The sequence below is a fragment of the Gorilla gorilla genome, chromosome 17, assembly GCF_029281585.2.
Source record: "Gorilla gorilla gorilla isolate KB3781 chromosome 17, NHGRI_mGorGor1-v2.1_pri, whole genome shotgun sequence".
Classification (NCBI taxonomy): domain Eukaryota; kingdom Metazoa; phylum Chordata; class Mammalia; order Primates; family Hominidae; genus Gorilla; species Gorilla gorilla.
Window position 1 is genome coordinate 86,695,872 of NC_073241.2, and position 144,114 is coordinate 86,839,985.

The window sequence follows — 144,114 nt, forward strand, 5'->3', positions numbered from 1 at the left end:
ATTAGCAAAATCACAATGCTTATCCGAAGGAACTTAAAAAATCTTCTTGGGGAAATGGTGCAACCTACTACAGGTGTATATCTTGTAAGGAGAAAGACAGAGACAGAAAGAAAAAGATGACCCCATGACCCCATTAAATTTGAGTGACGACAACAAAAATTTTAGTGGTCAAATGTAATGCTCAGGGCTTATATTTTCTGAAAACTATTTGCCCAGCTGATGATCCCTGGCAAATACACACACACACACACACACACACACACACACACACACACACGCAAATGGTAAGTTCTGAAACAAAACAAAACACAAACTTCAGCAAAACACGAAATTGACACCAAGTTTATTGCAGGCTCTCTGCCTGGGGCTGATTAGTACAAATTAAATTTTTAAAGTAGAAATTTTTTTTCTAAGAAAATACATTACCATAGCTTGATCAAGACAAGGAAGAATTTTTTTAAAAGAGATAGAAAGAGAGAGAATCCCTCCTCATAGAAGATCCAACCTAGCCCAAGGCTCCCAGGCCAGTAAAGATGCTGGCCTTCTGATTCCATCTAAGCAAGAGTGTGAGTTCGCCCTCGGACTAGGTTCCCACACAGGTTGAGGGTCCAGGGGTGGCTGGTATCAGCCTCAGCTCCAGAATCATTCCCCGTTTTGAGTGTGCAATTCTTGGTAAGTGAGGTTGGCTCAAGGAATATGCTGCTCTGAACATTAACTCATACTGCTCAGAATGGCAGAGCTGATCAGGAACTTAGAGATTCAGTCAATTCAATGCTCTCATTTCCAGATGAAGAAACTGAGGCTTGGGAAGAGAAAGTGACTTATTCAGATATGCTCTCCTAGTGAGCAATAGTTTAAGTACCTTATCAATTTTTAAAGAAAGAAAAAGAAAGTTCCTTTTTATATCAACTACAAATTCTCAACTCTAAATAAAAGTATTTAAAATGGCAGTCTGCTCATTTCACTTAAATTAACTTATTTTTATTATTACTAAACTATTCATCAAAAAAGTTGGAAAATAGAGATAAGCAAAAGAATATTTTTAAAAGACCTAAACCTTTCATCTGTTTTTTCTGAGTGTGTATTTGTTCTGTACAATACATACTATTGTGTTTTCTAGTTTTTTCTCACTTAAAATTATATCAACAGCATCGTTCCATGTCATTAAATATTCTATGATAAACTCAAAACATGAAAGCACTATAACTTATTTAACCTCTTCTTATTGTTTTAAATGTAGGTTCTTTGCAACTTTACATTGCTGTAAACAGTGCTCTGATGAACATCTTTGGAATTAAATGTTTGATTATTTCCTTAGATAAATCCCTTGAAGTGGATTTTCAAGAGGTATGAACAATTTTTGTAAGAGGAGTCTTTTTCAAGAATATTTGAGAAAAAACTCAATGACCAAATTTCTAAATCTTTATTTTCCTAGAAAACTTACCAACAAGTTAGGAGAAAAACATGCATCATCATTAAGGAAGACTTCCTCAACAGAAGGATTATGCATTTTTGTGTACTAAATAAGGAAAATAAATAAGCTATTGTTGTGTGCTTCTTCCATTCAGTTACCACATCTCTTGTTTAGAATCTGGGAGAACTTCACATGCTCAAGACAGAAAGCCTATGCAATTGCATTATCATTATTAATCAAATAAGAAGCACCCAGGACCATCTGGAAGAGACGGCCCTTCAATACAATGATAGATAGCTCTTTTCCTTATTCTGAGAGTATGTTTATTGCTTACTCAATCCTACCAACCTAATAATGCTTCCAATTCACATTAAGCCCAAGAAGTCAAAATGAGGAGGTTGAACTAAACAATCTACCTGAGGCTACACAAATCCTATAGATCAGTTGTTTTTGTTGAACCTCTTTTAATCAATATCTCCATTTCTATAGGAGAGATGTGAATTTGCTTTAAGCAAATTCAAACTATGAACATACAGATTTTCAAAGCAGATATTATTAAGGGTAGCCAAAGCAGTCACCACAGGCTTCCCTATCTACCACTGTTGCTCTCTTAAGTAAATCTGTATTTCTGCCCAACTAAAAAATTGTAAATATGGCCGGGCGCGGTGGCTCACACCTGTAATCCCAGAACTTTAGGAGGCCAAGGCAGGCAGATCACGAGGTCAGGAGATTGAGACCATCCTGGCTAACACGGTGAAACCCAGTCTCTACTGAAAATATAAAAAAATTAGCCGGGTATGGTGGCAGGCACCTGCAGTCCCAGCTACTCGGGAGACCGAGGCAGGAGAATGGCGTGAACCCGGGAGGCGGAGCTTGCAGTGAGCCGAAATCACGCCACTGCACTCCAGCCTGGGCGACAGAGCGAGACTCTGTCTCAGGGGAAAAAAAAAAATCGTAAATATATTTATCTTCGTTGGCCTTATGGCTTCTGTTGTAACTCCTCAGCTCCACTGTTGCAGCACAAAAGCAGCCATAGATGATATATAAATGGATGAGCATGGCTGTGTTCCAATAAAACTTTATTTACAAAAACAGGCAGCAGCCAGATCTAGCCCATGGGACCACAGTTTGCCAACCCCTGCTTTAAGAAACAAGCTCCTTACTGTATATAAAATATTTCATTTGACCTTCATCGTATTAGTCTCCCAGGGTGGCCATAATTAATTACTGCAGGCTTGGGTCCTTATTTATTTATTTATTTATTTATTTATTTATTTTAAAACAGGGTCTTGCTGTGTGGCCTAGGCTGGAGTGCAGTGGTGTGATCACAGTTCACTGCAGCCTCAACTTCCCAGGCTCAAGTGATCCACCCACCTCAGCCTCCCGAGTAGCTGGGACCACAGGCTTGCACCACCAGGGCTGGCTAATTTTTTATATTTTGTAGAGACAGGGTCTCACCATGTTGCCCAGACTGGTCTCAAACTCCTGGGCTCAAGCAATCCTCCCACCTTGGCCTCCCGAAGTGTGGAATTATAGGCGTGAGCCACTGCGCCGGGCCTTACTTAGTGTCTTAAAACAATAGAAATTTATTCCCTTGAGGTTCTGGAGGCCAGAAGTTTGAAATCAGCATGTCAGCAAAATTGATTCCCTTTGGAAGCGCTGAGAAAGAATGCAATTCATGCTTTTCCCTTGCTTTTGGAAGCTGCCAAACCCTTGTCATTCCTTGGTTTTTAGAAGCATAACTCCAGTCTATGCCTCCATCTTCACAAGGGTTTTCTGTGTGTCTGTGTCTGCTCCCCTTCTCTTCTAAGAATTTAGTGCCCACGCAAATCCAAGATGATCTCATTTCAAGATTCTTACTTTAATTACATCTGCAGAGACCCTTCCCTCTGGAAAACATTCTGAATGTCCAGGTGGACATAATCTTTTTGGGGTCACAATTCAACTCACTACATCCATTTACAACAGGACTCCTCCACCAAATAACTCAAGGATTCACAGAGTAGAGTTCAGGGAACACAATTCAGTGACACACAGACTCAGATGTACTCTAGATGTGACTGGTCCCCTTCAGAGGTAAGAAATCTACCTTGCAAAAGTCCAACAGCTTTATTGGGTGATGGAAGTTATGTCCTCAAATTATATTTTATAAAACTTTCCACTGTATTAGACAGTAAATATATGCGCTTCCAACAACAGATTCAAAAACAAAGCAAACACCACCTCCAAGATCAACAAATTCCAAAGATGTTCCTAATATATAAGAATTTATGTCCCACACCAAAGACATGCTCAGAGCCAAGGATATTGATCTCATATGAGTTTTCCAGCTGGGCTGCATGCACCACGATGAAAAAAAAAAAACATGGATAGAGAAAATATGAAAGTTGATCAACCTATGACATGAAGTGATAAGTTCAGAAAAATGTCTAAAATGTTTCAGTGGACACAGTTGTTCAACACCTTAAAGATCAATTTAAAACTCATTCTCATCTTTGCAGCAGATATCACAGATATATAGATATAGATTTAAACAACTTTAGTCACAAACACTAATATGTCTGATTTAGCTTCCAGAAACCTTTGTGACCTAATCAGCAAACAAAACCTATTGGGAACTAAGGTGGAAATTTAGTCGGAAATATTTTTCTCAGAAATGGAACACATTGAAACTATCTTTAACAACGTGTAGAAAATAGAAACAGTAGCTGATTAAATGACTTAAAGGAGAGAAAAGTCAGAATTCAACAGGAAATCAGAAACTAAAGTGTCCACAAGACTTGTTTCCTCCTTTTGGAAGTAATATGTTCTTCAAAATGAAACATGAACAAGAAAATTTTCTGCCTTCAAGTATGTCAATACCAGAATGGCTGCTTGGATCCTTCATCCTTTGGAGACAAAAGTATATGTAATGTGAAGACTTCTAAGAGGACATGGCCTAACTGATCTTTCCTGCAGATAGCCTAGAGTGTCCAGATTGGAGGCACACCACATCACATGCCCCCAATCTGGGTGTCTAGACCAGGGAATTATCCTCTTGTGCCAGGGACCACTACACAGCTTATTTGTTCTCATTCTTTAATCCAGCCCTAGCAGAAAGTATTTCCATGTGATGGATCCGGGAAACACTAGGGGAGGGAGAAGCAATGATGGAAGAGGGTAAGTTCAGTGAATCTTTGGTACAAAAGGAGAAGGGTTGGGTTGATCTGGATGTTATCTAAAGAAGAGAATCATGAACTACAAACCATGGACAAAAGATCATTCTCTTAGCTCTTTGTAATTCCCTGTGTTCCTTATTGATGAATACCTAGACTGTTTCCATGTTGCAGGTAGAGTTTCCTCTCTGACAGCCCCTTTAAGTAGTCTGTTATGGGCTGGGCACAGTGGCTCACTCCTGTAATCCCAGCACTTTGGGAGGCCAAGGCAGGCAGATCACGAGGTCAGGAGTTCGAGACAAGCCTAGCCAACATGGTGAAACCCTGTCTCTACTAAAAACACAAAAATTAGCCAGGTGCAGTGGTGGGTGCCAGTAATCCCAGCTACTTGGGAGGCTGAGGCAGGAGAATTGCTTGAACCTGGGAGGTGGAGGTTGCAGTGAGTCGAGATCACGCCATTGCACTCCAGCCTGGGTGATAGAGCAAGACTGTCTCAAAAAACAAAACAAAACAAAAAAAAACAAAAACAAAAAAAACCGTGGTCTGTTATGGTCTGAATGTTGGTGCTCCCCACCCCAATGCATATGTTGAAATCTTAAGCCCCAAGGTGATAGTATTAGGAGATGGGGACTTTGGGAGGTGATTAGATCATGAAGGTAGAGACCTCATGGATGGGACTAGTGCCTTTATAAAAGGGACCCCAGAGAGTGTCTTGCCCCTTCCACCATGGGATAGCACAGAGAGAAGGTGCCATCTGTGTACCAAGAAGTGGGCCCTCACCAGACACCAACTCTGCCAGCGCCTTGATCTTGAACTTCCCAGCCTCCAAAACAGTGAGAAATAAATTTCTATTGTTTATAAGCCAACCAGTGTACTGTATTTGTTATGGCCACTCAAATGGACTAAGACATGGTCCCAGGATGCTGCTTCAGGAAAATCCTCCTCTATTTATTTCTTTCTGCCTACACTAACCTTCCTCACACATAGACCCTATAGTTCCCTCTCACTTAGCTCCCAGCTTGGTGCCCCCTTCTCTGCTGCCCCTGTGTGGATGTAACTCCAACTCCAGATTTCACCTTGTTTTGTAAACAAGATCACTCTTGAGATGCACAAGCCACAATCTCAGGCTTATCATGGTGCCCCCAAACCTAAGCCAGGCCCTTGGGAATGACTGACCAAGCCCACAGCACCCCAATAACCAAGCCCATTTAGGGAGGGCAATCAGACAATTATGAGAATAATCCCAGGAGCTGGGAACTAGAAATCTAGCCTCCTCTGCTGCCAGTTTGGGGACATAAAGAAGCCCAAGGGATAAAATAGGAAGTAGCATGGTGATGAAGAAAGAAAAATTAAAAGAGAAATTAACTGAGTCCCTGTAGGTAGGGAGAAAGTATCTGTAGAAAGAGAGGCAAGAAGCTGGAGTGGGCAGATTCCTGGTAACGTCACAGACAAAAATGCATCTTCAAAAACACATTCATGATTTTGCATTTCTAGCAGTGTTTAAGTCAGCCACATGAATTTCTGCTGTTAAACCATTGAGATTCGGGGATTAATTTATTATCAAAGCATAACTTAGCTTATCCAGATTAATACAATACCTTAGACCTTAAGCTTTCAAAAACAAATATGACCGAAGGATGGTGTGCATATAGAAACTGCCCCAATTTAACCTGTTGGTATCCAGCTACAGACCTGACCTCCCCCACAAATAGGCTTGCATTCCCCACTCCTACTCCCTCCTCCTGACCTGGAATTATTCTCCCACCCTGCCCTAAAGTCCCCACCATGGATGGCATTCCTTGTATTTGTTGCTTCTTTGGACTTTAGCTCATCTTGCTTTAGATTTCTGCTGTGTACCTTGTAACCCAACTAATGTAAGTTCTTTGGGGGCCAGGACCACCTCCCCAACCTCTTCATGTCCTTTACTCTGATGCATTCCTAGCAGGTACACAGTGTTTGCTAACCGCACAATTGCTGAGATGTACCTGTTGCTCTTCTTACAATCATGTCTGTGAAGTCCCTGTAACAGCTCATCCTGTATCCTTGGCAGTATCAGTTCTATCAACAGAAAGTGTCTCATACAGTTTCAGAAACAGGAAGATGGTGTGTCTCAATTTGTGGTCTTTGTACTAAACAGACTAAACAGCAAATTGTAGGATAATTTACTCCTCAGTGATTGGCCTGTCTCAGGCTCAGCCAGAAAGTTCTGTTGTGGTTGTTGTTGCTTTGCTTCAAAAGTAAATTGCTCTGAGAGGTCAGCACACAGTATGATGCTAATAGAATAGTAGAGATAGTTTTCATGAGTCTATATATCCAAAAAATCCCTTCACCTTCCAATGTTCAATCATGACACTTCCCTCTTATCCCTTTAATTAGCATGTTAATTAACAGTGGCTGGCTGGGTGTAGTGGCCCACACCTGTCATCTCAGCACTTTGGGAGGCTGAGGTGGGTGGATCACTGAGCCCTGGAGTTTGAGACCAGCCTGGGCAAAATGGCAAGACCCCAGCCTAGGCAATATGACAAGACCTCACCTCTACAAAAAAATACAAAAATTATCTGGGCATGGTGGCCCGCGCCTGTAGTCCCAGGAGGCCAAGGTGGAAGGATTACTTGAGCCTGGGAGGTAAAGGCTGCAGTGAGCTATGATCACACCACTGCACTTCAGCATGGGTGACAGAGTGACACCCTGTCTCAAAAAAACAAACAACAAAACAATGGTTATCTCTGCACGTTGAGATTTTTGTGCCTTTCTGTATTTTGTAAATTTTCTCCAGTGAACATTTATTTTTATGATCTGATTTTATGATTTATAAACATTTATTTTTTGCCTTCTCCCTCTACCCGCCATGCATCCTTTCCCCCCGCCAATAAAACCTGATGATTTCATTCAGAATAGAGTTAAAGACATGCTAAAATTCCCTCAGGGGATATCAAGGCCTCGTCTATGGCTCAGTCCCATCTGTAAGTGACCATCCTGACTGGGGGAAGTACTGTGATGGGTGTCTTCATCCATCAACAAAAATGTTCAGCCAAGCAACAGAAGCTAAGCAAGAGAAGTCAATAGGCCCCTACACTTGTACAGCTACACACAGGAGTCTCAGTCTCCACAGAAAGTTGTCCCAAATCACCAACTTGGGCTGGATGCCAGTGGTGCCCCATTAACACTCCGTGGTGTTCCTGGTGCGAGAACCAGAGTGGGCACCAGCAGCTCCATGAACCAGGACTCAAACCGGGGAGCAGGAAGGAAATGTCTTGGTCAACACAACCCCAGCCTACTACTTTCCACTACCTAGAAACAGGACGCCAAGAGATGATACTTTCCAGGTGAACAGGCACCAAAAGTGTGGGATTCTCAGATTGAGAACCAGAGAATACTTAGAATATTAACATTGGAATTTAGAATGGAATTCAGACATTTCAGAGGCTCAGAGAAGCAAAACGATGTCTCCTAAGTCACACAGCTTGCAAATGACAGAGGCAAGACTGGACTGTAAGTCCCTTGAGACTTCAAGTAAATTATGTTTCAATAGGAAAGAAAGAAAATCCAGCCTATAGATATGGAAAAACACAGCAATATTAGCAGTGTCTGTGGTCATGAAGTCACAGAGATGCAAGATTGGACTCTAAGTACCTTGTCATGCAAAGGCATGACATCACACTAGAAAAAGCACAGGGACATCAGAACCAAGTGTGCCTCACCTTCCTGGGACCAGAATCGCCCCCTCCTGGTTCCTTAGCCCAGGATAGGTCCACTGGGTCATGTTTGGGTACAAAGAGATCATATTTAACAGCACAAAAATTGGAAGACTGCCTCCTGTTCTAGCTAAGAAGCTGGATTTATTTATAAATAAACTTATTTATAAGAGTCTCTGTCCTCCTAACTCTAAGCAGGATGTCTGTTCCCTCTTCTAAATTCCACTTCTCTCCCATGACCCTAAGCAGGGTCACTAACCTTTGGAACATTATCCAGTTGCCCCCTAAATATTTTCTACTCCCTATAGCACTTAAATACACATGTATATTACTTATTGGATGCCTTCTAGGACTGAATTCTAGTCATATGTCTCTTTTAGTAAATTGAATCCCATCAACTTGATGTTCTAATATTTCAGAATGGCTAGAACCTAGTCACTTAGGACCTTTTCCTCAGTCCCTTCAAATCTTTGGCAGCCAGAGGCTATGGCTCTTATAAATACAGATTAATCAGTTGCCTTCCAAGTTTTTTTTAAGGTGACTGATGTAAAGGAGATTCATTATTTTAATATTATCAGATCAGGGGAAAGCAGGATCCATCTTTCATCCTATTGAGAAATTAGCTTCATTTCAACAATAGTTTTGAACCTAGAAATGTCAATATCTTCTTATCAGGAAGTCTGTATTATTTCACAGGCATGGAAGGCAACAGCCCATAGACTGGAAGGGCTGGAGGCCTTTCTAAAACCCCTCTTACTGCTGTGCAATATCGGCCATGCTGATAGATCCTGATGCGGCATCAGATCAAACAGAACCCCTGAGATCACTCATATGATCCAACTCCTGGGTGCAGACTGTTGCTGATATACCACTGTCGCCTCATATGGCCTGAGACATTTTAAAAATGCTTAGTTGTAGGGCAGCAATTCACCCCTCTTTGCCCAGGACAGGAGCAGTTTCCAATTCTTGTACTGGCATAATTATCAATATAGCTTTATTTGATTCACTCTAATGTCATGATTTGGGCAATATATAATAAAATGGTCATCCTATTTACTGATCATCTAGTCTGGCCACTTCTTTTCATACAAGGGGAAACTAAACCCCAGGGAAGTGAATGACAGATATCAGCTCCCAAAGGGAGGTGATGGCACCAACTGACCACCCCAACCACCAGCCGGCCAGGCTGTACTGGCATCTTCATGACTTCATGACTACAGACATTCTGCTAACATTGCTTGTTTTTCCATACCTATAGGCTGGATTTTCTTTTTTTCCAATTGAAGTATAATTTACATATTTAAAATACACAGTTTTTAAATGTTCAGTTTCATGAATTTTAACTCCCAAAACAACATACAAAATATTTCTGTCAATCCTGAAAATTTCCACTGGGCCCCTTTCAGTCAATTCTCCCACCTTGAGGAAAACATATTCTGATCTCTGGCCCCACCAATTATTTTGCCTGTTCTTTGACTTCATATAAAAGGAATCATACAGCTTATAGGTCTGGAAGGGGTGGTGGAGGGAATGTAATCATTATAAAATATACCCAGTTCGAGTCTTATCTGTAATAAAGGCCCACTCTCCAGAGGAAAATATTTTGCCAGCACCTTATACCAGCTTGGGGAAGAGAATTCCTCCCACTCTAGCCTGCTGTAGCCTTCCTGTCTCACCTAAGAGAGAAAAAAAATGCAATCCACAGAGCTCAGAGCTTCAAGAAAATAGATGGGGAGTTGTGCAGCCAGGGAAAGGAAAGAGAACTAAAGGGAAAAGAATATGACTGAAGAAACACTTGTGAAGTTCACCTCTCTGAGACACAGGCCCACTAAAAGACTGAGATTTAGGTTAGAGAATGTTCTTTCTACATATACCTTACTACTACACCAAAAGAATGCTAGTATAAAACAGGGGCATACAGCCGAAAGAGCCACAAAAACATAGACACTGTCTGAGAAGGAGGACTTACGAAAGCCCAAAGTCAAGAGGACACAAAAACAAGGATAATACAAGAAGCTGAAGCCTTTGGCACTTGTAACTACAGCACATATTAAACACAATCCAAGTCTTAGTCAAATTAATGTAAATTCTCACACTAAAGGCCTATTTAGCTCAGTTTCTATTACCCAAAGCAGCATGCTTGGCTTTCAAGAAAAAACTATAAAGCAAAACAAAATGAAAAAAAAAAACAACAGAATCCAAAGAGACAATCATTAGGTCAAGAGTCAGAAATAATACAGATGTTGGAGTAACAGGGAATTTTAAATAATTATGATTATTATGATAAGGACTCTAATGGAAATAAAAGACAACATGAAAGAACAAATGGGTAATGGGTAGAAATGGAAACGCTAAGAAAGAATCAAAAGGAAATGCTAGAAGGTAGAATGGTGGTTACCAGGGGCTAGGGAATGGGGTTTGGGAGATGCTGGTAAAAGGATACAAAATTTCGGTTAAGTAGGAAAAATAAATTCAAGAAATCTATTTCACAACATAGTGATTATAGCTAATACCATGTATTGTATTCTTGAAAATCACTCAGAGATTTTAAGTTTTCTCATCATAAAAAATGATAAGTATGAGGTAATGCGTATGTTAATTAGCTCAATTTAGTCATTTCACAAGGTATATATGTTTCAAAACAACATATTGCACATAATAAATATATGCAACTTTTATTTGTTCACTAAAAATAATTAATTATTTTTAAAAGGAAATGCTAGAAATCAAAAATGCTATAAGAGAAATGCAGAATGCTTTTGACGGGTTCATCAGTAGACTGAACACAGCCAAGGAAAGAATCAGTGAGCTCGAAGATAGGTCAATAGGAACTTCCCAAGCAGAAATACAAAGAAAAGAAAGAGTGAAAACAATAGTAACAATAACAGAACGTTCAAGAACTCTAGGATTATGTCAAATCGTACACCACATGCATAATTGCAATACCAGGAGAATAAAAATGTAATGAAACAGGAGAAATATTTGAAGTAACAACTGTTGAGAACTTTCCAAAATTAATGACACCAAACCACATATCTAGGAAACTCAGAGAACATGATGTTTTTCAGTTCTGCTACTTTATCACTGATTTTTCTGTCAATTGTTGAGGGGGAATAAAATGACCAATTATGACTGTATCTTTGTCTGTTTCTCCCTTTAAAAGGTCAATTTTATGTCATAATATTTAAGTTATCTCATTAGGCATAAGTATATTTAGGAATATTACATTTTTTCATGAATTGGCCCTTTTATCATTATAATATATCCCTCTTTATCTCTGGTAATACTCTTGACTTGAAGTCACTTTTTAATATATTAATAAGCTACCCAAACTTTCTTATGCTTCGAATATGGATGGTATAGGTTTTCCACCCTTCTACTTTTGATCTGTTTGTATCTTCATAAAGTGTGTTTCATGCAAAAATCACATAGATTGTGTGTGTGTGTGTTTATTTAATCTGACAACAAAGGTCTTTTATGTAGGATATTCAGATAATTTACATTTAATGTAAAGTTTACTGGAAACAATATATTTGAACAGATGCTTCATCAAAGAAGACATGCAGATGGCAAATAAGCACATGAAAATATGCTCAACATCATTAGCCACTAGGGAAATGCAAATTAAAACACAATGAAATGCCACTACATACTCATTTAAATGGCTAAAATCAAAAAGGCTCACCACCAAATATTGGTGAAAACACAGAGAAACTGGTTCTCTCATACACTGCTGGTGCAAATGTAACATGATACAGCCACCTCGAAAAACAGTTTGGTAGTTTCTTAAAAAGTTAAACATATATCTACTCTATGATCTCGCCATCCTATTCCTTTTTATTTACCCAAGAAAATAAAGCATACGTCTATACAAAAGTTTGTGCACAAATGTTCACAGCGTCTTCATCTGTAGCAGCCAGAAACTGTAAATAACCAAAATGCCCGTCAGCAGATGAACGGATAAAACACACAGTGGTGGCCGGGCGTGGTAGCTCACGCCTGTAATCCCAGCACTTTGGGAGGCCGAGGTGGGTGGATCACGAGGTCAGGGGATCAAAACCATCCTGGCTAACATGGTGAAACCCCACCTCTACTGAAAATACAAAAAATTAGCCGGGCGTGGTGGTGAGCGCCTGTAGTCCCAGCTACTCGGGAGGCTGAGGCAGGAGAATGGCGTGAACCCGGTAAGCGGAGCTTGCAGTGAGCAGAGATCGCACCACCGCACTCCAGCCTGGGCAACAGAGCGAGACTCAGTCTCACAGAAAAAAAAAAAAAAACCACAGTGGTATAGCTCTACAACTGAATACTACTTAGCAATAAAAAGAGAGGAACTAGTGATATGCCCAACAACATAGATGAATCTCAATGTAATTATGTTAAGTGAAACAAGCCAAACCTAAAAGAGTGCGTAAATACTGCATGATTGCATTCACATAAAATTTTTGAAAATACAAACTAGAGTGACAGAGAGCAGACCATCAGCTGCATGAGAATGGAAGGGTAGGTGAGGAGGGTTGAGCGGGAGGATTACAAGTGGACAGAAAGAAACTTTTGGAAATGATAGATACATTCACTACTTTGTGGTGAAGGTTTCATGGGTGAATACTGATGTCAAACTTATCAAATTTTATACTTTAAATATTTGCAATTTATTGTTATGTCAATTATAGCTCAATAAAACTCTAATATATTTTTTAAGTTATTTGGAGTCCACTTGGTTTCTTATCCCTGCCTTTGTGTGTTCTCCCCCGGCCACTGTACTATTCTTCTTTCCTAGGAAAAGCTCATCACTTTCTGGGTTATATTTGCTTCAGGTTTCTTTCCATCCTTGGCTCTCTGATTTTTTATAGTAAAGTTTATGTAACATACAATTTATAATTTTAACAATGTTTAGGTGTGCAGTTCAGTGGAACTAAGCACATTTACATTGTTTTGCAACCATCACCACCATTCATCTCCAGAACTTTGTCATCTTCCTGAGCAGAAACTCTGTCTCCGTTAAACAATTCCCATTTCCCTCTTTCCCCAGCCCTGGGCAACCACCATTCTACTTTTTGTCTCCATTAATTTGACTACTCTAGGTAACTCATAGAAATTGACTCATATAATATTTGTCCTTTTTTGGCTGGCTTATTTCACTTAGCATAATGTCCTCAAGATTCATCCATGTTGTAGCATGCGTCAGAATTCCCTTCCTTTTTATGGCTGAACAATGTTCCACTGTATGCAAACCACACATTGTTCATCCATTCATCCATTGACGGACACTCGGGTGGCTTCTACTTTTTGGCTACTGTGTCTGATGGGTTTTTTAAGTTATGGTTTTCTAGCTTATCTGGCTTATTCTTCTTTTTAAGGTGGAAACAGTGGTATTTTGCAACCTCCTATTCCCTGACAAGAATTAGAAGTCCTCTATATATTGAGTTATAATCTCATTTTTTAATCTGGCACAAAATCCTAGAATTGAAAATATATCCATGGCCTATCAAAGAACAATAACAAATCATTAAAAAAATCCATAAGTAATAAAGCCTCTGATTTCTAAAAGAGTTTATGTTTTTCAATGTCTATGATGAGATACCTGCAGCACAAATAGGTATGCAGTCACAGCTGGGTAGAAAGTAGAATTCACATGCTTCGATTCTTAGTCTAGTTGCTCTCCTGCGACATTGTGTTGTCTCCATAGCATTAGTGGGAGATGTAACATCAAATTGAGACATGATTTCACCAATTAGTCCATTTTTAAATAAGCTGATATGTAGGTTTAACAAAATTCCAATAGAAATTTCAACCAGATAATGGTAATAGAAGGCAGAGATCAAGGCAAAGGCCAACTTAACTTGACAAAATGACTATTAAGCTCAGCCTGAAGAATGAAAAAAAATCCAAAATTTATTGAAAAACAATTAGTAATGAATGACTAGCCTTGGCAGATATTAAAACATATTAAAAAGTTACTATAATTAAAAGCATATTGCTAGTGAATGAGTAGACAGAAAAATCAATATGTTCTGTTCTTAAACAGAAATTCTGAAAGCAGATCCCAGAATTCAGTATCTGATTATAATGACATTTTAAATCAGTGATTAAACAAATGGTATTGAGAAAAATTGGCTAAGCACCTGGGAATGAATGGTAAGAATGTTACGGTCATTCAGATTTCCGTATCTAAAGAGAGGTTGTTGTTGCCATTCTCATTGTACTGTTGTTTTTAACACCATCTCTCATGTTTCCATTAATATAATATGTCCCATTGTATTTATTTTTTTGTTTCATTCACCAGGAAATTTTTACCAGATCACTCAAACATTTGGATAACTAATCACCTTGTAAATAGTCATTTACCCAAAGTAAGCAACATTTTTACTGGCAAATGTTTACAAATTGGGATTTCTTTCATAGTACAAGCTGCAATGGAAAAGCGAAGGAATATTCTTTAGATATTTTCAAAACTGACATATTATTTACAAATATTCAACAAACACAAATTAAATTCATTCTATGGGGCCATCAGTGTGCTAAGTCCTGAGGATACAAAAATGATAAGGCTCAGTCCTCCCTTCAAAACACTGTTTAACCCATCAGTTATGTCAATAGTCTGTCTGCGATAAACATCACCAGTTTGCTCATTGTTAGATCACATTGTTTGGTTGTAATAATAAGAGCGCATGGGGTAAAAATATGAAATACTGGACAAAAATCTAAAATTCCAGAAAAAGTATTCAATATAGATTTTGCTTATTAGATCTGTGCAGAGATTAAGCAAGATCATTAGCATCTGATACCTGTGTCTGAGGATGTTCACTCTAGCAGATTTGCTGAACAAGATGGATCCTCCAGTCTTTCCCCTCTCGCCCCACAAAGCAGACACAGCTGGATGCTTTATCATTGCTCTACCCTCTCCCTGAACAAATCTGACAAGCTGATCACATTAGGCCGTGACATACAAAATATGGCATAATTGTAGACTGTAATCATCATGATGATAGCTGACTTGATAAGAGAGGTCAAATCCCATTTTTATATCCTGAATTCCTAAAATATTGTTTCGTCAAAAAAATCAATTTCTCATTTTTCTAGCGTTAACTTGAAAAGGGTATAATTGATCAAGCCTAAATCCTTTATATCACCCAGGACTGTGTGAAAGGCTCAGACCCAGCAAGCCACTTGAGTTAGGGCCTGGCGAACAGCAGTTGTCTCCAGCATCTAACACCCATGGGCCTGAACGGCTTCAAAGCAAGAACACGTTTTAGATCCTTTGGTTAAGACTGTGGGGAAAACACAGGCTCACGGAATATAGATGCTCAGCTGGCTCATTTGGGTTTTGTGGTCCAATTTGTGGATGAGATATTTATAAAATCCGGTGATTACAATGCCATCTCATTAACATTCGTTAAATGAAAACCACAAAGTGCAGGATGAGAACTCCAGTCTGAGGGGAGAGGAAGAAGATGCATAGGGAGGCTGGTTTTGCTACCTCAGCACAGGCTAAAAGAGAGACCTGAGACAGAGGACCTCTCCCACTTCCTTTAAGTAAGACATGTGACTGAAGGACAAAGGGAGGGAAGAGGAAGGAGGGTAGCTTTTCTATTTGTCAGTTTTTTTCCATCTCTGTGCAAACCAAATCTAAGTCAAGGCCAACCCGATTTTCCTATGAATTCAAATTCTCCATTCCTTGTAAGATTTAGCCAAGGAGACATCTCCTCCAGGATGTCTGCCTAGGCTACATTTACCCCCATGAGATCTTTGCATGCTCAATAAGGCTGTGTGGACTGGACTCCACTCAGTATTTCAGCACACAGCTGTTGTTCCTGCCTTGTGACTGATTTCTGCCCCTGTCCCTGTGGGGAGGAGTGTGGCTTCATAGAACCAAAACTACAGTGTCAGAAAAGCCTGGATTCCCGTCTCAGCTAGGGCACAAATAGTCCCAGAACCTCTGATAATATTCACTTTGCAAGAAAGATACAGGGGCAGGGATTGGTGGAGGAGAGATTATGCAAATTCCACAATATGTATCCAGCAAGTGGGCACTCAATAGTAGTTATAATTATTATTATTTTATTAATATTGCTGACTTTTCTTTTTTAGTCAATCTCAAAGTCACAGGTGGTTTAGATAATGCATTCTATGTAGACTCAGCAATAGGATAATTCATTCAGTGGACAGTCAGTAAATACTAACTAAATGTATGAATGATGCTACATCCACTAGGAGAACATTTCAAAGTTGGGCTCCATCTTCAGTGATTTATCAAATTTAGTGATTATGGCTACTCTGTGTGCAGAAGCGTTACTTAAGGACTCTGCAAAATTTTCAGACAGGTCTGTCTTCCTTCTTGGTCAAATATAGAAAAGTCTAGATCTCCAGCTTTCTTCTCTCCTAACACCCTACTGCACCCTAGTCCCCATGACAGGCACAAATGCACACACACACACACACACACATGCACACATACACAGAGCCAAGATTGACTCAATGGTGCTGACTCACTAAATGGGGAGCCAGAAATTTCAAAGGAATATGCAGAGGCAGAGACTATCAGACTTCTGCCACACTGTCAACCAAAAATCCTGACCCATGTCTGTATCTTTTGTGTATTTGGGGGTGACAGGCAGAGGGCCATCAGCCAGAAAGAACCGTTTCTGTGACTTTAATTCCATGGGGCCTTTTGTGCTTTTCTTCTGTAGACCAGTGCTGCATGTATAATTAACCCTCTGCAGGCTGAGTGACTGAAGCACAAGACTGCTGTCCAGAAGCAGCAGAAGACTGAGGCTGTTCTCCTGAGGGCCAAATAGAGACCAAGAAGAGGAAGTTACAAGTGTGAAGATGATTTTCTAACCCTACTAGCCTGAAAGCAATAGAACAGGCTGCCTCGGAAGGAAACAAAATTTTCCAGATGATAATGACAGGAACTTTTGGAGAGATTCTTGCATTGGGAGGAAACAGAAGTGGCTAGGCTTTGGGGTTCCTTAACCTTCTCAGATTCAGTAAGCAGGTACCACTGAAAGGCTAGGAGGCAGAAGTAAAGTGAGCACCTTTGATGCAGTAGTTTTGGAGCCATTAAGAAGCTACTGCACTTCCCTGTTTATTATGTCTAGGTTCATATGAGAGAGTAGATTGTTATACACAGAGTCACATCATTCTATTCATTAAATCCTTTCACCAAGGGACGAAGAGGTTTGGAGAAAATATTTTGTTTCATTTTTCAGCACAAGAATCTTAAAAGCCTTGACTTGTCACCTAATGGTTCCTTCCTTACAGCTGGAATATCCTTAAACTCCTTGTTCGATCTTCTAAACACACACTCTCCTTGTCCCTACGTTTCCCTCTCAATTCCACCCTATGAAGCGTAAGTAGAATAAGCAGCAGACAGCCTGGTATGATTTTAAAGACATCCAAATTCCCTTCCACCCAAAATCTAGCTCCTCTACCTAATTGCAACTGTCCCTGAAAAAAAAACTGCCATCAGAGACACGGGTTTAGGTCAAAGCAATTATTCAAGAAGCACCCTGGCAAGTGCACAATAAGCACCATAAACCTAGAGGCACACATTATTTTTACCAACTTCCTAGCAAAGAAAGTGTCCTGAAAACACTGGTAGCAAGACCAGAAGATCTAGATGAGGGCAGGGTTGGGGAGGAAGCCAGTATGCAAGGTGAAAGATGGATCATAGAGTTAAGAGAATGGCAAAACCACGAGAAGTATCAAAGTAAGGGAGAGGAGATGAGTAGCCAACAGTTCGGAAACACTTCCTGAGTGGCTACTCTGTTCTGAGCACTGCATATTGTACCGAAAAACGTCATGGCCTTTGATGTCAGCCAGGCCTGTGCTCAGTCACTAACTCAGCTTACTCGTGATCAGGTATTTAAGTCCATCAGCTCTGGTTTTCTCCTTTGTTTTGCCGGGGGATTAAATGAGATAACTGTGCATGACACAGTCCTTGGCACATACATGTCATTCTTCTCACCCTCCCTTCACCCTAGTTCTACAATTTGACAAGATTGACTCTTGTCTCTTTGCTAGAGGTTCTAGCTGTTCCAGACAACCACACTACCCAAAGCACGCTCAATTTCAGGAAGGTGCTAAATTCCACTAGCCCTGGGCCTCAAGCAAGCATCCATCTCCAGAATCTCAGCAGAGGAGTTCTGCAGCCATGCTCAATGGTGAATACTATTTTTCTTTGAAAATAATGACAGGGAGGCAGAGCAAGATAGCAGAATAGAAGGCTCCACCAATTGTCCCCCCTGCAAGGACACCAATATAACAACTATCTACACCCACAAAAAAAGCACCTTCATAAGAGTAAAAAACCAGATGAGCATACACTGTACCTAGTTTAACTTCACATTGCTGAAAGAGGCACTGAAAAGGTAGGAAAAACCATCTTGAATAGTCACTGCCACTCCCACCCTTCTCCATGCAGCAGTGGTGTGGTGTGGACAGCATTTTTGCTTGCTGAGGAGAGGGAGAGTACAGCAATTGTGAAGCATTGAAATCACTGCTGCAGAAAGTGGAATCAGACTGAACTCAGCTGACACCCACCCACAGACAGAGCATTTAAACCAGCCCTAGCCAAGGGAGAATCACCAATCCCGAGAGTCAGAACTTGAGCTCCCACTAGCCTCACCACCACAGGCTAAAGTGCTATGGGTACCTAAATAAACTTGAAAGGCAGTGTAGGCCACAAGGACTGCAACTCCTAGGAAAGTCCTAGTGCTGAACTGGGCCCAGAGCCAGAAGACTGGCATGGAACATGGCTTACTGTGAGACACTAGCTGAGACAGTTAAGGAAGTGCTGGAATCACCACTCCCCTAATCCCAAACCGCACAGATCACAGCTCCAAAGGAGATCCTTCTTTTCTTCTACTTGTAAAGAGGAGAGGGGAGAGTGGGAAGGACCTTGTCTTGCATCTTGGATACCAGCTCAGCCACACCATGATAGGGTACCACTCAGTCATGAGGCTCCCTTTCCAAGCCCTAGTTCCCAGATGACATTTCTAGACACACCCTGGGCCAGAAGGAAATCCGCTGCCTTGAAGGGGAGAAAAAAACAGCCCTGGCAGGATTAATCACCAGCTAACAAGAGTCCTTGGGCCCTGAATAGCCAGCAGCAATACCCAGGCACTACATAGAAGGCCTTGGGTAAGACTCTGAGACTCACTGGCTTCAGGTGACAGTCAGCACATTCCCAGCTGTGATGGCTACAGGGTGAGACTCTTTCTGCTTGAGAAAAGTGAAGGAAAAGGAAAATGAACTTTGTTTTTCACCTAGGTACCAGGTTGGCCACAGAAGGGTAGAGCACCAAGTAGGCTCTTGGGATCCCCAATTCCAGAACTTGGCTCTTGGATGGCATTTCTGGACCTGCCCTGGGCCAGAGGGGAGCCCACTGCCCTAAAGGGTGAGAGGGTGATTTCCAGGCCAGGCAGCATTTACAAGCTGACTAAAGAGCCCTTGGGCCTTAAGGGAACATCAGCAGTAGTCTGGCAGTACCCTCCATGGGCCTGTGGTGGTGATGGCCATGGGGTGAGGCTCCTCTGCCTTTGGAAAGAGGAAAGAAGAGTGGGAAGGACTGCATCCTGTGGTTTGTGTGCCAGCTTAGTCATAGAACACCAGGTAGACTTCTAAGGTTTTTGACTCTAGTCCCTGGCTCTAGGATGGCACTTCTGGACCTACCTTGGGCCTGGGAGAACTTGTTGTCCTGAAGGGAAGGACACAGGCCTAGCTGGCTTGACCATCTGCTGACTGTAGAGTCCCAGGACCTTGAGCAAACATACGCAGCAGCCAAGGAGTGATTACTGCAGGCCTTGGATGAGATCCAGTACTATGCTGGCTTCAGGTCTGACCCAGTACAGTCCTAGTGGTGGTAGACACAGGGGTGCTTATGTCACTCCATCCCCAGTTCCAGATGACTTAGAACAGAAAAACAGACTTCATTAGTTTGTGAGAAAGTAAGGGAACAGAACAAGAGTCTCTGCCTGATAATCTAGGGGATTCTTCTGGATCTTGTCCAAGACCATCGAGGCAGTACCTCTGTGAGTCTGCAAAAACCACAGCCTTACTGGGCTTGGGGTGCCCCCCAAAAGCAGATACAGCTTAGATCACAACACCCAAGTTCTTTCAAATATCTGGAAAGCCTTCCCAAGAAGGATGGGTACAAACTAGCCCAGACTACAAAGACTACAATAAATACCTAGCCCTTCAATGCCCAGACACAGGCAAACATCTACAAAAATCAAGACCATCTAGGAAAAAAAAGGCACCAGGGGCCAATCCTGGAGAAACAGAAATATGTGACCTTTCAGAAAGATAATTCAAATAGCTGTTTTGAGGAAACTCAAAGAAATTCAAGATAACACAGAGAAGGAATTCAGAATTCTCCCAGATCTATTTAACAAAGAGATTGAAATAATTTTTAAAAGTCAATCAGAAATTCTAGAGCTGAAAAATGTAATTGGCTTACGAAATATGCATCAGAGTCTTTTAATAGCAGAAATGATCAAGTAGAAGAAAGAATTAGTGAGCTAGAAGACAAGCTATTTTAAAATACACAGAAGAAACAAAAGAATAAAAAGCAATGAAGCACACCTACAGGATCTAGAAAATAGCCTTAAAAGGGTAAATCTAAGAGTTATGGCCTTAATGAGGGGGTAGAAAAAGAGATGGTGTAGAAAGTTATTAAAAGGAATAATAGCAGATAACTTCCCAAACCTAGAGAAAGATATCAATATACAAGTACAAGAAGGTTGTAGAACACCAAAGAAGACTACCTCAGGCATTTAATAATCAAACTCCCAAAGGTCAACATAAAGAAAGGATCCTAAAAGCGCAAGAGAAAAGAAACAAATAACATACAATGGAGCTTCAATATGTCTGGCAGCACACTTTTCAGTGGAAACCTTACAAGCCAGGAGAGAGTGGCATGGCATATTTCAAGTGATGAAGGGAAAAAAACCTTTTACCCTAGACTAGTATATCCAGTGAAAATATCCTTCAAACTTGAAGGAGAAATAAAGGCCTTCCCAGACAAATGGAAGCTGAAGGATTTCACCAATACCAGACTTGTCCTACAAGAAATTCTGAAGGGAGTACTTTAATCAGAAAGAAAAGGATGCTAATTGGCAATAAGAAATAATCTGAAAGTACAAAACTCACTGATAATAGTAAGTACACAGAAAAACACAAAATATAACACTCTAACTGTGATGTATAAACTACTCTTAAGTAGAAGGTCTAAACAATAAACCAATCAAAAATAATAACTACTACATCTTTTCAAGAAAAAGACAGTACAATAAGATATAAATAGAAACAACAAAATGTTAAAAAGCAGGGGGACAAAATTAAGGTGTAGTATCTTCATTAGTTTTCTTTCTGCTTCTTTGTTATGTGAACAGCGTTAAGTTGTTATCAGTTTAAAATAATGGGTTATAAGATAATATTTAGAAGCCTCAAGATAACCTCAAACTTACACGGATACACAAAAAGTAAAAAGCAAGAAAGTAAATCATATTGGCCAAATGCCTATAATCCTAGCATTTTGGGAGGCCAAGGCAGGCAGACTGCCTAAGCTCAGGAGTTCAAGACCAGCCTGGGCAACACAGCAAAACCCCGTCTCTGCTAAAAAATAAAAAATTAGCCAGGCGATGTGGCATTCACCTCTAATCCCAGCTACTTGGGAGGCTGAGGCACAAGGATTGCTTGAACCTGGGAGGCAGAGTTTGCAGTGAGCCGAGATTGAGCCCCTGCACTCCGGCCTGGGTGATGGAGTGAGACTCTGTCTAGGAAAAAAAAAAAAAAATCACCAGAGAAAATCACCTTCAAATCACCTGCACTAAAAGGAAGATAGGAAGGAAAGAAAGAAAGAAGGAAGAGAAGACCACAAAACAACCAGAAAACAAATAACAAAATGGCAGGAGAAAGTCTTCACCTATCAATAATGACATTGAATGTAAATGGACTAAATCAAAAAGATATAGAGTGGCTGAATAAATAATTTTTTTAAAAGACCTATTGATGTGTTACCTCAAAGAAATACACTTTAACTATAAAGACTCTCATAGACTGAAAATAAAGGGATGGAAAAAGATATTCCATGCCAATGGAAACCAAAAAAAGAGCTATACTTATATCAGACGAAAATGCATTGCAAGACAAAAACTGTATGAAGAGACAAAGAAAGTCACTATGTAATGATAATGGGGTCAATTCAGAAAGAGGATATAACAATTATAAATACATATGAACCTAACATTGGAGCCCCCAGGTATATAAAACAAATATTATTAGAGTTAAAAAGAGAGATAGACCCCAATACAATAATATCTGGAGACATCAACGCTCCACTTTCAGCATTGAACAGATCTTCCAGACAGAAAATCAGCAAAGAAACATCTAATTTAATCTGCACTATAGACCAAATGGATATTTACAGAATATTTTATCCAACAACTGCAGGATACACATTCTTTTCCTCGGCACATGGATCATTCTAAAAGAACATATGTCAAGTCACAAAACAAGTCTTAAAACTTCAAAAAATTAATAACTTTATAGCTGTAAAAGTGTTTACATCAAAAAAGAAGAAAAACTTTAAGCAACCTAACAATGCATCTTAAAGAACTAGAAAAGCAGGAGCAAACCAAACCAAAAATTAGTAGATGAAAAGAGATAATTTAGATCAGAGGAGAAATTAATGAAATTGAAATGAAGAAAACAACACAAAAGATCAACAAAATGCAAAGTTGGTTTTTTGAAAAGCTAAAATTGAGAAACCTTTATCCAGGCTTTAAAAAACAGAGAGAAGTTCCAAGTAAATAAAATCAGAGATGAAAAAGGAGACATTATAACTGATATTGCAGACATTTAAAGGATCATTAGTGGCTACTATGAGCAACTATATGGCAATAACTTGGAATCTAGAAAAAATGGATAAATTCCCAGACACATGCAACCTACAAAGATTAAACCATGAAGATATCCAAAACCTGAACAGACAAATAACAAGTAATGAGATTAAAGCCATAATAAAATGTCTCCCAGTAAAGAAAAGCCTGGGACCCAATGACTTTACTGCTGAATTCTACCAAACATTAAAAGAAGAACCTATACCAATCTTACTCAAACTATTCTGAAAAATAGAGTAACAGAGGATACTTCCAAATGTATTCTACAAAGCCAGTATTACTCTGATACCAAAACCAGACAAAGACACATAGGAAGGAAGGAAGGAAGGAAGGAAGGAAGGAAGGAAGGAAGGAAGGAAAGAAGGAAGAAAGGGAGGGAGGGAGGAAGGGACGGAGGGAGGATGAAAGAAAGAAAGAGAGAGGAAAGAAAGAAAGAAGGAAGGAAGGAAAGAAACAAAGAAAGAAAGAAAGAAGGAAGGAAGGAAAGAGAAAAGAAAGAAAGAAAGAAAGAGAAAGAAAGAAAGAAAGAAAGAAAGAAAGAAAGAAAGAAAGAAAGAAAAGAAGGAAAGAAAGAAAACAAACTACAGGCCAATATCTCTGATGAATATTGATGCTAAAATCCTCAACAAAATACAAGCAAATAAAATTCAACACTATATTTAAAAAGATCATTCGTCATAACCAAGTGGGATTTATCCCTGAGATAGAAGGATGGTTCAACATATGCAAATCAATTAGTATGATACATTATATCAACAGAATGAAGGACAAAAACCATATGATCACTTCAATTGATGATGAAAAAGCATTTGATAAAATTCAACATCCTTTCATGATAAAAACCCTCAAAACTGAGTGTAACATAACTCAACATAATAAGAGCCATATACAACAGACCCACAGCTAGTATCATAGTGAATAGGGAAAAACTGTAAACCTTTTATCTAAGATCTAAACATGACAAAGATGTCCACTTTTACCACTGTTATTCAACATAGTACTGGTAGTCCTTGCTAGAGCAATCAGACAAGAGAAAGAAATAAAAGGCATCCAAATTGGAAAGGAAAAAGCAAAAGTATCCTTGTTTGCAGATGATATGATCTTCTATTTGGAAAAACCTGAAGACTCCACTGAAAAACTATTAGAATTGATAAACAAATTCAATAAAGTTGCAGAATACAAAATCAATATACAGAAATCAGTAACATTTCTTTTTTTTTCTTTTTTTTATTATACTTTAAGCTCTAGGGTACATGTGCACAACATGCAGGTTTGATACATAGGTATACATGTGCCATGTTGGTTTGCTGCACCCATCAACTCATCATTTACATTAGGTATTTCTCCTAATGCTATCCCTTTCCTAGCCCCCCATTCCCCGACAGGCCCCAATGTGTGATGTTCCCTGCCCTGTGTCCAACTGATCTCATTGTTCAATTCCCAACTATGAGTGAGAACGTGTGGTGTTTGGTTTTCTGTTGCTGTGTTAGTTTGCTGAGAATGGTGGTTTCCAGCTTCATCCATGTCCCTGCAAAGGACATGAACTCATCCTTTTTTATGGCTGCATAATATTCCACGGTGTATATGTGCCACATTTTCTTAATCCAGTCTATCATTGATGGACATTTGGGTTGGTTCCAAGTCTTTGCTATTGTGAATAGTGCTGCAATAAGCCTAAGTGTGCATGTGTCTTTATAGTAGCATAAAAATCAATAGTATTTCTATATGCCAACAGTGAACAATCTGAAAAAAAATTTTTAACTAATCCCATTTACAATAGCCACAAATAAAATTAAATATCTAGGAATTAACCAAAGAAGTGAAAGATCTCTATAATGAAAACTATAAAACATTGATGAAAGAAACTGAAAAACACCAAAAAATGGAAAGATATTCCATGTTCATGGATGGGAAGAATCAATGTTGTTAAAATGTCCATACTACCCAAAGTGATCTACAGATTCAATGCAATCCTTACCAAAATATCAATGACATTATTCACAGACATTGAAAAAACAATCCTAAAGTTTACATGGAACCACAAAAGACCAGGATAGCCAAAACTATCCTGAACAAAAAGAACAAGACTGGAGGAATCACATTACCCAACGTCTAATTATACTTCAGAGCTATAGTAACAAAGTAGCATGGTACTGGCATAAAAATAGATGCATAAAACAACAGAACAAAACAGAGAACCCGGAAACAAATCCACACACCTACAATGAACTAATTTACGGCAAAGATGCCAAGAACATATTCTGGAGCTGAGAAAACTGGATATCCATATGTGGTAGAATAAAACTAGACCTTTATCTCTTGCCATATACAAAAATCAAATCAAAATGGATTAAACACTTAAATCTATGACCTCAAACTATGAAACTAGTACAAGAAAATATTGAAGAAACTCTCCAGGACATTGGTCTGGGCAAAAATTTCGTGAGTAATACCCCACAAACACAGGCAACCAAAGTAAAAATGGCAAATGGGATCATATCAAGTTAAAAAACTGCACAGGAAAGGAAACAATCAACAAAGTAAAGAGACAACCCATGGAGTGGAAGAAAATATTTGCAAACTACTCATCTGACAAGAGATTAATAACAAGAATACATAAGGATGTCAACCATTCTATAGGAAAAAAATCTAATGATCCAATTTAAACACGGGCAAAAGACTTGAATAGACATTTCTCAAAAGAAGATATACAAATGACAAACAGGCATTTGAAAAGGCACTCAACATCACTGACCATCAGAGAAAAGCAAATCAGAACTACAATGAGATATCATCTCGCCCCAGTTAGAATGGCTTATATCCAAAAGACAGGCAATAACAAATGCTGGCGAGGATGCAGAGAGAAGAGAACCCTCATACACTGTCAGTGGGTATGTAAATTAGTATAACCACTATGGAGAACAGTTTGGAGATTCCTCAAAAAACTAAAAATAGTGCTTCCATATGATCCAGCAATCCCACTGCTGGGTATATACCCAAAAGAAAGGAAATCAGTATATCAAAGAGAAATCTGCAGTCTCGTGTTTGTTGCAGCACTGTTCACAATAGCCAAGATTTGGAAGTAACCTAAGTGTTCATAAACAAATGAATCAATAAAGAAAATGTGGTACATATACACAATGGAGTACTATTTAGTCATAAAAAAAGAATGAGATCTTATCATTTGCAACAACATGGATGAAACTGGAGGTCATTAGGTTAAGTGAAATAAGCCAGGCACAGAAAGACAAACATTTGCATGTTCTCACTTATTTGTGGGATCTGAAAATCAAAAAAAAATGGAACTCATGAAGATAGAGAATAGAAGAATGGTTAGCAGAGACTGAGAATGGTAGTTGGGAGATGGGGGTGAGAGGAAGGGGAAGAAGGGTATAGTTAATGGGCACAAAAATAATTGTTAGAAAGAATGATAAGACCTAGTATTTGATAGCACAACAGGGTGACTATAGTCAATAATAATTTAATTGTACATTTTAAAATAACTAAGAGGGTATAATTTGATTGTAGCACAAAGGATAAGTGCTTGAGGGAATAGAGACCCCATCTTCCATGATGTGACAATTATGCATTGCATGACTGTATCAAAACATCTCGGCCAGGAGCGGTGGCTTAAGCCTGTAATCCCAGAGCTTTGGGAGGCCGACGCGGGTGGATCACCTGAGGTCAGGAGTCCAAGACCAGCCTGGCCAACATGGTGAAACCCTGTCTCTACTAAAAATACAAAAATTACCCAGGCGTGGTGGCGCATGCCTATAATCCCAGCTACTCGGGAGGCTAAGGTGGGAGAGTCACCTGAACCTACGAGGTGGAGGTTGCAGTGAGCTGAGATTGTGCCACTGCATTCCAGCCTAGGCAACAGAGCGAGAGTGAGACTCTGTCTCAAAAAAAAAAAAAAAAAAAAAAAAAAAAAAAAAAACTCATGTACTCCATAAATATATACACCTACTATGTACCCACAAAAATTTAAAAAGAAAATAATGAAGCACTGCAGATGGAACCAGCCATTATACAAACAAGCTAACAACCTTTTGGGAAACCATGTCAACCAGACAGTGCAATGAACCAGCCAGTGGGGATGAAAAGGTATCCACAAGGTTTACTAAATGATAAGTCCAGACTGCTTTGAAAAGGAGAGAAGACTGGCCCAAAGAATGCATAAGTTTAAACAAATCCTCAGATCATCACCACAAGGCTGAGGTCACCAAGGCTGAGTCACCATCATATGTGATTCCAGAAGCTAGGGCTGTAAGAAGTCACTGCACTAATGTAAAGGCAAGAAGAACACATGCCAAACATAATGTCTAAGCAGCTGAAGGTGCTGTGGCACTTCCTGCTATTTACCCAGGCCAATTATGTCCGGTTCTAGAAGAAAATGGGATGAACTAGAATAACTTCTCCAGTGTTAAGGAGTCTGAACTACTAACAGTTCAAGTATAAATGTCTTTATCCAGTTGAATGGACCTCATTCATTCCATGAACAAATATTTATAGAGCACCTACTATGTGCCAGGCACTGGTGTAGGTGCTGAGGATACAACTGTGAATCAAACATAAGCTCTGACCTCTTGGATTTCACATCTTAGCAAGGAGACAGACAACAAACAAAGACAAAAAGAAAGAACAAAGGGAGGGAGGCAAAATGTATCACTATCTAAAATTAAAAGCTGGGGTCATATGTTAGAGTGACTAGGTGACCTGAATGACAAGAAGCCAGCCATGCAAACATCTGGGTGACAGCTATGAGTTCTTGCCTCAGATTTCATAGAATCATGTACTTTTCTTACTGAAAGGAACCTCAGTGATCAACTTCAACACTCCATTTTTTATATATAATGAAATTGAGACTCAGGCAAGTAGTATGATGTCTCCAAAGTCACTCTGAAAATTACACAGGGACTTCCCTGTTTATTTGCAAGAAGGCTTAAACAGACAAAATGATAATTATTCAACAAACATGTACTGAGCCAGTACTTTTTTTTTTGAGCCCTGTAATGACCACTCTAAATTCTTCAGAGGAAAATGAGAAATACACAAGTGAAGTAAGCAGAGACCCCTTCTGTACTAACTGCAGGCCTGATCATTTGATACAAAGTAGCAAGGAGGAAGATTTACATGGGCGATTCACCCCAGAAGGCTGAAGAGAGGAGATGGGATGAGTAGGATTTTGATAAGCAGGAAAGGCAGGAGGGTGATCCCATCAGGAGAAACATACTGAATCAGTGCAGAAAAGACAAAGAATGGGGCGGGGAGGACTCAGGGAAACTAGGGAGCAGTTGAGGAGGGATGGGGCATCAAGACTGGGGATGGTGACACCTCAAACACAGAGAGAGAGTTGGGGGAAGAGGAGTTGTAAGACATATAAACGTCACCAGGCTCACCCTTTGCCCATCACTCAGTACCTATCACCTTCCAGCTTGCAGAGGTGCTAACATTTGAGGTACTCAAACTCATCTTGATCCTTTTTTCTCATCCTCTTCACTTTTTCTTCACAACAGGTGCTGCACTGGGTACCCTATACATATCAGCTCAAAATAATACCAGTTATCTACTCATTCATTCAGCACTTCATGCCTCCTATGTGTCAGGCATGAAGCTAAGCACTTTACAAAGAATATGTCTTGTAAGCCTCACAGTAACCCTATGAGGTAGGTACTTGTCATTACAATCTTAGCTAGCAAACTGAATCTCAGACAGGTTAAATAAGTTGCCTGAGGTCACTCAGCTAGAAGACAGTGGAGCTAGGATTTTAATCTCTGTCTTTTGAACACCAAAGCCCAAGCACTCTCTAATTTTTACTATGAAAATATTCAAATACCAAATTATATAGAAAGCAAAATCAAACTTTGCCTCCTTCATCATCTAGCCATCAGCCAGTCCTACCTGCTTGAAGACTAGAGGTATTTTGGCTCCCTCTGAAATTCTCTTTTTACCTCTTGTCAAATTTCCCAGACGTAGCTCAACTATGGACAACTTGTACCAACATTTGTTTCTCAAGCTATTACTAAGTCCTCCACACAGGAAATATGGAATGTATTTCCACAGGTTTTTGAGCCTTTGCAGGTGGCATAGTACTATCAGTATCACATCTTGCTGAGACACACAGAAAAAGAATTGGTTAAAAGATGGAAGAGGAACAACAGGAGTGAGGCATGAGCAAGTTCAGAGGACACATGTAAGCTTCATGAACAGGTGGTCCAGGCCCACATATCCTGCACCCCTGTTGCCCCAGCACCATTTCTTCACTGTGAGGGAGGCCTTCAGGACCAGCTGATGTAGAAGAAAAAAGGCTGAGTTGCTGCTGCACTTCAACACACTCTTGGGTGACCCAGAAGACTGCAATGAAGGCAAATCTTCCCAGTAGTCAGAGCTTCAGATGTTGCCCCATCACCAACCTTACATGGGAAGATAAGTGGTCCAAGGCTAGGCTATACAATAACTCATGGACAATGGCCTAGCTGGTTATTCAGAGGGTTGGCAGATCATTTGGAAGACTGAGGACAAGGAGGTCTAGGAAGAGGCATGTGAATAACCTATAGGAAAAGAAGATGAACGATGAAAATCTTTATATTATTTGTTGATTCTCATTACATAGCATCTCTGATGGAAGACACCAAACAACCAAGCTGACAGAATGAATTGGCCAACTGACTTCAGCCTATTTTTTTTCATCAGCCACTCCAGTGCTGGGATGGTGCCTGATCACATTTAGTAGCAGTGATTGCACGAATGGAGCCTATGCATGGCCCCAGCTTACCAAAGCTACTTGCTGCTGCTGCTTGCCACTGTCATCACCAAATGTCCACCCTGCCAGCAACAGAGACCAGTGCTGAGCCCCCAGTGGTGGTACCGTCCCTCAAAGAGATCAACCAGGCATTTAGTGTCAAGTTAATTACATTGGACCTCTTCTACCCTGAAAAGGGCAGCAATCTATCTCGGCTGAGATAGATACCTATTGCAGCTATGTGTTTTCCTTTTCTGCTACCGCTATCCAATGATTTGCAAGGTGTTTAATGTGCCAACATGGGATTCCACAAAACACTACCTCAAGACCAAGTGACCCATTTTACAGCAGAGGTAGTATGACAAAGGGATACGTGACCATGGAATCCACTGGTTCTATCACATACTGCACTACTGAGAAGACACTGGCCTGAAAGACCAGTGGCATGCCCTCTTAATGATACAGCAAAGGGGCCATTTTGGATATTATACCCTGGAAGGATGGTGCATTATCATCCAGGACTCAACATATACCCTAAATGACCTATATGATTCTGTGTCCCCAGCAGGTAGAATACATAGGTCCAGGAACCAAGAGATGGAATGATTTACCAATACTGCAACCAGTAACCCTCCTGAGATATTTGTCTTCTATCCACTCAAGGTTAGGCTCTGTAGATCTAAAGATCCTAACTCCCAAAAGAGGAACACTTGTACCTGGGGACATAGTTAAGAGTCCCTTTGAACTTTAAGCTACAACTGCCACTCAATTACTTTGGGATCCTCATACCAAGAAACCAGCAATTAAACTAAAGAAATCAACCAACCAACTAGCAAGGGTAATCGACCCTGCCCATCAGGAGGGGCTTAGCTTCTGCTACACAATAGAAGAAGGGAAGAATATGCTTGGCGGTCAGGTGGTCCACTAAGGGTCTCTTGATGTTCCCATGCTCACCACTTAATGGTAATACACAAGAATAGCAACCATAGACTGAGAGGGGCACAGTAACTTGGGGCTCAGGACCCTCTGGGATGAGGGTTTCATTACTTCCAGCAGGTAAGTTACCCAGTGCAGCACAGGGAATAGCCAGAGTGGAGGGGAATGAGTGTGTTTAAAAAAAAGGAGGGGAGCAGTAATAAGCCTTGATACCAAACTGCAGCAGCAAGCGCTGTAGTATTTCTTACTAAACTTTCACTTGTAAGCTCCCAGGAAACGAGACCAACCAAAATTCAGTAGAAGACATTCCCAAACATAGTGCAGTTATTATAAGAAGTAAGTGGGTTTGAGCGACATGAGGGCTGGATGGGGCACACTAAGGAGATCACCACCCAGATCCTCTCTTCAGCACAGACACACTCAACCCCTTGCTGCTAAGAATACTGAGTGCTGGGGACTCACAGCTGAGTTACTCACCAGCAGTTACCTCAGTTGCAGGGAACTGCCTCATCCAGGATGACGGCCCCTCCTAGGGGACAGCCTATGGCAAATGACTGGCTTATGAAGGGATATGGACGTCTGACCACGTGCTTCAAACAGGATTAGCTCCAAGAGGCTGTCCCAGCTCCAAACTTCTGTGTAGAGCCACCTGAGACCTTTTTTGCCACAGGAATACAGGTCAGTTGCTTCATCAGCTTACAGGTGTATCTCCTGAAAACACCTGCAATAACTTTCTGTGTCAAGTCTATTTCAACTCTGTTTCCAAGTCTGTTTCCCAGTACACAATCTCAGGCAGCCTCACTCACACCCATTACCACATGCCCCAAGCAGAACAGCACTGGAACAGAGAGCAGGAGAGTTTCTTGTCTTGGACCCATCTCCTTTAAGTTCTCTGTTTATTCAAACCTACCTACCCTCTCAAAACCTAGGTGGGTAATCCTCCCTCCATGCCTCATTTTGAATCTATGAGGGTACAGAGATTATTAAATACACACTTTGCAAAACACTCTGTTCCTTCTAACAAAAAGGGCCAGTAAAGACAGTAAGGTAAGGACATTTCTGACATTTTAATGTCAGAAAGTTCACATGCTGGTGTCATCGTAGACTAGTCCATGAGAAAGGCATAAGAAGACTAGGTCATTAAAGTCAAATGACTCTATGAAGGTCATTTAACCTCCATGACCCTGTTTTCTAATCTATTTTAAAAGCTTGCTCTGACTACCCTCAAAACTTTCATGAGACTCTTCTTGGTAAAGACAACAATACCTACCTCATGGGTTTCTTAGAAAGACTAGACGAAATCATATATTGCAATATCTGGCACATGGTGAACACACCACATATGGCTAAAATCAAATGATAAAATGCCTGCCAATGACTTTGAAAACTCTAACATGCTACAAAAATGACAACAATTATGATTACAGTGCAACATATTTAATACATAATGTTTTACATTTTTTCAGAGGATTGGCCTTGTGCCCCTAACGTGAATACAGTTCCTCTTTTCCGTTTCTTTTAACTACAAAGCAACTAGTGCAGTGTATGCCATTTGGTAAATGCTTAAAACCTTTTGCCTGACTTGCAAGGCAGGGATCAGTGAGTAATACCATGCCTTGGTAACCTGTCACTACTAGAAAGTGCTTCTGTAATGTTCTGTGGAAGAGAAATTTTTTATTTTTTGCATTAGACTGGAAAAGGGGAGAAGGAGCTACATTTCCCCAAACCACCTGAGACATCACCCAATGATTTCAAATGCACTTCTATTTGTCTGAAAGTATTCTATTCAAGAGTTACTTCTAACCACCTGATATTTCAGGGTGCTGGTGTATGTGCACCCATTTTCCTTTGCATTTTATTAAATGAGAAACCAAGGATTATATCTAGCCTATGCTCAAACTTTTTAATGGAATCAAAATCCTCTAAGATTATCTTAAATCCGGTTAATATTTTTAAGTGGGACCTGAATTTAGCCAAATAGCTGGGTGGTTTAGAAACATGCCTATCTGTCTCCTTAAAGTGATTCCATGAATTTGGATCTCTGTGTCACTGATCCACTTCAATGCTGGCATATATATTATGAGGAAATACGTTGATAGAAATTCAAGAAACCCTCAAATAAATGCCAGTATATCTCTAGATAAGGATATTTTAGACAGCCCTAAGCTATGTATTCCCTTCCCATGAGTGAGGCTTTTTCCCTTATCCCTCATCTCCCTCTCTTTATCTATTATTAGTGTCCCAATCTCTGCATCAACCAAACAGCTTTCTTTCCCAGAGTTATCTCAGATCTTACTTTCTACTGCCTTCCTAATACACATTAATTTCCAGAACTCATCTCACTTGCAAAACTTGGAATGTCCCTCATATAAATAATCACTGCAAATGCCAGGCCAGGAGCTTTGTTCAGCTTGATTTCTCCCCAGAGGACTGAGTCCAAAGCATGCGCTGCCACCTGTTATCATGGAAAAAGTTGTAATCATTATAGAATAACTACCTAAGATAGGCAGGGTGCAGTGGCTCACACCTGTAATCCCAGCACTTTGGGAGGCTGAGGTGGGCGGATCAAGAGGTCAGGAGATCGAGACCATCCTGGCTAACACGGTGAAACCCCGTCTCTATTAAAAATACAAAAAATTAGCCGGGCGTGGTGGCGGGCGCCTGTAGTCCCAGGCTACTTGGTAGGCTGAGGCAGGAGAATGGCGTGAATCCGGGAGGCGGAGCTTGCAGTGAGCCAAGACGGCGCCACCGCACTCCAGCCTGGGCGACAGAGCGAGACTCCGCCTCAAAAAAAAAAAAAAAAAAAAAAAAGAATAACTACCTAAGATACTCTGTAGCATTTGGTGTTTGAATGACAGGTCTCTGTTTCACAGAGGAAACATACTACAGAATTTTTTTTTCATTCATTCCTATTATAAAATGTTGTTTCTTCACATTAATGATCTACACTGATATTACCCTGGAAGACCTATAAGATTCACTCATACTTGATTAATTTGAGACACTGATCCCCATAAATCACAGCAGCCATATCTCAAGCTGACTTTTGCATAGAACCTGAAAACATATCCTTGCAGAGTTCCATTCCCTGAGTTACTGCTCTATGCCAGAGCAACATGATGGAAGCATTAGTGCTAAAGTTTTGATAGTTGAGTCTATGTTCCTTTTCAGGATAGTGCCTATTTTTTCACAAGATCTTCACTGGCTGACCTTAAAAAAAAAATGAGAAGAAACAGAAATTTCAGATGCCATGGAAAGCCAGGTAAAGGGTCATTTTTTAGCAAAAAATTCAGAAACTCTATCAGACCATCCCATGTAAATGGTCAATTTTATGTCAAGCAAATTCTTCAATCCTCTTCGATGCTGTGTGTACCAATATGCAAATGACCCAGCTGTATAAACAGACAGTGGCTCATGAGACTTAAAGGTTTCAGGGCTAAAGAGAAACACTCCTCTCACTAGCAAGACCATGAGATGAGACACAGAGTCCAAGCACCCACCATGCTGCTGTCCAAGGTCTTCATTCCTGCTTCCTCCTCCTCTTATCCAGTCTCCAGATGAATTTCACATCTGATCCTAACACACTTAAATAACAGAACTTGTAATAGAATGACCATATAGAGTGGTAATTAGAGGCATGGTCAGGCAGACCTCCATTCAAATCCCAGCTTCGCCATTTATTAGCAGTATGATCAAATTACTTAACTTAATTCTGAGTTTCCCTTTCTGTAAAATGAGGATAGTAGCAGTTTCTATCTCATAGGTTTGTCGTAAGGATTAAATGAGATCAAACAGGTAAAGTCATTGCATAGTAGAACACACAGTATGGGTTTAGTCATTGCATTGTTATAGCCAACATTTGGCCACTCAGAAATCTAGCCACCACCAAAATATGCCAGCTGCAAAATTATCATCAGTCTTGTCTTGTCTGACTCTAGTCTTCAACATGGCTGAGGGTGTGAGGCAGGGGGATCCCTGAGCCAAGACCAGGAACTGGAATAGAATAAGTAATAATTGTCCTTGCTTTGCCACTTACCAGCTGTGAGTTTCAGTAGCCCATTGACCTTTCCTGGCTTCAGTTTCTTCACAGATAAACCATGAATAATAATGTTTTCCCTGTATTCTACCCCAGTGAGTTGTAGTGACACATAAATGAGATAAAGTATAACATAATACTTTGAAACTGTAAAGTGATATAAAAAAGTATTATTATTAAATTTCCAGCAATAGGTTCTTATCACAGCCATAGCTGGCAGGATGCTATTCAAACCTAGAGATCCATTTCTTCTCTCACTCTCTCGATCTATTTCTCTATCTATATACTAATTACTTATCTATCTATCTATCTATCTATCTATCTATCTATCTATCTATCCATCTCTGTCTCACTAGATAGGGGAAAAGTCTTTCAATTAGAGATTCTTTGCTTCAGAGTTAATGCTATATGAGTTGTAAATTATATTCAATAACAATAGTAGTTTGCATTGGTAGAGTCTCCTTCCTACTGCAAAGCACTTTAAAACTGTCACCAGCTGGAATTCTCACAGTAAAATCTGTCTTGTCTCATTCAGCTTTGTATCCCAATGATCAGCAGAGTAATTTAAAATTTTTTACATCTTGATCAAACGAATAAATAAATCCAAAAGAGAGAGATAATTGACCAGGAAGCATGAGAACTATTTCTAGTCCTGTCCCAGACAAGTGACTTAGCCTCTCTGGATGTTATATACCTCATTAGTGAAATGGGGATAAGTATAGCTTGCCTCCTAATGCAGAAAGCTGGAAGGGAGTATAATCCTCTTATTCTATAGATGAAATGAGGATAAGTGACTTTATGGCCTGGAGTTGGTAAATACTTAACATAAATATATGTTACACCCCACAACACACTATTGTTTTGTGTAATCAGTGTTCACTTATTTACCCACATATTTGTTCTTCCCAATGCTCTTCACTCCTTCCTGCATTTGTTTCCAGATATCATCATTTTCCTTCTGCCTGAAGAACTCTCAAGGTCTGAGAGCAACAAAGTCTCTCAATTTTGTTTATCTAGAATTGTATTTCTTTTGCCTTCACATTTGAAGGATATTTTTTCACTGGATATAAAATTATAGTTCAGCTTCTTCCCCCAGTACCTTAAAGATGCCATTCCATTGCCTCTAGCTTTCATATTATTATTCTGCCGATTATATTTTTGGATTATTTTTAAGCATTGTATTTTTTCACAGGCTTTCTGTAAAATTTGTTAGAAGTTTATTATGAGAGTTTTCTTTGTATTTATCCTTTTTGAAGATCATAGAGGTTTTAAAACTGTTACTTGATGCATTTCAACTGTTTTGGAGGATTTGGGGAATTATGTCTTCAAATATTGCTTCTATCTCATTTTTTCCCTCATTCTATTCTGGACCTCCAATAATACAGGTATTAGGCCTTTTCATTGAGTTGAGTAAATTTTTTATACATTTTCCTATATTTACATCCTTTTTCCCTTTCATGCTTTAGCGTAAATGTTTTCTACTCACCAGTCTTCCAGCTCCCCAAAAGAGTAACTTGGACGTCTACCATCACCTGCCAATAATGAGGCAGTCTTCCTACTCTTCCCTGGGAAATGTCAGAACAAGCTAACTAATGTTTAAATAAAATCCAAAGTCTCATAGCATAATACTCAAAACATCCATGTTTCAGTGAAAACTCACTTACACAAATAACCAAGAAAATATAAACATTAATTTTAAAATAAGAGCAATAGTCACCAACACTAAGATGACAGAGATGTTAGAACTGTATAACAAAGATGTTAAAGAATCCATCATAACTGTTCTTCACTGAGCAATTATAAACATGCTTGAAACAAATGAACAAATCACCTCAAGAAAGAAACACAAGATAATCAAATGGATTTTTTAAAACTCAGTGGATGAGCTAGACAACAGAGTGGAGTGGGTAGAGGAAAGAATCAGTGGAACAGAAGATAAAACAATAGAAATTACCCAATCTGAATAACAGAAAAAAATAGACTGGAGAAAAAAAAACAGAGCCCTAGGGATACATGGGACTAAAATAAAAGAGCTAAAATTCATATAATTAGAGTCCCAGGAGATAAAAGGGCAGTGCTGAAAAAGTACTTGAAGAAATACAGCAAAAACTTCCAAATTTCACAAAAGACATACACCAAAGATTCAGGAAACATGGTAAACCCCAACAATATAAACCCGAAGAAATCCACACTAAGACAAATCATAGTCAAACTTCTGAAAACTAAAGATAAAGAAAAAATATTGAAAGCACAGAAAGAGAGAAATGATATCTTGCCTATATAGAAAATGTAATTCAACTGGCAGTGGATTTCTCATCAAAAATGATGGGAGCCAGAAAAAAACATGGCACAATATTTTTCAAGTGCTGAAAGAAAAGAACTGTCAACCCAGAATTCCATATCTGCATAAAATATCCTTCAGAAATGAAAGATAAATCAAAGCTTTCTCAGATGAACATAAACTAATTTTTTTGCCAGCAGAACTAACCAAAAGGAATGGCTTTTAAAAATCCTCTAAGTAGAAATAATATTAGAAAAGAAAAAATATTGGATTATTGGAAAGAAATATACAAAAAAGCAAAAATATGAATAAATATACTACATTTTTCTTCTACTCTTGATTTCTCAAAATTATGGTTGACGGTTGAAGCAAAAATTATAACACAGTCTGAAGTAGTATTAAGTAAATGTAAATGAAATATTCAAAACAAATATAAATGGGGAAGGTAAGGTATGTAAAACAAAGTGAAGTTTCTACACTTCACTTGAACTGGTAAAATGTCAACAATAGCAGGCTGTGATAAGTTACATATATGTAATATAACACATAGGGCAACTGCCAAAACTATATAAAGATATAAATTTTAAAATGTAGTAGATAAATCAAAATAGAATTTTAATGAATTTTCAAGCAACACACAAGATATCAGGAACAAACAGAAAAACAGACAACAGAAAGCAAAAAATTAAGCACAATATATCAATAGTTACATTAAGTGTAAATAATCTAAATACATCAATTAAAAGACAAAGATTGGATGAGTGGGTTAAAAACCATGACTACAGGAATTCGAGTCCAACATGGTGAAACCCCATCTCTACTAAAATGCAAAAATTAGCCGGGCATGGTGGTGTGTGCATGTATTCCCAGCTACTCAGGAGGCTGAGGCAGAATTGCTTGAACCAGGAGGCCGAGGTTGCAGTGAGCCGAGATTGTGCCACTGCACTCCAGCCTGGGCAACACAGTGAAACTCTGTCAAAAAACAAAACAAAACCATGACCTAACTATATGCTGCTGTCTACAAGAAACACAATTCAAATATTAACATAATGAAATAGGTTGCAAGTAAAATGATAGAAAAGGATATATCACGTACATATCAATCAAAGAAAGCAGACATGGCTATATTAATATCAGATAAAGTAAGTTTCAGAGCAAAGAAAATTACCAGCAGGAAGAACATTACATCATGATAAGGTCAATTTAATAGGAAGACATAGCAATCCTAAAGAGTTTTCACCAGACTCAGAGCTGCAAAATATGTTAAGCAAAAACTGATAGGACTGAAGGACAAATAGATAAGTCCACAATTATATTTGGAAATGTCAACACCTCTCCCTCTCTCAGTAATTGATAGAACATCTTTTTAAAATCAGCAAGGATACAAAACTCAATAACATCATCCCCCAATAGGAACTAATCAGCACTTGCAGAACACACCACTCAAAAACAGGAAGTATATACATTATTTTCAAGCATTTATGGAACATAAACCAACATACAACATATCATGAGCCATAAAACAAACCTTAAAAAATTTAAAACAATTGGCTAGGCGTGATGGCTCACACCTGTAATCCCAGCAGTTTGGGAGGCCGAGGTGGGTGGATCACCTGAGGTCAGGAGTTCGAGACCAGCCTGGCCAACATGGTGAAACCCCGTCGCTACTGAAAATACAAAAATTAGCCAGCATTGTGGCAGGCACCTGTAATCCCAGCTACTCGGGAGGCTGAGGCAGGAGAATCGCTTGAACCTGGGAGGTGGAGGTTGCAGTGAGCCAAAATTGCACCACTGCACTCCAGCTGAGCGACAAGAGCAAAATTCTGTTTCAAAAAAAAAAAAATTTAAAACAATTGCAAAGATAGAGTGTGTTATTTGTCCACAAAGGAAGCAAACTAGAAATCAATAACAAAAGTAACAGGAAATCTTCAAACACTTGGAAACTAAATGATACACTTCTACACTTCATTAAGGAGTCCAAAGAAAATTTAAAGATACACAGAACTAAATGAAAATGAAAATTCAATATATCAAAAGATGTAGGATGCAGATAAAGCAGTGCTTACAGGGAAATTTATAGCACTAAATGCTTACATTAGAAAAGAGGAGAAGTTTCAAATCAATAATCTAAACTCCCATCCCAAAAAGTTGGGAAAAGAAGAGCAAAATAAACCCAAAGCAAGTAGAAGGGAGGAAATAAAGAGCAGAAGTTAATGAAATTGAAAACAGAAAAGCAATAGAGAAAATCAATGAAACAAACAGCTAGTTCTTTGAAAACAGATCAATAAAACTGACAAATCTTTAACTAACAAAGAAAAAGAGAGACAAGGTACAAATTCTCAATATCAGGAATGAAATAGTGGATATCCCTTCAGACCTTGCAGAAATCAAAAGTATAATAAGAAAATCATATGAATAATTCTACACCATAAATTTTAAAGCTTAGATGAAATTTACCAATGCCTCAAAAAGCACAAATTAGCATCCAGTATGAAATAGATTGAATAGTGCTTTAATTATTAAGAAGATTGAATTTACAAGTTTAAAATCCTCAAAAAAGAAATCTGCAGGTCTAGGTGATTTCATCAGAGAATTCTACTAATTGTTCAAAGAATTAACATCAATTCCTTTTTTAATTTTTTTATTTTTTTAATTGACAAAATTATATATGTATATGGGGCACAACATAATGTTTTTTGTTGTCGTTGCTTTTGTTTGTTTGTTTGTTTGTTTTTTTGAGACGGAGTCTTGCACTGTCGCCCAGGCTGGAGGGCAGTGGCGCGATCTCGGCTCACTGCAAGCTCCGCCTCCCGGGTTCACGCCATTCTCCTGCCTCAGCCTCCCGAGTAGCTGGGACTACAGGCGCCCGCCACCACGCCCGGCTAATTTTTTGTACTTTTAGTACAGACGGGGTTTCACCGTGTTAGCCAGGATGGTCTCAATCTCCTGACCTTGTGATCCGCCCGTGATAATTTTTGTGAGCCACCGCGCCCGGCCATAATGTTTTGATATATGTATACATTACAGAATGGGTAAACCAAGCTAATTAACATATCTATTACCTCACATACTTATCTTTTTTGTGGTGAGAATATTTAAAAATCTACTCTTTTAGTAATTCTCAAGTATACAATGCACTGTTATTAAGTACAGTCACCATGTTGTGCAATAGGTCTCCAGAACTTATTCTTCCTGTCTAACTGAAATTTTGTATCCTTTGACCAACACCTCTCCAGCCCACCCTCCACAAGCCCTTAATAACCACCATTCTATTTTCTGCTTCTGTAAGATAATTTTTGTAGATTCCATATTTAAGTGAGATCATGCAGTATTTTTCTGTCTGGTTTATTTCACTTAGCATAATGTCTTCCAGATCATACAGTATTTATCTTTCTATGTCTGGTTTATTTCACTTAGCATAATGTCTTCCAGATTTATCCATGTCATTTTATCCATGTCACACACAAATGACAGGATTTCTCTCCTTTTTAAGGCTGAAGAGCATTCCATTATATACATTTCTCCCCTTTTTTAGGATGAATATGTATATATATATTCACACACAAATGCATGCACACACACACACAGTATATATATATATGTGTGTGTGTGTAAGTGTGTGTAGGTATATATATATAGTAGTCTCCTCGTTATCCACAACTTTGCTTTCTGTGGTTTCAGTTACCCACAGTTAACCACAGTCCAAAAATATTACATACAATAAGATATTTAGAGAGAGGTAGAGAAAGATCACATTTATATAACATTTATTTCAGTATACTGTTATACTTGCTCTATTTTATTATTACTTACTGTTGTTAATCTCTTGCTATGCCAAATTTATAAACTCTATCATAGATATGTATATATAGGAAAAAACATAGTATTTATAGGGTTTGATAGTATCAAAAGTTTCAGGCATCCATCCACTGGAGGTCTTAGAATGTATGCCCTACAGATAAGGCGGGACTACTGTGCCACATTTTCTTTATCCATTCATCAGTCAATGGATCCTTAGGTCGATTCTATATCTTAGCTACTGTGAATAATGCTACAATAAACATGAGATTGCAGATATCCCTTTGACATACTAATTTCATTTCCTTTGGATATATACTCAGAAATGGAATTGCTGGACTATATGGTCATTCTGTTTTTAATTTTGTAAGGAATATTCATTTTTTAAATAATGGCTGTACTAATTTACCTTTCCACCAACAGTATAGAAGTATTCCCTTTTCTTCACATCCTTGTCAAATTTTGTCTCTTGTCTCTTTGATAATAGCCATCCTAATAAGTGTGAGGTGATGAATTAAACACCAATTCTGTGAAGTCTCTTCAAGAATGAGAGAACAACTCTCAATTCATTGTATGAAGCTAGTATTATTCTGATATCAAATACAGACAATGACAATATAAAAAAGGAAAACTACAGACCAATGTCCTCATGAATTTAGATGCAAAAATCCTAGCACCAAAATATGAGCAAATGGAATTCAGCAGTATATGAAAATAATTAGACACCATGACCAAGTGGGGTTTATTCCAGGGATACCAGCCCAGTCCAATACTAGAAAAGCAAGCAATGTAACCCACCATATTAACAGGCTAAAGAAGAAAAATTACACTATTATATCAATCAATGTATAAAAAGTATTTGACAAAATTCAACCTCCATTCATGGTAAAACTCTTACAAAAATAGGAATATAAGAGAACTTCCTCAACTTGATAAAGAGAATCTGCAAAACCCAACAGCTAACATTATACTAAATGGTGAAAGACAATGTGTTTGCCCCTAATATTGGCAACAAAGGAAGGATAGTCACTGTTACCACTATTATTCAATACAGTACTAGAAGTACTAGCCAGTACAATAAGGAAAAAAAAATTATGCAGATCAGAAAGGAAGAAATACTTTGATCCTTATTTGCATGTGTCTAAATGTTTATATAGAAAATCACAATGAATCTATTTTTTAAAATTAGAACTAATAAGTGAGTTCAGCAAAGTTGCAGGAGACAAGGTAAACACACAAAAATCCATTGTAATTCTATAAATAGCAATGAATATACAGCTATCAAAATGTTAAATATAATATCATTTATAATTTTTATCACCCAAAACAAAATTATTGGGGAAAATGTAACAAAATATATATAGGACTTGTATGCTGAAAACTATGCAACACTGATGAAAGAAGACATAAATAAATGAAGACACGTATGTACATAGATTGGAAGACTCAACATACTAAAAGATATCAATTCTTCCAAAACTGATATACAAGTTTAACATAATTCCAACCAAAATCCCAGCAAGATTTTTGTAGATATACACATGATTATCCTCAAATATATATGGAAAGGTAAAAGAATAAAACAGATAAAACCATTTTTTAAAGAAAGAATAAAGTGGGAGGAATTAGTCTACCTGATTTCAAGATACTGTCTAGCTACAGTAATCAAGACTGTGTGACATTGGTGAAAAGACAGACACATAGATCAATGGAACAAAATATGGAACGCAGAAACATACCCACATATTTATACCCAATTGATTTTTCACAAAGCTGCAGACACAATTCAACTGAGGGAAAGATAGCCTTTTCAATGAATGGAGCTGAAACAATTGGTCATCCACAGGCAAAAAATAGAATAAAAAAAAGACCTAAACTTCACACCTTATTCAAAATCAACTCAAAATGGATCACAGACTTAAATGTAATATGTACAACTAAAAAACTATATAACTAAAGAAAAAAATGTGAGAACATCAGGCTCTAGGACCAGGCAAAGTGCTCTTAGCCTTGAAACAGAAAGAATGGTCCATAAAGAAAAAATTAATAAATTGGACTTCATCAAAATTAACAATGTTTGTTCTGTGAAAGGTCCTGTTAACAGGGTGAGTAAACAAGCTGCACACTAGGAGGAAATATTTGCAAATCACACATCTGACAAAGGACTACTGTCTAGAACATAAAAAGAATTCTCAAAATTCAACAGTAAAAAACAAAAACAGTAAAAAAAAAAAATCCAATTAGAAAATGAGCAAAGGTATGAACATTTACTGAAACATATATACAGATGACAAAAAAGCACATGAAAAGCTGTCCAACATCATTAGTCACTAGAGAAATGTAAATTAAAACTAAAATAAGACATTATATACTTACCAGAATGACTAAAATGAAAATATCAATACCTAAGCTGGCAAAGATGTAGAGAAGTTGAATCACATATTGCTGGTGGGAAAGTAAAATGGTACACTCTGGAAAAAAGTGTGTAATTTCTTTAAAACATGAAATATGCAACTACCAAATGACCTAGCAACTGCACTACTGGGCATTTATCCTAGAGAAATGAAGACTTATATTGACACAAAAACCTGTACATAAGTGTTCATAGCAGCTTTATTCATAAGAGCCAAAAACTGGAAACAACATTCAAATGCTGAATAGTTAAAACAAACTGTGGTACATTTGTGCCATGGAATATTAGCCATAAAAGGGAGCATATTACTCATATATACAACAAACTAGATGGATCTCCAGAGAAGATGAATAAAAAGCCAGTCTCAAGGGGCTACATACTATATGGTTGCACTTATGTAATATTCTTGAGACAACAAATTATAGAAATGGATAGTAGACTAGTTAGTGGTTTCCTATGGATAATGAGGGAATAGATATGTGAGGGAAGTGAGCATGGCTATAAAAAGCCAATGTGGGGGATCCTTGTGATGATGGACATGTTCTGTATCTTGATTGTATTGATGGTAATATCCTGATTGTGAAATTGTACTTAGTTTTAAAAGATGTTTTCATTAAGGAAAACTGGATAAAGTGTACAAGGGATCTCTGTATTATCTCTTACAACTACATGTGAATCTAAAGTTATCTCAAAATTAAAAGTTTAATTAAAAATTGGGAAGTACAGAGTTACCAATTACTTTGATGGGAAGACTGTGAGCGCAATTTAGGGAAGTAGAAATCAAGAGTGCTTAGACATGTTGAGTTTTAGGTCATTATTAGAGACCCAAATATCAAGTGAGCAGTTGGATATATTTGACTGGAGTTCAGAAAATAGTTCTGGACTGTATATGTAAACATGAATATCATTAGCAAATAAATGTTACTTAATGCTGTGGAAGATCTCCTTGCATAAGGAGGAAAAGAATATAGAATCAAAACAAGAGAGAATCTAAGATCAAGCCTTAAAAAATTCCATCATTTAGAAGTCAAATAAAGGAGACAGAACTAGCAAGTCTGGAAAGACTGACCAGAGATACAAGCAGAAAAGCATGTTGTCACAAAACAACAATCGAAGGGTATTTTGGGCCAGGCGCAATTGCTCGTGCCTGTTAATACCAGCACTTTGGGGGACAGAGGCGGGCGGAATGCTTGAGCCCAGGAGTTTAAGACCAGCCTAGGCAACATAGCAAGACCTCATCTCTACAAATAATAATAATAATAAAACATAGCCAGGCATGGTGGCAAACCTGTAGTCCCAAATACTCTAGAAGCTGAGGTGGGAGGATTGCTTGAACCCAGGAGGTTGAGGCTGCAGTGAGCTATGATCATGCCACTGAACTCCAGCAAGACCCTGTCCAAAAAATAAAGTGTTTCAAGAATGCAAATGTGTTGTCCACAAACTGTAGTTGAGAAAATACAAGATAATGGGACCAGACTTATAACAATGAAATTGCCTAGTCTCTGATTTGCATGATCTAATGCAAAACCGTCTGTACAATTTTAAGTCTTTTTGTTTTTCTCATTTTTTTTTCTGGTCATAGGAGAAGGAGCAAAATCATGGGCTCTCTTTTTGGACCTAGTTTCATTACCTCAACTGACACTACTTCCTAAGAAAAACATTCCATTTTTTTAAGGCAGGGCTTACACTTACTCTCCTTCATGTTCATTTATTGGACTCAACCTCTGCTGTCCTCTGCTATTCTTCTACCCTCACTATCTCCTACCATTCTGTCCCTGCTCACACTGTGTGCAAACATCCTAGCACATGCCTCACTGGTTTGTTCTTCTCAACCTCTTTTGGTACTCTCCTTACATTTCCAAACAGTTCTACATCCTTACGTTTTCCCCATTTAGATACACTCTCTAGATTATCTCAACCAGTCCTATGGCTTTCACATATCACCTATACACAAACAACTCTTAAATTTCTGTCTCTAGCCCCAACTTCTCACCTTGACTCCTGACTTATATCCAATTGCCTGCCCAATATCTCCTCTTGAATGAATAATAGACACTTATAGTTAACATGCACAAACACTTGATTTTTCCCCATTCCCAACTTGTTCCTCTTTGTCTTCCCCAGCTTTCATGGAGCTCCCTAATAAATGGTGTGATAGTTTTAAAACATGGTCCCAAATTCTTTGATGCTCCAATGTCCCCTCCTCCTTGAATCTGGAATGGGCCTGTGATGAATTCTAAACACAGAGTATGGTAGAAGTGACGTTATGTGACTTCTGAGGCTAGGTCATAAAAAACCATGCAGCTTTTTCCTGGTTGTCTTAGAATGCTCATTCTATGGACACTTCCTAATGGAATACTCCTTCTTAAAGCCCAGCCTCATGCTGTAAGAAGCCCAAGCCAATGGAGATAGCAAAAATGATTGTTGTTTAAGCTCACTACTTTGGGGCATTTTGTAGTGATAGAGAACTGGAACTGATGGAACCTGATGGTAGCTTTATTGTTTCAATTTTTGAGACCAGAACTCTAAAGTCATCCTTGACACCTTTCCTTTTCTCACATTCCATATCCAAACCATTAGCAAATCCTGTCAGCTCTCTCTTCAAATATGCCCCAAGTCTGACCAATTCTCACCAATCTGACCAATTCTGACCAGTATCTCATCTATAAAGTGAATCTTTCCTAGGCAGAGATTCTTGGTGGAAAACAACAGAAACTGACTCGAGCTAATTTTCACAGAAAAATACTAGGCAAAAGGAACCCAGATTACTCACAGAATAGACTGAAAGGGATAAGAACCAAGTTCAGAAAAGGATCTGAAATCAATGGGGGTTAGGTGTAAGAACCACAGCCAGAGAACCAGCTGGGTTGGCGAGCTGCCTCTGTTGGACACAGAACGCACCACCACACCAGTGCAAGTTGTAGGCTGTCTCCACGCCATGGTCTCTCTGGCATCTGACATCCAAGGAGGTGTATCTTACTGGTTGGATCTAGATGACATTTCTGAGTCACAGCTACCAGGGGATGGGGAAAAAGAGAGTTTGGGCTTTTTGGATTTCACAGTAAGAAGTAGGATCCTATCTTCCATAAAAACTCATTTTACATTTCACAGTGCATTTTCTAAACACAATAAGTGGGTACAAATTCTGAGCAGCCAAGTAAAAGTGAATGTCTAAGGGTTGGGTGAAGAGAAAATGAAATATTTTCTATTACAAACAGGCTCCCAATGTATGTTAATGTGTTGGAAATATAACTACATTGTGAATTAAAGCCTTGGATTCAAGTCCTGTTCTACCACTTACTGAATGTGTGACCCTTAACCAATTCCTTAAGTTCCCAGAGATTAAGGTTTTTCATCTTCAAAATGGGAACAATAACATCACTCCCGCTTATCTTATGTGCTGTTTTGAGGATCATATGAGTGTGTGAATACTTTGAGGCACTCTTTTAGTTCTCATTCATCTTTGTAACATGGTTGCCTAGCTTAAGGCCAGCCTGGAGTAGGTGTTCTATAAATGTTCCATAAAGGTCCAGAATTAGCAATAACTACAGAAAGAATTTGTAAAATGAAAGCCATTAATTAATTTATGCAAATAAGTCATCTATGTAGGCCAGAAAAGTATGATATTGTCATCCAGGGCCAGACTTTTTTTTTTTCTTTTTTTTTTGAGACAGTCTTGCTCTGTCACCCAGGCCAGAGTGCAGTAGCGCGATCTTGGCTCGCTGCAACCTCCACCTCCCAGGTTCAAGCAATTCTCCTGCCTCAGCCCCCCAAGTAGCTGGGATTACAGGCATGTGCCACCATGCCCAGCTAATTTTTGTATTTTTTAGTAGAGACGGGGTTTCACCATGTTGGCCAGGCTGGTCTTGAACTCCTGACCTAAGGTGATCTGCCTGCCTCATCCTCCCAAAGTGCTAGAATTACAAGCGTGAGCCATCGTGCCTGGCCCAGGGCGAGTCTTAAGAAATATCAAGTATGGGAGGAGGCCCTGACACTGATCATTTTTGCCACTGACCTCTTTATAAAATAAATATGGAAATAGAAGAACAACTTATTGCTTCATTATATAGTACAAATTTGGTTCACAGAGAAAACTCCTTCTGTGACGAATTTTAGGGACTCATTAATAGTTCTTGGGAATTATGGTACCATGGGGAAGTTATATAGCTTATTGTCTAGATCTCTGGCCAATGGATTCAAGTTATCCTGAGAAACAAGAAATATCAAACTGTAGGATAACTAATAATACAAGTGCACAATCTCTTAACCAAATCCTTTAGAGACAGATGCTTTAGAATTGAGAATTTTTCAGATATTTGAAAGATTTTAGTGGTAAATATTTATTACATAACCCCCAGCAAGGTCTGGGGCAGCACTTTCTCATCAAACACAACAATATTTCTGCACAGGTATGTGTGAATACTAATTCTAAGTGGAATAAAGACTATAAAAAGGCTGAGTGCAGTGGCTCATGCCTGTAATCCCAGCACTTTGGGAGGCCAAGGTGGGCGGATCACTTGAGGTCAGGAGTTCAAGACCAGCCTGGCCAACATGGTTAAACCCTGTATCTACTAAAAATACAAAAAAAAAAAAAAAAATAGCCGGGCATGGTAGCATGCACCTGTAATCCCGGCCACTCCAGTGGCTGAGGCATGCAAATGGTTCAGGAGGGAGGCAGAGATTGCAGTGAGCCAAAATCGCACCACTGCACTCCAGCCTGGGCGACTGAGGAGGCTATATTAAAAAAAAAAAAAAAAAAGACTATAAATAGCTTCATATCAGTTCAGTTATGGTTACTTCAACATATGAAATTCAAAAAAACTTCTGCTTTTTAGAGCTTTTTGGAATTTTAGAAATGCAGACAAGAAATAATTCTTGTACTTTCCATAAAGAAATTGTACTTTTCATAAAGAAATGGTTTTTATAGAGATAGAAAATGCTCCACCATGTACTTTTAACGTCTTTATAAGCTTGAATATTAATATTAGTCTAACCCTTAAAATTATCTACATAAAATTACTTTCACAATATCATTTTTAAGTTTTATTTTTAATTGAAAAATAACTGTACATATTTAGGGAGTACAACATGATGTTTCGATACATGTTTACATTTTGTAACGATCAAATTAGAGTAATTAGCATATTTGGCAACTCAAACATTTATCATTTCTTTGTGATGAGAATATGCAAATCCTCTTTTCTATTTTGAAATGTATAATACATTGTTATTAGCTATAGTCGCTCTACTGTGCAACAGAACACCAGGTTTTATTCCTCGTATCTAATTGTAATTTTGGGCTTATTGACCAATGTCTCCCTTTTCCTCTTCCACCCCTTTCCCCCAACCTCTGGTCACAATAAGGTCATATGTGACAGACCCACTACTAATATTACACTGAATGGAGAAAAGCTGAAAGATTTTCCTCTAAAATCAGGAACAAAGCAAGGATACTCACTTTCTCCTCTTCTATTCCACATAGCACTGGAAGCCTGGAAGTCTTAGCCAGAGTAGTTAGGCAAAAGAAAGAAATTAAAAGTATCCAAGTTGGAAAGGAAGAATTAAATTGTTCCTGTTTGCAGAAAACATGATCCTATATATAAAAAAAAACCCTAAAGACTGTACTAAAAAACTGTTAGAACTAGTAAGCAAATTCACTAAAGTTTCAGGATACAAAATCAACATACAAAGTTCAGTAGCATTTTCATACACTAATAGCAAAAGATCTGAAAAAGAAAGTTAAAAATCCTATTTACAACAGCTACAAAAAAATAAAATACTTAGAAATAAGTGTAATCAAGGAGGTAAAAGATCTTTACACTGAAAACTATAAAACATTGATGAAAGAAATTGAAGAAGACATTAAATAAATGGAAAGATATTCCGTGCTTATGGACTGGAAGAGCTAACATCGTTAAAATGGCCATGCTGAAAACCAAACACCGCATGTTCTCACTCATAAGTGGGAGTTGAACAACGAGAACACATGGACACGAGGAGAAGAATATCACACACTGGGGCCTGTCGGCGGGGTGGCAGGCTAGGGGAGGGATAGCATTAGGAGAAATACCTAATGTAGATGACAGGCTGATGGGTGTAGCAAACCACCATGGTACATGTATACCTATGTAACAAACCTGCACGTTCTGCACATGTACCCCAGAACTTAAAGTATCACAATAAAAAATAAAAAGAATAAAATTTTATTATAAGTTTGAATAAGGCAGTAAATCAAATAAATCACCTTTAAGATACAATTTAAAAATATACCTCCAGGAAAAAAAAATGGCCATGCTACCTGATATGGTTTGGATCTGTGTCCCAGCCCAAATCTCACGTCAAATTGGAAGAGGGGTCTGGTGGGAGGTGATTGGATCAGGGGGGTGGATTTCCCCCTTGCTGTTCTCATGATAGTGAGTTCTCATGAGATCTGATGGTTTAAATGTGTGTGGCACTCCTCCCTTCTCTCTTTCTCTCTCTTACTCCACCATGGTAAGATGTGCTTGTCTCCCCTTCACCTTCACCACAGCCATGCTTCCTGTGCAGTCTGTGGAACTGTGAGTCAATTAAACCTCTTTTCTAAATAAATTAATAAATTATACAGTCTCAGGTAGTTTTTGTTTGTTTGTTTTTTTGGGTTTTGGTTTTTTTTTTTCCTGAGACAAAGTCTCACTCTGGTGCCCAGGCTGGAGTGCAGTGGTGCGATCTCGGCTCACTACAACCTCTGCCTCCCAGGTTCAAGCGATTCTCCTGCTTCAGCCTCCTGAGTAGCTGGGATTACAGGCATGCACCACCACACCCAGCTAATTTTTGTATTTTCAGTAGAGACGGGGTTTCTCTATGTTGGTCAGGCTGGTCTTGAACTCCCCACCTCAGGTGATCCACCCACCTCGACCTCCCAAAGTGCTGGGATTACAGGCATAAGCCACCACGCCCAGCCCAGGTAGTTCTTTAGAGAAGTGTGAGAATGGACTAATACACTACCCAAAATGATCTACACATTGAATGCAATCCCTAGAAAAATACCAATGACATTCTTCACAGAAGTAGAAAAAACAATCCTAAAATTTGTACAGAACCACAAAAGATCCCAGAAAGGCAAATCCATCTTAAGCAAAAAGAAGAAAACTGAAGGTATCATACTAACTGACTTCAAAATATACTACAAAGCTATAGTAACCAAAACAGTATAGTACTGGCATAAAAAACAGACACACAGACCAGTGGAATATAATTGAGAGCCCAGAAATAAATCCATGTATCTACAGCCAACTGATTTTCAACAAAGGTAACAAGAGCACATAAAACTGATATCCACATGCAGATTAATGAAATTAGACTCTTTTACTACATACAAAAATCAACTCAGAGTGGATTAAAGATTTAAATTTAAGACCTGAAACTATGACGCTTCTAGAAGAGAACACAGGGGAAAATCTCCATGACATAGGTCTGGGCAAGGGCTTTTTGGATAAGACCTCAAAGCACAATCAACAAAAGTAAAAACAGACAAGTGGGATTACGTCATACTAAAAAGCTTCTGCACAGCAAAGGAAACAATCAATAGAGTGAAGAGACAACTAACAGAATGGAAGAAAGTATTTGTAAATCAGACATCTGATAAAGAGCTAATATCCAAAACATATAAGGAACTCAAACTACACAATAACAAGAAAATAAATAATCCTATTTAAAAATGGGCAAAAAACTTGAATAGACATTTCTCCAAAGAACACATACAAATGGCCAACAGATACATGAAAAAATGCTTGAAGCAAGCAAAAACTCTCTAAACATCAGAAAAATGCAAATTAAAACCACAATGATACATCACTTCACACCTGTTAGCTCGGCTATCAGCAAAAACATGGAAGAGAACAAGTGTTGCTGAGCATGTGGGGGAAAGGGAACCCTTCTACACTCTTGGTAGTATTGTAAAGTAGTAAAGTAGTAGAGCCATTTTGAAAAAAAGAGTACGGAGCTTCCTCAAAAAAACTAAATATAGAATTACCATGTGATCCAGCAATCTCACTACTGGTTATATACCCAAAGGAATTGAAATCAGTATGCTGTAGAGATGTCTGTACTCCCATGCTCACTGCAGCACTATTCACAATAGCTAAGATATGGAAACAACCTTAGTGTTCGTCAATGGGTGAATGGATTTTAAAATGCAGTATATATATGAAATGCAATACTATTCTCCTATTTCAAAAAAATAGAAAATCCTGTCATTTGAGGCAACATAGATGAACCTAGAGGATAATATGTTAAATGAAATAAGCCAGGCACAGAGGGACAAATACTATATAATCTCATTCATCTGTGGAAACTAAAAAAGTTGAACTCATAAGAGTAGAGAGCACAATATTATTCTTTTTAATGTCCAATTCAGCAAATCCTGGGATTCAACCAAAGAGATCATCTATTTCAACCTGCTGCCTAATTCAGCTGATTCCTACTGATAGCATCCTAGCCACGTAGTCAGTAAGCCTTTGCTAAACAGTCATATGAGTGAAGAATTCACTCCTTCATGGGGCAAGCTGCTGTCCTCTAGACAACTTTAATCACTGGAATCAAAATCAGCCCCTCTGTCACTTTTACCCTTTGGTCCTAACTCTGACTTAGAACAGGAAAAACTAACCTCTCTGCCACGTGACAGCTATGCAAATATTTGAAGTTGCAGCCATGCACCACATTATCGGCCTCTTCTCTAGGCTAAACATTTGCTCTAACTCTTCCACATAGAGCATGATTTCCTCTTCCCTCACATCCTAATGACCCATGTAAGCTCTAATTTATTGATATCTATATTAAAATTAGGTACCTAGAGTTAGATTCATCTCCAGCCCAGAAGACAGGGCATTTGCTACCTTTCTTGTAAGTTGTATGCCATATTTCTTGTAATGCAGCCTAAAAATGCATTATCTTTTTTTCATGCCGCATAATACTGTTGAGCCATTTGCATTTATAGTAGATAAATACTTCCTTCTTTCTCACATGCATTCTTGTCACAATCCAGAAACCTCCCTTGATTTCTATTTTTCAGCCTAAATAAAGGGCTTTATATTGGTCCTTGTAAAATTACATGATGTTTGTTGTAATTCTAACATGCATATTCCATTTTGAATCTTGATTTTGTCTTTCAATATGTTAGCTCGAGAATATTATATTAAGTGAAATAAGGACAGAAAGACAAATGCCGCATGATCTCACTTACATGTGAAATCTAAAAAAGTCAAACTCATAGAAGCAGAAAGTAGAATGATGGTTACCAGGGGCTGGGGAGTGGGAGTGGGGGAAGGGAGACACTGGTCAAAGGATACAAAATTTTAGTTAGACAGGAGAAATAAGCTATAGTGATCCACTATACAACATGGTGACTCCAGTTAATAACGTACATATTGTATACTTGAAAATCACTAAGAGAGTAGATTTTTTAATGCTCTTGACACAAAAAAACAAATACGTTAGGTGGTACATATGATAATTAGCTCAATTTAGCCATTCTGCAATATAAACAAATTTCAAAACATCATGTTGTAAACCATAAACATATAAAATTTTTGTCAGTTAAAAATATAAATGAGAAAAAATTCTTTTCCTTCCTGAAATGTGTGTGTATATATATATACACACATACATATATTGTGTATATATTACATATATAACATATATATATACAAGATCTATAACATATATATACAAGATATATAACATACATATACACACACAAAATCAATTTCCTACTATGGGTCTCACCCAGAAAGTTTACAAACACAGTATTAAAGTATGAGTGAGATTTGAAGTAGCACAGAGGAGAGGAGAAGACAAGGGAAAATCTTATCCCATTAAGGATGAATAAATTCCTATAAAACGTAACTCCTTCACTGACCACTGTACTCACCCCACCCCAACTACCCACCACTGTAAGCCATCCCAACATGCAGAAATCAATATTTTAAGTATATATATTTTTAAGTGATTGTTTGGTATTCCAAGGTATTACTCACTTTTAAAATTGGTCATATGAGGGCTCAGTTACAAGGCAAGTGACTCTGGTTTAATATGTGTTCATTTGATGGACACCCAGTTTTTTAAAAAACACCAAGAATACAAATACAAAATATCCAGGATTTCTGCTGTTTGCTTATATTGTGTAACAAAACTAATGTTAAACATGACCCTTGAAACTGTCCTGGCATCCTTCAGTCAGATACTATGATAAGTATGATGAGCCCATAGTAAATTTCACTATAGTTCCACTTGGAAGAAAATACTTTTTCCTAAGTTCTTAGATGGGAATAACTTAAAATCTCTTCAGAAGAAATACCCACTCAAAAATCTATAGTAAATTTTAAGAAGTCACGTAACTCTGAAGCAATTCTGGCTCAGTGATCACTTCAAATTGTGATTGTTTTGTTCCTCTCTCTCTGTTCTGTTTCTTTTGCCTTTCTTGGTCTGAAAATACAGAGAGGTACCAAAAACTCAGTACATAATTTGAAACTAAAAGCAACAAACCCATTCATTGAAGTATAATAGGTCATTTGGAAATAAAATTCATTTTTTAAAAAGAGAATCCTTTTTTGGAATCCATTTTTGGAATATGAAGTCAATCATTATACCTTTATTCCATCAGAAATAGCTTTTTAAGGCTATAACTCCTAAACTATTTGGATTAAGAATTAAAATATCTAAAGAGCCCATAGGAAATTAACCCAATCATCATAAAGGTCCCATTTTAATAAAAGGGGATCCATATCAAATCAGACTTTACGTGTGGAAGGGACCTTGAAGAGCATCTACAGAAGGAAATGCAGGCTGTCGGTCACACAGCTAGACAATAATAGGACTGGGACCAGAATGCAGGCCCTGCCTCTTGATCCAGGACTTGTTTTCACTGCACCCTTGACCTCAAGAGGGTGATGGAGTAGACCTAGTTCCTCCTAAACCAGTCATTTATAACTTCCTCTGACCAACATCCAACCACGTCAAAAGAGAACAAGAAAAAACAAACAAACAAACAAAAAACAGGTGGAAACTTAGTCCATTACTTTGAGATGGGATCTGACTGTTTTTTCTCTTTATACAGAAAATGGAGTTATCATCATCACCTCACTAAAATGCAAGGTCCATGAGAACAGGGACCACATCTAACTTATTCATGGTTCTCTTGCGAGCACTTATGTGGTGACATATTTTTGGGTGCTTTTTATTTATTTGTTTTTGTTTTTACTGACCACTATTCAAACACTCTATTTTGAGGTGACTCCCTAAAGTGTGCAGTACAGGTGAAATGCAGTGCTCCTTTCTCAGTCCCTGGCGGCCAGGACTCTAGTATATGCTCTAGGAGAGGTCACACCCTAATTGGCTCTTGTAGAAGTGACACAAAAACATAGGACAGTGTGGATGTTACTCTTGGCTGCGGCAGCAGCAGCAGAGACAAGTGGGTCAGCAGAGGCTTCCTAACCAGTCTATTGCAGGGCATGATCTTGGCTTTGTTCCTATTCCTAGTCTCCCTTGGAACTAGGAATTGGTTCCTGCTTCACTCTCCTGCCTTCCTATCACTTCTTCCTCATTTATTCTTCCTGAATTATTTGGTTTCTTCCTCAGACGTTCTTTCCTACTTTTTTGTCTAAGGCAGCTTCTGTTGCTTGCAACCAAAAATTCTAACAGGCACATAGTAGGCACTCAAATAAGTCTTAAATGAAAATAAAATTAATGAATTATTATCATAATTTTTGTAGAACACTTCACAATTTCCAAGCACTCTCTCGTATCCTAATTACTGCACCTGGTCACTGTCTCATTTGTCTTCCAGTTAAGTTATAATATTTAACAAGGGCAAATCCTTCTTGATGCAAGAGTCAAGTTAAAGAAAATTTTAAAAATCTAAACCAGGCTTAGACGTGATTTTTCCAAAGTATGCTATGCAATCTCATGGTATTAGGTACCACTATGAATGGTATCATTTAAGTAAAAAGGAAGCCCTAAAAAATGAAATTTAGAATACGAACTGGGGAGTAAAAGCTGGAAAGTATAGGGCATGAAATAAAGTTTAAAACTTTTTGAAGGAGGCTGGGTGTGGTGGCTCATGCCTGTAATCCCAGCACTTTGGGAGGCTGAGGTGGGTGGATCACCTGAGGTCAGGAGTTCAAGACCAGTCTGGCCAACATGGTGAAACCCCATCTCTACTAAAAATACAAAAGTTAGCCAGGAGTGGTGGCACGTGCCTGTAATCCCAGCTACTCAGGAGGCTAACGTACGGGAGGTGGAGGTTGCAGTGAGCCCAGATTGCACCACTGCACTCCAGTCTGGGCAACAGAGCGAGACTCTGTCTCAAAAAAAAAAAAAAAAAACTTTTTTAAGGAAATTTGATATGCAAATAGTTGCACAGAAGAGATCTAGAAGTGATAACTGAAACTTCAAACATGAGCTGGCATTCGCCAGATGAAATAGCATCAAAGAGCTCTAGAAAAGAGCACTGAAACTTCAGATAGGAAGTTCACCCACCACTCTACCAGGTGCAGTGGGGTAGAAACGTTTCAGTGTAGAGGTCTAGAAATCAGCACTGAAACTTCAGATAGGAGCTGGCATTCACCAGGTACAGTGGAGGTAGAAGTGGTTCAGACGCTGAAGGAGCAACATCTACAAAGGCAAAAACTATGTCCCTTCAAAACACAAAGAATATTTGCTTTAATCATATGGCTCTAACCAAGGGGGGGAGGGTTGTGAATTCTTAAAAATATCTTCACCCACCCCATCTCACTTTACTAGAAATTGAAGTCAACCATAACCCACACCGTTCTCCAAGAATTAAATGGGAAATTTTATAATTACAAATGGTATTTCAAAACTTGATGTTTCAGAATTCCCTTAATAATTCCACTACCTTGTTATCAAATTATGTTGATAAGGTAAAGAATTTGACACAGGGCATCCTATTTGGTCTCTGTCAACACGAAGCCCCCAAACCAGGTTTCCTCAGTCTGATAGTTGGAAAACAGTTACAAAATCCATTAGTCCATCTCAGTAAGGGAGAGAGGAACAGCCATTTTGTGTGCAGTGAGCTATCCTCAGCCCCATGGACTATGTAGCAGGAGATGTAGTGGCGAGGTTCCTTTTTTACTCTATCTGATTTCCAAGGAGTCAGTGCTCAATTCTTTCCAGGATAAAGTCTGAAGAACACATTTCACCAATAAAAAAAGATAGTAAATACTTGAGTCGTTTCAGAGAGAGAAAAATATGAAACACTGAAGATGAAGCGCTTAAATCTTTCATGTTTTTGGACAACACAGTCTATATGTTTTCTGCATAATGTATCATTTCTTTAAACTATAGTATTAAAAATAATTTCAAATTGTAATGAAAAGTCATTTGGCTTTAAAACCACCCAGGAAGAGGATATAAAATGCATATACCAAAAGACTATGATGCGGCTTCCAGTGTTTTTCTGATATAGATCATAATAATTTAAAAAGGCTTTTGTCAGGCTGTCTGCATACATCAAATACTTTCTCATTTCTGTGTCGGCTGTGAAGCTCTAACTATAGTGGCTTCTCTAGCAGGTATTCTCCGCGCAACTGTGCCAAATCGTTCTGAGGACACCCAGATTCTCCTCCTTCTCAAAACAGACATTCCTGACTGGGTCCTAGGGCAGGGAGAGGGGCGTTGGACCCCTACTGCCCTCTGGGTTCTCCGAGCACCAGGACTTGTTGCTCCGGCGGGAACTCGCGCGGATCCACCGGCTCGGCACATCCTGCCTACAAGTAGGGCGGCGTGTGCTAGGAGCCGGGAGCCGGGCCCCGGGCCGAGTCGTCCGTGCCGCAGCGGAGAGCTCCGACCGGCGCGGCCCCACCATCCGCTGACCTTCGCCCGGTCCGGCCTGGAGCCCGGCCGCGGCCTCCCTAGGCCTCTCTAGGCCGGGCGCCGGTTCAGCGAGGACCGGAAGCGCCCGCCGCCCGCCCTTCCGCCTCCAGGCCGCGGGCGCCAGGCCGGGGGCGGGCTGGGGACGCCCTGGGAGTGCCCCGGGGGCCGCCTTCTTCCCCGCAAGCCCGGAGCGGGCGTCGCTCCCGCCCCCGCCTCGTCTTCAGTTCCCCCGTCGCTTCCGCCGCCGTGGGTAGAACAGACCCGAACTGGGAGCCAGCCCTGCGGCCCCTCGAACACTAGCCACGTCTGGCCCGCCGGGCCTAGCACGGAGAGAGGCCCTGGGGCTTGGCGGCCGGGGCCGGGAGAGGTCGCGCGGCCAAGGACACCCGAGGGCCTGGGCTGCCTCCCCGCCCTTCCCCGCCCCTCCCCTCGGCCCTGGAATCAATAGTGGCCGCTGACTTTTCACAATTGCAGCTGTCTAATTCATCAGCGAATAATTAAATCAGAGGCCGCCGGGCCTGCCTGGAGTCGGAGACGAGGGGTCGCTCCTCTCAAATCCTGTCAAATTGGGGAGCCAGTGGGCAACGCGGAGAGCTGACAGGCCTCGCCCTGCGCCGAGGCTGCGAGAGCCGCCTGGACCCGGCGCCATTCCGAGTGTAGGGGGAAGCAAGCCCCCAGGTGTGGGGAGCAAAAGGAAGGCGGAGGGCACAGGCGGGGGCCCCGCCGAGGCTGGACTCCCTGGTCAGCAGGGCCCTCCTGGCCGGTGCGTGGTCCGGGTGCCCGGCGTGGGGCAGCGGCCGTGGGGCCCACAGACACCATCCTCACGCAGACTTCGCGAATGTCGCGGAACTCCATCCTCGGGAGGCGCTTTGCCTTTGAGGAAGATGGAGAGGAGTCGGGAGAAGCGCCTAGAAACCGCATTGATTTAGACATCAATCCTGGCCGGCTCCCTCCGCCTCCCGAGCTGCGGGGCCGCGCCGCCCTGTCCCCGAGAAGCGGACCTAGGGTACGCCGGGCTCTGCCGAGCGGGCGAAGGGAGCGGCCTGCGCCGCCACCCCGCGCCCGCAGCCTCGACGCCGCAGCCGCCACGCCAACAACGATTCCTCGTGGCCAACAGGTTTCTCGCAGCCCTCCGAGTCGGCAGCGCCGCCCGCATCCCTCTTCCAGCCGGGCGGCGGGACGCCCTCGGAGCTTGTGCTCTCTCGAGGCCGCCGAGCCCACTGAACCCGGCCGGGGCGCTGGTTCGCGTGGGCCGCGGGGAACAGGTCCCGCTTCTCCAACGACCACGGCCCCGGCGGCTGCGAAACGGCCACCTCCGACCCTTGAGTCCGCCAGAGTCGCTCTCCCTTCCACGTTTGCAAGCAAAACAACATACGTAATAGTGACATCGAGGCACTTTTCCAAACTAAAATGATCCTAAAATAATCTGAATGTACTGTTACTTTTGATCGTGTTACCCCAAAAGATCAGCTCAGATTCACTTGGTTCTTTTATTTCTTTGGGAGGTAATACTCGAGGAATCTGAAAAAATATACGATTTTTAAAAACGATCTGATTCGCATACCTATTTCAACCCCTCGGTTGGTTTGTTAGTTTCCAAATAGAAATATTGCCTTTTGAAATCGGAGATCATATTTCTCAAGTTTAAAATCTAGCCAAGTCTTTTTTTTAATACTCCGTATGAAATTTTTTTCCATGGTAGCTAGACAATTGAAATTATACACAAAGATTTTTTAACTCTCGGATTTTCATTGGAAGGGGACGTAATAGTTTTTGCACTAATGCCTAAACAATATTGGATCTTCAATCAAAAAGTATTTTCAGGGCAAATAAATGATAGTTTTAAGAGGGTAATAAATAAAAGCAACACCTGTGCTTAGTGTCTCAGGGCAACTTGAAAACAACTCCACCTTCAGGGAGTTAAATTTGTCCTTTTTACAATCAACTGCAACTTTTGCCTTCCTTTGGAAAGGACGACAAAAAGATTTCACGCACAACTTGACCGGAACAAAGGGACATCATGCCAGTTTTTCTTTTGTGGGGTGACAACTAGAAGAGAGGAAAAGTTTATTTTAACCATACTTGAGTTGTACTTTTGGAACCCTCCTTTAAAGAGAAAATGTGACGGCAGATCTTTCAACTTAAAAATCGAAGCTATGGGGCTTTGGGGCAGAAGGGACAGATAGCGCGAGCAAAACTGAAAGTCGGTGAGGGGAAATTTTGTCTTCGTTCTCAGACTAAGTTGCCTATTTAAAATGAAACTTTCTTCTAGAGCAAAATCTCCGTTCCCCTAAGAGCTGTGCTTCCCCCACCCCTTCCGCAAAAAGAAGCCCTTGGGTATTTGCAGGTTCGAATCCTCAACCTTCCCTCCTTTGAATTTCATTTTCCCAAAAGAGTAGAATTATTTCTCCCACCAGCTTCTGCAGCGTTAGCGTCCGAAAAATCGGGTGGGTGGGGCGTTGCAGAAAGGGTCTGCAGTTGGCCCCGAATTCGGAGGAAGGAAAGTCCCTGGAAGGGACCGCAGTCCCAGCCCCCAGTCCTGGGGACCGGTCCGGATCAGAGGCCCGGCTACCCACTTCCACCCAAACTCCTCACGGGAGGGGGCTGTGGAAACCCTGAGAGGGCAGGGAGCTGGAGAAGCAAAGAAATGTACGTGTGTGTGTGTGTGTGTGTGTGTGTGTGTCAGGGAAGTAAGCGGTTCCCGAAGACACAAAACTTCAACAGTCGCTTATCTATATGGGTAGAGGAGGGCGATCAAGGTCGGCCGCCCTGGTGTTCTTTTAAACTAGACAGGTGGACGCGCTAGCAGCTTAGCTAGGCAGAGCTGGGATTCCAGTTTCCCCTGCAGACTGACACTCCCTGGAGCAGGTGACAAAGCTCTTTGGGGTGGGGTCTCCTCCCCTTTCCCCTCTCTCAAGCCTGCCCACTCTCGGCGTCTGGACTGCGGAGGAAACTGTAGTTTGCTTCCCGCAGCCCTACTCCCCCACCTTCTAATCCAGGTGCTGGGCTTGGGGCTCGGAGAGAACCTTCCCCCAGCACGCAGGGCTCCTGTAGCTTCTTTTTCCTTTCCCTAAGAGGCCGGACGAGGGTGAAAACAAGACTAACAACCCCATATCTCTCCCTGCCCCCACGCAAAGTATCTTTTGTCAACCAAAAAGTTAACGGCAGTCCCCTGCCAGCTCTGCTAACCTGGCGTTTTGAATTTTAACAAGATTAACGAAGAAGAAGGAGACAAAAAAGGACGCGTTTGGCCTCACCACCCAGAAAAACAAACCAACAAAAACTTTCCAAGATCCAACTGGCAAATCTGAAAAGTGACGGTGAATTGTGACAGTGAATTTCTGAGCTGAGAGGCCAAAGAGAGTTAGTGGGGCCCGGCTTCGGTTCTAGTTTTATTCTCCCTGGGCTCAGCCAGCCCGAGCTTTCAAACAGAAGAAACCTGAAGCTAATGAAGATCTCAAACAGAGCCACAATTCCGAGGGCCCCTTTTCCGCCACAAGCACCCACTGCCCATCTGCACGTGTAATCACAGAGACTTGCCCTGTCTTCATCACCAGGGGATCCGAGGAAAGGGGAGAAAATTCTCTGTCGTGAAAAGGAACCTTGTGTTATCACTACTATTATTTGTGTATAGCGACCTAAGAGTTTCCTTGTCCTCTTCAAATTCCCCTACAATATTGAAACAGCATTTGTTGCCCCATTCTTACAAACGCTTGAGGACTTTCTGGAAAACCATTACCATTCAAAGGCTAGAAAATTGCTCTCCTTCCTTTTTTTTTTTTTTAAAAAAAAAAGGCAGGCGCAGCAGCAGCTATAACAGACAACAAAAACTTTCTACCGCATAATCCTCGCCCTCAGAATGACAAAGAAATGATATTGACTTACCCCCGAACGGATGATGTGTTTGATAAGGGGGGGAAATTTTTTTTTTTTTTTTGAAGATTTCTGTTGAGGAGCTGCACAGACAGCTGCAATTCATGGGCGACGCTGATTGCCAGAAATGCTATGGATTGGCATGGGGTCTGCAGCTCACAGATCCCTGATCAATACCCCTACACTCACACGCCAGATGGTTTGGGGAAGGACAAAAATAAAATAGTCCAAATCAACCCACCATTATGTTTTTTTGTGTGTGTATTGCTCTGATAACCTAGTTGTAGCATAAATGTGTTCTACCCTGACACAAAACCTAACAAGATTTCGAGCATTGGGGTAGAAATTGGCAGCCCTCTTCTCCCCTAGATTTGGGTCGTGGTTACTGTTGTATAGTAAAAACAAAGATATTGGGCCCCTTATGCAGATTGGGTTTACTTGTGGTCTGTTTATCTTTTTCTGTGAATAATTTATAAAGTATCTCTTTTAATTGAATGTTCACCTCTCTGTGTGTGTCTCTCTATACCTAAAAACAATTTTAATGTGGAAAACACATACGAAAAACTCCAATAGTAAATATTGTTATTTTCCTGCAATTGCTAACTCAAGTTCAGAATGTTTTTCTTTTACAGTGCAATAGCCTATAATAGCCTTGTTGTCAAAGCTGCATTTTATTTTCATGCTTCTTTTGACCCATTTAAGTTTCTGATCTTCAAGAAAATTGGACCTGTGAATGTGGCATGCTAAGTGAATATCCAGGTCCTGATATAATGCTTGGTACAACTGTTTGTCCAAATTCTAATAGCCGTGAACTAGCACTTATCATACTACATTTCTATACAGTGTGTTTGTAAATCAAATGCTGGTGGGGAGGGGGGAGAAGAGGAGTGTAACTTCAAATTAAAAGAAAAAATTCCAAGTTGCAGAACTTCTGAAGGTTAAAGTATGGATGCTAAACAAGGGGCAGTTAGAAAGCCACTTTCCCTTATATTTTCTTAAAGAACTATAGAGAAAGAAACATCAAAAATATTTCAAAAAATACTTGAAAATCGTATTAGTATTGATACTCCAAAAATTGCCTTGAAGTAGAAAACAAATATTGTTCCTTTTTAGAAAGAAAGAGAAAAGGGCATCCAAACCTAATTCAGTAAAAATTAGGATGCTCACTAAACAAGCACATCCATTTTCCTTTTAAATGGATTTTGGGTTGAAACATAAAATCTCAAACCACCATTATAAAAACAACGTGAAAAATCTGCTTTAATTCTAGCCCAATGAAATTATACACAAAGAAGCCAATACGATTTCATGATTTCCCTGAGATCGCCAATATTGATCGAGGGAAGGCGGAGGGATGGTGGGAGTGAGGGAGGAGGGAGGGAGGAAGGAAGGAAGGAAGCGAGGCAGCGAGAAAATGCAACTCACCTTTCTGCTCCCAGGCACACCGAAATATAATTCCCAAAAGCAGGTTTATCTCAGTGTCCTGGCAAATGAGTTTAACATTTTGAAAATTTATTTAAATGGCAATTTATATACCTAGGTTTCTGTATGGAGGAAGCATCAGCCTAGGGTAACTGGCCACTCCTTGAGACTGAAGCCAGCAGAGCAGCAGAGGCTACCTTAGCACTGGGGCATATCAGACCCACTACTTCCCAGTTCTGCTTCTCTCCTGCTGTATTTCAGTCCCTGTGCACTCATGGACCAAGAACAGGTTGCACTCTCGTAAACTTTTGTTCAACTCAGTATTATATTTCAAACATTAACTGACTCAAATCATCCCAAGTGTCCAGCTGCCATATATAACGTAGGGAGCGCGAAGAGAGACAGTAGGAGGGGGTGAGGAGTAGAGGAAAAACAAAGAAACCAAAACCTGAGTTATTTTACCTGGCTCCTGTTGTGACACTAGAGATGTGAGCAACCAGAAAAGTATGTCTGGCAAACCAGAGGATCTGCCGCTTTCTTACTCAGGCTTTGATAACACAGAGAAGACGCTATTTGAAAGAATAATTGGCAGCGTATTGGCCAGAGCTCAATAAAGTTGATCTATGAATAACGTCACTGTACATTCATGTGACAGGGTGGGGGTGGGGGTGGGGGTGTTGCTCTGAAGCAAGAAGAGAGAGGAGGGCGGCAGAAAAGGTCACTGAGACTAAGAACTGTTTTCCAAATGAATCAAACCTTTCTCTGGCACCAAGAAGGGACATACAGTATTCCGAGCTGTGCCCTTGTTTTCTTATCAAGTTTTCTCTAACAGCTGGAAGTGGTTGAAGGGGGCTGTCTTAAGGAGACCCCCTGCTCTTCTTTTGACAGCTGATCAAAAGAAAATAGGTCACGCTTCTCAAACTTATGTCCACCCTGTCCTTAATTACTGTCTCTTTAAACAAAGGCAACATCTGCGCAACCTCAGCTAGCTTGAATCTTCGGAGGCAAACAGAGCGCAACCTGCTTTGGAAGAATCTTGTTACGTTTAAGGCTTTATGCCGGGTGTTGGCCTCTCTGTCTTCAACTACCCCTCCGCCCCCACTCGGACTGCAGAAATCTCCAACTCTCTGTCCCCCAGTTCCACTCCCACCTCCAGACCTGGGGTTGCCAAACAACAGAAATTCTAGGAAGACGTAGGTGCGGTTTTTAAAGCCTTGGCTTGTGAGCGTTCTCAGGCTGGCCGGGGCGCTGGTCTTTTCAGAAACAAGGTTTGAATATGCAGATGTCAGCCAGGATTCCTTGTCGTCTGCCCACCGCCGTTCCTCTCCCGGGATTCGAGAGAAGCGGGAGTGTGTGTGTGTGTGTGTGCGCGCGCGTGTGTGTGTCGCGTGTTAGGAGAAAGGTCCGCGGTTGCCGTCTCAGCTGGTTTGCTTACTCTCTGCCCCCAGGAGAGAAGTTTGCTCACTTGGGACACCAGCGACCCTCCTCACCTCCACCTCACCGGTTCCACACTCTCCCCACTTCTTTCCAAGTCGCTGATGCAGAAAGCGCTTGGTCACCTTGAAACGGCAGCTCCCGGAATTCTAGTTTTGTTTTGCAATCTAGCAGGGCTCTTCGGAAGCCTCATAACTGAGATTTATGGGCTCACCGGGTAATTAAATGATGTTATTGTGTTAACTTTGCATGCATTACTGCTGCCTGCGCCGCCCGTGGGCCGCCGGCCGGCCGCAGCTCGCTGGCGGCGAGGGCGCTACAGTTGCTCTGACCGCGTAGATTATGCATGTCCCGGCCTCGGGAATTTACCATGCATTAGAATACATTAGCGCCTGCATTTTAAAAGGCTAAACTATTGGCTCCCAGCTAGGGACTCTCGGGAAGTGGCTTGTTAGTGACGAGTGTCTGTCTACACTGGCACATAGCGGAGTCTTTTGCTCCCGGCTTACTCGCCTCCAGGAAAGCTTTGGGGTGAGGCGAAGGCGATTGAAGCAATGCCCCTTCCCCCAGATCGCAGCTGCTCAGGGGGGACACAGCACGGCATCTTTCACCGAATCTCTCTCGCTCGCTCGCACTCCAGCCTCCCTCTCCCCAGCGACCCCCCCCTTCTCCTCCCTCCCTCTCCTTGACGTTTGATTCCAGTAGCAAAGGAGGTAAAAAAGGCACCGAGCCGTCAGCCAAACCTGAAAAGCGCGGCCCCGCCCCCTCCACAGCCACTGGTAGCTTCCCGTGGAAGGCCCGCCTCCCGGGGCAGCTGCGGCCTCGGAGTGGTTGCGCGTGGGGCCCGTCGGGCGTGGCCCCGCCCCAGGTCCGGGAGGGTAGGTTGGCTGCCCCGGCGAGCGGCAGAGCCCTTCTGGACAGCTCCCGCTCACCCAAACAGAAGACGTCGGCGCCGGAGCGGGCTCGGACATGGCGAGGCTGCGAGCCGGCCCGAGCGGCGGGGCCCGGTGATCCCTCCCTCCCTCCCCGTCCCCTCCCCTCTCCCGCACGCACGCCCCGTCCGCCCCCACCCCGCCCCCACCCCGGGCGAGCCCGCCCGCAGCCCGGGGCGCACACCCGCACGCGCATTCCCCTCCACTCACTCCCGTACTCCCTCGCCCGCCCCCACTCCCGCAGCCGAGCCCCGCCACGCGCGCCTTGCCCGCCCGCCGGCCGCCCCCGCCGCCCCTGCCGCCCCCGGGCCCCGATGGACTGAATGAAGGCTGCCTACACCGCTTATCGATGCCTCACCAAAGACCTAGAAGGCTGCGCCATGAACCCGGAGCTGACAATGGAAAGTCTGGGCACTTTGCACGGGCCGGCCGGCGGCGGCAGTGGCGGGGGCGGCGGCGGGGGCGGCGGGGGCGGCGGCGGGGGCCCGGGCCATGAGCAGGAGCTGCTGGCCAGCCCCAGCCCCCACCACGCGGGCCGCGGCGCCGCTGGCTCGCTGCGGGGCCCTCCGCCGCCTCCAACCGCGCACCAGGAGCTGGGCACGGCGGCAGCGGCGGCAGCGGCGGCGTCGCGCTCGGCCATGGTCACCAGCATGGCCTCGATCCTGGACGGCGGCGACTACCGGCCCGAGCTCTCCATCCCGCTGCACCACGCCATGAGCATGTCCTGCGACTCGTCTCCGCCTGGCATGGGCATGAGCAACACCTACACCACGCTGACACCGCTCCAGCCGCTGCCACCCATCTCCACCGTGTCTGACAAGTTCCACCACCCTCACCCGCACCACCATCCGCACCACCACCACCACCACCACCACCACCAGCGCCTGTCCAGCAACGTCAGCGGCAGCTTCACCCTCATGCGCGACGAGCGCGGGCTCCCGGCCATGAACAACCTCTACAGTCCCTACAAGGAGATGCCCGGCATGAGCCAGAGCCTGTCCCCGCTGGCCGCCACGCCGCTGGGCAACGGGCTAGGCGGCCTCCACAACGCGCAGCAGAGTCTGCCCAACTACGGTCCGCCGGGCCACGACAAAATGCTCAGCCCCAACTTCGACGCGCACCACACTGCCATGCTGACCCGCGGTGAGCAACACCTGTCCCGCGGCCTGGGCACCCCACCTGCGGCCATGATGTCGCACCTGAACGGCCTGCACCACCCGGGCCACACTCAGTCTCACGGGCCGGTGCTGGCACCCAGTCGCGAGCGGCCACCCTCGTCCTCATCGGGCTCGCAGGTGGCCACGTCGGGCCAGCTGGAAGAAATCAACACCAAAGAGGTGGCCCAGCGCATCACAGCGGAGCTGAAGCGCTACAGTATCCCCCAGGCGATCTTCGCGCAGAGGGTGCTGTGCCGGTCTCAGGGGACTCTCTCCGACCTGCTCCGGAATCCAAAACCGTGGAGTAAACTCAAATCTGGCAGGGAGACCTTCCGCAGGATGTGGAAGTGGCTTCAGGAGCCCGAGTTCCAGCGCATGTCCGCCTTACGCCTGGCAGGTAAGGCCGGGGCTAGCCAGGGGCCAGGCTGCTGGGAAGAGGGCTCCAGGTCCGGTGCTTGTGGCCCAAGTCTGCGCGCCGAATCACTTCTCTTGATTCTTTCCTTCTCTTTCCTATACACGTCCTCTTTCTTCTCGTTTTTATTTCTTCTTCCATTTTCTCTTTCTCTTCCGCTCTTCCCCTACTTTCCCTTCTCCCTTTTCTTTTTCTTTCTTACTCTCTCCTTGTCCCTGAGCTTTCATTGACCGACCCCCCGCCATTTCATTCGCCCTCCTCTCAGTGTGCCAACCTTTGCCCTATTTCCGATCTTCCCAGGTACTGGGAGGCGGGATGGGGGTGTGCGTTTTCCTCTAGGAGCCCTGTCTTTCCAAGACTCACAGAAACCAGGACCTGCCCTTATTCAAAACCCCATGCACTTCAAGTCTTTTTTAGACAACACATTTCAATTTTCCGGGCTGACTAGTCTCCCTGTGCAGAGGCAGTTGAGAAGCTTTGCTCTGCAGAGGGAAAAGAGCTCTCTACTCTCCCACCCACCATATAGGCAAACTTATTTGGTCATTGGCTGAAGGCACAGCCTTGCCCGCGCGGGGAACCGGCGGCCAGGATACAACAGCGCTCCTGGAGCCCATCTCTGGCCTTGGCGTTGGCGCAGGGACTTTCTGACCGGGCTTGAGGGGCTCGGGCCAGCTCCAATGTCACTACCTACAGCGAGGGCAGAGTGTAAGGTTGAGAAGGTCACATTCACCGCTTTGGGAGGACGTGGGAGAAGAGACTGAGGTGGAAAGCGCTTTGCCTTGCTCACCGGCCGCCCTTGTCCCGGTCCCAGCGTTTGCTGGGATTTGCCAGGATTTGCCGGGGCTCCGGGGGACCCTGAGCACTCGCAGGAAGAGGCGCTGAGAAATTAAAAATTCAGGTTAGTTAATGCATCCCTGCCGCCAGCTGCAGGCTCCGCCTTTGCATTAAGCGGGCGCTGATTGTGCGCGCCTGGCGACCGCGGGGAGGACTGGCGGCCCGCGGGAGGGGACGGGTAGAGGCGCGGGTTACATTGTTCTGGAGCCGGCTCGGCTCTTTGTGCCTCCTCTAGCGGCCAAGCTGCGAGGTACAGCCCTCTATTGTTCTAGGAGCACAGAAACCTCCTGTGTGGGCGGCGGGTGCGCGAGCTAGAGGGAAAGATGCAGTAGTTACTACGACTGGCACACAGTTGCGCGCTTTTGTGCGCACGGAGCCAGCGCGGTGTGCGTGGCGACTGCGCTGCCCCTAGGAGCAAGCCACGGGCCCAGAGGGGCAAAATGTCCAGGTCCCCCACTGGGAAGGACACACTATACCCTATTGCAAGCCAGGGTGGGCGACTTCCCATGGATCGGGTGGAGGGGGGTATCTTTCAGGATCGGCGGGCGGTCTAGGGGAACAATTCGTGGTGGCGATGATTTGCATAGCGCGGATCTTGGGATGCGCGCGGTTCCGAGCCAGCCTCGCACAGCTCGCTTCCGGAGCTGCGAGCTCAGGTTTCCACCCCCGATCCCCCGGGCTTTCCTCGCACCGCTGAGCCCAGCTTGTGGGGTGCACTCGACCAACGCCCGACAGGGCTGGGGAATGTGACAGGCAGCAGGTTCACCCGGGCTTGGGGAGGGGGAGTTTCCGCTTTGACAGCATTTTCCTTTGCCGTCTGCTGGTGGATTCCTATTCCCAGTCGGTAATCGCCCCGCAGTGTTGATCTAAGAAGGTAAAGAAAACCAGGTTTCCCTGCAAAGAGCCTCCCCCAAATCGGCGGACTCCTGATACTTTGAGTGGATTTAGAAATTTATGTAATCTTTCTCCTTTAGTTTATTTTTCATCCTCTCCTACAGTTTTCTCTGATTTACTGTTGGTTCGGGGTAAGAATGCAGCCAGTAGAGAGTGATAATAATAGCGGCGGGAAATAAACTGGAGGCTGACTGATAGTTCTTAACATTTTGTCATAGATCCCCCCGAATGTCCCAGGCCCTCCCTGGTGGGTTTTAGTACCCGCCGGCTTCTTGGGCACCGGGGACCAGAAGGAACTTGGCAGCTGGTCTTAGGGGTACAGTTAAAGGCAGGATGACAGCTATTCTCCTGCTCATCTCAGAGCGCTGCCGCCCCCTCATGCCGGTCGCGCAAAGAACACAGCTTTTAAAAAACACGTGCCTTCTGCCCATATAGGTCTGAAAGTGATGAGGAAAGTAATGCTTCGCCTATTAGCGAGTTTCAGCTTTTAAAATGATCCCAAGCGTTGCTGAGATGAGAAAGCGTGGCATCCCGGGGGTCCTCAGCCCCACCCGCGCCCATGGTGCAAGTCTGCAGGGACAGGCCCGGGAGAGCACTGCCCACGCCGCTAGATTTTCCGCAGAGGATCGCTGAAGCCGCCTTCGTGGAAGACAGAATGCCTCCTCCAGCGAGTGGAAAAGGCCTGCTGAGGACCCCGCTTTGCTCGAGCATTCAAATGTGTGTCTGTTTTATTACCCTGGGTTGAAAAGGGACAAGAGCTTTAGCCTTTTTATCTGGCCATTTTATCGGCAACTACAAGTGTGTTGAGTGGTTATTATTACATAGGAGGCTTTTCAGTTTGGGGTCAGTAGATCAGTCTCTTCAGACACTGATGCAGAAGCTGGGACTGGTAAGTAGGTATTATGTGCTCGGAGCGCTAGGGGACAGGAGCAAATGGAGAAGAAAAGCGGAGGCTTTCTCCGCCCGGAGTATCGATCGGAATCCCCGCCGCTACGCCGCAGAGGGCCCTCGCCGTTGGGCCCCGGGGGTTTAACAAGCCCAGCCGCTCCGCAGGCGGCTCGGCCGGACTCTCAGACCGGTGCCTGGAAGACACCGTCCCTGCCCTCCTCCCGCCAAACCTGCCTCTTCTCTTTCTCTCATAGGTTATAGGTTCCCTTTCTCTCTCATTTTGGCCCCGCCCCCGGGTCCTGCCAAACAGCCAAGCAGGCCGGGGTTTAGGGGGCTCAGAATGAAGAGGTCTGATTTGGCCAGCGCCGGCAAAGCTCACCCTTAGGCGAGGTCACAACAGAGGCAGGTCCTTCCTGCCCAGCCTGCCGGTGTAGTCACAAACAAGGGTGGCACTTGAAAGGAAAAGGGAGAAAACTTCGGAGAAATTTAGATTGCCCCAAAGTTAGATTTCAGAGAAATTGACTCCAAATGCACGGATTCGTTCGGAAAGGGCGGCTAAGTGGCAGGTGGTTGCAACCCCGCCTGGTCGGGCCTTCGCAGAGGTTCCCCAAGACCAGCCCTTGCAGGGCGGTTTTCAGCAACCTGACAAGAGGCGGCCAAGACAAATTTCCGCGGGTTCGAGCACACACTCTCGGGCGTTGGGCCCCAGAGACCTCTAAACCAAGCACAAACAAGAAGGGAGTGAGAGAACCCAGGCTAGAACTTGAACGGGCATCCCACTGAGGAAAAGCGAGGCCTCGGTGGCAGGCATGGTTTCTTCCGACGCCCGAAAATCGAGCGGAGCGCCCGACTACATTTCCTGCAGAGGTTTCCGCCTCCAGTGAGCCCGGATCCCCCAGCGGCCTGCCCGGAGCTGGTCTCCAGTCCCCGCCGTAGTCCGACGCACGGCCCTCTCCTGGCAGCAAGCTCCCAGCGGCCAGTCTGAAGCCAATTTTGTTCAGGCGGCCGAGGGCCCTTAGCCAACCCACCATGATGTCGCCTGGGCCACCTGATGCCCGCAGCGGCGGGACACGGCCCGGGCAGTGCGCAGTGGCTCCTGCTAGGGGCACCGCGTGCGTGCTTGTCTCCCGCCGCGCCGGGGACGTCCTTGGGTGACACGGGCCGCTGGGCACCTCCCAAGCCGAGGACACGGACCCCCTTCGCAGAGTCTCGCGCCCACCCCCCAACCTCCCACCTCGTTTCTCGCTGCTAGGGCTCCCGACTCAGCCCACCTCTCCTGGCGGTTTAGTTAGGGATCAGAGCTGGAGGGGCTGAACGCAACCCGTGCCAGTACGGAACAGACGATATGTTTGCCTGCTAGCTGCTTGGATGAATAATTGAAAAGTTCGCTGCAGTCTCTGCTTCGTCAAGTCCCGGGTGCCGGGAGAACACCTTCCCAACACGCATCAGGGTGGGCGGGAGCGGGCAGAGGAGGCGGGACCCGAGGGAGGAGAGTGAACCCGAGCAGGAGAAGCAGCCCAGGCAGCCAGGCGCCCTCGATGCGAGAGGCTGGGCATTTATTTTTATTCCAGGCTTTCCACTGTGTGGTTATGTCACTTTCTCAAACAAATGTGTATATGGAGGGAGATCGATGCTGATAATGTTTAGAAGATTAAAAGAGCATTAATGCTGGCAACAATAACGTAAACGTGTGGACCCAGATTTCATTGATCTGGAACTTGATCCGGCGCGTTTCCAGTAAGCCCGACGGCGCGCTCTTCCCAGCAGAGCGCTCGCCAGCGCCACGGCCCCGCGGCTTTCCAGCGGTGCCGCTTCGCCAGCTCTGCGCGGGTTCTCCCGTCTGACCGCAGCTCCTCCCCCGCGAGGCCCCAGCCCGCCTTACTTCCCCGAGGTTTTCTCCTCCTCTCGCGGGGCTCTCTGCCCTCTGCACCCCCTCCCCCGACCTCTGCACCACCCGCCCCTGTGCGCACACACCGCTACTTGCGCTTCCGGCGATCCGCCTGGGCGGCTGGGTCCGCGAAGCCAATGCGCTGAACGGTGCCCGAGTCTTCCTAACTATCCTGTGCTTGGCCGTTGCCACTGGGCCCTGGCGACTAAGCCCAAGTTTGAAAATGACGTGGCTAAAGCTGCCTGCTAACGGCGGAGCTTAATCAGCCGCAGATCCCCTCCCATCCTCATCGGTTCTCGTACTAAAAAGGCTCACGCGCAGACTTTTTACGCAGGTGCATTCGTTGGACAATTAAACGTGGCCCTAGTAACAAAAGCCTGAGCTTCATCCCTCCGAGTAGCAGGCTCTGCGCTGGACTGGTCGGGTCTAACAGGGAGAATCTTGTGTCCTACCTTGGCTGGGACAGGAAGTAAGAGAAGCAAACTGGGGAACCCCTGCCCCACCCCTTCCCACCACCTGGACGTCCTGGGCCGAGGCCCGGGTCACTGGCCCATCGCGGGTAAGGAGGTGTCCTGTGGAACACCTGCATTGACTGGAAAAGAAAGAACTTTAAAGCTCTTCCTTCCCACTTGTGGGGGACACCACCACACCCTGCCAACCACTCCCCTGGCCAAATGGTGGCTTGTTTTTCCAGAAGGAGCACTAAGGTGAATTTTATGGAAAAAAATAAAAGAGCAGGGACCGAAGTGGGAGTAGGATGAGAACTAATTCTTCTGGTTTTTTTTTTTTTTTTTTGAAATTATGAATCCCACCTGTTGAAGAAGGCTGAGCTTTTCCAACAGCGGGTATCAATCGGGAGGGAAAGCAGTGTTTTCCAGCCCTCTCCAAGAACAGTAATTAATAAGAGGAAGGAAAAGAGAGATGGGAAAGCAAATCGTGCATTGTTCTGCTTTGAGTTGAGGCAGAGGGTAGGCTGGTGTTTCTTCCTCATCTTCCCACTAGTGTTCTTCCTTAAAGAAGGGAGCTTTGGTACACCACCTTGGTTCCTAGTCAGAAAGTGCCCTACCGGACCCTTTTAAACTACAGTGAGATAGCTGGGTAATCGGATATGTAACTAAGAAGGAGAGTAGGTGGTTTCCCTTTGGTCTGGTGGACAACTGGCTCCCTCCCCACAGCCCCCACTTGAAAGACTCCTAGGCTCTGGGAGGGGCAAGTGGGCCTTTAGAGGATAGAATCATAGACTCTCTCCTACTCCCATCTTAGAATTCCAAGACTGGGCAGGATTCCTGGTGAATGGTGAGGTCTGGGCAAAGGATAAACTGATTACCCCAGATTCTCTGTCCCTGCAAGGCACCAGCAGCTGCTTCACTCTCCTTTTGAGCCAGGTCTGCCCTGAGGTAACAGTACCCTAGGCCAGTTTTACCATCCCAAGTGCCAGACTTCAGCCCTGAGGGAAGGAGAGCCAGCCTCTCCTGCTGTCTTCAAACCAAGGCTTCATTTTACAGTCACCCCCTGATATGAGAGAGAGCCTCCCCACCAGGTTTTCTGGCCTTTAGACACTTCTCTTCAAAGAAGAGACCAGAGGAACAGGACTGAAAAACTCTCAGGGAGAAAGTCCTGGGCTCCACACTCCATGGCTAGTGGCTGGATTTGGCAGAAACTGTCTTCATGAAAAGTGGTATCATGGAGGGGGATCCCTGGAGCAAGGAAGACCTCAAGGGAGAATCAGAGAGATTTAGTTTCTGGGTTCTTGCCAAAGGAAGGGAAATTAGGAGGGAATAAATAGAAATAATTGCCCGTATAAAGGGCCCTGGGGAGGAGGGTGAAGATGGAGGCACCCTAGGCCTTAAACTTCATCTAGACTCCCTGGGCTGTGCTGACTTCTGACCCTTTTAGGGACCTTTGTTTTTGCTGACTTGGGAAAAGTTGCTTCCTCCAGGGAGACAACTCTTCTTAGAGGGGAGAGTCCGTAATGAGGAAGCCCTCTGGGGTGATTTATTTATGCTGTCAGGTATAGAGCTCCATCAGGCTAACACCCTGTGGGGCCCTGTCACCCCCTCTTATCACCCAGGCTTTTTCCCTGATCAACCTCTGTGCCTTTGGGGGAAAGGCTTTTTGATTTCCCAGTCTCATTCAAGGCAATGGCTGAAAAATGTGCATAGGTTTTTCTAGGGGCAGGTGGGGAAGAGGTAGGGACGTGGATTGGGTGACCCAGCCCATCTAATGCCTGACATGGTGCAGATGGGCAAGACTTGGAGGCAGGCTGTGGGCTGTGCAGATAGAGATAGCCTCACTTCGGGAGCAGGATTCCTAGAAGCTGTGGACGTTTATTATGAAAAACTGTCCCACACAAATTGTCCCAGAGGGCAGGGAGGCTCTGCATTCCACCTCGGCACCTCTTTCACCATTTGAGGACCCATTACTCTTCTGTAGAAAGCAGACTTTGTTTGGGTTGGAAGCACACCTCCATTGTAATTTAATCAGCATTGGACTTTGGCTCTTGTAATCAAATATACATATACTTTCTCCTGCAAGAAGAAAAATAATTTCTCTGTAACTGGTATTGACTTGAAGTCATGTAATCTCTGGAAAGCATCACATTTTTAAAGGGAAAGGTAAAATTAAGGGGAAAAGAACCCACAGTGTTAGTGGTTTGCTTTGTCATTACTAAGAAGAGCCAGTTACCACTTAAGAAAGGGTAGAAGAAGCATTCCTAGAGCATAAATACTTGTGCTGCTCCAATTGTAGATATTTCATTTACAGTTTTCTCTGTGCAATCAGCCTCGGAGATGGTTAAGGATAGGAAACTAGGTTGACTGGCTCACCAAATTCTAGAATGTGGGCTTTATTACTTATGTTGCATTGACATCCTTGAAGGAACCTGTTTGACGGCTAATTTTTCTGCCCTATTTGGAGAGGCCACAGGCAGCAGCAGCTCCTTGAGTTCCAGCAGGATCTGGGTGGGTAGCAAGCCTTTCCTTTTAAGGGTGATTGGCAGCCATTGTCAGCTTGCTTCCCACTCCACCCCAGTGCCCTTGAGCATGAAGCTGTGCCCTACTGCGTCCTCCTGGAGCAAGCTTGGAGTCCCCACCCCCCAGGGTGAGGTTCTGGGCTTTGCCCAAGTTGAGTCTGTTAGGGAATCTGTTGTAAACACAGATCCATTGATTTGCATTTGTCAGAGAGTAAAGTTAAACCAGTGAAAAGAGAAGCCCTTACCCTTTTATGCAGGGCCAGGGAAACCTTTCATATTGATCCTATTGATCCAACCTTTCCCTTTAAGGAAACCACATAGTTAAAGACCCTCGTTCAATAGATTTACCCTTCGTGCTTGTGATATTCCTTTAAGTGTTCTCATCTAGGATAGCTGGGCATTAAGCCCACACTCCAAACCAAACAAAAATGAGAAGGGGGGTGGGAAGAGAGGGGGTCAGGAGGCAGAATTGTGGGAAGTGAAATTAAATCAAACTGAAATGTGTAATGACCCAGTTGGGGATGTTTTTCTCATTCTTCTAAAATGACATGCAGGGATAAAGACAAAATAGATGCATTTGGCATCTTTTTTTTATGAGAAAAGAAAATCTGTTTATATGCCTAGAGTAAAAATGTCTCAGGAACATCATTTTCTACTGTAAAATTATTTCAATTAAGCCACCAGTTTGCTTCATTAAGATTGGTTCACTTAAAAGCAGTGATGTTGCCACAATTATTTTGGTTCATTTGTAGCAAATCAGAAAAAGGATTCTCCCCAGAAATGCAATATTTTGGACTCTGTATATGAACATAAACACTGAAGTCACTTGAAAAGAGAGAGGATTTGGAGTTTTTGTGTTCTGCTGAATGTGGGAAGCAGCGGGTAGAACTTTTGTTGTGGAGCAGAGTAGATGGAATAGGAATTGCCAGATATTGCTAAGTATCCCTCTTGCTTGTAGATATGAAAATGTAAGTCTCATTTGCCTCCAGGACCATCGGCACAATCCATTTCATTTCTTCCCTGATCCTTTTTTCCTGTCTAAATAACATCCATTTGTGATTTTTTTCAACACGGTACATGACCTATTTCTAATTGGCTATCTCTTGGGTTGTTTTTGTACATTCATGTTTGTTTTATGTGATTGAAAAATATTAATGATTTCGTAGGTGAGCTAATGTATTTATCTGCTGAGCGAGTTCAAAGGGCAGAGTTCAGCTATGGTTCAGGTTAATTGAACAGGAAGCAGTGAGCTCTCCAGGCTGTGTTGAACAAGGGATCAGTCCCTTAAAATATCACACTCAGCAAACACAATTTCACTGTCTTCATCCTAGAGTCTGATGTAAAAGGCTCAGATCAACTTGGATCACTTGTTTAAAAAACCAAAGCAAAGCACAGTAACTGCAGCAATACCCTGGAGTCCCCCTCGGGGAAGAAGAGTTTTCTCATTGGCTAATTGCTTTATTGGTAGCACTGACCTGCAGAGCAGCTGCAGGAGGCTGGATGAAGGCTTAGGCCTCAGAATAATGTGCTCCATTAGAACAGGGCAAGGCATTTTTTGTTTACTCAATTGGAGCTCCCTGCAAAGTGCCATTAACCCCGGCCCAACTGCTTGTGTGCTGCAAAAGCCAAAGGTCACGCCAGTCAGTCTGTAGGCATAGCAGCTTTGCCCTGGTAGGAAGGTTGGGGTCGCATCCTGCTGGCACTGCCCTCCCAGGGGCTTGCGCCAGCCCTCTGGGCCCTTTCCAGAGTTTTGACTAAAGCAAGCAATTGCACAACTTGTTTACATTTCCCAACTGCTGAATCATGTTTTGATGATTAAACAGTTTTGATCTGAGCACCATCAATCACACACATACAGAAAATCCCCCCACTGCCCCTCTATTTTCTATTTATGTTCCCTTCATTACTGTGCATTACAGTAAACAGAATTGTGCAAACGGTGCTTTTAGCAGGAATATAGTTCTGATAAGTGCTTGGATCAAGGGGAAGACAGACCTCCAAACATGGCTGGGGGGCTGTTTGGTGGAAGAAAGGTTTCAAGTGGAGTCAGGGAGCACAATCAGGGCTTCCACCGCCAGCAGGTGAACTAGAGTGCCACCTGCCGGGAGTCTTCTAACTGCACTAAGCCATGCACCTTCCACAAGGTCCAAGCCCCTTCCCTCACTTTGTTCCTAATATCCTTGTCCCCATTCCCCACCCTGCAGATCACTACCCATGCAAGCATTATCTTCCTAGAAGTAGCTTAAAGGGCTTTTTCCTGGTCCTTTGAAACTGTAACCTCTGCCTCTTCTAATTCATTGCCAAGGAGAAATCAACAGTTCTGCTGTCATAGGTGAGGTGATTTGCCCATCCTGCACATTGAGGTAATAGTATCCTGCTTAGTTGGACTGTGCTTGGGGGAGGAGAAGCAAAGAAAACAAAAAATAGCCGTGGGAGGGAAAACGAATGATTATGTGTGGAAGAAAAATGGCTCCGTTGATTGTGTCAGTGAGGGCTGTGCCAACTGTAAGGTGTTCTGCAAAGATAAAATATTGTACAAAGGAGAGAGGATGGGAGAGAATTAGCATCTACAGGGAGGACATCGAGAAAGAGATATGCCAAATCAGCAAACTCGAGTTGGGCTTTGTGAAATCCCCTGGAAAGAGAAAAAGTGAACCAGCCGTTTTGCAATTGCAAAGAAGTGAGCCAGTGAGCTGGACTTCGAGCCAGACTGTGGAGCTGGCTGTAGCTCTGTGGGTGGCAGCTATTTCCACACTTGCTTCACATGGACCCCTGCCTGGAGCCCCTGGTAGCAGAGCGCCTGTGGGTGGGTTGCTGCCTCCACGCCTCGGCTCAGGCTTCAGCACCACGAACAGCGCCATGGAGGAACGCTGTTTGAGCGAGTTGAGCGAGTTGGAGATGGACCCTCTACTGCGGTTAAATCCAGGCAAGAGCCTGACCAGTAACTCCAGCTCTGTATGTGTCAGCGCCCCAGTGCAGGGCCTCATATTTTCCTCTGGAGCCTTGTGGCTTTTCAACTCTCTGTGTGAGATCAGCGATAATAAAGGGAAGAGGAGGCGGCATCTGGGTGAGAAGACAAAAGATGCTGAAAGACTTTCCTTCTGAAGAGGAAGAGCATTACCACCGCTGGGGGGCGGGGGATTGAACTATTTTTCTCCATGTTGCTGCCTTCTGCAGGCATGATTGCCACCCTCAACGGGATATTTTAGATTTAGGATTTCCTTTCAAGTGTTACTGTCTGCCTGCCCCCACGCCCCACCCCCCAGGTATACACAAACGGATGCTTTTGTTTCCCCAGATGCATGCTCCTGATTTTTGAAAGCATGACTTTCATTATATTAAACAATATTCTCACATTATAGCAGCAGTAATGTCACAGGGAGAACCAACTGTGGAGCATCACCACCTTCGATAAATCTAGAAACTGGATTTGATTTCTTGAGAGTCTAGTGATGAGGCTCTTTTTAATAAAAACCTTGCCACTGCTTCTGTCCCTGACCCCCTACGAAGGGCCAGAGATGTTGAGTGACTTACTCCAGGCCACACAGTGGAGTCATATGGCACTGGCCAGGGTGAGAACTGACAGTAGGCACTGACCCCTGTCTCTGGCCTTTTTCAATCAGTTGCTTTGCTTTATTTCTGGTTTTATTCCAGAGAAAAGAGATAGGCGGGTCCTTTTGGTCAATGATTGAGCACAACTCACATCTCTTTGGGTTTCGAGTAAAATGGTCCTTGACTTCCCAAAGCTAATTAAAATGTAAAACTCTTGCTTTATTTCAAATAACTTTAGTTCAGACCTAATTTATTGCTAAGGTGGTTCTGAGGGAGGTAGAGCATTGGAATAGACAAGTGTGTCTCCTTTAAAAGTTAAGGGTATGATAAATGAGATTTTTTTTTCCCCTGTGACAATTTATCTTCAAGTTCCAGGTGGCTCTTGTGTAAAAGGAGGGAAAATCCAGCCCAAAACAAAACAAACCTGGTAGAGCATTCAAATTTGATGTTGAAAGAAAATTGTTTCTGTGTGTCTAAATGCCCAAAATTTTGTTCTAAAAATGAGCAGGAACATATCTGAATCAGATATAAAAATGGGTGTTAAATGTATTTTGTAAGCTTTGACTAAAGAAGTTTCTTCCAGCTGTGTAGTCTTCGAATCTGTGGACGTGCCTTTCTCAGGAGTTGTTGGGTTCCACTGTCAAAACCTTTTCCAGTAAAACATGGATTTGGCAACAGTAAGTGTAGCCTTTTTGGCCTACTTTATATGCATCACTGCATCTTACTAAAATGAGGCATTACACTCTACAAGGACTCGTACTGAATGCATTTCCTTTGTAGTGAACTCAATATGCTTTTGAAAAGATATTTTACAGAACTGCCACATAAACAAGACCTTTTCTATTATCTGTTTTGACCCTAAATACTGAAAAGTATGTGGAGTAAGATAATTTTATGCTTTTCTGAATTAGTGCCATAGATCCCCAAACCTAAAAGATGTAGGGGAAAAATTCTTCTTGGATGCAATTGCCTCCTAATGTACACCAGAGTTCATTTCTGTTCATGTTCAAGGGACAAGAGTGAATTCTGTATTCACTTTCAATGACTAACCCTTCTCATCCTTTCTTTCATTCTTCTGAAGAGGAAGAGGTGGACTTCCTGTTGAAGACCAAATCCTCTCCTGCCTTCTCAGGACCCCATTCTTCCTGTATATAGATGTCCCTGCTTTTGTGAAGTTTTCTCTGTCCTCCTAAATTGGGATCTCTTTGGACCATCCCTCCCTTTGCATTTAGAACATAGATAGGTATCACCTGCTGACTTGTCAGTGTCAGCCCATTAGATTAAGATCCAGAAGAGGAGGTTAGATACAGCATACAGGAGGCAGCCAATAAATATCTGTGAATAAGTTAATAAATACTTTTCTTTTATATGACACTGTTTCTACCCATTGTATTTCCCCCATATTATTGCAGATGGCATCTGAGCAGGAATCATCAGCCCCAGCACATCATTTAGGAGAAGGATTTCACAATGTCAAGTTCTCATCAATGTCATTTTCCTCCCAAATTATGATATTATAACTATGTATTAATTTTAAGGGAATCTCAAAGTAGGATTGAGTCTTATCCAAATCTTCAGATTATCGCCAATGGAGCAAGAGATGTGAAATGATCATCACTAGACTCTAGACTAAGGACCCATTTTGCCAGTTGGCTCTAGTTCCCCCAAAGTAACCCTCCCCAGTCAGTCAGTTCTCCTCGTTTTCCTGCTCAGACATTGTCCTCACTGTCCTGTCCATGTCTTTGCACATTCTGTTCCTTCTGCCTGGAATTCCTTATCTCATCAGTCCTTCTCCAGGTCCTATCATTCCTAGCCACCTCCGATCTGCCTCTGAAATCTTCCCAGCTAACTTTGGCTCATTCCTTTCTGTTTCTTTCTGAACTCGATTTGCAATCATTGCAAATGGCAGAACAGCCTTGTTGGCTCTGGTCTTACACTGCTCTCTAGGTCTTTTCTGTGTCTCCCTTTCTTCCCCATGGCTCTGGAGGGGAGGTAGCATATCTTTGAGTTCCCCATGACTGCTGGTCCATGGCTGAACCCACACCAGGTATTCTTTTTCGAGTAAGTCATTTGGTGGCCTCCTGTCGATCTTTACAGAAGCCCCTATTCTCAATGAGAGAATAGGTTGGGTATGTTTACTTACATCTATCATTCTTTTCTAGCTTCTTCTCTCAAAAGGGGGTATTCTTTTCTTATTTTATTTTTTTGATCTGGAGCCTTACTTTGTCACCCAGGCTGGAGTGCAGTGGTGCGATCTCGGCTAACTGCAACATCCGTCTCCAGGGTTCAATTGATTATCCTGCCTCAGCCTCCTGAGTAGCTGGGATTACAGGCACCTGTCACTATGCCTGGCTAATTTGTGTAATTTTAGTAGAGATGGGGTTTCACCATGCTGGCCAGGCTGGTCTCAAACTCCTGACCTTAAGTGATCCACCTGCCTTGGCTTCCTAAAGTATTGGGATTACAGGCATGAGCCACTGCACCCAACCTGAAAAAGGGGTATTCTTTTCTATAAATGCTTTGGTCATTGTTGGAAATATTGGCTACATAATTTAAAATGGATTTCTATGTTAATCTGAAATGAGACATAAGCTTAATATAGAGAAACAGGGCTTGTGATGTCTTCGTTAATAGCAAAGGTTGTTCTGCTTCATACAAAGTGGAAAATTTTACCCACCTCAGGGCAATTGTGCCAGCAATTATATCAGCAAATCAGAGGGACTGCTTTCCTATTTTAAGTCATTTTAATTATCAGTAAAATAAACTTGCATCTAAACTGCCATTACTTGAGATACTGCAAGTGCTTAGGTTGTTAATAACGTAAAGTTACCTGTGAAGAAAAAAACAGACGTTAATATTTTTATGTTTTTATTTTATTTTAATTTTATATTTTATTCTTTTCCTTTGATGAATCCATTGCTGCCTACACTGTACTGAACTAAGTAGTTGGGAGTGAAAATATATGAACTAGCCCCTGTCCCTTTTTGACTTTACTGTATATTTAAGATTTGAATGGATATATCCTCACTTACCTTTACATATCCATATGGAATTGAGTGAGAACAGAGTTTATTACTATGTCAACTTCAGTTGGAAACTAAAACTAAGATCATTTATTTGCTATACATCTTACGTGGAAATTATATATTAGCTTGTGATATTTCATCTTTTTTACAGTTATGTTTTGACGTTCACATTACGAGTAACAAATTATGAAGACTAACCATTTATGAACAGAATTTAGTGTTAAATGAAAGCATTCCAGATTTTTATTTTCTGTTGCCTTGAATTGAATGCATTGCTGTGCTGCATGATAACTAGGTAAGCAATTGACCTGTGTGACTGTCATTTTTGTGCCTTGCATAACCAAACCAAGTTTCCTCTGACACTGAGGCAGAGACAGGCAGGGTTGCGCTGGGCAGGAAGCAGCTCTGAGGCCTCCCTGAAGGGCCTTAGACTCCCAATGGGGGAGTCAGAGGCCACCCTGTTCTCTGGCTACAGCACCATAGCCTAGACATGGGTGTCACCAAAGGCTATACACTTCTTTACCCTCCTTTTCTGCCCTCTTCCTAAAGGAAGCATCTGGGACCAGAAGGAGTCCATATCGCTAGCCCCGCTCCTCCCTAACCAGTTCTCCATCCAGAGCGTTAGATTCAGGCTTGCATAGGCAGATTCTGGAAAGTCCATTAAAAGGGCAGGATGTGGAGTAAATAGGTGATTGGATTGGAGGGTAAAGGGTGGAAAATTCACAGCAGAGACAGGTGGACTTTTCTAAGTGGATAAGCTACACCAACTCATGAATCTAAGTATTCCACCCCTGGAAAGCAAGAGGTGAAAGCAAGTTGGTTCCATTGGTGAAAGCAAGTCACCTGCCTGAGCCCAGAGACAGGGTGGAAAGGCTCTGCAAAGTTACATGGCAGGAAGCATGGGCACAGAAAAGGCAAGCATGAGGAATTGGGGCGGGGGGTGTTGGTGTTTTTGTTTGTTTGTTTTGTTTTGTTTGCATTCTACCTCATGCCATGTATTTTAGCTCATTTATTATTGGAAGATGCCACTGCTATGGTGATACACAGACATCAAGGATGTCCAGTAGTATAGGGCTAATTTTGGCAACAGACAGAAGATAAGTGTGGGGGTATTTCACATTCATAAGTAACAAACCTATGCCCACCTGGACAGGAACCACGCCTCTTTGTACTGAGACTGTTTGTGACATGCTTGATCTTCTCGACTAGATCATAGCAAGCAGGGACCCTGAGCTTTGTTCTGCATCTTCCCTTTAGCCCCACCACAATGCCTAACACATAGTTTGCACTTAGTAAATATGCAAGGATAAATGATCCCCAGAATCCCACTGCTCTAGTGTCCCAATGGGAGATCCCCTCAAGCCTTGCTTGTAGCTCAACCTGTATTTTATTTTATTTTATTTTAGAGACAGAGTCTCACTCTGTAACACAGGCTGGAGTGCAGTAGTACAATCTTGGCTCACTGCAACCTCCACCTACTGGGTTCAAGCTATTCTCCTGCCTCAGCCTCCCAAGTAGGTGGGATTACAGGTGCGCACCACTATGCCCAGCTAATTTTCATATTTTTAGTAGAGATGGGGTTTTGCCATGTTGGCCAGGCTGGTCTCGAACTCCTGACCTCAGGTGATCCGCTCACCTTGGCCTCCCAAAGTGCTGGGATTACAGGCGTGCGCCACCATGCCTGGCCTCAACCTGTATTGTAAAATAGGGTTTCACTTTAAACTTTTAAATTTTGTTCTACTACAATAATTACCAAATTCCAGGGGAGCAAAGGTCCAAGCCTGTTGCCTACAGAAATTAAGGCATCCAATTCAGATCTCAGTTATTTTGTGTTAAGAAAATCTAAACAAAGCAAACACTGCTTAGGGTTTACCAATGAATAAAGAAGCAAGTTGGAAGGGATATCAAAAAGATCAAAAGGTTTGCACATTTATAACTTTAACAATGTCTAAGTTTTTTTAACCTTAGGTTCTACATCTGGAGCATACTTTTTTAAAAATCATAAGCAGAGTTTAAAAATACTTGACAATTTTGTCTTGATTCTTAATGTGGGTGTTAAGGGATGCCGTCCATTAGTGAGTACACCCCAGATCATGTGTTTATTGCATCCTTCTTCTTCCCTGCCTGTCCCCTAATGATCTGGTGCACAGAGGGCTACTTGAGCTGAGTTATATGGATCTCAGTTGCTGTCATATGCACATACTTAATTCAGAGAGGTGATCACATTGATTTCCAAGACCCAATTTTTAAGACACTGTACTCACGTAGATATCTTAGCTGCTCTGACTATGTTGTCTGAAAAGGAAAACATTTTAAGCCTTTGGAAGCAATTTTGATGGACATTTCATTGTGTTCTATATTACTCACATAATTAAATTTCCTTCACGTCAAAGTCTGTTTAAAATTAAATTGAGAAATATTTTTGAGTTCCATCAGGCAGATAACTTTGTTTAGCTAGATTTGTTCTGCATTCACATGAAATGGCATCCTACGAATCAATACCCAGTGCTCACAGTTCCCCTGAATGTGAAGAAATGGCACCCTTAGTAGGCAGTTGTAGTCTCCTGTAATTCATAACAAGCCGTCCCTAGTTATTGAATGTGTTTACCCTGTAATCCCAGAAAGTTCTTGTGTTTTTATGCCTATGGTTTGGCAGGCTGGTTTATTCAGATTCTGAGCATTGTGAACTAAATTCATAACTTCTTTCATGCATTAGCCGGAGTCATAGGACTCTGATTTACAGACTCGCAGTCCAGCTCACAGCGGCTAGCTTTCTTTGGGTCATACCAGAGTTTCATCTGCATAGCCAAAGGGGTAGAATTCCAACCTGGGTTTGAAAGCAAATAGGGTAAATTGTCAGAAGATGTATTCCCGTGTGCATCTTTGGAAACAAGACATAGGAACAAACCCTTATTTTTCAACTCCACCCACCCTGCTACTGAGGACAGAAGAACAAGCCCTCCTCATCTTTTATCCTGCCTCTCCTTGAGACAGCCATTCCATTAAATTCTATGGTGAGGGAATCTATGGTGTTCGAGCTGTAATTGAAGAATTGGCATTCCATAAATGCTGCTTTAATGTTTTTAAAAAAACTGTTCCAAAGAACTGCTTTTTGTTGCATTGTTAATTAGCCTTTGAACATTTTTGAATTCATTATAACCTTCAAGGTCTGCCAAGGTCTTTAAGGTTTCTTCTTTATGGCTTTGCCTCTAAATAACAATAGGTACATTGCAAGGTTATTGTGAGCCTTAAGTAAGTTAATGCATACAGATGCTTAGAATAACTGGTAAATAGTAAATACTTGCTAAAATAGCTGCCATTATTGATTGATTGATTAATTTTTTGTAACTTCTCCATATATCAGCAGGAAATTTGGCCTGAGTCACCAATGTTCCCATAGCTTTTATATATTAAGAATATTGCTTGGCATTGTCAATGACAGCATAAGCCAAACAGATCCAGTTTGTATCTGAGCCACCATTTACTAGCTCTGTGATGTCAGGCAGGGGACTACTCTTGAAGAGCCTCAGTTCCCTCCTCTGTAGGAGGAGGACAAGGTAGGTCCTGACGTTATCTAGTTGGTGTACAGATTAAATGAGACGCCATAAGGGTATATGGCACCTGGTACATTGCCTCCTATCTCCTCAGTTTTACAGCTAACATCCTATTACACATGGGCACATCTGTACTTCAACATAAATTTTTTGTCATTTTCTCAGATGAGATTTAGGATGAGATTGCCAGACTCTACACTCATCACTGGGCATGCTCTTTGCAAACTGGCTAACCATGCAGCCGGACTATTTACTCCTCACCCCCAGTGTCCTTTTAAGACTCCCTTAACAGTTATGGACATTTTGCTAAGCTCATGCTTAGAACCCAGAAGTTAACTGTGCACACAGTAGGTTCTGACTGAATCCCTACAGGCTTAGATTGGAATACAGTCCATTTTGCAAGTGTGGTATGTATTGAGCAGACATTCTGCATTTGATGGAAGTTCACATATAAAAATGGCAACTGAGCCAACAAAACTCACATCATCTGTCTCTATAATGATCACAGGTTTGGGGGGCCTTATCGGAAAGTTATTTTTATAGACACGCAGGTGGTCATGAGATTTAAAATGCTAAGGAGAATGGCTTCCTCTTTAACCTCTTTTCTGTTTTTGATATGTCTGGGCCCTGCTTCTTTATCTTGTTCCCCAAATCCATTCACTTAGGTTCTGACTTGGCTCCCTGGAGAGCTCCTGTTTTGGTTCACACCATCATCTTTATTGCCAAATTAGGATCCTTAACAAGAAAAGAGAAAAGAAAGAAAACCTGTAGACATCCAGATGTTGCTTTTTCTGAAGTAACAACTTTATTTGATAATATTTTGAAGCCATGGGCTACCGAATTCTCAACATGCAAGTTTATTTAAACAGTCTCTAGTATCCTTTCCTGACCCCAAATTACTTTCAAGCATTAATTGTCCTAGTGGTTTCATGGCCACATTATTTCATATTCATTAGTGTTTTCATGAAAAATTATAACACTAATTAGAGTGGCTTCCCGTTAATTCACTTGGTGATTCATTACTGTCTCCTTCTTGGTGATCTGCATGTGGTCATCCTGGAGAAAGCATCCAAGGGTAATTGCAGCTCTATTCCCTGAGTGATTGCCTAATGCCATTAGTTCTGATCCACAGGAGCATCTCGGGAAGCTCTGATGGGGTCTGGTTACAGCTGCACCCTTGTCCTGCCCTTTGGATGCAGGGAGAAAGGGAAGCCTGCAGTGAGGACTGGTCCTCCGGAGGGGTCTAGGGAAACAGAGGGGAGGGATGTCTTAGGGAAAAGGAAGTAGGGGCAGGGGAGGGAGTTCAGGGATTTGAACATCACTTTAACATCTTCTAGAACCTGGGGTAAGGACAGGATAGAGTAAAATCTGCCCTGAGAACTTGCACGTAGAGTAAGGAAGGTGGTTTCTCTTCAGTTTCAGCAGACGTGTGGCCAGGCACTGAGCTGGAGTTTGGAAACCCAGTTCCCTCTCAGAGCTCTGACATCCAGTTCTTCCAACTGAAAGTTTATTTGACCTCATTCCCATTAGGATGGCTGCTGTAAAGCAAAATGAAAACAAAAAATAACAAATGTTGGCAAGGATGTGGAGAAATTGGAACCTTGTGTGCTGTTGGTGGGACTGTAAGATGGTGTAGCCACTATGGAAATAGTATGGCAGTTCCTCAGACATTTAAAGTGTGAGTTATCACATGACCCAGAAATACCACTTCTGAGTATACACTCCAAAAGAACTGAAAGCAGGGTCTGAAAGAGATATTTGTACACCCGTGTTCACTGCAGTGTTATTCACAACAGCCAAAAGGTGGAAGCAACCCAACAGTTCATTAACAGGTGAATGGATAAACAAAATATGGAGTTTTCATACAGTGGAATATTATTTAGCCTTAAAAAGGAAGGAAAATCTGACATATACTACGGTCTGAATGAGTCTTGAGGATATTAAGCTAAGTGAAATAAGCCAATCACCAAAAGACAAATACTATATGATTTCACTTATATGAAGTATCTAGAATAGTCAAACTCATAGAAACGGAAAATACAATGGTGCTTGCCAGGTGCCTGAGAGAGGGAAATGGAAACTTGTTTAATGAGTATGGAGTTTTAGTTCTGCAAGATATAAAAGTTCTGGAGATTGTACAAGAATGTGAATCTACTTAACACTATGGAGCTATAACCTTAAAAGTAGTTAAGATGGTAAATTTTGTTGTGTATATTTTACCACAATTTCAAAGAAAGATTGTTTATTATTTATATTATATTGCTTGCTCAATTTTTTAAAAAATTAAAAATAGAAAAACAAAAAGCCAGGTGCAGTGGCATGTACCTGCAGTCCCAGCTACTGGGGAAGCTGAGGTGGGAGGATTGCTTGAGCCTGAGTTCTGGACTGTAGTGCCCCACGCCCATCAATGTCCTCACTAAGTTCACCATCAATACGGTGACTTCCTGGGAGTGGGGTATCACCAGGTTGGTGAGGGAAAAAACAACTCCTGCCATGTTGCTTTCAGTTCTTTTGGAGTGTATACTCAGAAGTGGTATTTCTGGGTCATGTGGTAATTCACACTTTAAATTTCCGAGGAACTGCCATACTATTTCCATACATCATCTTACAGTCCCACCAACAGCACACAAGGTTCCAATTTTTCCACATCCTCACCAACATTTGTTATTTTTTGTTTTCATTTTGTTTTGACAGCAGCCATCCTAATGGGAATGAGGTCAAATAAACTTTCAACTGGAAGAACTGGATGTCAGAGCTCTGAGGGGGAACCAGGTTTCCAAACTCCAGCTCAGTGCCTGGCCACAAGTCTGCTGAAACTGAAGAGAAACCACCTTCCCTACTCTATGTGCAAGTTCTCAAGGCAGATTTTACTCTATCCTGCCCTTACCCCAGGTTCTAGAAGATGTTAAAGTGATGTTCAAATCCCTGAACTCCCTCCCCTGCCCCTACTTCCTTTTCCCTAAGACGTCCCTCCCCTCTGCTTCCCTAGTCCCCTCCGGAGGACCAGTCCTCACTGCAGGCTTCCCTTTCTCCCTGCATCCAAAGGTCAGTTGTGTTTGTTCAGTAGCGGGATACTGCCTGTGAATAGCCACTGTACTCCAGCAGCTTAAAACTTCATTTCTTAAAAACATTTTTTATCAAAAGTTCTGCCACTCCACTATTCACAATAGCAAAGACTTGGAACCAACCCAAATGTCCATCAGTGATAGACTGGATTAAGAAAATGTGACACATATACACCATGGAATACTATGCAGCCATAAAAAAGGATGAGTTCATATCCTTTGCAGTGACATGGATGAAGCTGAAAACCATCATTCTCAGCCAACTATCACAAGGACAGAAAAGCAAATGCTGCATGTTCTCACTCATAGGTGGGAGTTGAACAATGAGAACACATGGACACAGGGCGGGGAACATCACACACTGGGGCCTGTTGTGGGGTAGGGGGCTGGGGGAGGGATAGCATTAGAAGAAATACCTAATGTAAAAGACGAGTTGATGGGTGCAGCAAACCAACATGGCACATGTATACGTATGCAACAAACCTGCACGTTGTGCACATGTACCCTAGAATTTAAAGTATAATAATAAAAGTTCTGCCACTCAAAGAGAACCACATTAATATTTTGCTTTTATTAAAATTATTTTTAATTATTTAAGCAATGCATTAAAACATTCTACTTATAAAAATCAAAACATTAATGATCAGAATAAAGTCCTCTTTACTTATCTCCTTTAATACCAGTCTTCTTCATTACTTCCCAGCAGTAACCACTCTTCTGGCTACAAACAGTGGGTCTGCCAATCCAGGCACTTCCAGTGCATTTATTTACCTACATATGTACTCATATAAATTGTATAAATAGATAGGTAGAAAGACAGATAGATAGATAGATAGATAGATAGATAGATAGATAGATAGATAGATATCATAGGTTTGCGTATTGTGTTCACATAAGTGGCATCACACTGCATGCATCATTCCAAAACTCCTTCTTTCCTTCGATAGTATGCCTACCCAGCTTCTATATATAAATGAGGTTCTTGCAACCCACATTTATTGCATAGTGTCCCATGGCATGACTATTTTATTTAGCCATTTCTGTTTGGTGGGAAATTAGGCTGTTTACCATTTTTGGTTGTTTGCATTATTTCCTAAGCAGTGATGAGTGAACTTCCTTGTACACACCTCCCTGTGTACCCATGGGAATGTTTCCTAGGGTGGACACTGAGAAGCAAAGTGAGAGGTCATAGAGATGCACATACTGTAATTTTGATAGACACTACCACACTGTCTTCGAAACTGGCTCCCCATCAGCAGTGGAGGAGAGAGCTCCTATTTCCCTGACACTTGCCAGAAGTTAATATATTAGCCATTTTACTTTTTTTCGCATAGTTGCTGGATTTAAAAATAACATTTTGTGGTTGCTTTATTTTGTTATATTTTTATGATTTCTAATGAACCTTGATATAGTCATATACTTGCTGGTCATATATATTTCCTTTTCTGAGAATGTCCTGTTCATATCCTTGTTTGGCATTGTTTTTTATATATTCTGGATGCAAATTTTTGCTTTACAAATTACAAATGTGGTCTCAGTTCTCCAGTTAAAAGGCATAAAGTGATTGAATGGTTAAAGAAACAAGACCCATCTATATGTTGCCTTCAGGAAACCCACTTCACCCATAAAGACACACATCGACTGAAAGTGAAGGAGTAGAAAAATTATTTCATGCAATTGGAAACCAAAGAAGAGCGGGAGTAACTATACTTATATCAGATAAAATAGACTACAAATCAAAGACTGTGAACAAAGATGAGGAGGGTCACTATGTAATGAGAAAAGGGTCAATACAGCAAGGGGATATAACAATTATAAATATCTATGCACCCAACACTAGAGCTCCCAGGTATATAAAGCAAACATTAATAGATCTAAAGGGAGGGATAGACTATAATATATTGAAAACATTTTATTCCGTGGTATTATTTTGAAACTTAATAAGGCTTCTTTTAACTTTGATGTATCAAATTCATCTTTTTTTATTATTTATTTTTTATGAGACAGAGTTTCACTCTTGTCGCCCAGGCTGAGTCCATTGGTGGTGCAATCTTGGCTCACTGCAACCTCTGCCTCTGGGTTCAAGCAATTCTCCTGCCTCAGCCTCCTGAGTAGCTGGGATTACAGGTGCTCTCCACCATGCCTGCCTAATTTTTGTATTTTTAGTAGAGATGGAGTTTCTCTATGTTGGTCAGGCTGGTCTCAAATTTCTGACCTCAGATGATCCACCCGCCTCAGCCTCCCAAAGTGCTGGGATTATAGGCGTGAGCCACCATGCCCGGCCCAAATAAATATTTTTGTTGCTGTTCTTTTACTTTATGTGTTTTGCTTCTTGGGCCATTTTTATTTATTTTATTTATTTTTTAGAGGCAGGATCTCACTCTGTTGCCTAGGCTGAGATGCAGAGGCCCAATCATAGCTCACTGCCACCTCGAACTCTTGGGCTCAAGCGATCCTCCTACAAAAGCTTCCCAAGCAGCTAGGACTACAGGTGCCTGCCACCCCATCCAGCTAATTTTGTTATTTTTTTTCATACAGATGGAGTCTTGCTATGTTACCCAGGCTAGTCTCAAACTCCTGAGCTCAAGCAATCCCCCCACCTCAGCCTGTGTGCTGGGGTTATAGGCGTGAGCCACCATGCTTGGCCTTGGGTCATTTTTAAACATTTGAATCTTTATTCTTTAATTTTTCTGAAGTTGCTTTTTATAAATTATGTGAAATTGGAATCTATTTTTTTTAAATCTCAAATGGATAGCCAACTAATCCAGCAGTTTCTGAACAATTCATCTCTTCTCACTATTTGAAATGCAATACTTTCTTTATAATATATTATATTCCCTTATGTACTTGGGTCAGTTTCTGCACTCCATTCTGTTCCATGGATCTATTAAATTCTGTGTCAACGTCATACTATTTAAATTATTTTTGCTTTATGATATATCTTGAGCTCTGATAGGATATATTTTCTCTCCTCATCTTCTGTTTCTACATCTTCTTAGCCTTCCTTGTACTTTCACTTTTCCATAGGAATTATAGAATCAGCTTGAATTTATATATTATTTTGATCTTCTCAATTATACATAGGGCACAGAGTTCTATTTATTCAAATCTTTTTTTTTTTTTTTTTGAGATGGGGTCTCACTCTGTTGCTCAGGCCTGAGTGCAGTGGCACAATCACAGCTCACTGCAGCCTTGACCTCCCTAGCTCGGGTGATCCTCCTACCTCAGCCTCCTGAATAACTGGGACTACAGGCACACCCACCACACCTGGCTAATTTTTTTGTATTTTTTGTAGAGACAGGGTGTCACTCTCTTGCCCAGGCTGGTCTCAAATGCCTGAGTTCAAGTGATCCTCCCACCTCAGCCTCCCTGGCATTATGGCATAAGCCACCACGCCTGGACCCCAAATCTTTATTTATGTCCTCGGCAAGTAAAAATAAGTTTTAGTTTTGGCCTTTTGATCTTTTGGTTAGAGTTATTTCTAGCTACTTGTTACTGTTATGAAGGTTTTTTTCTGTTGCATTTTGGTTTCATAGTTCTTTATACTCAAGTATCCTAACCACTATAGTTTAGTGTTGCTGTTTTTTTTTAACTTCATATAAACAGACTCACTATATGTGTATTCCTTTGTGTCTGATTTCTTTTTTCCAACATTATCTTCATGCTGTTATGTGTTGCTGCATGTAGTAGCAGTCATTCCTTCTTTTTCATAACTCTATAATATTCCACTAAACTCATGTGCCACAGTTAATCAATTCTCCTGTCAATGAGCATTTGGATTGTTTCCAGTTTTACTACAGAGCTGCTCTGAACATTCTTGTACATGTACATGCATCCTAATGTACTTAACCATACATTTCTGTGGGGTTTTCTTAATTTGAGTTTCTTCAGAAGCAAACCCTAAAACAAGAATTCAAGTATGGATAGTTTATTTGAAAGGTGATTCCAGAAAACACTAGTAAAAGAGTGGAGAAGCAAGACAGGGAAGGGAAGAAGCCCAATAAGAGTCACTTCATGAAGCACATTACTAGAGTGGGCAAATGGAGCTTAATCCTGCTGAGTAACTCTGTGAAACTCCAGAGAAAACATGCCTTAGAGTTGTTCCAGCTGAAGAACAAGGGTGCTGGGGCATTTATCTGGCAGCTCCAACTATTCCCTAATTGAGGAAATCTCCTGGACCCTTCCCCAGCCCTTCTGGCCTGCACTGCATGTGGGCAGGGCAGGCTCTGGCAGCCAGAGAAAGCCCTCAGGCAAAGAGCTGAAGGTACTGGCAGTTAGAAGTTGGACTGTCGTGCCCCGCAGTGGTGAAGGCCAAGAGAGTGTGGCAGCACATGACAGAGTCTGCTACAAGAGAGTCTTTCCATGAGCAGAATTTCTGGGTCATAGGGCACATATATATTCAACCATTGCAGATACTGCCAAACAGTCTTCCAATCTGTTGTCCCAGTTTGCCCTCCCACCAGCAGCCTAGGAGAACTCCCGCAGGGCTGTGTCCTTGCCAGCTCTTGGTATTGACTTTTACATTTAAGCCATTTTGATAGGTGTTTAACGTTGTCTAATTTGCAATTCCTGGATTACTGATAATTTTGAGCATCTTTTCATGTAATTTTTGAAAATTTGGATTTCTTCTGTGAAGTGCCTGTTCAAGTCTCTTGCCTGTTTTTCTATCGGAATGTTTGGCATTTCCTTATTGATTTCCAGAAGATTTTATATATTCTGGATTCAGGCCCTGTGGCAGACATATGTGTTGAAAATATCTGTGGCTCTCCTTTTTACTCTCATTCCTGTCTTTTGAAAAACAGAAGTTCTTAAATTTTTTTAAGAGACAGGGTCTCGCTCTGTTACCCAGGCTGGAGTATAGTGGTACGATCATAGCTCACTGCAGCTTTCACCTCCTGGGCTCAGGCCGTCCTCCTGCCTCAACCTTCCAAGTAGCTGGGACTACTATAGGCATGCACCACCACTGCTGGCTAACTTCTTAAAATTGTTTTTTGTAGAGACAGGGTCTCACTTTGTTGCACAGGAGAAGTTCTTAATTTTAACGGGCCCCAATATATAAATATTTTTCCTTTGGGCTAGTACTTTTTGAGTACTAAGAAATCTTTCCTGTGATTATGAAGAATTACCCTATGTTATTTTCTTTCTTTCTTTCTTTTTTTTTTTTTTTTTTGAGACAGAGTTTTGCTCTTGTTGCCCAGGCTGAAGTGCAATGGCGCAATCTCGGCTCACTGGAACCTCTGCCTCCCAGGTTCAAGCGATTCTCCTGCCTCAGCCTCCCGAGTAGCTGGGACAACAGGCATCTGCCACCACGCCTGGCTAATTTTTGTATTTTTAGTAGACACGGAGTTTTACCATGTTGGCCAGGCTGGTCTCGAACTCCTGACCTCAAGTGATCTGCCCACCTCGGCCTCCCAAAGTACTGGGATTACAGGCATAAGCCACCGTGCTCGGCCTACCCTATGTTATTTTCTAAAAACTTTATTGTTTTGCCATCCATACTAAGGTCTGTAATTCATGCAGAACTTATTTTTTGTGTATGACATGAGGTAGGGGTCAAGAATTACATTGTGACACAATGCCTATCCAGTTATTCCAACTCCATTACAGGAGAGAACACATGTTCCTCATGTTCTGCATATCCAACCTTGTCATTGAATCCATTGTCCATATGTGTATGGATCTATTTCTGGGTTTCTGTCCTTTTCCACTGGTCTGGAGTTGTATGTCCTTGTTGCAGTATTACACCATCTATTGTAGCCTCATTAAAGATCTTGGTAGTTGAAACAGAAAGTTGTCCTACGTTGTTCTTCTTCATCTAGAATAGCTTAACTGTTCTTCGATTTTTTTGCATTCCCAGTTAAATTTCAGAGTCAGCTTGTCAAACTCAAACTTTCTTTCCTTTCCTCTTGAAAGGAAGGAAAGAAGGAAGGAAGAGAGGGAGAGAAATCTGCTGGGATTCTGATTAGAGATTGCATTGTACCTGTAGATCAATATGGAAAGAATTAAAACTCTTTACAATATTGAGTTTTCCAATCAATTTATTTAGGTATTCTTTAATTTCTCTAACAAAGTTTTGTAGTTTTCCCTGTCAGTGTCTTGTATACCTATTGCTAGATCTATTCTATGTACAATCCTGATGTTTTGATCCTATTGTAAATGGTATCATTTTCATTTACTGTTTGATGTGTTATAGAGAAATACAATTGATTTTGTCTACTGACTTGAGTCTTAGAATCTTACTAAATTCTCATACTAATTCTAACGGTTCATTGTGTATTCTCTTGGATTTTTAAGTACACACAATCAATATTGATTTTCTATGTTCATCTTGAAACTGGCCACCTTACTGAACTTTTTTATTAGTTCTAGTAATTTGCCTTTCAAAATCTTGAGTTTTCTAGGTTACAAAACCAAAAAAAAAAAAGCCCTCATATTAACTTATAATTACGAGGATTCTGTTTCTGGCTGAAGACGCTGTTAAGTAAAAGAAGTATGGAGTCACACTACCTGAATTTGACTCCCAGCCTGTTATTTACTATGTAACTTTAAGTAATTTGCTTAATCCTCTGTACCTTGGTATCATTAATTATAAGCTGCCTCATAGGGTGGTTGTAATAATTAAATGAGTTTATACACTTAGAATTCTGCCTGTCAAATAATGAGCACTCAACTTATGTAAGCTTTTGCCATTTCATCAGTTTCCTAAATTCCTTTATAAATTTTCTTTCTAAATTTTCACTTCTTATTTATTTTTTCTTATTTTATTGTATTGGCTCCTTTTCCGATATAACATTGAATCATAGTGGTGCTTACACACCTCATCTGAAATTTCAACACTTTGAAACATTTCTTTCTAGTATTTTTTTTTGTTTTTTTTTTTGTTTTTTTGTTTTTGTTTTTGTTTTTTTATATAGGCATGTTGTTTTTTTTTTGCTTTTCATGTTTGACGTATGTGAAATTGTCTTTGACTGGACTTCCAAATCTGGTGGTAAACTGTGCAAGACAGAGATACTTTTCCAAAGGAATGTCTTTTGTTCAAACTATATTATTCACATAAAGATGAAAAGTAATAACGAAACAATTTGTTTTTAAACATTGAGATTTGGTTGTGAATGGAGACACCAACCCTTTTTCCTTCCTGCAGATTCATTAGTGTAGTCTTAACAAAGAGGTGCTCTTCATTCATGTAATAAAACTTTTTAGGATGTTTGGAAGGAGCTCAGGGATATTCGTAGCCACATAGGGCTGTTGGCCAATTCTTTTTTAAGACAATATCACATTCTTGAGCTTTTAAGTTTGATTAAATTCTTAGTAAGCTAGAGTATGTCTTCAAGTTATTTTCATAGAAAATATTTTCATAGAAAATTTTCATAGAAGTTATTTTCATAGAAAGCCTATAGTTAGAATTTTTGAGTCATTAAATAACTAAGAATGCCTTTCTACAGGAAAGACCACCTGAACCGCATAAAATTCTAGCATTACCGCCAGAGTGTCAGTTCTGCTCTTAATTTCCTCCAGTGCCACTACTGTATTTCTCATTTTCCTGCAAATTTTAAAAATCTTACTCCTCTTTTTTTGCGGGGGGTGGGGGTTGTTTGTTTGTTTTGAGACAAGGTCTCATGCTGTCACCCAGGCTGGAGTGCAGTGGCATGATTGTGGCTCACCACAGTCTCAACCCTCTGGGCTCAATTGTTCTCCCTGCTTCAGTCTCCTGAGTAGCTGGGACCACAGGTGCGCACCACCCATGCCTGGCTAATTTTTGTAGTTTTTGTAGAGACAGGGTTTTGCCATGTTGCCCAGGCTGGTCACAAATTCCTGGGCTTAAGCAATCCGCCTGCCTTGGCCTCCCAAAGTGCTGGGATTACAGGCATGAGCCACCTCATCCAGCCCATCTTTTGTCTTACTACTTTTTCATTACATATGGTTACTTACAAATTGCTGTTTTCTTCTTAATAATTTTCTGTTCCTGTTTCATAAAAGCCATCTCTTTTTGCATCATATTGTTATATCAAATGATTCTCTAAAAGGTTCTTTAAGTTTCTGGAAGATATTATCTGGTAAATTTTCTCTGATTTTCAGATGAGGGTCCCTTTTTGTCTTCTACTGTTTTTTCAATTGTCTCTTTTTCCTGTTTATTCATTCTCAAATGAGAAGAGACCCATTCTGGCTTGCCATGGTCAATAGAAAGGGTGTATGTTTTGCTCATGACCTCTTTTCTGGACGTTAGTGCACTCATTCTCTAAGCCCTATACTAAATCGCCAGTTGATACACCTAACCAAGCTTCCATCTAATCAGCTTCCTTGTTGTGTGGCCCTGCTGAACTGATGTGCACTCATCTCCTGCATCTGATCCTGGGATGCTGAGAAGCTGATCAAATGGAATACACACGACAACCCCCGGTATACTGCACATCGAGGGCTCCTCTTGTACCTGTGCTCACCCTGAGTGCTCTGGAAACTACTTCTCCAAGGGAGTGATGTACCAGCCTTGGTGTCCCTCCTCCACCCCGCAGTTTTGTTCTGTTTTGTTTTGTTTTTTGCCTAGTTGTTTTCTGAGAGTTGCAGTTCTTAATTGGCAGGTGGAAGGGAGTGGGGAGTACTCTGGCTCTTTCAAAAGGCAGCACCTACCAAGTAGATGGATGGTTGCTGAATTTAAATTTCTCAACAGTTGGAGGACTCAGATGTTATTTTTTCAATCCTGATGTCCCATTTCAACCCAGTTCCATTGGCCTTGGCCTTGTGTTTAGGTAAAAAATCTCCAGATTCCCCAAAACAGACTGACTGCAGTCCTGGTTTTTGGTGTGCTAAGTTTTGTGTTTCATTACAGGACTTCGAGATGATTTTAGCAGAAAGTTGAAGAAGCTGCCCCATGCTCTCCTAGCCATTTTAAGCCAGATGTTTGTATCTGGAATTAAATATTTGTTTTAGCAACTCACGACTTCCTGGATGGCTTACAGGAATGCAGCTTGGCAGCAGAGCTAAAGATCCCTCTTTGCCAGGCTTCTGCATAGGCAGAAGAGATGACCGGGAATTGTGATTTCAAAGGCTGAGTGCCCCAAACTATTTATTCTAATAGGAAGGTGGGAAATAAAAGCCCCACTGGACTAGACAGGAGGGAATATGGGTTCTCAGGGCTGTGTCACTGCATAGGTGACCCTACCTGGGAGTTCTGATCTCTTATTTCTAAAAACAAGGTTAGACCAAGTGCTCTCTAAAATCCTGCCTTTCTAGGAGTCTGTGGTTTTAGCAGCTGACCTAGACCATCTGCTATTAGAAGCCTGTTCTTTGAGGCTACTCATGTTTCTTAGAGCCTCTGCTGGAGAGAAGCAGAGGTAAGAGGTACATCTTCATTCGGTGTACAGGCTCCAGTGTGCTTCCTACAGGCAGCACCTGCAGGCAGCTACAGGGGCCTGAACCTTCCCCTGGGAGATTTGCCCACCAGGGGCACTCTGGGCCTTTGTCGGGCCGTGCCTCCATATAAGAAAGTTGTGAGACATCCAAGAGCCCTCATTTCCTGAGTCCCCTTCAGTGACTTTGTATTGAAAGTAAAAATAGAGACAGGAAATAAAACTTGTTTTTTTCAGAGAATGTCTTTGAAGCTTGGGAACACAGAATGGTCGCTGTGCGGTCTGCCTCCATCCGACAGTAAGTGGACACTGGGGAGTTGCTCTAACGCTTGTCAAGACCAGCTTCAACATCCAAGTGAAAGCAGAGGCGGCGGTGTGGAGAAAGAGCAGAGATTTGCCATTTATCATCCACATTTCCTTTGTTTTTTTTGTTTTGTTTTGTTTTGTTGTTTTTTTTTTTCCTTAGACAGAGCCTTGCTCTGTCACCCAGGCGGGAGCGCAATGGCGTGATCTTGGCTCACTGCAATCTCTGCCTCCCGGGTTGAAGTGATTCTCCTGCCTCGGCCTCCCGAGTATCTGGGATTACAGGCACACGTCACCACACTTGGCTAATTTTTTTTATTTTTAGTAGAGACAGGGTTTCACCATGTTATCCAGGATAGCCTCAATCTCCTGACCTCGTGATCCACCCGCCTCAGCCTCCCGAAGTGCTGGGATTACAGGCATGAGCCACCTCTCCTGGCCTATCATCCACATTTTCTAGATGAGAGGAAGAATGTACTACAGGAAATCTCCCCAGGATCAGAGATTTGTCCTGTGTCAGAGGTGAAACCCAAGACACAGCTCACACCGACATTCCAGGGCAGTGCCAAGCCTCCCGGGGCTCCGGGCAGCTCGGAACTTGGGGACTTTGCCCCCACCCTCCAGCATCTCCAGAATGAGGGGAGTGTGTACATGTGCATCGTGCATGGCCCCTCCTGCCTTCTTGTTCCTTCTCCCTCCTGTCTCCTTTTTCCTCTTGCTCCGCCATTCTCCCGCCCACAATATCTGCTCTAATAAGCCAGGCGGCAGTGCTCCAACTAGCCCATAGGTGGTTCACGCTGGAGTACCTTGTGCAGGATAATTTGCCAAATGGGTTAGAGGTCTGTCTTGCAAGGCCTGCGCATAAACCCACAATTAGAAGGGAGTGAAAGGAGGAGGGGAACCTAACAACCAAGAATGGCTCCACATCCATTTGCACAGTGTCCACCCTGTCTCTGCCCTTGGCCTCCCAAATGGATGTTGGTCTGGACGTCACTGGCTCCACTGCCTGTCTGTATTGGCATCTGGTACATGAAGACCAAGTTTCTGAGGAAAGCCAGCTCTCAACCTTGAAACAAAGCCATTAAGTTTCTCATCTGACTCAGATCAGGCACGTTTGGAGAAATGAGGGCCAAGTTAGAGTTTAGTTCTAGAGGTGGTTGGGGGTGGAGGGCAGGTTCATGGTACTGGCTCCATGGTCATCTGAACCTAAGTGGCCTTTGGTGATGCGTCAGAAATCACAATGAAGCAAGGAAACCTGCAAGGCATCTAACTGGGAACTATTTATAGTTTCCAAAATTTAGGGAGGACAAAATAATCCAATAATGATTTTAAGACAGACCCTCCCCATCCATCAAGGCCTGGCTCCTCCCAGGTGGGTGATCAGTGCTTCTGGCACCAGCTGGCCCTGAGTGGCCAGGGGAGCTGCTTAGAGCCTGAGCCCCAAGTCTTGTGTGTTAGGCCCCTGCTCCCAGGGTCTCTGTGGCAATGTGCTGGCACCTAATTATTTGCTGACCCTGAGAAGCATGCATTGCTGAGATTTACCAGCATTTATGGCTTACTGAATATCAAATATTTATTAGCAGAGTGTACAGTTCTATTTTCTTTCTTCCTTGTTTGAATTCAAGGAATCTTATTATTTTTACTTTAAAGGCTCTTGATCATGTAGATTAGTTCCAAAGGAAGGGTTCTCTACCGGACACCATCACCTCTCCCATAGTCTTGTCATTCTATCAGTACTGAAGGGCCACCAGTTCAGAGCAGGGAAGTGAAGGGGGGTTATTTCCATTCTTCTTACCTCAAACGCCTGTAGGTTTCTCAGGGAACAAGGCCAGAGGTACAAATGTGAACCTATTTTTGTAATTGATTTTTCCAACATAACCCCAATTGACTGCCTTAGTTAATCTTTCCAACAGAACTGCAGCCCCTATGTCCTCCCGGGATAGTGCCCTCCTTAGTGGAAAGGGTCACGCTCCCCACTTTGCACAAGCCTTCCTAGGAGGGAAGCTGCGAGCTCTTCAGCTGAAAAGTGAAAAGGCCTCTTCTGCAGGTGTACTTTTCAAACCTGTGTCCTTGGAGGCTAAGTGTCTGCTGACAAATGCACACCCTGGATGGTCTCTCTCCCCACTCCCCACCCTTGCCCTGACAAGATCACATTGAACTATTCAGGGAAAGTATTTACTGAATGCAAGGAGAATAGAGCACTTCTGCATTATTTATTAGGGGCTAACAATACCCATCATACGTAGATGATATTGATACTCATCAATGTATTTGGACATAAATTAGTGATGTTAGGAAACTCCAGTGGTCCAAAACCTTTTAGGATCTCTGACATGTATGTAAAAACACGTCGTAGTCTTACCTCTTATATGAGGCTGGGAATTGGCTATGAGACAACCTCACAAAGAAGACAAACATCTTTAACCTTTTATTTGCCATTAGCCCTCTGGGCAGTTCATCTACTATCAAGTAAGACTTGGAATCATGAACTCTTAACCTCTCCTTACACACCTTCTTTCTGCTTTCTCTAAGGAAGGAAGAAAGAATGTTCACATTTCCTGAGTGTCTACTCTGTGCCAAGTGTTACAGCAAGCCTTTTGATGTCCTGGAGTGCTGGACATTAGCATCCCTACTCTATAGGATCAGGAAACTAAGGCTCACAGTCCTGCAGCTGATAAGTGGCTGACAGGGAGTAGGAAACAGGGTCTTGGCTTCCATCTGAGCTTCTTACAGTACATTTGACTCACCCCTGGGCAGTAAGGCAAAGGTCATTCTTGGCTTCTGTATCAGTTATCTGTCACCACAATAATGCTGCAAAACACAGAACCACAGCATGGGTGATATAAAACAATAAACATCTATTTTTGCCCAGAAGCCTGTTTGTTGGCTGGGTGTGTCTGCTGATATAGGCCGTGCTTGGCTGATCTCAGCTGGACTCAAGTGTGCATCTTTAGTCAGCTGCTGGATCAGCTGGGGCTGTCCCGTCCAAGATGGCCTGGGCCAGGACAGCCCATCCAAGTTGAGTGGGGAGTTTCAGTTCTGGGGCAGCGAGGACTGGAAGATTCTGACCCGGTGTTGAGTTGCTCTTACTTCACAGGCTTCCCAGAAACTGTGGAGGCTGGGAAGGGGTTTTCCAAGATCAAATCCAGGATCCAGTGCTAATTGGGTCACCCTAAACAAACGTGTTTCCTTCTCCAAGAGTAAAATGGGAATCCATACCTCTGCCCCACCTTCCTTTCAAAGATGTTGTGAAAAGAAATTCCCAATGGGGGATCCAGACTTTGGCTTCCGCTGGGACTCACCTCACTGTGCCTTCAGTTCCCTATGTGAAACTGACAACCCTGGACTGGACAAAACACTGAGGTTCTATGGCTCTGTGAGGAGGACCAAGCTAAGGGAGATAAAAGATGTTCAGGTGCCTTGAAGAGCTAACACCACTGCACCTGCAGAACCGGGTATCAAGGTGACATGCAGTTCCAGGGTAATTCCCCGACCTGTATCTGCCTCCCTGAACTAACCAGATACTGTCCCCCTTACCTTACCCTCCACACCACACACACACACAACCACACACACACACACACACACACAACCGAGGTCAGTCTACCCTGTGTTCGGGAATGGGCCCTCCCCCATCTCTCTCCTTGCTTCCCCTCCCCACCAGCACAAAGGCCCTGGCTTCCAACACCCCATTACTGCTCAGCATCCAAATATCCAAAGACCTTTGTTACTAGAAGGAAAATGCATGATGCGTGACAAGCAGCCTTTCTGGCCAGGGAAGCTACTCTGTTACTGACCATGCAGTCGGTGGCAAGGTCCCTCCCCAAGCTGAGAGAGAAGGGAGAGCAGAGGACACCACGGGGCCTTTTCTGTCCTGCATGATGTTCTCCGGTCTCACACAATCCCTCACCCTGTCCCGCCTCCCTTTGCATCCCCTCTGGATGGGAATCATCCCTGGCTTGATGAGCGTTGCTGCACGACTCTGACCACACACCTTTGTGCTGCCCATGGGTAGGCGATGGACAGGGCCAGGGCCGGTTAGTCTGGGTGTCAGAAGGCAGCTGAGCTCCTAGAACACCCAGGAGCAACTTTGCCACTTTGCCAACTCTGGAGGCAAAGTAGACCTGGCCCACATGGAGTTGGGTTGGGATGTGGAAGGCATGGAGAAAGGGTCAGTTGTGGAGAGACATTCTCTCTCTCCAGGTTAGAGCTGGGGAAGATCAGCTATGGGGAGCAGCACATTCTTGGAAATGCACTTTGTCCTATTTCTGACCTCCTGAGGGGCAAAAATCCAGTGGCCACCAGGGAGAAAGCAAGTTGGTGTCTCAAGATCTCAGAGAGGGCTTGTGCCCGAGGTCAGGGCTTCCCTTATTTTACCCTGGGAACCCAGTGTTTTGAAAAATTTATCTACCAAGGAATCTATATTTTTAGGCAGTAGCTGTCTGCCATCCTTGTTAATCACAGATTATACACAGATGTGCACATGCCTGCCAGTACCAGGTCCTGGGCCACAGGACACAACCAGCATGACCAATCTGAGTCAATATTATTTATTTCAAAAAGTGGGGAAAGGTAGCCTTATTGTAGGTAAACAAATGACTTCTCTTCAAGTCTTTGAAATGGAAGCGAGTGCTTGGCCTTCCATGTGGTCCTACATAGGACCTGCTTCCCTGTGAGAGGGAGGGAGCCCAAGAATGTCTGAGGGCTTTTGGGATCTACACCCACCTCCCCATCAGGCAGTGACACATCAGCTCCTGGCATGCCCTCCCTGCTTTCCTCCTAAAAGAGAGAGGAGAAGAAACAGATCCAAATGGTCTAGACAGGGCTGGGCTAACCTTGCACCTTCCGTGGCAGAACTGGCTTTGAGCAGTTCGAGTTCAGGAGACCCTGACCAGCATGTGACTGTGTCAAGACTGAATCCATCAATGCCACTGGAACACCTGCTGTTTCATTGGGTTTCTGTCACATCCTTGGGTTGGAGGGAGCTATTGACACTTTCCTGGCTGTTCAAAAATGGGCACATGTGGACTATAGAGTGTAGTAATTGAACAGCACCAAAGCCGTTTGCACTCTGTTTGTGCCTGCAGGCACACCTGGCTCCACAGCCCGGGTCTGAGGATGCTGAGGTCACAGCCTCACACCAGCTCCCAGACGTCATTGGATCTGTCTCCTTTTTCTTAGACTTTCAAGGCAGGTGTTCTCCCTCCTGTTTTTATTTTCCTTTAGCTCCTAACCAACTGCTTTTGTCAAAATCAATGGCTGGCAATTGCTAGCTATAAAAACCCTGGGCAACATATGGACATACTGCCTCATTATTTGGGGCATTTGGGCTTGCTGTACACTTCTAGACTGCAAGCTACAGCTTTGCATTTGTTGCTGTGGCATCTGGTGGCTTCCAAAGGCTGTTGGGAAGGCATAGGCAGGATGTATTGATCTGTTCTCTCTGTGCAGTTTGCTTCACGTTAAGTCTTTAATATTTTTATCTTATATTAAATATGTGTGTGTATATATATATATAATTTTAAATATATGTATCTCACACAAAATATAATCCGACAAGCCAATGTGGACCTGTATCCAAACTGTCTAATCACCCTATTAAAAGCACAAATACAGCATTATCTGAAGAAAAATCAATATTGGTATGAAAATTGAGAGCTATGTGGTTAATCCAAAGGAGCGTGAATTGACAGAGGACCTCAGCCAATGTTTGCAGAAGATATTTGCCTGGATTTTGTTATCAGGAGATTATCACGCATCACTATTTATTCAGAATCCTCCAGATGAAGGCTTGGCACCAGTTGTCCCAGGGGTAGGGTCAGGGACGGTTGTCCAGGGACCTGAAGTGGCAGTAGGGGCAAGCGTAGTGGTTTCTACATCTTAAAAGGGGCTGCAGAGGTTTATAGAAGCACAGATTCCAGAACCTTGCCCCACATGGTGAAAATCAGAATTTCTGGGGGTGGAGACCCAGAGGCTGCCCTGCAAAGAGGTCCCCTCTGATGTGCAGTTGGGTATGGGTGCCATTCCCTACAAGAGAAGTGTTTATTCTTTCTTTCCCTGGGTCTGCAGCAAACCTGGGATGTGGCGTCAGTGTCATCACATATACTCCAAGGTCTCTATGTATTTCCTTTTAAAATGAAAATCATTTTTCCTGATTTGCCTAGCTCAGAGTTACTGGGGTAATACAATGAGAAGGAAAGTATGAAGTGAAGATGTACCTGTTATCTCACTTAAGCCTCTCTAGAATTGAACATTTTTATTTCCTTATTTAGATGAGGAAGACAGGCACCAAGAGGCTAAGTAATTTGCAAGGCCCCAGGTCTTGGAGGTGGGGAAGCCCAGGTTTGAATCCAGAGCTTTCCATTGCATAACATGGTCCTCTGAGACTGTAGAAATCAGGCAGACCCTTGCAACTCAAACCGAAGCATGTGGACCAGCAGCATCACCATCGCCTGGGTGCTCATGAGAAATGCAGAATCCCAGGCCCTGTCCAAGCTGAACTGCATGAGAATCTGCATTTTGATGAGCCCTCCAGATGATTCCTATGCACCTTAAAGTTTAGCAGCACTGCTGTAGAGGACTTCAGATTGAGCAAGAGAGAGTAGACCTCAAAACAAGGTTCCCCTGCAAAGGCTATTTCTGTGTGTTACCACCACACAGGAATCATCAGAATCCAACAAAAATATGCAGTCTTCACAGGAATGAGCAAAGAAGAAATCATTACCAGTAAGTTGTTGGAAGGATGGCAGTGAGCAGTCTTAGCCCTTTCTGTCTGAGCTCCCACTGCAGGGGAAGCGCTCCTCATCCAAGAAAGCCAAAAGGCCCCAAAAGAATGAGTTTTAAGATGAAAACAAATTGTTTTTATGTGGATGTGTTGTGTGTGTTTAATTTTGAAGACAATATGAATACTTTTAGAAATGAGAGAAGGAAAAATCAGGAAGAAAGTTTAGCCAAGCTGTTACAGCCTAGCAGCTTTCCCATTCAGGGGCTCTCCTCTTCCTGCCCTTTGAGAGTATCAGTGCATTTTGATTATTTCAGGAATGATTCATTTATATTACTTTATAGCACACAGCATCCAGCAGGGAGGGCAGCCAGTTAGGTAGAAGGAAATTCAGCTTCCAAGTATCTTTCCCGTAAGTGTTTGTCTTCAGGTTAAATCCTGTCTTAGTCTGTTAAGGCTCCAATAACAACCACAACAACAAAATACCGTGACTTAGTGCTTATAAACAACAGAAGTTTATTTCTGACAGTTCTGGAGGCTGGGAAATCTAAGATTAAGGTGCCAGCGGATTCAGCGTCAGGCGATAGTCTGTGTCCTGGTTCACAGAGAAGACTTTCTCACTGTGTCCTCCCGTGGTAGAAGGGGCAAGAGGTCTCTCTCAGGCTTATTTTATAAGGGCACTAACCCTATTCCTGAGGGCTCCAACTTTATGGCCCAATCACCTCCCAAAGGCCCCACTTCTTAGTACCGTCACCTTGGATGTTAGGATTGTAACATATGAATTTTGGGGGGGACATAAACATTCAGACACCATAGCAGACCCTCCACATAAGATGCTGCCTGCAGAACACAATGAATAGGAAATGCTGTGCCCAAAGGCCAGGAAACAAAATATACAAGCCAGTGCTTTGAGAAACATAGGAAAGCATCTGAGCAGCACCCTGGGTGCCAGTCTTGGGGGAATGTCAGTCCACTGCAAAGGGATTCTCAACCTCTGGCCAGAATATCCAGTAGGATGGATTCTGAGGGCGACTGCCCCATCTGGGCCTCTGCTCCTTCCTGGCCTTTCCCCAGTTTTTCCTGTTGAGGCCACACTGTCACCACACCCCTAGGGGAGCTGGGACTTATTTCAAGTGATTTTTTCTTTTTTTTTTTTTTTTTTTTTTTTTGAGATGGACTCTCACCCTGTCGCCCAGGCGGGAGTGCAATGGCATGATCTCGACTCACTGCAACCTCCACCTCCTGGGTTCAAGCGATTCTCCTGCCTCAGCATCCCGAGTAGCTGGGATTACAGATGCCCACCACCACGCCCAGCTATTTTTTTGTATCTTTAGTGAAGACAGGGTTTCACCATGTTGGCCAGGCTGGTCTCAAACTCCTGACCTCATGATACGCCTGCCTTGGCCTCCCAAAGTGCTGGGATTACAGGTGTGAGCCACCGCACCTGGCCATTTCAAGTGATTGTAACACACGTTCTCATGTTTTAGCATTATGATTTGTAATACTGTATTTAACCTTTACAGGTCACTTTTCTGAGACACCGAAACTGTCTGTGAAGTGTACAGATTCCCTGAAAGCGTCAAGAAGCCATTTGTCCTCATTGTCCCAAATATTCATTGTATCCATGGCTCCAAAAAGAATCAGTCAGGAATACTACAGAGGCCTGGTTGCTGCCTTCTAGGAACTTGTAGGCTAAGGGAGAGGTCGTGACACATAATGTCCTTGACTGCATATGTCAGCCCAGGCATGGATACACACTTCTGCTAAATCAAAGAGACTCTGCATATACTAACATGTCTACAAGCCTGAAGTCCTATTGTAACGTTGGGCTTCTTCCCCCACCCTCATCCCCTGTCTTGTACTAGCTTCCAATTTCAAACTAGCCAAATGAGAATTGGCTAAACCAATTTTTCTAGTCTTTCTCTCCCTTGGTCTTCTGTTTGTTTTGTTCTGATTTTTCAAAAGTCTGGATGAAAGGAATTTGGGTTGGGATGATACCATCATTCTGTCACTTCTAAATTCATTCTGTTAACAATTTTTAGTCATATGGGTAGAAGCTTTGATTTTGAAAAACTATGCATTTTTAGGTTTTGACTCCAGAAGGTAATTTTAACTCAGCTGTAAACAATTCGAGAGGGTGAATATGAAAGAGGAACTGCCTCACCAGGCTTCCCCCCACCTGGCGTCTGGAGTCCTCCCTGCCTTCGTGGCACCTGATTTCAGAGATAAAGAATTTCAAGGATATGCTAGAGCAGGGAGGATGTAAAAGGGAAAGACAACTGCAGTTAGTTCAAAACCAGACTGTGTGAAACAGCGCTGCTGCTTTCTCCTTTCTCCCATCCCCCACTCACTCACTGATGCCTTCCATCACCCGGAGATTACAGGGAAGGCTGGTTATTGACAGCTGGGCAGTTTGCACAATAAAGTTTAACGGTTTACATCTCTTTGTACAACTTTGTCAATGTTTTCCATGGATCACCTTCTCAGGTGAACCCACTGACTCCTCTCCTTCTTCTCTTTCCCTTCAAGCGTGCAAACGCAAAGAGCAAGAACCAAACAAAGACAGGAACAATTCCCAGAAGAAGTCCCGCCTGGTGTTCACTGACCTCCAACGCCGAACACTCTTCGCCATCTTCAAGGAGAACAAACGCCCGTCGAAGGAGATGCAGATCACCATTTCCCAGCAGCTGGGCCTGGAGCTCACAACCGTCAGCAACTTCTTCATGAACGCCCGGCGCCGCAGCCTGGAGAAGTGGCAAGACGATCTGAGCACAGGGGGCTCCTCGTCCACCTCCAGCACGTGTACCAAAGCATGATGGAAGGACTCTCACTTGGGCACAAGTCACCTCCAAATGAGGACAACAGATACCAAAAGAAAACAAAGGAAAAAGACACCGGATTCCTAGCTGGGGCCCTTCACTGGTGATTTGAAAGCACAATTCTCTTGCAAAGAAACTTATATTCTAGCTGTAATCATAGGCCAGGTGTTCTTTTTTTTGTTTTTAATGGCTATGGAGTCCAAGTGCAAGCTGAAAAATTAATCTGTTAGAACCAGACACTGTTCTCTGAGCATGCTAAGCATCCCAAAAACCCAAATGGGGCCTTCCTGGAGCGAGTTAATTCCAGTATGGTGTCAACCAAGCTCGGGATTGCTTAAAATATCATCCATCCCACTTCAGGTCCTGTCAGCTTCTTGCAGTCAGAGTTCCTATGAGTAACAATAGGAGTTTGGCCTATGTAAGGACTCTGAGTTTAGGCTTCCAAGATACAACAATAAGAGAAGAATCTAGCAACGAGAATGACCTCATTTGCTTTCCACATGCTTAGCCTCATTATACCATGTTATGTCCAAGTTCACAGCCATAACATAAAAAACATCAGAATGGTAATTACTGAGCACAAGTTTTAAATATGGACATTAAAAAAAAAAAATCCAAGGACCTGTTTTTCCAACCCAGACATCTTTTCATTGAATGATTTAGAAAGCTTTAAGTTGATCCAGCTTACAATTTTTTTTTCTTTACCTCCTGGAAATCTCATATGGTCTTGGATCCGTCAAAAAAACCAGTCAGTTCACTTGCGCTCAAAGTATCAAGCACAACAAAGATAAACAGAAGTAAGGAAGGTTCTGGGTTCACCACATCTGGATTTTCAAGACACATATTGTGAAGTCATTAGGGAATTGATGAGAATATGGCTTCAAGCACATTTTGCAGTTTGCTACAAATTCTGTTGTACATAATGCAGACGCACACTCAGGAGGCCAATTTAACTGTTAACGGTGCATGGAGCGAATGCAGCATTTTAAAAGATCTAGGTTTTTTTAGATCATTAATGTGTCCTTGGTTGATCAGTCATCTGGTCCCTCCTACTGTGTGTTATGACCACCACGTAATCCATTCTCACTCTTTCTGATTTGGGGTTTTTCCTCATCCATCCCATTAGTAGGGATGTTTTCTGTGTTTTCTAGCAAGAAAAAAAAAATCAATCAATCAAACCTGCATACATGTTACTCATGACTGTCATCTAGTCCTAAATCTCTTCTGTTGTTGAATCATCCTTGCAAAACAGCTGAATAAATCTGGAGAAAACACAGCACACCAAAGAAGCAGAATACTGCAAACCAAAGACATTTATGACTTGTCATTTTCTAGCCTAAAAATACTGTGATTACTTTTAGAAATCAGAAAACCTCTGCAACTCCGAATGGCATTCAGCTCTTGCATTTGGCGCATCATCGGGCTGAGCGGACCAGCTACACCAAGGACATTAGCCAAGCCACCCAGAGGGATGGCTTTGCCACACCAATTGTCACCTTCCCATAGCAAGTGGAAGAGCGCCCACAGAACTCTGGGAGATTGCAAAGGTCACAATGTGCATATTTACCAGTGAATGGCCCCGGGTGGGGCCACATGGGGGTGTTCAAAGCAAGCCAAACGCTGCAATGATTCTTTACAGACACTTGAGACTGACTTTTTTATGAATTACTTAATCGAAACCAAAGAAACTTTTTCTGCACCTACTTCTGCAACAAACAAAACTGTCCCATTAAAATGAATAAATAAATCCGTAAATCAATGGAAATCACCACCAATAAGAAGGAAGCACGCCAGAAAATAAACGAAAACAAAAATAGCGAGACACACTGTGTTCAAACAGACCTCTTGGGACATTTTTTGGAAGCAGATTTTAAAGAAAGGGTTGAGACAAAGATAGAAATAAGGAAGAGCCTCAGTGGCTGCTGCTTCATTTGACAACTCACACGGTAATCTTAAAGTTGAAGATTGTCTTTAATTTGTGCCTATGCAGTTTTTCAAAAGAACACGGAACAGAGCAACAGAAACCTCAACAGCTACAATACCAAAGATGAGGATTTCTCACACCTTTTGTTTCAGTTCATTATCTCCTCTTGCCTGGCTAAAATACTAATAGCGCCATTGATCTGTATAAAGGTAATCAATTATGTTTCTCTGAGCAACAAAAGGAAAGGGCCATTTATTTGATTTTATTGTTTCATTTTAATTTTGTTTTATGGTTTTTTGCCCCAACATGGAATCTCTCAAAAGTTTCCATGGACTCCAAGTTTAAGATGTTGGGATATTGAACAGTTCTCTCTGCTCAGCAGAGGGTAGGGAATAACGTTATCACTTGAATGTTCTTTGCTTAACCCTTAGACTTGGTTCCTTCTATGTTCAGAGTCTCATCATCAGGGGAGGGAAAGGGAGTGAGGGTCAGGGATAGGGGTCTTGGTGATGCATCCTCTCCCGAGCCACAGAACCAAAGAGTTTATAGAGGAATTTACAGCCTCGTTTTCATGTGATTGCTACATCCTAACAGGGCTTCATTTGGGGGTGGGGGGAAACATGTAAAAATAATTGCCAGTTTCTACTTTTCTATTAGCTTTTTAAAAATCAGCTGTAAAGTTGCATTTCTAAAGAAAGATATATATAATATATAAAATACATATATAGATCAACTTGACATTGGTGATAACCAAAATTATTGCTGTCCAAATTCATGTCTTGTTTTGGTCCAGTGCTTCATTTGTTAAGTATTCGGTTCAGAATTTTTCTCATTTCTCATGCCATTCCAGAGTTAATTTGCCACTGTGGATGATTTGAAGTATTCAGATCTCTATGGAAGTTTCTGGGAAAGGTTTAAAGTCAAGATCAAGCATTTTAGCATTTAACCTGTTGATAAATGGATCCATGGTGTAAATGAGTTTTATTTGTATTTGGAGTCATCTATATTCTATCCCTCAGCCTCGATTAAGGTGGTGAGTGAAGTACATCCAACAGACTCGGCCCAGAACTGGGTCCTGACAGTGGGGTGCTCATCCTCTGTAACTGTTGGGAAGGCTCGGTGGTCCATTTTCACCAGTTAAAGAATATGAGGCCAGTCCAGAAATCTGTTCTCCAGGAGCTGCCCTGTCCCATCTGGGTGTGCCAGACCCCCTCAGTGAGCAGGTCCACCAAAGGGACTTCTCACAGGGGAAGCCCAACTCCTGTTGCAATGGGTTGATAGATTTCCTCAGGGTGGTAATTACCAATTCGTATTTTGACAAGCCTATGTGCAACCACAGCTGGCACTGGGGTGGGCAGTGGTGTTGGGTGGGATGGGGGAGAGTGTCTCAATCCTGAAGAGAAAATATAAAGCAGGTTTTGGGGAGACTTCTGGAGTCCTGCCCCTAGAGAGCCCCATTGTTGTTCTTTGTGCCCCCTCCTCATTCCCCCTATGTGGGTCTCCCTATGCAGGAGCTGTGAGAGAATGTGACTCTCCACAATTTTTATAATTCATCCTTCCTAGGAGATTGTTCATTGGCTTTTCCCTTGTGTCCCTTTGTCCCTTGCTCATACTCCATGTTTCCTTTGTCAAAGGACTAAGAAAAGAGCATATTTCAGCAGAGGAGTGTTCCCATGTGGGTTGATTTCAACTTGGGTATAAAACAGTCCTTTTGACATGTGTCCAGTGGAAATGGTTGCTCTTTTCCAGACTGGATTGAGGAAAGGAGCCTGTTTGATTTGGTTAGTGATTCTTTGACATACTAATCTCAGCATTTGGGTCTCCAGCATCCTCTGAAGATGTCTAGACTAGTAGAGGCTGCCTTTGTGACCTGACATTACAACATTGGTCAAACCAGTCCTGTGATAATCAGAAGAACATGTCATAATTGTTAAAAAAAAAAAAAAAAGGCAAGAATTTCTCTCCAAGGAGCTTTAATAAATGTCTCATTCCAGATAATGTCATACGAGAGAAAAGTGCTTGCTTTTAGAAAATTATTTACATACATATATAAATATATATGTGTATCTATACAGTTATGTATCAAAATTTTAAGCCCTGCAGAATATCAATTTGTTAGAAATCTAACAGAAAAAAATTTATATTTTGAAAGGTAATAGAATTTAACCCAGTGAGTTTACTCAAGGATTTTTAAATTTAAGTTAATAATTTCAGAGAAAATAACCATTTGGGTCTGGTTATAGTTTAGTATCCATTACCTCAATCCAAGGAAAATTCCAGGCATTCCTCAACCATCAGGAAAAGGTACAGTGTGAAGGAACAGTTCTCAGCCAAATTTCACATTCTTGAGGCATCAGAAATCAAAACACTCAGAGCCATTGAGTGGAAAAACAATTTCCTTTATTCCTTTACACAAATAGGCTTGCATTGTTTTTGTTTTAATGTGATTTTGGTACTAGGGATATAATTATTTCATTCCAGGAAATAATAAAAAAAAAACAAACAAAGCCAATACATTTCTTTTTTTAAAGGAAACAGCAACAACAATAAAAACTCAACACCAATATTTAAAAGCTTTTCCAAAATGTAAAAGAAGTGTTTAGCTTGCACCATGCATAAAGGTGCAGGCTAGTTGAACCAGGAAGCATGGCACTTCCTCTGGAGAAATCCAGAAAGAGTTGCTTCTAAGCTCCCTTTTCCCCCTGCAGGCTCTTGGCAATTGTAGGCTTTAGCAAATCCAAAATAATTTTCAATTCAAGCTAAAATAAAATCAACATTTGGAATGTAAATCTGAAACACACACACACACACTTTTCTAAGTCAAACAACATATTTCAAAACCAAAAATAAATACCTTTTAGATAATCAGTTATTTTCTTTGTCTATACTGGGCACCCACCTACTAGTGCCAGTAAATTCAAGTTGAACAGATTTTTAAAATCACTGTTATCTGGGTATGGGGGAAACTTCCCCACTTTTGAAAATGTTGGTAGAATTATAGGAATGTCTGCTTGATTATCATTACCAAAGTGTCATGACAGTATGCCTTTGTAGTGAACTCGGATTTTCAGGAGTTTGAATAGTTGGATATTTTAAAATCTAAGAAGAAAAGGCCTGTTTCCAATGTTGTTGAAGAATAATGGACTCTATTAAAAAGTGGAGAAAAAGATAATACATGTGGTCAAGGTTGACCACAAGGCCCAGACACAACTACCTTGGCGATAATCTTCTAGATTCGTAACAGGTTAGAGCTGACTTTTTGTTTTTGTTGTTGCTGATGCTGTGTGATTCAGACTTCTCAGCCTAACCAGGAAGAGTAAGTGGAAATGGTAGATGAAGAAGGGGTAGAGCTGGTGTATCTATAACTTTCTGATATTTGTCTGCCAAACTTGATATATTAGTATTTTTTTTATCTTTAGCTAAGATCAAGTCACCCCTGAAACAACAGGAGATTCTAGTTTTAAAATAAGGCCACAAAAATCCTTACAGAATGAAGAATGGCACCCAAGTTGGTTGTATAAGTCTCATAAGATAATGATGTTGATTTTAAATATGGATGTCTCAATGCCTGTTTTCTATCAATGATTTGTTTGTTTCCAAGGTCGGGGAGGGAAAGAGGGGAGGGTTTATCTGTTTTAGAAAGTCTCAGAATACTTATAAAATACAGAAGTAGTTATTAAAATATATAGGACCTCACATAGGTAGATACAGAACTTACCATTGAGGCTGATGGGCTGTTGTGTGAATCACACAGGACCTTAAATGAGGCTCCTTATTCTCACACACCAAAATGACTCTGACAGCCTGAAGCAGTTATTGCTAGAGCCCAAGCTTTCCTTAGAGGTTTTGGAGTTAGGTTGATTGGAAGTAACCAGCTAATACCTTTTCTAGTGGAGAAAAACACATTGCTACCAGCTTGTTCATCCCATAGAAGTCTTCCACTCTGCTCCATTTTTAGCAGCAAGCATTTCATGTAGCATAAACCTTGGCAGTAAGTGTGCCTAAGGTTTATACAGTCTGTCCGCTTGGATGTATACAAATTTAGATACATATTTTAACATGTGTTCTCATAGATGACTTTATAACAACACACATTACCTATAGGTGTCTAGACTGTGTACATACAAGTGTGTACAGACAAGCTTCATATGTATATACTGTAATCCGTTACAACAAATAAATTTTAAATCATCGTTTAACATGTATGTGGTACTTCTACAGTGTACATTGTTTTCATTATTTATTGTAACATTGAAAACCACAGTGCAGGGAAAACAAAAGTATCCCAGCATCTTCATCCTGTACACTTGGAATTAATTTCATTTGGGCATATCCAAGATAAACTCAACTTTCAAGAAATCTTGTATATTATTTAATCATCTGTGTTAGGATGACACCTATGCTTGATGACTTCGGTTGAATAGCTTTATTCTGGATTTTTCATAACTAAAGCTAAATCCAAAGACCTGAAAAAGGACAAAAAGAAAAAAAAAAGAAAAAGAAGAAAAAATAATAAAGTCAAGCGCAAACCGATGGGGAGACAGTGGGCTCTGGTTTCCAGGATTGAGACAATGGTACTGCGGTCTTGGGGAGACTGCGTTAGCTAGTGGGGAGTGGTGATTTTTTTCATGCTTGTCACATCTAGATGGTCTTTAACATGAGAAAGTTTTAGAGGTTATAATTTCCTGCTTTGTTTTTATTTAGACTATCAAAAGAAGTTATACATGTTTTCAGTCAAAAAATGAAGACACCCTCTGCCCCGCCCCACAGAATGCTTTTTATCTTGTCTCTTTGGGTTATGACCCAACAAGCTAAGTACCATTAATGTAATTAACTTATTTAAATTAGTTTCTAGTACATAAATGTATAGGATTTGGGTAATTATTTAATCATCCTTCCTTAGTTTGATTCTACTCCTTGTACTTATTTATCAAAACCTAGACCAATGGTGCATCAGAGATGCAAAATTCTACTTGGAATACTCTTGAAGTTTAGTTTGCTTTATAAAGCAGTGAAATTCTGTTACAGACAGGGAAGAAATACAGGTTACAAAAAGAGAATTTGGGATATTCTTCCCTCTTAAATTAACTTTTAAAATAGTCTAAGTAACAATTTTTAAATTATTTAGCTTAAGTTCGCAGCCCCACCTGGTACCAGGCGAACTTCATCTCTTAATTATTGTGGCCCTCGGAGCCTTCATATTGTAACTTATTTATTTAACTTATTCAGCATCTGTGAAAGGTGCACTGTATAGTTTATATTTTTAATTTAAAACAACAGAGAGCACTGCAGTTTGTTTGCTGTCAGAACAACAGAGCAAATTTTGTGGACAAGCAATGACTATTCAGCCTGAACCTGTGCATTCAGAAAACATAAGCTGAGACCCTGCTTCACCAGCCTGGATTTCGGGGCTTCTATACAGAAACTGGAAAAATAAATTTTAAAAAAATCGTAAACAAAAAGAGAGAAACCCTTACACTAGCTGCTTCCAAGAATGAACTCTGTGTGTATGTAAAGCAACAAAACAAAAAAGGAAAAAAACACAAAGCAGAAAAAAGAAAAAAAAAAGGAAAAACTTTCTATTTCTAGTGAGAACCAAAGAAGGCTACCTCACTGACTTTTTCCATTTGTAATTTTAATCGTGTTGATGACACCAAAGATACCAAAGATTTCTTTCTCTGTGCGGTCTGCATTTTGCTTGTGCTCTTTTATAATTTGAACGATTTTCTCTGACATATGGTATGTACAGCCACAGCTCAGATACCCCAAAGAAATAATTATCTATGCGACGGCGGCTGCTAATTTGGAAAGGGATATTTTCTGTGTTTCTCTTATATGTTTGCTGTCTGCTCCACATGTTCCAGATGCGAGTTCAGATGCTGCTGTAATTGGATTCCTTAAATTCTGATTACAAATTGAGGAAGGAAACTGGTTGGAAATGGCCTTCAGTCCTAGCCATGGCCTCTATCCCCGCTGGGACCTATCACAGTAAAGACTGACAATTACTGAACCACAGAAGCTCTGACCATTGAGTAGTTGAGTTGGAAGAGACCTTAGGAATCATTTAGTCCAAGCCCCGGTGGCCCGGAGGAATGAAATAGTTATCCAAATCAAATAACTCTTGAGAGTAAAAGCCCACACATGCCTCCTGGTTCCTGCCCCAGTGCTCCGCTTATTGTACAGTGCTACCTCTGCATGAGAGTGGTCCCACATTGACAAATAGGATGGTGGCAATCCTTTAGCAATGAGCAGGGACTGGGGTTTATCTCTTAACATTTTCAGCTGTAAAATTAGTCACAAGCATTTTCAGTGTCCCGTTAGTACATAGTCACATATGGTCGGTTGCTTCGTGAAGGTGGCCTGTCTTGAAATACTAGGGTTCATACGGGATTTTTGCCCTAGGAAAAACATGTTGATCCCAACGGTGTGATCACTTTTGAACCTTTCCATTACAAAGCATTGTATAGATAACTTTTTAATTCAGTAGGAGGAGAAAGTTCATTCTTTGCCTGTTGGCTTTGATTATTATGGGTACTTTAAAGTCAGTATTTATCAAGAAAGGGAACTTCACCACCGTTGGCACATGTGACATTTAAGCTCTTCGGCCTTTTCCTTTTTAGTTGTAGGTGTTTACATTCCACTTCTAAGCCAACTCTGTATTTATGAGAGAAGTTTAAGCCTTACATCATTTGATACTAAAGGGTTATTCGTGGTAGATGAAAAATGACCGCAAAATTACAGAGGAATATGCCAGTTTAAGAAATGGCTACTTAAAGTTGCTTCTCTCTTTCCTTCTTACTCATGAAATTAATTGGTCTTCTTCAAGTTTCTTTAGATTCCATTAAATGATTAAATCACTATTAAGAGCCATTCATCAACGTAATTTGTGTGTTAGCCAATGAATCTGTCTCAGCTTTTGACCAAATGGGTTTTAGACAAATGCAAAGATCTGCCTCTAGTCCATATGGCTCTTTTTGAGTGCTAGTATTTTGCGTTTCACATAATGTAGTTATTTTGAGCTTTTAAAGAGAGCATTTAGACAAAGAAGCAAAGAGAGGAAGAGACCAATCAACTCATCAGTTCCATGCATCAACAAAGCATAGCTAGTAGAGGAATATAAATGACAGATTGACAAACTGTAGGAAACACTGTTACTCTCTTTCTGAAGTTTTCAAGCACCATCCTATGTGAAAGTTCCCTCCTGTCCAAACAAGCTCAAGGCCCATCTTCTCCCTATACAAGGCAAACCTGTAAGGCCTTCCTTCCAAAGAGCACATTGCTTTGGTTTTCTTCCTAAATTCCTATTGGAATTAGAACTCTCAGAATCCCTGGGAGACAGAACAAAGATGACTTAATTCATTGAGCAGCAGAGCTCCCTATAAGCGAACATCACCTTCCCCATTTTTCCTACTGCCACACCCATACGAGAGAGGATCTAGAAAGAGCGATGGCAGCCTGAACACAGAAAACATCCCCACTTGGCAGACCCCTCCTCAGCAATCCCCCCAGCCTCATGCTTCACTTGCAAAGTGTGACATAACCACGGGACGAGTGCCTTGCTTGAACCAAAGCAACGATTTAGCCAGTCTGGACCTCTCTGTGCTTTTTTTAATTCTTCCTGTGAATACCTCAGCTTCAACTGGGCCTCCATACAGTCAGTTGGTGGGCTTATTGTACTGTGGTGCTTTGCAATGCAACCCTGCAAAGAACAAGATTTGTACTAATACCAAAGGTTCTTTCTCTATGTCTCCTCCTCTGCCTCCCTCGTTCTTCCCTTTTTTCTAGTTCTTCACGGTTCCAAAGCTTTACTATGAACCCGGGCATGTTGGCAATGCAGACCGCGCAATTCCTTACCGAATTTTCTCAGATATACCTCATAGACAATAGTGTTTAGAGTAATGTTATTATAGCGTATGTAATAAATTATTCACTGTTTCTTTTGGTAACTGTGATTTAAAAAAAGAAAAAAGAAAAAAAAGCTTTATACGTTTTAGGTTGTGCTTTTGTAATAGATGAAAAAAGGTGCGCTTAAAAAGAAAATGTATGTTTTTTTTCCCCCTTTGGATTTTATTTATGCTGGATTGGGGAAAGTTGCAGAATGAGCCCAAAGTTTACAGTTTCATATTTTGCTGAAGAAACAATCTGTGTTCATTTGCTCTGTTGAAAAGAATAATTATTTTCTACATTTGTGCTACTTGGTCTGAACAATTAATTGTTCTGTGTTAACAGTGTAGTATTATGATTAGCAACTGCCAATCAGTGCTATAATTTTATGCATGAGGCTAAAAATTTAGCAGTGTGATGCATTGTGGTCTTAATAGCAACATTTTTCATTTTGAACTAGATCTTCCCCTTTGGTTCAATGGACTTTATTTATGCATGGGCGCCTATTGTTTGTTAGCAGTTGTGGAACAGTTGTGTATACATTAAACTGTGAAAATGTACACAGTTCAGCCTCAGACGGTGGTAATATTGGTTTTATTGGGAGATGTGTCACCTCGAAAATACCCTTTACATCTGTTGGGATCTGAAAATGAGTCACATTGAGTTGGGTTCCAGCTTTATAATGAGAAACGTTATTCCTAATTTTTGAGTTAGCCAATTTGCATTCCACAAATTGGGATCCTCATAACCCAAATATATCACCATATGTGAGAGGGATTTGAAAGCGAGTATTGAAAAACTCACCTTTGAGTATTTAATTTCCACCAAAAGGAGTTATTTTGGCTTTATGCTCATGAACTTAGACCTAACTGGCCATGTATATGTAGATGCAAATTCATCTAGCTGTGGCCCTCTTTGATCTCTGCTTGGGAATGGCTATTTTTGACTATGCGTGGTTTCTTCTAGTATTTTGTGATCAAGTCAGCTCCCAGTAGAAACTCAAATGGCATCAATATTACTAATTCTTCTCTGCCCACTTCTCTTTTGTCCACTCTCCTAGACATTCCCACCAACTGTTCCAGTGATGTGGGCAAAAATATGCAGCCATTTCCCAAAACTTCACATGTGCAGCTATCATGGCTGTCCCTCCCTAGACTTGGAGGTGACTCTCACTTAATTTTTACCTGCCCAACAATGTTCCATCTACCGTCTAAAAGGGAATATAAGAAGTAGTTTTGAAACCCACTTTAGGAAAACCATCTTCTTTAAATCCTTCAATTATCTGAGGCCTCTATATGTCAAAACTATTTTTCAGTTGCAGGGGATTGGGCAAACTTGTTCTTTCTTATACTTGGGTTCAAAGACCCATTCTCCAGTTTCATATTTCCCAAACCAAAATGCTTGACATAAAGCCAAATCAACTGCCAAGCACACTTTATTTTGCATAGGAGTATGCAGCCTAGGGAACCTTGGTTGAAAAGCAGCAGTCTGCTATGCAAAATATTGGAAATCACTGACAGTGTAGCATTCATATTATCTGTCAATGAGGGTATATTGGGAACATGCTCTCGTGAATAATAAAAAGCAACATATTTTTATTTGGTCTCATAAATTAGGTTGTGGTAATGTAAACTTTGATATATAGTCTTTTTATTTTTCCCTTATTAATCTGCCAAAGTTGGGAACAGATACAAGAATTTTTCAAATTGGCTTTTGTAAGACAGTTGATGATGGTAATAATGTCTAATCTTCCAGAAAGCTTTATATGTTGTTCCACAATAAAATTGATATTTGTTTCAGCAAAGTTTTCCTGACACTCACAAACCCACAAACTGTTCCTCTTAATGCAGATATTGTAGAATCTACAAAGTTCAAATCCATTTTTGATCCAAAGAAAATAGAGGGGTATTTGAGACATGAGTGTACCCAGCCCTTTTTTTTAATCACAGGCAATGCATGGGTCTGGCTGGTTACACTTTGCCAAGAAGACTTGTCTTATGAAACCCAAGGTATATTTTGTTATGCCATTTTGTGTCCTTTTTTTTTTTAACATTGTGGAAAGTGGTATGTTGAATCAAGTGTAAGCTGAGTTTTCCAGACAACTGAAGTAGCTACATCATGAATGTTATTTTGTTATTAAAGGGTTTTTACTCAATGCTTTGTGCCAATGGATGTCCTTTTCCTTGGAGACACGTAACTACAAAATTACCTCAGCTTGGCCTGGTTTTCTCTCCTGCCCTCTTGGGGAAACATGGGCCTGGCCTGGGAAAAGGCAGGTCATGGGCTGGAAGGTAGGTTTTGGTACTAGGAAGAAATCTCTGTATCTGTCAGCTTTAAAGAGAACTGGGCCAAAAATCTCTAACCTCACTCTCTCTGGACTCCAACACTTCCCTGCAATCCTTTGGTCTTGAGCATGTGCCAGCATGAAGGTAGACTCCAGTTCATACATGAAAGGCGAGAAAAAGAAAATAGTAACCTTGAATCTTCTGTGGGCCACCAGGCACTCACCTTTCCCCACCTTGCACTCTATCCAGTCAAGGCTGTTGCAGCCCATCTGGTGGTGGCTTTACATGGGACATTACCAAAGGCTTCTTCCTCCATCCTGGGGTTGCAAAGGATCCAGGTCCTCTCCATCCAGTGGGGCTCTTCCACATCAGAAGTCCCCTTCCCACCATCCTCTGCATCCTGTTTAGCTATCCCATTTATACCTTTTGGAGATGATTATTTAGAAAACAAAGAAAGGTATGGAATGGGGTTTCCTATTGTTTGCTAGGTTATATTTTAGCAATTCTCAATTCTTTGATCTGGAAAAATACAAGAGGGAAAAGGAGACCCCACTGTCTCCCTGTGCTTTGCTCCCATCTCAGGGGACAGGGGCAGTGCACATTGCCTATGCTGTTGATCTGTCTTGGGGGACAGGCTGAATCACAGCTATTGCCCCAGCCAAAAACATGGCCCATCAATGCCTACTTTATCTCTGCTTGAAAATCCTATTCAAAAAGTTGTAGAGTTTGAGGTTTTTTCCCCCCCATATCCTTTGCTTTGGTCCAATTTGGCCTTTAGCATAAGAGTCAGCTTTATCTCTAGGAAAGTTTTTTCAGATTATGACAAGGAACCTGCCACCTGGGAAGAAAAGAGTCCAAAGACTATCTAGCAATCGGATAGGTAGTCATACCATTAACAGATACTTCCTTGAAGGTATAATATTATTTCCTTTCTTTGCAGTTTTGTGTTACACAAGTCCTAGTGGTGCCAGCAAACTTCTTACCGTGAAATGTTGTAAAACACCTGGCATACTGAAATTTCTGAAACAAAAACACAAGCTCCACATTGATAACTTGATAAATAACCACTAAAGTTTAGATGCAGGGACTGAGATGATACAGGCAAAATCTTGGTGTTGGTTTCTCTTTTAATTTGTATCTTCAATCACCTAACCTTTCTCAATCCAAGAGCAGTTCAGTCTTTTCTCCCCAAGTCTACGATGACAAAGAGCATCATAGGAAAAGATAATTAGGGATTGACCAGCATTTCAATTAGTTCTCTTCTTCATCCTTTGCATTTCTCAAAAGTGTTCTCCTGGACCAGAGAGAAAGAGCTGGTCCATTTTTTTTCATTTTTCTAATTCAAATTTTTCCACCCAGACAATACTTTATTAACACAGATACTGTAGATCCTTCCTTGGTCAGTGAATTATTACAAGAGGAACTATCCTTCCACCAAAGTGAGTGAAAACAAGTTCCAGTATCTTTTCTTCCATCCAGTTTTTTTCCCAGAATCCAAGTCAGTCCTGGGTCTTTTCTCACTTTAGACCCTGGCCTCAGATGTGTTTATTCTTGCTATTTAAAAATACCTTTAAATTTCACATGCTGGCCTGCAGAACTTGCATCCTTTGTTCTATACTGTTGACTGCTTGATGGTATTGAAAGGTGACTATAATGAGGGAAGAAAGGAGGAGGTAAAGAGAGAAGAATTTGTCCCAGATCTGTTTAAAGTTTCAAAATTTAAAAAGGGACCCATTAAATTATGGGAAAATGGCTATAGAGTGTGAGCCTCCGTTGACCATGTGCTCAAAGACCATACTCTGCCACCTGCCTTCTAGGTAGCTATTCTAGAAACTTAGTCCTTTAGTAGAAACCCAACTACCTTTTAAAAGTCTCTTTCCAGATTCCAAAAGGACAAGAGATCAGAGAGTCACATATATGCCTCTTGTTTTATTTTCTTGCTTTCACAGGTATTATCGCGAAGAAAATCATAGGGAAAAACTTTAAACTTTTCTTTTCAGTTGATCCCTTTGACATCACCTCTCATGTTTAAAATCAGGAAAACACACCCCTAAAATTTGCACTCTCTTCCATTTTGAAAAAGAAAACCCACACACAAATGCACACTATTACCGTCTTTCACCCTGCGCTATATTTCCAAAGTGTATTATAATCCAGATTTTGCCCCATCTCAAACATGTTAAGTCAGACTGTGCTGAAAGACTTTCCAGGGACGGTCAACAGGGTATATGTTCGGTGGCTGCCCTGAAATCCTGGTGGGGATGAGGATCACGCTTCATCATCAAGGGGATGCCCATCCCCTGATAAGCTCCCAGTCCTTTTGGAAGATTTCTTTGAATGTTAATTGCATTTTCAGTTTTGCTCATTTCCCACCCCAATGTTTTGTCTGCAACATCGCTTACACTGGATTCTTTCTATTTTTATTCCTATCATTAAATGGTAGTGCTGTAAATTCTGCAATTAATGTTAAATAAACTGCTTTAATTCATTGACCATGGCTCAGTTGCCTTCTTTCTCTTTTCATGGAAGGAATTAAGCACTCTTCCCCCTACAGCATCCCATTGTGGTTTCATAAAAAAACAGTAAATTTGTTCTTAGTGAGACTACAATTTCTATCTCTGACAGTATGCAAGACACATCTTATAATCAACAAACCTGTTATCCTTGTTATAAATCACAAAAGATGAGAGATGCTCCATAAAAACTACCTTTTTTCTTAACCTGTTAACACTTTAGAGATAGCCTGTCCTAGACTTATCTTTGCACAGATTTTGTATGAGGTCACATGTGGTGAGTCAAAAGAAGGATCATGTTATTGTCACCCTATGGAAGAATCAAGAAAAATAGACAAAAAAAAAAATAAGGCCTCATATGAAACCTAAACCCTGACACAAATTAGTTGTATGGCTTTGAGCAAGTCATTTAAATCATCTGGGCTTCAGTTTCTCCACCTGTACAAGGTCAAGATTAAACCTGGTTTTATCAAAAGTCCCTTCCATCTTTGCATTTGACCCAGATTTTTGAAAATATTAACATTTTTATACAGATTTTATCTTGGCTTATTATTTTCTCTAAGTTAATGAGCTAATGAGTTTGTTTATTCGTTTTATTTTATTTTATTATTTTATTTTGTTTTCTGAGATGGAGTCTCACTCTGTCACCCAGGCTGGAGTGCAGTGGCACAATGGCTCACTACAACCTCTGCCTCCTGGGTTCAAGCAATCCTCCCACCACCTCTGTCTCCAAGTAGCTAGAATTACAGGCATGCACCCAGCTTAATTTTTTTTTTTTTAATTTTAGTACAAACGGAGTTTCACCATGTTGGCCAGGCTGGTCTCTAACTCCTGACCTCAAGTGATCTGCCCACCTCGGCCTCCTAAAGTGCTGGGATTACAGGCATGAGCCACCTCACCCAGCCCATCTATTCATTTTAAATTTAGGTATCTGAGATTGGAGACTATTATTCTAAGTGATGTACCTCAGGAATGAAAAACCAAATATCGTATGTTCTCACTGATAGGTGGGAGCTAAGCTACGAGGATACAAAGGCATAAGAATGATACAATAGACTTTGGGGACTTGAGGGGAAGAGTCGGCGGGGGGCAAGGGATAAAAGACTACGAATATGGTGCAGTGTATGCTCCTCAGGTGATGGGTGCACCAAAATCTCCCAAATCACCACTAAAGAACTTACTCATGTAACCAAATACCACCTGTACCCCAATAACTTATGGGAAAAAAATTTAGATATCCACAAGCTTCAAAGGAGTCCCATTGGGTTAACCCTTGGTCTAACTCACCTATAGCCCAGCCCATGAAGCACTGATTGCCTTCATCTAGACTGGTGGTTTTCAACCCTGGGTGCACATAAGAATCACCCAGAGAGCTTTTAAAATATACTGTACCTAAAGTCCATCCCAGACCAATTCATCCAATTCCACAAGTGTGGGCCTCAAACATTGGTGTAGCCATTAGCTTTCGCTAGAGTTAGTTTGTTAGTGGGAACAAACCACCCTAAAACATAGTGGCTTAAAAAGCAACTATTTTTAACTCATAATTCTGTTGGTTGTCAATTTGGGTTGGTCTCAGCTGGTTAGTTCTTCTGATTGGGCTGGGCTCACTCATGCATCTGTAGTCAGCTCCCCAGTTGGCTGGGGGCTGTCCAGTCTAGGATGGCCTTAGTTTAATCAACTGAGCTCTGCTCTCCTTTATCATCCAGCAGACTGGCCTGGGTAGGGTTCCAGGAGATCAAGTGAATCACACAAGGCCCCTTAAGACCGAAGCATGGAACTGGTATGATCACTTCTGCTGCATCCTCCTCACTGAAGGACACCATAGGTCCAGCCTCACAGGGGTAGGAGTGAAAAGAGATTCCACTTGTTGATGGGAAAAGCTGAAAAAGCACATTACCAACTGAGAAGTGAAAGACTGTAGCCATTTTTTACAATCTACCACAATCTATATTTTTAAAAGCTCTCCCAGAGATTCTAATGTGCAGCCAAATTTGCAAAGCATTATTTCAAAGCCTAGTGTTTTTCTATTTTTTTCTCACAATTCAACACTTATCTGTGTTAACTCCCTCAAATGCCTTTATCGTGTTGCTTGAACTCGTATGAAAAAACAATTTACAACTTTCAAACTTGTAGAGTAGGTATCATTACAGGCTGAATTTATACAGATGAAAAAGTCTTCCACAAACCAGAGGGATTTAGACACTGGTTTTATTGGCAGGTGAACTCGCAGCCTCAGCTGCTGGTGGCTGCAACCACTCACTAAGCCATCCCATGTCCGGGGCTGGTGGGAAGCCCTGGGAAGGCAGGAGCCACACATGGAGTTCTTTCTGTTGGAGGAATCTTGGGCTGTCTCAGGCACATGCTGAGAATATTACTGGGCCTAGGCACCACCTTGGGGTCCATCATGGAGATCTTGATTACAAAGCAGCATGGCCTTTGGTTCTAGGATGAAATCCCTATTATCATAATGTGCTTTTGCACCATTCTTCCTCAAATGTCATGTCCTTATTTATTTGCAGACCTTTGGACAGAAAGGAGCATCTTAAGAGAACAGTTGCATAAATAGTCTCAGCTTATGCCAATGCTAAACTAGATAATCACCAAAACCTCTTCCACCTCTGCTATTTCCTGTTTCTAATGATCCATCATTCTTACTCAGAGAAGGAAACAGTAGCTAAAGCTGGCAAATTTCAATGCTAAGAATCTCTGGTCTCAGTTTAGCCACATCAGGATAGCCAAACTAAGGGAAATGTAAAAGTCTAGGTGGGGCCTTTGAATGAGAGATTAGGCTCATTGAAGGAAAATACTTCCACACTTTGGGAGCTCATTGGCATGAGCCCATTTTTTTAGCCTCTGGTTAAGGGCATTTGATGGTGTGAAGTATCCTTTAGTCAAAATGCTTTAAGTTATTGGTAATTGCCCTTGCAAATCTATTCTCTCACTTTTGTCTTCTCCCTGGATTCTTCCCTCCTTAAGTGGGGCTAGAAGGGGGGAAATCACTTGCAAAAATAAAATTAAAAGGAAGAATAAATCCATGTGGACCCATTAAGCATGAGGAAGCATTGGTCAGTCCACAATGGTTCACTGAGCACAATTATTTCTAGAATTAATGATGGTGGTTGCCAACCTTAGAGGCAGCCACTATGCTGTCACCTCCAGAATCCTCCTTCCTTGATCTGCACAACAATCATTTAGGGGACATAGGCTAGGGCAGGGTGCAACAATGTCAGGACCAAGAGGCAGAATTAGCATTCAAACTCAGATGTCAGAGTTGACCCCGTGCAACTGCTCACTCAGTGCTGCACCATGGAGACCTGGAAGTTAGTAAGGCATGCTTCCTTGGGTTGCAGTGATAGAGCATATATTACCAAGTCATTCCTGCTATGGAGCCATATCAGCTGTATTCCAAATAAGTCACACAGACAAAAAAAAAATGCCAGGAGTTCAGAAGAAATGGGGATCATGCCAAACGGGGCTAGTTCAAAAAGGGCTCTCTCATTTCATAAGATTTCCAAGTACTACGGTTTTATTACTAAATCTAATTGAGCATAACTCAATGCATGGCCAAGTGATCTCGGTTTGTGGGAGTAGATTACATTTCTGCCCCCAGGTAGCTGCTCCCAGGTAACTAACCTAACTACCCCAGGTAGTATTTTCCTCAGATTATCAATATGTAAATGTCTGGCTCATGCCTCCAGTAGTACTTCTAGCTCTGATTTGAGAGAGAAACCAGCGGTTTGAGTCAGAAGATGTTAATTCATGTCCTAGGCCTACCTCTTACTGATATGTGGCTCTGGGAAAGTCATTTAAATTCCCATCTATAAATTGGGGATAAGAATATAAATTGTATCACTGTCATGCCTGGTTCACAAAGTTGTGTGTATATATGAATATATCTCTATTAAAGACAACCAACATTTTATAAAAGAGAAATCTGAGGCTCAGAGAGGTTAGGATACTTGGCCTAGGTAACACAGTAGTGGAGCCAGAATTTGAGCCCAGGATCATCAGCTTCAAAGCCCACCTGAAAGTGTCAACTAACATGAATTCCCCTAGTGACAGGAGAGAGCTGCATCATGGCACTGTAGCTAAGCATGCCACAAGACGTAAGCTATTTCTTAACAATTAGCTTTGACAATGGAAGTGCAACTAGTAGAAGAATTTATAAACTTCCTCAGAAATAATGCCGCATATCTACAACTATCTGATCTTTGACAAACCTGAGAAAAACAAGCAATGGGGAAAGGATTCCCTATTTAATAAATGGTGCTGGGAAAACTGGCTAGCCGTATGTAGAAAGCTGAAACTGGATCTCTTCCTTACACCTTATACAAAAATCAATTCAAGATGGATTAAAGACTTAAACGTTAGACCTAAAACCGTAAAAACCCTAGAAGAAAACCTAGGCATTACCATTCAGGACATAGGCATGGGCAAGGACTTCATGTCTAAAACACCAAAAGCAATGGCAACAAAAGCCAAAATTGACAAATGGGATCTAATTAAACTAAAGACCTGCACAGCAAAAGAAACTACCATCAGAGTGAACAGGCAACCTACAAAATGGGAGAAAATTTTCGCAACCTACTCATCTGACAAAGGGCTAATATCCAGAATCTACAATGAACTCAAACAAATTTACAAGAAAAAAACAACCCCATCAAAAAGTGGGCGAAGGACATGAACAGACACTTCTCAAAAGAAGACATTTATGCAGCCAAAAAACACATGAAAAAATGCTCACCATCACTGGCCATCAGAGAAATGCAAATCAAAACCACAATGAGATACCATCTCACACCAGTTAGAATGGCGATCATTAAAAAGTCAGGAAACAACAGGTGCTGGAGAGGATGTAGAGAAATAGGAACACTTTTACACTGTTGGTGGGACTGTAAACTAGTTCAACCATTGTGGAAGTCAATGTGGCGATTCCTCAGGGATCTAGAACTAGAAATACCATTTGACCCAGCCATCCCATTACTGGGTATATGCCCAAAGGACTATAAATCATGCTGCTATAAAGACACATGCACATGTATGTTTATTGCGGCATTATTCACAATAGCAAAGACTTGGAACCAACCCAAATGTCCAACAATGATAGACTGGATTAAGAAATGTGGCACATATAAACCATGGAATACTATGCAGCCATAAAAAATGACGAGTTCAAGTCCTTTGTAGGGACATGGATGAAATTGGAAATCATCATTCTCAGTAAACTATCACAAAAACAAAAAACCAAACACCGCATATTCTCACTTATAGGTGGGAATTGAACAATGAGAACACATGGACACAGGAAGGGGAACATCACACTCTGGGGACTGTTGTGGGGTGGGGGGAGGGGGGAGGGATAGCACTGGGAGATATACCTAATGCTAGATGATGAGTTAGTGGGGGCAGCGCACTAGCATGGCACATGTATACATATGTAACTAACCTGCACATTGTGCACATGTACCCTAAAACTTAAAGTATAATAATAATAAATTTAAAAAAAAATTTATAAACTTGCTTGTTTTGCCCTGAAATGACTATTCATAAAAATTGCCATGAGCTGACTAAGCCAATTTGGTTATACACAACATTTAGGTTCTTGTGGTAGCTAATGGTAGCCACCCAAAGGTTTTGAGACGGGCAAGAGTCAACTACTTCCCCACAACTTCTGCCAGATTTTAAAGAAAGTGAGTCTGAAACCAAATGTTGCCACATATAGGTATTTACTTAACATGTTTTATTTAGAAAATCAGGCACAGAACCACACATACCACTCACGGTGGGAGTTCTGTGAAGTGTGAGATCTCTGTATTATTGGGAGTCCTAAGCATACTCCAGATAGACCTAGGAACATTTTGGAGGCAGGCTTTCATTAGTCCTTGGGCAGCATCAGACAGCAGGTAATATTCTAGACTGAGGACTGAACACAGGAACTTTTAGGGATCAAACCTCTCCTCTATTCCCTAAAGCAGGCTAAAGGTTTCACTGAAGTCTTATACTCTGTCCATGCAACAGAACAGAGTTAGGGCTTCCCCAACCCACCTATCTCAAATACCTTTAATTTTACCAGTCACCAGAATCCATTTATAACATTTTCCATGATACAGTGATAGGCGACTGTCTTGTAGTAGACTGAGATGTGGATGGCTGAAGCACTGTTAGTGACCAGTCTGCAGTGAGAACACTCTGAAATAATGTTCACCAACTCCCTGTTCTTGGTTAGGATGATTTACTGCCCCCATATTGAAGCTTGAACAGACACATGAGTAACACCAAGCTGTCTGTGCCAAAGTTTATTAAAATAAGTCACAGTCATTGCAACAAAGAAGAAACGTAGTCCCATCCTGTTGAAGACCATATGTTAATTTCAATATAATGACACTTTATGTGTGCATTTATTCATCTCATTTTTTCCTGCAGCCTATAGTGCAGGTATTATTATTATTATTCCCATTGAATAATTAAATGGTAAAAGTTTAAATCATCTTCCACTGCCTCATGTAATAATGACAGCTTACATGTGTAGATATTTACTATGTGCTAGGTATTGTGCTAAACTTTTCACGATTTATCTCATCTTGTTCTATCTTGTGAGGCAAGTACTGTAATTATCCCCACAATACATATGAAGGAACTGCTCTTTAGAGAAATAAAGTAACTTGCTTCAGGTCAAACACTAGACAGGCTGACTCCAAGCCTAAGCTATTATTAGCGTCGAGTTTTCCTTCAGCCAATGGCAGAGCTTATCCTCGTATTCACTGCTTAGGACTCTGACTCGTGTTCTTTCAACAGAATTCTGATTGCTAAGCAGCTGAGATGGGTAGAAGTGAAGGTAACTAGTGCTAACGCTCTCCCAGCATCTCCAATATAAATGCATTCACAGCTGTGATGCTGTGGTTTATGGCTGCTCAGAACTTGCTCACATTTCCAAGTCTTCATTTTACCCTTGGAGAATTCCATTCAGGACATGTGTGTAGAACTCCATGGAGCTTACAACCAATGATTTGGGATGTCCCAAACCACACAGAAGCATACAGAAGTGCAGGTAAGATATCACTGTTGGCTGTGCATATTCACAGGATTGCAAGAGCGGCCACATTGAAACCAGATAGAAAGAGCCTGGTATTGGCATGAACTAGTGGCTACAAATACATCTCCAAACTGGGGCACTTTGGGTAACCTCACTTGAGCTTTAAATGGTCTCAAAAATCATCATTGCCATTGTTGTCATCATCATCTTCACCTTCACCACCCTGGCTGAATTTTTAGGAGACCAGTAAATAACACTCCTGCTTTCTCTTTCTGAGTTTAGATTGAATAGAAATAAGACACAAAAATGAGAGTCTTTTTAAAAATCAACCTTACTGGTAAAGCTGATTCCCCCCAAGTTGAGCTTCCCCCACTAAATCTACAGTCCAATTCTTTCTTCACCCGTCACAGGGAGGCGGGAAGGAGTTACTCCAAAGAGCACTTCCAATAAACCTCCACATGTAAATTTTGGCTTCCCAGAGTCCGTTTCCCAGGGAACCTAACCTAAGACACCCATTTACATGCCTCCCTTTACTCCACCTCTTCCCAGAACTGGCCTATTCTACAATTAGAGACATTCCTTTCCTAAGGAAAAATGTGCAATATAAAATATCAACGTTCTCTAAGATCTGCTGTGAGGAGGTCAAATCAGAACAATGGACAGCCTCCAAAACCATCCTCCTTCCCATGCTTAATGTCTGCCCACTGCTCCTCAGCTGCCTCCCTCTGGCTGGGCCTCTTCTTGCATAGCACTCTAGAGCAGCCGCCCAGGCTCTCCTCTACCCACAGGGAAGAGCAGAACAGGAGACAGGAGGTCCTTGTTCCTTGATGGGCTGAAGAAGGATGTTCATGGTCCACTGTACCAATGAGGCAACTAGTATCCCTTCAGAGAAGCAGTTGCACCTTCCAAACCCAATCTGGCCATCTAGCTACTCAGGATTGAGCTACGCTCAGGCATTTCTTTCAGGGACAGCTTTCAAAAACCACAAGTCTAAGAACAAAGAATGAGTTTGTACCTCCTGCACGCACCGTGGAAAACCTTACACACACAGAGAATGGACAGTAGCCTTTATGGAATATGAGATAAAAGTGCTACCTGCTCTGACATTGTGTCTAAAACCCCACCAACACAGAGTACTGGGGGGAGGGGGCATTGTCCTCTTTGGGTATTCACTTTTGTTTATCTTTCCTTTAAAGTACATCTTTTACATATATATATATGCAACATTTTTTGTTGTCACAGCTGAAGAAGTGTTGCTGGCATCTAGAGGGTAGAGGCCAGGGATGCTGCTAAACATCCTATAATGCACAGGATGGCTACCCGCTACAAAGATTCTCCAACCCTGAGTGTCAGTAGTCCAAGAATGAGACACTCTGCTCCATACCCATTTCCTTCTCTCATAGCAGTGTTATCATTTCGTTTGTATGTGTTCACATAAAATCTGCATTGTAGGGTGCATGCATTTTTAATTTATGTAACTAGTATTATATTAGATTATCTCACTCGACCTTATGGTTTATACTGTTTTTGAGGTCTGTTTATATTACTGTGTGCACTCTAATGCATTGCTTCTGGGTTCTACATAGAAATCCACAGAATGCATCACCACATTGTTCCCATCCATCACCTCCAGAAAGGGATCCCCAGGTTGCCTCCTACTCTCTACCATCATAAACTTTGCTACAGAGAACATCCTTGTGCATGTTCCAGTGTGGCCCTGCATGAGAACATCTGTGGGGTAAATACCAGGAGTGGAATTGCTGGATATCAGGTAGGTGTATTGTAAACTTGACCAGATATTGACAGACATCTCTCCAGAAAGACTCTCCCAGTCCATACTGAAACCAGCAGGCCATGACGCTTTGTAGGTCCCTCATTTAAAAGGTACTCTTCTTGAAAATGCACATAACTTATGATAAGATTAGCATATTAAATCATTATTACCTTCCAGATGAATCCATCAGACCATCTTCCTCACAGGAAGTAGCTTCAGTGGCCTGGGTGCCTAGGCTAGAAAGGCTTCAGGTAGGGGTTATAAGTAGAAAGAAAAGTGGGAGGACCCAAAGACAGACCCTCTTCTGCCCTCCGGGAAAATTTTCTTCCCTCCTGAATTCGCTGCCATCCGTTTTAATGGATTGTTTGTGTCTTCCATTATTAAACTTTCTTTTTAACTTTTATAACTTCAACTTGAAGGGTGTTTTCTTTTTCCATAAGCAGTCTCAGCCTAAATCAAGGGGAACAACCTAGAGAAACAGAAGCACGCAGGGTTCAGACTTCTGAGAGGCGTTCATGCTCATCGCAGCACTGCTCCTGCTTCCTCAGTCATTCAGCTCGCCCGCGGGATCAATAAAGCGATCAATAAAGCGATAGAACCACAAATAACACAGGCCTATCAGCAATATATTAGCAAAGAGTGTTTAAAAGCAACTTTTAAAGAAGATTCAATAACATTCGACTCCAAAGTTGGCCAACTCCAATGTCCTGAAGCTCAAGTTCATTCCTACCGAGTTAGCAAATGATGGACAACGAGCCTGACTGTCAGACAGATGGGCCTGGACTGCTGGGAAGGCCATTTGGGGATGCCAGACGGGTTGGACCGACAACAGGGAGCCCCCTGGGAGGGTCTTATGCTCTCGATGGCAGTGCTTTTGAGGGCCAAATGTCCTCAGAGGTGGGTCAGGACGAAATCTTCTCTAGAATAAACAGCTCCTTCAGGTAAGAAAAGGGATTTTGCAAAACCCCATTACTTTCTAATACTTTTTTTTTTTTTGAGACATAGTGTCACTCTGTTGTCCAGGCTGCAGTGCAGTGGCACGATCTCAGCTCACTGCAACCTCCACCTTCTGGGTTCAAGTAGTTCCCCTGACTCAGCCTTCCAAATAGCTTGGACTATAGACATGTGCCACGACGCCGGCTAATTTTTGTATTTTTAGTAGAGACAGGGTTTCACCATGTTGGCCAGGATGGTCTCGAACTCCTGATCTCAAGTGATCCACCTGCTTCAGCCTCCCAAAGTGCTGGGATTTCAGGTGTGAGCCATCGCGCCTGGCCTCTAATACATTTTTCACCTCAGAACAAGGAGTAGCTAGTAGGAATTCCCTTTTTATCCACTCCCATGGGTCATTAGGCAACTGAGCTGAGCCCTGGGGCTCCCAATGAGCACCACCCCCCTGGGAGTTTCAGGCCAGCGGCAGAACACCTGCTCTCTGCGAGGTATTGGACTTGATGTTCAATCAGGCAAAAGGTAATATATATAAACTACTACAACTGGGCCTCACACACGGTGTGAGCTCTACAAGTGATTGCTATTCTTATTGCTGATCATCATAATTGTCATCATGATTATTAGATTCTGAGGATTCAAATGTATGTAAGACAAAGTCCTTTCTTTCAGGGAGTTTGTAGGTAAGTAGTGCAGAGACATATAAGAAACCATTAAAAAAATAAGCATGTAGAATAATAATTGAAAGTTACAATAAGGGCAGTGGAAGAAACAAAGGCCTGGAAGAGAGAATTGGGATGACGCAGGGAATTGTAAATGGGATTAAGCTGTAAAAAAGAGGAAATGCTGCTGGGCACAGTGGCTTATGCCTGTAATCCCAGCACTTTAAGCTGCCAAGGCAGGAGGATCACTTCAACCCAGGAGTTCAAGGTTACAGAGTGAGATCCTGTAAGCAAAGCAAAGCAAAGAAAAGAAAAAAGAAAAGAAGTAAAGAAAAGGAAATGGGAAAGGAGAGGAGGGAAGGAGAGGGGGAGGGAAGGGGAAAAGCTGGGTCCCGTGGCTTACACCTGTAATCTCAACACTTTGGGAGGCCAAGGCAAGCAGATCACTTAAGCCAAGGAACTCCAGACTAGCCTAGGCAGCATAGTGAGACCCCATCTCTATAAATAATACAAAAATTGGCTGGGCATGATGGCACATGCCTGTAGTCCAAGCTACTTGGGAGGATGAGGTGGGAGGATTGCTTGAGTCCAGTAGGTCAAGACTTCAGTGAGCTGTGATCACACCACTGCACTCTAGCCTGCGTGACAGAGTGAGACACTGTCTCGAAAAAAGTAAATAAATAAAAGAAGAAGAAATGAGGAAATGCTATGGCCTGTGGTAGCTTTGGGCTCTGTCCGCTTAGATCTTGAGTTCCCAGAATTTTCTTCCCTGATTAGTTGGGGGTTCATATGAACATAAGAGACATTTTGCACAAGAAACCAGAAATCAAAAGTAAATCAACGGGCTTTTTTTTTTTTTTTTTTATCCTAGGAAGCACAGTGCAGGGCACCGGTGACTGGTGCTGTCACAAATTACATGTGCTGTCCCCGATCCCCTTGTTGGTGCAGGGCAGCAGTCCACCCCGCAGCTCCTGCCCTTGCTCCTCCTTTAGCTGCTCCAAATCCTGGGCTGGTGACAGCAGCTCCATGAAGGGTGCCAGCTTTTTCTGCAGCACCAGCATCGTGAAAGTTGACTGTCAGGAGGCAGTGAGGGACAGATGTGGATTCCAGCTCATCCGCGGAGTTCCCACTCATTTTTCTTCCCCCCAGTTCACATTCTTAGATTGCTTGTCCTTTTGCTGCCACACCTAACATCCCCTAATCCAAGATCATGAAGATTTACACCTGTGTTTTCTTCGAAGAGTTTTATAGGTTTAGCACTCACATGTACATGTTTGATCCACTTCAGTTTTTGTACATGTTATGAGGTAGAGGTCTAGCTGTTGCATATTTTCCCAGCACCATTTGTTGAAAAGACTGTTCTTTCCCCATGCATTGTCTTGGTAGCTGCACTGTTTTACATTCCCACCAGTAACACTGGAGGATTCCAATTTCTCCACATCTTTGCCAACATTTGATATTGTCTGTCTTTCTGATTATAGCCATCCTAAATGGGTGTGAAGCCATATCTCATTCTCATTTTCATTTGCACTTTCCTAGTGACTGATAATGTTGAGCATATTTTCATGTGGACATTATTTTTAAAATAAACTTTTATGTTTTAGAACAGTTTCAGGTTTGGCCAGGTGCGGTGGCTCACGCCTGTAATCCCAGCACTTTGGGAGGCCAAGGCAGGTGGATCACTTGAGGTCAGAAGTTCAAGACCAGCCTGGCCAGCATGGTGAAACCTCGTTTCTACTAAAAGTACAAAATAATTAGTTGGGCATGGTGGCACACACCTTTAATCCCAGCTACTCAGGAGGCTGAGGCAGGAGAATTGCTTGAACCTGGGAGGCAGAGGTTGCAGTGAGTCGAGATCCCACAATTGCACTCCAGCCTGGGCAACAGAGTGAGACTCTGTCAAAACAAACAAACAAACAAACAAAAAAAAACAGTTTTAGGTTTACAGAAAAATTGCAAAGATAGTACTGAGAGTTCACACATACCCCATAACCACTTTCTGCTATAATTAGCATCCCACATTAAGACAGTACATTTGTTACAATTAACGAACCAATAATGGCAGATTATTATTAATTAAAGTCCTTTTTTTTCAGACAGATTTCCTTTGTTTTTACTTAATGTCCTTTCCCATTCATTCCATGTTATGTTTAGGCATCCTATCTCCTTAGGCCCCTCTAGGCTGAGACAGTTTTTCAGACTTGCCTTATTTGTGACACTCTGGGCAGTTTTGAGGAGTACCAGTCAGGTATTTCATAGACTGTACTCCTATTGGGATTTATCTGATGTTTTTCTCATGATTAGACTAAGGCTATGGGTTTGGGGGCAACCATGGAAGTAAAGTCCCATTCTTATCACATCATATCAGGGGCATACACTATTGACATGACTTACCATTGTTGATGTTGACCTAGTCACCTGGCTGAGGTAGTGCTTGTCCATTTCCTCCACTGTGAAGTTACTCTTTCCCCACCCCCCTTCCATACTGTCCTTTTTGGAGGGAAGTCACTATGTGCAGCCCACACTTAAAGAGTGGGCTGTCTTTCTTCTTTTCCACTTTCTGTCCCACGTTTCCCATCTTTTCAAAATCTTCAGCTCAGCTCAATCCTAGACAGGGGCGAAGGGTTCATTTGCAGTGACACAGAGCTGCAAGCTGCTTCCGTTCCTCTCTTTGGCCTTGCCAAGCTTGGACTCAGGAGGAGCAGCCCCATCTTTGAGAAAAGTTACCTGTCTCTATATCTCCCGTTGCGATGGAGACAATAGTGTCAGAGTTCCTACAAAAGTCCCAATCTCAGCAGTTTGGTCCAGCATTCCCTAAATATGCTTCAATCCTCAACTCAGGAAGAAAAAGAAAAAGTTCATCAGATCATTAATGTGCATGCACACACACACACACACACACACACACACACACGCAAAGTGTGATGTAGAGTAGACCCTCCGCAAAATTCTGAAGCAGAAGGAATTTATCTTTGATGTCCTCTCTCTTGCCTTTTCAGGCTCTCCCTAGAGGTCCCCCATGAAAGCCCCCATCCTGGCCTGTTCTCCAGTAGCCCTGGATCTCTTTGCCTCTCCTCCTTCCTAAACTGGGAAACAATAACAAGCTAATTAGTAGCTGGAATTGCAAACTGTGTCCAGGACAGGCAGAGTGGGATGGAGACACCAAACTCTCTCTAGGGCAAGAAAGAGGCCAGGGAGTGTGGGTTGGCAAAAGCAATGATTTTTTATTCATTCACCTGTTATTTCTTGAGAACTTTGAAACTTTCCTACTTCTGTGCTTTCAACCTATAGAAAACGCAGTCATCATTGAATAGTGAAAAATTGATTCTGCTTCTAGGAGTTTCTATTTAGCCAGGGGATCTAGAGGCAGCTTTAGATTTACATTTCTATCACTCCCTTTCCAAGCCTGATTAAGGTAACCTGTGCTTCCCAACTGCCCCGTTATTTTTCATAGTGGTTACCTTTGGCTTCTCACATTCCCAGTCCAACTCCATTTTGGAAATACTAGTCATTTCTCAAAAACTTAGGCAACTTTTTCCCTGTGTGAAGTTTTAGAAAAAGGTTTATTTTCCCCTCTAGGCTTATTTTACTTGGCTGAAGTCATTGGAGACAACATAGACTGCATTTTATCAGGCCTCTTTCAAATGTGCTGGCACTGCAGTTGAATTTCAATGACTGCATTCAATGATTTGCAGTAGAGACCATCAAAAATGCCCACTTCCAAAGCTTTCCTGTTGAGAAAAGTCCAGACAGCACAGCATTTACTGTCTATTTATTCTCAAGATAAGTACTCTGTCGTCTTATTCTTTTCACAGATAATTATGAGCACTCTCATTTGGGCCCAACATTTATGTTAACAGCCAAAAATACACAAAAAGTTTAAGATAATCCACTTTCCTTCAGAAGCTCATAATCCAATTGGGAGTCAAGGTACACACATAATATGGTTAAATAACATTCTAAAGTAGTGTGAATATGTCTGAAATAAGTACTCTAGGACTTACATATCTACAGTAGTCAACTTATGGGACAAGCCCTCATTCCAACAGTACTGCCATGGCTCAAAATGTGTACATTTGTTACAATTAATGAACCATCCAATTACAATTAATGAAAGATCCGATCAATGGACCTTTCATAGGGTTAACTCCAGTGCTCGTTTAACAATCACAAAAGAAAACCAGCTTGTCTATTTCAATGTTAGAGCTTGGTTTTGTGGTTGCTTTTAATATTATAGCTTCCTATTTGATCACCCACTTTCTAAAGCTTTGACTAGAAATGACTTTAAACTATAGTCAAAATAATATCCATTCTCAAAGGAGTATTTTTCAACCTGTTTCATTCTCAATCCACCAGCCTCCTGCCATCTTGATTTCTATCCAGTCTAGAGCATGGAATTTAATCTCTAGTGACACTCTGCCCAAGCTCTTAACTCCTTTGCTTCTGTGGGCTTCCATTCCACACACATGGAAACACCCCAGCCTAGGATTCATTCCACTTTCTACCTCCTTGGCTTTACACCCAGGTCCTCAGAAACTGGGAGTTCTCCTTGGCTTCTCTCTGTCCCTCATCCTTTACATGATTGGTGACAATTTCACTTGCTCAATATCTCTCAGATCTGCCTCTTTTTCTGTCCCTCTGCCACTGCCCCGGCTCAAGGACCCTCATCCATCATTTCAATATTGGATCTTTAAAAAGTGTCTTGACTGATCTTTTTGCCTACAGGATGGTCTCTCTCCAAATCAGTGTCGACACTGCAGTCAGATCACTTTTTCTAAATCATTAATCTGATTTTGTCACTTCCTAAAACAATTCCAATAGTTCTCCAATAAACATTTTAGGATAAAGTCCAAAGTCTTAGTGTGTCTCTCATGGCTTTTCTTGATCTGAAATCTGTCCATCAGCCTCACCTATTACCATCCAGCCTCCCACCCTAGAGCCACTGGCAGGTACTACAGGCTCCATCCACTTGTTTGCCCCTAGCCCTTTATATACCCTCTTCCTTCTTTCTGGAATACTTTTCATTGGCTGATGAACTCCTACTCACCTTTTAAGGCCTATGTCTGGATTGAAGGTCTCTCCTATGCCCTTCCATGATCCTTCCAGTTGGGGATCTACCGCTTGACTTGCTATCGTCCTCATTGCACTGTGAGTTGCTCTGAAGTAAGTGCTGAATTTTACTCCTTTTCATATCCCCAGAATCTAGCATTATGTCTTCCACATAACTGTACTCAAAAGTGTTTGCTGCATAAGTAAAAGATTTGATGCCACGAGGACATTCAAAAGGAAAATAATAGCTAATACTTGTAGAGAACTCACTGTGCACTAGGCACTGTCCCAGGCACTTTATGTGTAGTATATCTTCTTTTTTTTTTTTCTGTTTGAGATGGAGTCTCGCTCTGTCACCCAGGCTGGAGTGCAATGGTGTAATTATAGCTCACTGCAACCTGCACCTCCCAAGTTCAAGCAATTCTCCTGCCTCAGCCTCCTAACTAACTGGGATAACAGGCATGTGCCGCCATGCCCGGCTAATTTTTGTATTTTTAGTAGAGATGAGATTTCACCATGTTGGCTAGGCTGGTCTCAAATTCCTGACCTCAAGTGATCTGCCCTTCTCAGCCTCCCAAAGTGCTGGGATTACAGGTGTGAGCCACTGTGCCCAGCCGTATCTCATTTTAATTATTAAAGGAAACTCTGAGAGAGGAACTATTGTTATCCTCCATTTCACAGATGGCTCACAAAGAGTTTAAGTAGCCTGCCCCAAGTCATAGTGGGTTGCAAGCTTTCAAAAGGCAATTCCAAGAGAAGAATTCCCAGGACCGCCTTCTCTCCCTGGTAAGAGACTGCACCAATGACTGCATTATTGGTTACTGATGATGTCACGCTATTTGCAGCTCTTGCCATCAGGTACAAACAGCCCCTCAAGAGCACTGAAGTTATCATCTAAAATTACTTTTGCTGAATGATGCTTCCCAGGACCTCCGTTTGAGAAAACAAAAGCAGCAAGGAAAGTTGAGAGTCGGGTAAAGATGATTCTTTCTAGAGTCAAGGTGACTAAGCCCCAGTTCATGACAGGCTATTTTCCAATTGATTCTTGCCTTTTGCTATATGAGCTGGATGATTGCCTCATCACAGAACCCTAAACTTACTTTGCTCAGGCTTCCTCAGCCTGAGGATGGGGGGGTAGGAAAGGCTTTGTCACAGTAGGGAACCTTCCACCCTTGCCAGAGAAGATCAACATGAGACAAAGGATGAGTATATGTGTGCCACCTACCTTCTCACTCTCCTATGGTTATTTGATTTTCTGCAGATCTTAGAGCTCCAGAGAACTGATTTTCTGACCATTCAAGATGCCAGGATGATTTACTTACAGGTAAGTTGATAAATTCATCCTCCTGCTCTATGTCTGTAACAGGACTCGACGGTGACTGTATGTCAATGTATAAAGTTCAACAAGGAATTTTATGAACGTCAACAGGTCTCACGGCTTCTGCCCCAAGATTTTTCCTGACTCTGTCTACTGCCTTCTGACCTCATTTCCCCTCCCTCCTCATCAGACTTTAGGGCATTCATCTTCTAGCTGGTCTTGTTCCTTTCTCATCTTCCCTCCCTTCCCCTAAGACATTATCCATACTACAGCTAAAATTAAAATGACAAAGCACGGGTCTGATTATGGTGTTCCCTTGCTCTGAAAACCTGAAGTCTCTTCAGTTGGCTACAGAGTAGTGTAAACACCGTAAGTTGTCATCTTTCCTGCTTCCCAGGCTCCTATCCCACTTCCCTCTTTCTTGCTCCAGCCATGTGTCACCACTTACTTCTCCCCAAGAACTCCCATGCACTTTCCCAATTCCATGTTGGAAAATGCCTAGGAATATCCTTCTCTATCCCATCTGCCTGTTGAGGTACTCACTATCAGTAAACGAAGACTAGGTAGTTCAGATAAATCCTTCCTCAGGAAATAATGAGGAAATCTGGATGAAATACAGAAATACTGTATTAAAAGCATCAATGACCTAATAAGATGGTGAAAAACTGCTAACCAAAGTGTGGGAGGGGCCAGGCACCTAGAGAGATAAACATTGCTTGGGGAAGCTTTCACCTGGAAGCCTGTACTGACGCAGAAGAGTTGAGATGCTGGGATGTGCTTTTGGCAGTCTCTCAAAAGTTAAGGGGACAAAAGATAGACTGGTGGCCTACCAATGGCTAGGATGCTTAAGGACTGAACCGCAGGCATTTAGATACCTGGAAGTAAATCAGTCCACATGCGGTCATCTGTTCAGCCAAGAAAGTGTCAAAACTTGAATGTGCATCAAGTTTGCTGCCCAAAACTGCTAGCATCCCCAAGGATTGTGGCAGAAACAAACAAACAAACATCTCTCGGGGGAAGATAACATCATATGGGGTCATAAATATTTCTATAAACAGTCTTTCAAACACAATGCTCAGCACACAGTCAAAATAACCAAGCTTCTCCAGGAGTGGGGCAAAACCAGAAACTAATATTAGTCTTTGATAACTCAAGGGTGCATATAGAGTAGCTTCTCATGAATAGAAAATAAGAATGGAATACTTCTTAACTAATAAGGAAAAAAAATGGAACAATAGTATTAATAAACCCAAAAGAAGGCAAGAAAGGAAAAAAAAAAGGGAACACAGAGCAGGGGGCACAAATTGAAGAGCTATTCATCATTCAAGGTGCAGCTCAGATATCCTCTTTTTCCCTAACAATCCCTTATCTCCTCCCGCCAATCCAGTGCTCTCTTTATACTTTATTTTGATTTCTACCATACCGTTTATCCCATTGTGCTGTAATTAATTGTTCAAGTGTTTACTTTCCCAGTTGTATTTTGCACACCTTGAAAGAAGGTGTTCTGCTTATTCATCTTTGTATCTTCAATGCATAGAACAGGGCTTGGCTCACAATACACATTCAACAAATACATACTGAGGTAAATTTAGTTGAACTGAACTAACTAAAAGAATACTGAGGTGTGATGCTGGTGGAGCTGTCAGTGATTGTTCCTGCCTGCAGAGCGGAGCACATGGCTCAAGGAGGCTATCACGTTACTTATTCCCCATATAGAGTATTAATACAAAGGCTTATGACCCAAGTGGTGCTAATCTTCCATAAGAATTAGGCTGGGCACTGTGGCTTACGCCTGTAATCCCAGCACTTTGGGAGGCCGAGGCTGGCAGATCACCTGAGGTCAGAAGTTCGAGACCAGCCTGACCAACGTGTAGAAACCCTGTCTCTACTAAATACAAAATTAGCCAGGCATGGTGGCACATGCCTGTAATCCCAGCTACTTGGGAGGCTGAGGCAGGAGAATTGCTTGAACCCGGGAGGCAGAGGTTGCGGTGAGCTGAGATCGCGCCACTGCACTCCAGCCTGGGCAACAGGAGCGAGACCCCATCTCAAAAAAAAAAAAGAATTAATATACAGACCAGTCACGGTGGCTCACACCTGTAATCCCAGCACTTTGGGAGGCCGAGGCAGGCGGATCACCTGAGATCAGGAGTTCGAGACCAGCCTGGCCAACATGGTGAAACCCCATCTCTGCTAAAAATACAAAATTAGCTGGGCATGGTAACACACGCGTGTAATCCCAGCTACTTGGGAGGCTGAGGCAGGAGAATCAGTTGAACCTGGGAGGTGGAGATTGCAGTGAGCTGAGATCATGCTATTGCACTCCAGCCTGGGCAACAAGAGCAAAACTCCATCTCAAAAAAAAAAAAAAAAGATTTAATATACAAAGAAAATAAGAGATAATTAGATTCCCTTTTGTATCACACACTATACAAGTATAAGCTTGGTGATTCCAGAAACCATCTTCCATCCCACATGGTGAAAGTCACATGAAAGTGGGGCAGTGCACAAAGCAAAACAGAACCAGAGCTGGTGAGAGAGACAAATCCCTGAAAACATTGAACCCCTGGATTCAGCTATGACTGAACACATATCCACCTTGACTTCCTTGGCTAATAGCCGATAAACTCCTTCTGTTGCTTAAGCTAATTTGATTTGTGTTTCTGTGGCTTGGAACAAAAAAGAGTCCTGACAAATACAAGAGACTTCTATGAGAAATTCTACATATGAAGGCTCTTGCACTAACTTGTATTGGGATCGGCAACAAGGTATAGATGATCAGAAGACACTGGAACACTGATAGATCTGACTGTAAGGAACATAAAAACTCAGTAACTCTGATTTTTTAGCCAACAGATTAGAATTCATGCATCCATGTTCTCACTCATAGGTGGGAATTGAACAATGAGAACACATGGACACAGGAAGGGGAACATCACACTCTGGGGACTGTTGTGGGGTGTGGGGAGGGGGGAGGGATAGCATTAGGAGATATACCTAATGCTAAATGATGAGTTAATGGGTGCAGCACACCAGCATGGCACATGTATACATTTGTAACTAACCTACACATTGTGCACATGTACCCTAGAACTTAAAGGATAATAATAATTAAAAAAAAGAATTCATGCATCCAAATGTGTATTGATTCTTTCATAGTAGCTACCTTGGGAAACCAAATATTTATTCCAGCCATTTGAGAAGAACTAAGTGAAAGGGCAAGAGTTTCTATGGAAAAGGCCCCCAAATTAGAAGGAGCATGAGGTTTAGAGGCAGGTGGAAACATGAGAATGGGAAGGGTCAATCCCAGGGAGAGGGGATCCGGGGACCATCCCACAAAGAGCAATGAGGTCTGGAACTAGCCAAGCGCTAGCAGCCAGCTCATTGTCCAAGGACTCTTGAGAAGTGGGGACCTGATCCTCTGTTTTGAGTCTTGGAGACCTAGCTTTCTGGGGCCTACCATTCCCTGCAGAGGGCAAGGCCTGATGATGAGTGAGGTGGAGGAGCAAGGATGCCCCTTCTCATGGGAAAGCTCTGAGACATGCCCAGACACCGTGGCCCCCGAGTGCTCATGCTGCTGAGAATATGCAGAGCCCACGAACCAGCACATTAAGGTGGATTTGCTTCGGACCAGAAGCATGAGTCCTGGACAGCCTAGAGAGCCCTTGAATTTCCTCCCTTCCCTGAAGAAATGAGTAAGGATGCTATAAATCTCCTTATTCCATTTTCAAAAGCCTCAGTGAAAATTTGCTTCCTCTCTGTGTCCATCTCTTTGACATGTATATACACAATGGCCCTGACAAGAAAAGTCCCTCTCTTGTATATAAGCTGCCATCTCTCTCCGCACCACCTCCCATGAATGATAATACAATATTTATTAAGGCTTAAATAGCACTGTTAAGTGCACATGTTGATTTAGAATGATGGAGTGTGTCAGCGCACAGAACAGGAACTCAGCCACAGACCAGGGACCCACAAAGGACAAGGAGATATATCATTAGCTAAAGACCCAAGCTAGCAAATGTCATCAGCAGAGACAAACAAGTCCTTAATTAGGGCTTCTTTATACCTACTGTTAACACCAATTTTTATAAGTGTATTTTCAAAAATAATATAACATTATATATGCAAAAGGTTAAAACATTTAAACTGTACACACTGGTATGAAATAAAAAGCAAACTCCCATCTGCTGTCTCCCACACAAGTCCTTTAGGAAACTCTTTTAAGCTTTTTTTTTTTTAGTTCTTCTGATAAGTTACCACCATAATTCTAAACAATATGCATAGATTTCAATTTTTTGGCTTATCGTGATTAGATAATATCAAGTCATTTGCACTATTTAATAGAGGAGGAATTTAGTTCACTTGCAATATTTTCAATCATCTCTCTCGATTTTGAGTTTCATTATATTATTGTATTTGGTTCTTCGAGTAGTGGCTTTTTTATTTTTAAATAATATACATAATCCTTTATTTTTGTCCCATCTTCTTTCCACAATATCTCGTCTCATCCCAAAGTCAAATGAAGAAAGTTGCACCTACACTTGCCCTTCCCCTTCCTGCTCACAACTTGAATTCCCCTAGCTTGAGCATCACCTACACAGTGTCAATTGTTAGACGCACATTCTAGTCTATAATTGCCTTCTGTTTTGATTATAAAAATTGAAACTAGCAAGCATTTAGTTATAACTATGTAAATGTGATTACGTAATTATTGATCACTATAGAAAGAGTATGATCAGACCCACTGAAAAGGAAATATGATCATATATGTCGCTAGCTGACTCTCTCTCGAAGAATGTTCCCAGGAGAAGGTCAAATGGATTCTCTTTTCTTACATTCCATCAATTGCTCAAAACCAGGCCACATTTTTGGTGGTTTTATATTTGAACCAAACCTTTCTTCTCTGGTTTTTCCATTATTTTTTTCTCTCTGGTTTTTCCATTTTTTTCCTTGGCGTTTCAAATTGTGCTTCTTCTTTCCTGAATAAAGGGGGAAAAAATACACCTGTTTCTTTCCCACTGGGATGAGATTTTCCAGCTTCTTCATTGTTCTGCCTGTTAACTGATCCCCATTCTATGCTTGAAGTTTCATTCAGAGTCTTCTGACTTCATATTCTGATTCGAGCCGTGTTTTTAGACCTGCTGTGGAAGTGTCCCCCGAGATTCCTTTCTGTTTCACACCTACAAGCATGGCACTGTTTCTTGGAACATGGCTGCTTCTTTCTCTCCTACATCTAGATGATTGGTCAATAAAGATCCTGAATTCATTCAGAATCCAGCATGGCTGGAAAAGTGTTTATTTCACTTTCATATTTGATTAACAGGTTGGCTGGATATCAAATTTTAGATTTAAGATCTTTTCTTCCTCCAATAAATTTAGACTATAATCTTTTGACCAGGCACTACAGCTCATGCCTGTAATCCCAGTGCTTTGGGAGGCTGAGGCAGGAGGATTGCTTGAGGCCAGGAGTTCCAGACCAGCCTGTGCAACATAGCCTGGGTCTCTATGTATTAGTTGGTTTTCATGCTGCAGATAAAGACATACCCAAGACTGGGCAATTTACCAAAGAAAGAGGTTTATTGGACTTACGGTTGCACATGGCTGGGAAGGCCTCACAATCATGGTGGAAGGCAAGGAGGAGCAAGTCACATCTTATGTGGACAACAGCAGGAAAAGAGAGGGTTTGCGCAGAGAAACTCCCAGTTTTAAAACCATCAGACCTCGTGAGACCCATACACTGTCACAAGAAGAAGAGTTTGGGAAAGACCCGCCAGGTCCCTCCCACAACATGTGGAAATTATAGAAACTACAAGATGAGATTTGGGTGGGGACACAGAGCCAAACAATATCACTCTACAATTTAAAAAAATTAATAAATAAATAAATTCTATAATTTTCTGTCCTGTGTTTTGATGGGAAATCTGAAAACGATCATACCCTCATTCTTTTTTATGGATAATCTCTCTCTCTCTATCTCTCTATCTCTCTCTTTTCCTGTCTTTCTCTCTCTCTGGATGCTGCTATAATGGCAATGTGCAATAGAAACATAACGTGAGCAACATAAGTAATTTAAAATTTTCTAGTAGTCACATTAAAAAAGTAAAAAGAAACAGGTGAAATTAATTTTATAGTGTATTTTTATTTAACTCATTTCTGTATATCCAAAATAGTATTTCAACTTGTAATCACTATTTTTAAAGCTATTATTTAGATATTTCACATTACTTTTCTCATCCTAAGGCTTTGAGATCCGTGGATGTTTTACTCGCGTCACATCTCAATGTGGACCAGCTGCATTCAAGCACTCGGTATCCACACGTGACACCTGGCTACTCTGTTGGACAGGTCCAGTCCAGAATCGTCTCTTTATCTCTGTGGTGCGTTGCT

The 144,114-nt window shown here is 42.0% G+C and overlaps 1 protein-coding gene across 3 annotated transcripts; it reads left to right on the top strand.

Annotated features, from left to right (window-relative positions):
- The first annotated feature begins 64,874 nt into the window (after positions 1-64,874).
- ONECUT2 (one cut homeobox 2) lies at positions 64,875-120,919 on the top strand. Of its 3 annotated transcripts, none has more exons than XM_004059464.5 (2): positions 64,875-66,457; positions 106,045-120,919. In XM_004059464.5, exons 1-2 carry the CDS (start codon positions 65,227-65,229, stop codon positions 106,329-106,331), a joined length of 1,518 nt encoding a protein of 505 aa, XP_004059512.2. In that variant the 5' UTR covers positions 64,875-65,226; the 3' UTR covers positions 106,332-120,919. The 3 variants fall into 3 exon arrangements, with proteins under 3 accessions (XP_004059512.2, XP_055224174.1, XP_055224177.1); XM_055368199.2 differs by lacking the exon at positions 106,045-120,919 and adding an exon at positions 86,774-87,675; XM_055368202.2 differs by lacking the exon at positions 106,045-120,919 and adding an exon at positions 68,636-71,685.
- The last annotated feature ends 23,195 nt before the right edge of the window (positions 120,920-144,114 follow it).

What these genes read in the sequence shown, in the direction of transcription:
- ONECUT2 (XM_004059464.5), top strand. Translation starts at nt 65,227, where the DNA reads ATGAAGGCTGCCTACACCGCTTATCGATGCCTCACCAAAGACCTAGAA. An exon ending in GTCCGCCTTACGCCTGGCAG is followed by an intron (nt 66,458 to 106,044) that starts GTAAGGCCGGGG and finishes TTTCCCTTCAAG; the next exon opens with CGTGCAAACGCAAAGAGCAA.